The 144,179-nt window shown below is 37.4% G+C and overlaps 1 protein-coding gene across 1 annotated transcript; it reads right to left on the bottom strand.

The window, feature by feature from the left end:
• Positions 1-45,465: 45,465 nt before the first annotated feature.
• Positions 45,466-101,746, bottom strand: Mbnl3 (muscleblind like splicing regulator 3). The gene is made up of 8 exons (XM_036174994.1): positions 101,570-101,746; positions 70,261-70,425; positions 57,682-57,873; positions 55,984-56,220; positions 51,972-52,125; positions 50,881-50,916; positions 48,457-48,551; positions 45,466-45,494 (listed from the first exon to the last, which is right to left on the bottom strand). Exons 1-8 carry the CDS (start codon positions 101,744-101,746, stop codon positions 45,483-45,485), a joined length of 1,068 nt encoding a protein of 355 aa, XP_036030887.1. The 3' UTR covers positions 45,466-45,482.
• Positions 101,747-144,179: the final 42,433 nt, after the last annotated feature.

Raw genomic sequence — 144,179 nt, forward strand, 5'->3', positions numbered from 1 at the left:
ATCCAGGCTGTGCGATCAGGACCTGTCCTTAGTGCATGAGCTGGCAGTTTGGAACCTTGGGCTTACACAGGGACACATGCTCAGCCTGGAAGGAGGGGACAGGACCTGCCTGTACTGAATCCACCAGGTTTAAATGAATCCCCAGGGATGTCTTGGTCCTGGAGGAGATGGGAATGGAGGGAGAGGATGGGGGGAAGGTGAAGGTGGGGGCGGGAGGGGGGAGGACAGGGGAACCCATGGCTGATGTGTAAAATTAAAACACATAATAATAATAATAATAATAATAATAATAATAATAATAATAAAAAACAACTTTAAAAAAATCTGGACATGTAAGCCAAATAAACCGTTTCCTCCCCAGGTTGCTTTTGGTCAGTGGTTTTTGTTTTTGTTTTTTTTTTTAATCCCAGCAACAAAAAGGAAAGTTGGCTAAATTGATAGCTTTCATTAGTAAGTGTCTTGAGAGATGTGCTATTCAAGTTTGTACCACTGTACAATAATAGCACCTCCTCCTCCGGTGCTGATAATAATCTTGTCTCTAATGGTCAATATTTGCCAAATGTAGTCAGAGGCATAAAATGTCAAAAGTGCTGTTTTTTGAAAGAGCTCCCTTGGGCAGAGCACCTAGGGCAGCATAGTCTTACAGATTCCAAGTATGCTTTTCTTATTTGTTGATCATTAGGACTTCTTTTAGGCAAGCTCTTGCTATGTAGCCCAGGATGGCCTTCCACACAGGCTCATCTGTCTGATATCACCCATGCAGCACAGAGTGATAATCGACTTATGCCTGGGAGTAGAAATGAGGCCAGCCTATAAATATATCAGGGCACATTGAGGCTGTAGGGGCAAAAGGTTTTGTCAGGAAAACCAGGCCCAAAACTTACTGGATATACCAGACCAAGGAAAAAGCATAACCCCTCACCTGGACACTATAAATAGTATGATAGCAACAGCTCCTACCAGCCTGCCATCTAACCACTGTGTGTGTGTGTGTGTGTGTGTGTGTGTGTGTGTGTGTGTGTGTGTGTGTGTGTGAATGACTGACAGGTAGAAAATGCTGGCCTGTTTCCCAGGGGTTTCAGTTCAGCTTGGTTTCATGTGTTCACCGTTCTGGAGCTGCTGACCGCCCATCTGCCCATTCCTTTGTCTGGACCTGCCCCTGCCCTTTCACCTCTGCAGCTGGACTCTGAAGTTTTGTTACAAAACCTGTGGCACAGCTGCTGCTGCTTCCTCAGCTTTTCCCTGCATCTCATCAAAAGAGAGCCTCTTTTGTCCCTGTCAGGTTCTCTGGCTTTGGCTTCTCAGGCCTCTTTAAGGCAACAAGCAGGCAGGAAGATAGATAAACTTACTGTGTGATGTGCAATGTAGGATCTGAGAGTTAATATTTGTAATTTAATGTTGGAATAAAGAATTGCTGTCATTGAGACTGCCACATACTGTAAGTTTATTATTGTTCAGTAAATGCTGACATTAAGGAAAGCCATAGTTTTTGTCGTTTTGAAACAAACACACACATACACACACACACACACACACACACACACACACACACACACACTAGTTAAAGGGACATTTGAGGAAATGCATTCTGGGGAAAGGAAGTCACAAATGTAAAAGTGTTGAGGTAGATACAAGTATGTTTGAAAAACAAAAAGAAGTCAATGTAACTGTAGGACAATGAGCAAAGATGACCAAGCACCTAAGAGAAAAACTAAGCAGCAACTAGAATAGCACCTTGGAGGCCAGAGTAAGAAGTCCGAACTTTATTCTGTCCTGAACACGCTATGTCAGAAACATAGATGAATGTATCTGTCTCTCTACAAGAGTAGAATTTACTGAATAATAAGAAGCCAGTCTCATCCTCAGCAATTTGTTAAGCAATCCTGGTTTCTCTTGGTAGGTAACTATTGACAATCAGGTTCCTCCATTCCAGTCTTACCCTTCACAATTGTGTGTATACAGTGTGCATGCATGCACATGTGTGTGTCTGTGCATGCAGAATGCCAGGAAAAATTGTGAAAAAGCTGCCAACTTCAGAGAGGCTTGGGAGCAGAGATCTGATCCAGATGTGAGAAAAAGTCTGTGGTGGATCATTTAAGAAACCTTATGACCTGTAGCTTACAGCTGCTCAGACACACAAGCTGTTCAATGTAGATTGACAAAACTATTATGGCTTTCCTTAATGGCAGGCTATCCTGAGTGTCAGTTTGAAGTGGACTGTCCCAGGCAGAAAAAAACTGTAATCAAGCTGGAACCTAGGAACAGAGGCAGAAGTCCTTCACTATGGCAATTTTCCTAGATAAGGCTCATGTCAAGTGACCGGGTCAGTTTGTTCCTTCTTTATTGTCCCAGATAAGGAACAATATGTAGTGTTATGGATAAACTCTTGGGTCTGGTGTTTCTGATGGGATTTAGTATATTATAGACAAGTATTGCCATTTACTGGAGTGCTAGCAGGTGGTAGTTGTTTACTTGTATGCACTAGATGTAACATCATTCTCTTTTGTCACTTACACTCAAAATGGAATAGCCCATGTTAAGGCAGTTAAGACTTTTCATTATTTCAAGGCTAAGTACAGCCTGAAAGTAACCTAGAGTGGGCCCTGCCTTTTCTCTTCTCTAAGTATTATTCATATAGCCAAAAGTCAGAAATAACCAAAATGTCTAGTACCTTCTGAAGGGACAAAAGAAATGTGGTGTATGTTTAGAACTGAGTATTATAAAGATGGGGGAAAATGCAATATTGATATATGCTCCAACATGGATAAACCTTTAAGCATCCCAAGTGAAAAACCTGGGCATGTCCCACAAAGCTCATCTCTTAAATGTACAGCTTAATGGCTCTTAGATTTCATTTTTGTTTTTTGGGGACAAGGACTTTGGGAGTAGCTCAGGCTGGTTTTAAATTTGCTACATAGTTGAGGCTGGCCTTCACCTCCTGATCTTTCTTCTGCCTCCTCCCAAGTGCTAGGAAACTTGTTTTTAACATATTCCCAGAGTTTTGTAATCATCACCACAGTCAAGTTAGAACATTTTATCACCTTAGAAAGAAACTGTGTATGGTACGTCTTGTTCAACAGTGAAATTGTTACATTATAAAGCTGTCTTTGGTACATTTTAAGTTTGAAGATCAAATAGAAACATTGGAGAGGTGAATCTGAAAATTGAGAGGAGAGATCCAAATTGGGAACATAAATTTTAGGAGTTTTTCTGGTGGGAGGGATTGTTGCAAGTTTAATTTTTATTTGATTTCTAATGAAGCTTCAGATTCTATATAAAGCTGCATTAAAGACTTGTTATTGAGAATTTAATATTGCAAGGAACTGCCATCATACAGACTCTAAAGAGACTTTAGATGAATAAATCACTCTAACTCTGTAGGCCTAACTACTCCTCAGCCTGACCTTTCTTGCTGCTTCCTAGGGATCTGTGCACATGCCACACTTGGCTCACTGGGGGGCTCGTTTAATTTTCATCTTAGGGTTGCACTATGCTTTACTATATGCAGCTTTAACTTAGCTTATTTTCCTTTCACATAATGCTTTGATTCATATATAAGAGCCTTGGAGCTATACCCCATTTCTCCTCTCTTGCCTTTTACACTATTATCAGCATAGATTTTACACCTGCATTTTTATAAACTATATGATGCATAGTTCCTATTTTAGATTAAAGTTAATTGTCTTTTCTAAAATTAAGAAATGAGGAACACTTCAAATTTCTATCCAAACATTTACCATTCTGGAGTACTTCATTCTCTATTGAATCCCAATTTCTATCAGTTGTAACTTTTTGGAAGGGTTCCTTTAATAGTTTTGATTGTGAATCTTTCCACAAGAAAGAAATCTCTTAATTTGTGTTTGTTAGGGAATAGTCTTCATTTTGCTTTTCTTCTTGAAGCATATATTCTTGAAGAATATTTAGAAATTTAAAACTAGGTATCCCTTCTGGCTTGTATTGTTTCTGTTGAGAAATTTGTAGTTATTCTTATATTTTTTTCTTCTTTTAAATATATATGCATGTTCCCATGGGTCATTTGAACGTTCTCTCTCTCTCTTTCTTCCTTCCTTCCTTCCTTCCTTCCTTCCTTCCTTCCTTCCTTTCTTTCTTTTTCTTTAATTTTCCCCCAACATAATATCTCTATTGATTATTTGGGAATTTTATGCAATGTTCTCCAATCACACTTGCTTCCCATTCCTTCTGGCTGCACCCTCCCACCCTTGTCCCCTTCCCTGAAAAAGAGAAAAAATATACCACGTCCAACTTATGCTGTCCATATGCTCACTGGAGCATGGTCAAACTCCCAGTGTCCAACCCCTTAAAGATAACTGAGTCCTTCTTATCTTTGATCGTCTATGTAATGTTTCTCCCCTAACATTCTCCTGAGATAATGTTGAGATTTCCCCTTTTAAAAACAGGTCCCTAGACCTTAGCACAGTGGTTCTCAATCTTCCTAATGCTGCAACCCTTTAATACAGTTCGTTATGCTATGGTAGCCCCAACAATAAAGTTATTTTGTTGCTACTTCATAACTGTAATTTTGAGACTGTTAAGAATCAAAATGTAAATATCTGACATGCACGGAGTTCTTAGGTGACCCCTGTGAAAGGGTTGTTCGACCTCCAAAGGGGTCACAACCGCAAGTTATGAACCTCTGCCTTAACACATGTGACACCATCTCAGAGGCACCATTCTGACCCTAAAGTCTCCATCTCCTGCTAAATTTGGAACAAACACCTAATCCATTAAAATCCAGTCCAGAGTTCCAGGAAAGCCCCTAAACTAACTTTGTCTTTTGGCTTTTGTAGTTCTACTTCTAGATAACTGAAGTGTGACAACCAGGATGTGGTTTTTGTGCATAAAAGACAAAGGGGTGTAAGGCTTAGGGCTACATGATTTGGGCAAGTTCCCCATGTGGTGGCTAGTCAGCAATAAAGACTTTTTCTGTGTGGTGGTCTCTAGTCTTTCACTTTCCTTAAAACACATTACACAGTTTTTTTCCCTCAGTTTCAGCGATTTTGATATGGTATGACTTTGAGCTGGTTACATAATGTTTGCCCTATGTTGGTTCACTGAGATTCTTGGAAGTGTGAGTTTATAATTTTCATCAAACCTATAAAAAATTGGTTGTTATTTCTTCTAATGCATTTTCCAACTTTTCTTGCTTCTTCTTGGGACTTTCAGTTACATGAGTTAGAATCCTTGATATTGTCACTGTGGGTCTATATTCTTCGTTTTGTTGGCATTGTTATTGTTCTTCTGTATCATCATGATACCCTGGTATGTTGTTAAAACACTGAACCTTTTCTTCCGAAATGCCTCATTTGCTGTCAGAGTACAAGCCTCTGAAAATTATGTTTCCAATTTCCATTACTTTTCATATTAGAGTTTATGTTTTTCAGGTTGTTTAAAACTGTAGGCAAAAGTGTACCATGTGTGTGCAGTGCCTTCCAAGGTCAAAAGAGGGCTTCAGGTTCTGTGGAGCTGGAATCACAGTGGTTATGAGCAGACATGTGAGCACTGGGAACTGAAGCCAGATCCTCTGAAAGAGCAACAAGTATTAATCCATCTCCCCAGACCCTGTTTCTCAAATCTTGAAGTTGTGTGTTTGTATTTGTTTTCCATTTCTCCCTTTATTACGTTCATGTATTTTTGATCACATTTAAAGTACTAAATCATTGTGTATTATGCACCCACTCTGTCAGTTCTTGTTCTGTTTTCACTGACTGACTTTTCTCCTAGTTATGAGACCCATTTTCCTTTTGCTTTCCATGTTTAATAATTTTAAACTCGTTCATATACTGTCGAGTGCCTGGACCCCTGTTATCTTATTCCACAATGTTAGGCTTTAACAGGTAGGAGCTATAAGCCACCTGCTCATTATAATGCATTGTTTTGCTTTTACACTTTGTTAAAGCAGGCCTATAATAGAATTTACCTGGGCCTTCTTCTGCCACAGTACTCTCATCTCAGCTATCTGATGAATTTCCTGGACCTCTGTGTGGATGGAATTCTTTCATCTCTCTGTGACCTGGTAGAATTTTCTGTTTCCAGCACTCTTGCGGTTTCCTTTCTCTGACTATATAGAATTTCCCCATATACATGTATACAGCGAGAGACTCAAGATGTCCCTGCATACATTTTAAAATACATCTTTTCATTTATTTCTTGTGTGTATATGCATACATGTGGGTATGCTATGCTCTCTCTCTGTCTCTCTGTCTCTGTCTGTCTGTCTGTCTGTCTCTCTCTCTCTCTCTCTCTCTCTCTCTCTCTCTCTCTCTCTGTGTGTGTGTGTGTGTGTGTGTGTGAGAGAGAGAGAGAGAGAGAGAGAGAGAGAGAGTAGGTCAGAAGACAACTTTCAGGAGTCAGTTCTGTCCATCTACCATTTGACTATCAGGGATCAACCTCAGCTTTTCAGGCCTGATACCAAGTACCTTTGCCCCCTGTGATGGCTATTATTGGTTGTCAACTTGACTATGTCTGGAATGAACTAGAATCCAAAAATGGAAGACACAGTTGTAATCCAAATCTTGAGGCAGGAAGACAACATGTCTTTGATCTGGATCTTGGGGCTAGAAGGCACACCTTTCATCTGAGCCACATCTTCTGCTGGAAACCCATATAAGGACACGGAAGCAGTAAGTGTTTGTTCCTTTGTTTTTTGTTTTTCCTTCACTGGCATTGAAGCTTCTTCAAGATTCCAGCATATTCAGAAGACATGCTGAGACACCCAGCCTAGTGGGACTGAGCAGCTACTAGATTCTTGGACTTTCCATTCACAACTAGCCATTATTGGATTGCAGCCTGTAAGTCATTCCAATAACTCCCCCCGCCCCCCCCCACAGAGAGAGAGAGAGAGAGAGAGAGAGAGAGAGAGAGAGAGAGAGAATTCTGTAAGTTCTGTGACTCTAAAGAACCCTGACTAATACATCCTCTGAGCCATCTTAGTTGCCCTAAATACCTCTCCTTACACTTTTTTCTCCTTGTCTATGCTATATGCAATAGATTTCACTCAACTTAGCCTTCTGAGCACTGTTTTCTAAATTCATTATGTCTCCTGTGCTTTGTTTAAAAGAGGTCTTTCTCCTTACACATGAGAAAGAAAGTAGGGTCCATTTTTCTCTTTCTTTCAATAACACACAGTTTTACTATGTAATCCTGGCTGGCCTAGAATCTGCTGTGTGGACCAATCTGGACTTTGACTCACAAAGGTGTGCTTGCCTCTGTGTCCTAAGTGTTGGGACCAAGGGCATCCTCTGGCACCCCAGACAGGACCCACTTCCATTGCTCTTGTTTCTCATGCGCCAACAAGCTATGCTTCAAAAATACCTTTACAGACATACTTTGCCCTAGTTTCTAAACTGTATGGTGGGACAACCAGCTCAATACTAATGACTCCACAGCAGAAGCAGTCACTCTTTGAAAGTGTGGTTTTTAATGTATTTTTTGTTTTCAGTCCTGGTAATCAAACCCAGGGCACCATACATGTGAATCAAGTGCTTTATCAGGTAGCTGCATGTCTAGCTTCAAAACATTATTTTGACCGCATATTCTGACTTAGGTTTTCTGGTCTTTGTGATATTGCTGATGTCAACTCAGATCTAGTTTTTAAGACCCAGTATGTGCTCTCAGCAGTGTATTCTTTTAGCTATGATCTCCATATAAGCCAGGCTGACACTGAGGTTGGGATCCTCCTACCTCTGCCTTCTGAGTGCTGAAACTGTAAGCAGGCACTGCGGTGCCTAGCTAAGATTCAACACATGCTATGTCTTTACACAAGCTTTCAAGAGCCTCAGTTAGAGACAGTCTGCCTTTCCTTTGTTATCCATACTATGTGTATTCACTAATTGAAAAACTAAGCACCCATATAATGAGCACTCTGTAGGTTCCAGGCACTTCAATAGCCTTTGAGGCCACAGCAAGAGCTGTTTCTCCTCTTTAAAAATAAGTGTTCTCTTGTGATGGAGGCTAAATACTATGATCATGCTGTGCCAGGGCATGTCAACCAGGTTGTGTGAACATAGTGGAGGGAATCTCAGTAATGGCGGTTCCCAGGAGATGTGGTAATAGCTGGGAGATATGGGAGAACTAAGATGAATCCTTAGCACTTTCTACTTCAAACCCCCAGTCCCCCCCCCCCCCACAATGACTTGTGAAAACTCCTGGAGCCCAGGGATTATGTTTTGTTTATATCCCTGTTACTCCCAATATAAACCATTCTGATCACAGGGTCTGGCACATCCTAGTAAATATTTAGCAAATATTTGGAGGTATTTAAAAACCTGGAGTATCTTATCTTTCTCCGATAGATCTATATCATCAAAAATAGCTTAGAACTGCCAAATAGTCTCACCACTAACATTCAAAGCAAGCAGGGCTACACTTATAAGCCTTGCTGATCCCTGGCATGGAACCATCCTCTTGTTGAACTCTGTAGAAAGAAGTCTCTTACATCAGTAGAAATAGTATAGATTCTTGGCTACCACCGATTTTTGCAGAGCTTCCCTGCAGACATCTGCAAACCATGTCTACAGGAATTTCTCAAGCCGGCATGTTGCCTGAGATTGGAATGAATCAATTGGAAAATCTACCTAATCCAGCTCAGATGCTGTTTCTGTCCTTATTACTTCAGGTGATTGCCTGAATCCTTTGATTGGGTTCTGACATGAATTAATGACATGATTAACATTCATGTCTGTCATCTTGTAACTGACAGGCAAACAAGATTGGGATTGATATGTTGCAATAGAAACGAGTGTGTATACCTGGATTCTAGTTTCAGCTCTTTAAATCACATTAACTCTGTACATTGAGCCTTGGGCTGTAGCTCCCTTGTAGAGGGATTGCTTAGTATTCATGGAGCCCAAGGTTCAGTCTTCTCACTGCCAATGCTAGGATCCCTTAGCTGAAATGTGTTGCTTCCTATGGAGTACATATCACTGTTATTACTGCTCTATTAATGTATGCCACAATGGGTAATTTACAAACAAAAATATCTGCCACAGTTCAGAAAGATACAATTCCAGAAAGAAGATGCTGGGAGGTTTGGTATCCCTCAAGAGCTTGCTGATCACACCTAAGATAGCTCCTTCTTGCTGCATCCTTGTTTAGTAGAAGGGAAAGGGGATAGATACCATGTGCTTATGTGGTGGAGGTACTGAAAGAAAAAGGATAAAGACCTTTAAATCTTTTACAGGGGCACTGATGATATCCAGAAAGGTGGAGCCAGATCACCCACTAAAGGCCCCTACCTTACAGTGCTGCTACATTAGGGATTAGCTTTAAACATAATTTTGGAGAAACATGAACTTTCAAACCAAAGAAAGAGCTAATTGCTCCCAATTGAACTGTGACATTTTAATATAACCAAGCCAAACATTTAAATACTGATGTCAGCATTTAGCCTTCAGATTATTACAGAGGCAGAGGAGAAATAAGAAATTAAAATACACAGCACTTAGAGCTGGAGAGACGGCTCAGTGGTTAAGAATACTGGCTGGTTTGCAGAGGACCCCAGTTTAATTCCGAGCACCCACATTGCAGGTCACAACTGTCTGTAACTCCAGTTCCAGGAGATCTTTTCTCTGGCCTCTGAGGGCACCAGGCATGCAAGAGATACAAAGGCACACATGCAGGCAAAACACCTATACACATTAAATAAAGAAATTCACAGGACTAAATCCATTGAATCAGATTCTTAGCATTCAACAGAGAATGTCAAGGAAAGACTGTGGAGGAAGTGTGGTTCAAGGAATGAAATTTGGAAGCTGAATCCCATTTCTCTGGAAAAGTAAGGTACTACATTTTTGAAGAAGATACTGATGTTCAGCTTTTTTTTTTTTTTTTTTTTTTAAGATACTGATATCCAGTTTAGCACCAGAAAATAACAAATTTATATTAGGCCATTCCCCCAAACCATAGATGAAATTTTACTGGAGACACATACACACACACACACACACACACACACACACACACACACACACACACATAACCCAGTGATATCATCATGAAAAACACTGAGAGGACCAGCTCAAGTCAATCCACATGATGATATTCTTAGAAATAATACCTCCCAAAGGGGATAGCTATTGGTAATTCTGATGTGGCAACGGGCTCTGGAAGGATCAGTGGCAGTTGCTCAGGAAACACAAAATGTCCCATGTGAAACAAGCAATAAGGAAACACTGCAGATCAATAAACTGAGCCACCAGTGAAAATTTGGGTCATATTATTCCTTGTTTCAGGGAGCTGTCCTGTGCATTGTAGGAGACAGAGTGCCTGCCTTGCTTCCATCCATCCCACACCACTCACATTCCTCTCCTAGTACCAACCGAAAATGTGTCCGGACATAGCCAGTTATCTCCTGAGAAGTCAAAATCCCTGACTGCCGAGCAGTGTCCCAGAGAACAGTAGGACAGTGAGGTGGACTGACTCTCAGGGCATCAGGTTTCCCCGTAGGTCTTTTGAGGACATGCTTTTTGTACCCTTCATTTAGATGTGTTAGAAGCAATTGAGCAGACAACTGAGGAAACAGCAAGTCAATACTCAGGTGCTAACTAGAGGAGAAAACGCTGAGGCCAATAGCCTGGATTTCCACCACCCTATAAGCTAGGAGGAGATGTTTCTGTCAAGTGGAAAGCTTTCGATTCCAACAGACTTGCCCCTAACCACAACTCTCACTTCCTCTGTGCATCTTCTTTTCTCTGACTGTGTACACAGGTATTTTATTTTCATTTTGTTTTCTGAGACATGATCTTGATATTGTAACCCAGGCTTATCTGTCTCAGGCTCTGACATGCTGGGATAATAACATATCTAGCTTAATTTTTATATCTGTAATGACAACATCCTTCTAAGGAAGGTACATCTTCTAAGATGGAATGTTGGTTCATCTGCTAGAACATTGAAGGAACTGGTTCATCAAGACAGGAGATCAGAGACAGAGCTGAAATAAAACAGACAAGCATAGTTTGGAATTCCTAAGGGCTTGCTAAACCAACGAGAAGGAGCTGAAAAACAAAATGTCGAGGTGGGAGGGGGGAGTCAGCAGACTGGGATATATGCTGTAGATTAATCCTTATGATTAACCAGAGCTGCACGAAAGTATGTGTGTGTGTGTTTGTGTGCGTGCGCACGTGTGTATGTGTGCATGCACAAGTGTATATAAACTGAACACAAGCTGGTTTTCAGATTGAGGTTTTTAGATTGTGATTGTATGGAGAGAAATCACAGAGGGATATGGGGAGAACAGGAAGTCGAGGAATCATCCAAAGTCCTAAAAAATATGGACTGAACTTGGAGACAAAGTGACATTGAGAACACAAGCTTAAATGGGAGTGGAAATCCCTGCTCAGGCTATGTGAAGATGAGAGACAGGAAGTGAGTGAGGCCTAGCACATATTGTAGAAAACCATAAGTGGTACCTATAGTCAAGGCAGATCATTCTGAAAGTTGGTTAGAATAGATGTAATCAAATCAATTAGCTATGCTGGGTGTGGTGGTGCATGCTTTTAGCCTCAGCACTCAGGAGGCAGATGGATGTCTGAGTTCAAGGCCAGCCTGGTCTATACAGCAATTTCCAGGCCAGCCAAGGCTACACAGTGGAATTCTGTCTTTAAAAACCAATATAAATGATCCACTTGCTAGCTATTTCTTTGGGTAGTGCTATTTGAAGCTCCATATGACATTAAGAAGCCAGTGACTATCTCAGCCTGCCTCTTCTGTGACTGGAGAAATCCTGCAGATTCCAATTTTGCCTGCTCTTAATCCTGGTCCTTTGTTCTCCGTGGCCTTTCTTTGACATTCGTCTTCCTGTTTACTGTGACTGTCAAAGATTGTCACTGTGTCTTTGTCCCTTTCCCAAGCACCCAGCCATTCCTAAAACTTAGTGTATGACTATCAGCTAATGTCAGAATCCTTTGATCTGTTCATTAGACCTCATATCTTTACATACAAAAATGCTGACAACTATATTTAATTAAATTTTCCCCTAAATTTTAGTTATAACACTAAAATATAATCCCAATATACTCCTAAAATTGTTTTAAAAAATCTATTATCGATATGTTTCTACAGTTACCATAGCGATAAAATTTGCTCTCAACAGCATTATTACAATTTTCCTGTACTTAGATAAATGTATTTGATTCATGTTTAAGGCAAAAAAAGAGGGAGAATGTAATAAAATTACTGCCATCAACACTACTTTGATTTTTTTCTCTCCTTAAAACTCAGCCACCAGTGACACATATAGCAACAGATTGCTTGTAAACACATTAAAGCTCTTCTCGAAAAAAGTGGGGTTTCTTTCCATCATGGTGAAATCTAGCCCTTTGAGAGGATAACTGGTAGAGAAGCTAGGGAAAAGCCAGAGGTCCTTTCTGCACTCTATCCCAGCATCCTGTGAACACATAAGAATAAATGGTGGCCTGACTCATCTTAGCATGCCAAGATCAAATGACCCAGACTACAGTTTATAACTGATGGGTGGAGTGAGTGAGGGGATGATGAATTTACCTACTCTGAATCCACCACCATTGCATAAAGTGGTCCTTGGGGCTGGAAGTTGAATGGAATAGCGGAGAAACTCCACAGTTTCCATAGCAGGTGCATTTCTTTGCTAGCCTCTAATCCTGAAGCTTTTGAGCAAGTAGGTGTCTGAACTACCACCCCATTCTCCTTCCTGTATGCTAGATGCTCGAAAGTTGCTGCACTGTAAATGGGAATCTCAAGATCCTAAGCTAGAAATGAGGAGAACGAAGTTAATGCCAATGGAACATTCCAGAAGACCACAGACAACATGAAAATATCTATCTCTCTGAGACATAAAAGAAGTGACAGATAGGTTGTGGGAGTAGCTCCCTGGTAAAGAATTTGCCTAGCATGCACAGAAGCCTGGGTCCAATCCCTGGTACTGTAAAAAGAAAAGGTAAAAATATCCCAGAATCAGACTGACAGCCATTGAGTGGAAATCAATGGTTCCTGTTGACTCTTTGCTTGTATTCTCCCAGGTGGGTGAATGCATTGCAGGTGGTTCTTTCGTATCTAAATGCTACTACCTCAATTGTGTGTACTTATTGCATAGGAGGTAGCTATTCATGTAGCTTAACACTAAGATTTTCCCAGGAGCTTAAAAAGGGAGCTTGTTGCAAATTGAACCCCTCTTATTGTTTTCTTCCAATACAACGTTCTAAAACTCCCTGTTCCCCTACTCCTCTTCAGTATCATTTCAGCTTCAATGTTCAAGGACAACTTTTGTTCTGTGAGGCTCTGTTAGACTCAAGCACTTAAGGCCTTAAAGTAATTCTATTCATAGTCTTTTTATGGCAAAAGTGGCTCAAAAACCCTAAGCTGCCAGAAAAGCAAGGGAGACCAAAACCCTGCTTCCTTTCAGTCTCATTGGAGTTTGAAGGGCTTGCCACAAGGCTATCACAGACTTTACTCTACAATAGCTTGTCATTAAACATGACGCAGAAGTACTGAAACCCAAAGGAGACGGATTACAATGATAAAGCGTTTCCAAATGTCATAGACCAAAAATTAAAAAAATTAAAAAAAACAAACAAACAAAAAACAAAACAAAACCTATAGACGCATTTGAGTGGATTCTGTGATTTCTCATAACAAGGAAAATAAATAAAAGTAAATGGTCTATAAAAATAGACTAAGGAAAATCTTGTAAGAACTTGTAAGCAAGATGTGTTTCCCCATTTGCTCCTACTGTCATTGAATTTCTAAATGGATTTTCAAATTAGGTTCCTACAAAAACCTTGCTATCATTTTTCACTGTTACATTTTCATACTTCCTATGATGCTGTGATATTATCCCAAGATCTCTGCTTAGTCTTAAAGAAGTACAATATTTTTATTTATTCTGTTTTCCCCTCTGTTTCCCTCCCCAACCCCCTGGTGTGCTCGCAAACACATGCACACACACGCACATTTGTGCTCAGATCCCTTGTATATGTCTCCAGTAAAATTTCATTTATGGTTTTGGGGATGGCCTAATATAAAAGTCATTCTTTTCTGGGGCAAAGCTAGATATCAGTATCCCCATTCTTCATAGAGCACACATGTGGAGGTCAGAAGACAACTTTGTAGAGTCAGATTTGTCTTTCTCACTTTCAAAGGGTTTTGGGAATCAAACTTACTTCACCAGAAATGTGCAGTAAGCCATCTTGATGGCCCAAGATCTCCATATATACATGGAAGCGCACCATATTCATGTAGTACCCACGGAGGCCAGAAGAGGGCAATGGATCACCTGGAGATAAAGTAACCAAAGGTTGTGATCTACATGGTCAACCTAAGGAACTAATGTCTTCCTCTGCAGGAGCAGCAAGTGGTCTTAACCACAGAGTCATCTCTCCATTCCCCAAGTTCTCATCTTTTAAATGATAATTCTTGGAACTTTCTTCTTACTTCAGTGGTAAGTTAGTAGGTCCCTTAACTTAGTACATCCCTGGACATAGAGTAGTTATCCAAACGTTTGCTAAATGAATCAATCAACGACAAAATGATGAAAGGTATGATTGAATAGGGTGTCCAAATACCAGAAAACACTGATCAGGTAATAGAAGTGAACAACCACTAAGGCACTGGGATTCATCCTCTGGTTTCCTTCATCTCTTTTTCATTATTATGTAGCCTCTTCCCAGAGGATGACCAAGACCACCATAGTCTCTTCCCTTAATGATTCCAACAGAAAAACGAGAGCATTTCTTTTCTGATAACTCCATCAGAAACCCCAGGCTTGCCATGTATTGGTGCAGTTTGTGTAATCTGCTTACCTCTGAATCTACTGCTCTGCATGTTTGTACTGGCCCAGGTTCTGGATCCAGCCCTAGGACTGAGTAGGGAATAAGGGGCATGAGCTATGAGCTGTGTTGTGGTTCCATTGATTAAGCTTAGATGAATTGCATTCTGAAGTAGTTGTTGAGCAATTATAAAGCACATATGTTGGGAAAACAGCATAAGACTTGAGTCATCAATAAATGGAATGGAGAACCTGCCTTCCTTCCAGCTGTGGACTTTCACTCTTTCATAATTACTGAATTGAGCTTTGAGACATTTTCCTACTTTGAACAGTTTTTTAAATTATTTACTTACTTATTATTATATATGAATGTTTGCCTGCATGCACATATATATGCACCAAGTAAATGTCTAGTGCTCTAAGAGGTCTGAAGAGCAGGTCAGACTCCTCAGAAGTTAAGTTACAGTTGGTTGTGAGCCTCCATGTGGGTTCTGGGAACTGAACTCAGATCCTCTGTAAGAGCAGCAAATGCTCTTAACTGCTGAGTCATCTCTCCATCTCCTCTTGCATTTTAATCCAAGAATTACTTGAAATATATTTTGTGAACTTGGGAGAAAAGACTAAGCATGTGGATAGAGAGGATTTAGGCATGATCTTATATGGGACGAGTTTCACTGATGTATGTCTTAGGAAATCCTCTATTTTTCACAAGATGATCTTTTTTTTTTAAATGTTGGTGTTTGTTTTTTATTTTTTCTTTTTCTTTCTTTCTTTCTTTCTTTCTTTCTTTCTTTTTTTTTTTTTTGGAGCTGAGGATCGAACCCAGGACCTTGCACTTGCTAGTCAAACACTCTACCACTGAGCTAAATCCTCGACCCTGATCTTTTTTTTTTAATTAACAATTTTTTATTCATTTTACATACCAAAGATCCCCCTCTTCCTTCCTCCCACACCTCCAGGCTCCTCCTCCCAATCACCTCCCATTTCCTCGTATAAGAGGGTCCTCCCATGTGGAGTCAGCAGAGCCTTGTACATTCAGCAGAGGCAGGTCCAAGCCCCTCCATCTGCCTCAAGAATGTGTGAGCTGTCCCATCATAGAAGTGGGCTCCCAAAGGCCTGCTCATATGGTCTTCCTTGGAGAAGAACACCTCTCTAATTGCCAGCTTTCCTCAGTTGCCTATTTGTGTAGGGTTGAGGCTTTGAGAGCTTTCCTCAGTCCAGTTTATCATGTTCATTGGTGTCACCCTTGCTCAGCTTACATTTGGGTGGTCATTTTTGATGAGACTTTATGAGTGTAGCTTCTGATGTTACTAGGAGACACAATCTCACAGCAAAATATTTGATCCTATAATTTGATTTTATCAAAGAGAAAAGATATGAAGGAACTAGTTGTGATTTGGTGTGATTATGAAAATGGCTTGGAATTCACTAGCAGGGGTACCCTAGCTTGTTTACGGATGCCTAACCTGCTTTAGAATATAACAGAGGTTCTCTTAAGAAATCAAAATTTACATTGGCACTTAAGAGTTGAGTAAGATCAAGCTAAGCCTGAGAGAGATGGGGTGATAAAACTATGCTTTCTAGAAAATGAAGGAATCCCAGATAGTTCCAATAAACAAGATTGAATATCGAATAATAACCAGAGTTGGAACTTGATTGTAACTGCTTGAACTAGAGAGCAGTGGTTCTCAATCTGTAGTTCATAACCCCTTTTGTGGGGACAAACAACCCTTTTACAGGGGTTGCCTAAAACCATTGAAAATCACAGATATTTACATTATGATTTGTAACAGTAGCAAAATTACAGTTATGTGTGGCAATGAAAATAATTTTATGGTGGGGGTCATCACAGCATGAAGAACTGTGTTAAAGGATCGTAGCATAAGGAGGGTTGAGAACCCCTTAACTAGAATAAGGATTATTGTAAATTTAAGAGGTAGGATTGGATGAGAAATGAGGGAAAAGGTGTGACTTGAAGTTTTTCCACTCTCGGTAAGTGAGTGGATTATCGCTATCATCTATTGACAGCAAAGATTGGGACAGAAAGCATGGCTGATGGGATAGATCCCAAATTCTGATAGAGACATGTTAAGTTGGAAATGTTTGAGAGACATCCAATTGGATCATGAAGTCTGAAGTTCTAATGTGAAGTGTCTTTGTTAGAAATACCTATCACAGCAATGGATGAAATCACTGGAATGGAAGGTACAGTACTACTAACAACAAATAGAATAATAATTATAATAATGGGGCCTTAATTGAGCTTTAGAGATCCCCATTTTCTCTTTGAGTGGAGGAAAATAAATCATTAAACGAAAAGGAAAATAAATGCTGTCATGAAAGCTAAAAGAAGATTTTATTTAATTGACATTTAATGAATTTAATTATTCGTAGTGTGTAGCCTATGCATTTCCAAATCACATAGTCATGTAAATGCCAGTACCACCATGAATTAGGAAGGAGTGCTCCAGCCCACCCCATCCCCAGTTCCACTCTGCTGTCCCTTTACTCAACCCCTCATTCAGCCATGACAACTTCTGATCTATTTTCCATCGCTATATAGTGTTTTGCATTTCCACAATGACATACCAAGGGAATTATGGTTATCCTTTTGAGTCTAGCTTTTTTCAGTTAAAAAATGCATCTGAAATTCATTCCCATTAGGTACATCATCAATAATTTGTTCCCAATCATTGATGGGTGACATTCATTGTATAATTATGTCACACTTCATGAACCCTCCAGTTTTTGGGTTGTTTCCATTTCGTAGAGACTACCAACAAAGGCCGTACATATTTACATAAAGACTTTGTTTGGGCATAACATTTAGTTTCTCTTAGATAAATAACTAGCAGTGGAGTGACTAGATAGATTATAAGTTTATTGTAAGGACGAGACAAAACTCATTCAAAATGGCTATCTCTTTATATTCACACTAGAAATGTATGACATTTCTGTTTTAGGTTTTTACCAGGATTTAGTACTATTAGGTTTTCTTTTCTTTTTTCTTTTCTTCCTCTTTCTTTCTTTCTTTCTTTCTTTCTTTCTTTCTTTCTTTCTTTCTTTCTTTCTTTCCTCCCTCCTCTTCTTCTTGTGAAGCAGGATCTCATTATGTAGCTCTGGCTTGTCTAGAACGTCTAGAACTCACCACACAGACCATTCTGGTCTTGAACCCACAAAGCCTGCCTCTGCCTTGTGTTGGGATTAAAGGTGTGCACTACCATGTCCAGATGTTACGTTTTCTTTAAGTATTCCCATAGCCATTTGGCTTGAAATACTGCTGTATAAGGATACTCTACATTCAAAGGGCCAAAGAACGAATATCCATAGAAAAGACATGAAGGAGTCATCTATTTCCTGCTTGACTAGGAGGCCCAGCTCCTCAAGCTCTCATTGATGTAGAAAATAGAAAAAGAGGAGGTGCCTCTGAGATTCTGAACATTCCTTCCCAAATGATGTTTAACCGTAACTTGCCCTCTTCTTTAAAAACTTCACCGAAGTTAAGCAATCACTCACTTAGATATTTACTTGTGTAGAAAAGGTGCCATGCTCCACAGAGAGGGGAGGGAAGGGGAGGGAAGGGAAGGGAAGGGAAAGGAAAAGCAAAGGAAGGGAAGGAAAGGGAAGGGAAGGGAAAAGGAAAGGAAGGGAAGGGAAGGAAGGGAAAAGGAAATGAAGGGAAGGGAAGGGAAAGAAGGGATAAGGAAAGGAAGGGAAGGGAAGGGAAGGAAGGGAAAAGGGAAGGGAAGGAAGTAGTCGCCTTCAGAGTACACAGAAGCAAGAGTTTTTGGCAAGCCTTAAGAAGGACTTAGCTGCCAGGCTGGAAAAAGAAGAGTACTGACTGGGGTGAGCCCCCAGTGGTGACATATTTGAGGTCAATTTTAGAAGTCTAGTTAGATTCTAGATGCCATGTCTCTCACTTAAGCTGATGAGAAGTAAAAGGAGAACACATGGTTCTGGGGGTTCCAGAGCATAGCATGAGTATTCTCTTGGCTTCTGGTGGGGACCTCATCATTGTAGCAGATGTCAGAGAATTGGAAGAGGAAATAGGAACATGCATTAAACCAACCATACCACATGGCTTTAAGAAAACCAATCTTAGAATGTATTCATTCTCAGAGAATCCTGGCAAAAAGGTATCAGAGCCAATTAAATAATTGCCTTTAAAAACTCACCCTACATTGTAACTTTTCATGGTGACAAATCCTTTTGAACAATATCACAATAGGTCATGAGACTTTATGGCTATGACTGATCAATACAGAGTGAAAGCTATAATTGGGAGAGGCTAATGTCCTGCTTTCGTTTTAGCATTAAAAGGCGAACAGCCATGCCTCAAGATTGGTCCCCAGAAGTGGTGAATTATAGGTGCCAATATAATTTAGCTCCTTCACAGTCTCTTAGAACTCCATTAATTCACTCTCCACTCACTTACTGGTTGGAGTGTCTGGGAATTTTTTTATTTTTAAAATAATAGAAAGGGTAGAAAGGAAAGGATATGGACCAGGTGTTTTGATTACGTCTTCTCATTTTTCTTTTTGAGTGTTGCTTGATATCATTTTCCCTAGGCTTCTGGATACATCGCTAATTAAGTTCAGATGCCTTGAATATTTGCAATCTATGACACATGGGCTATTCTAAGAGGACATGCAAATATTCAAGGTGTCTGGGAATTTTTTAAAAATTATTGTTTCCATAGCAGTTTTGTTTAAAATTTTATTTCACTACTATTTTATTATTGTATATATATATATATGAGTGTTTGCTTTTAACTATGTCGGTGCACCCTGTGCTTATCTGGTGCCTAAGGAGGACCCTGAAGTGTAGTTAAAGGTGGTGGTGAACCACCATGTGGGTGCTGGTACAAGGACCCCAGGGCTTCTAGAAGAGCAAGCAAATACTCTTAACAACTGAGTTATTTATCATGGTCTGTTATTCCTCGTTTTCCCTTTCTGTTATTGATCCAGCTGGGATCTCCTGCTCCCCTAAGCTTTCTTTCCCTCAAATCCTGCCCTTCATTACTCCCACTGTTGTCCAGGTTGCTCATGTAGATCTCACCATATCTCTGTCATTGGTTGATCCCTGGGTCTTTCCTAGGGTCCTGTTTTTTAGGTACCCTCCTTGGAGTTGTGTAGCAGTCTAGCCATCTTTGTTTTACATCTAATATCCTCCAATGAGTAAGTACATACCATGTTTATCCTTCTGAGTCTGGGTTACCTCACTCAGTATGATTTTTTCTAGATCCATCCATTTGCCTGAAAACCTCATGATGTCATTGTTTTTCTCTGCTGAGTAGTACTCCATTGTGTCTATGTACCATATTTTCTTTATCCATTCTTCAGTTGAAGGGCATCTAGGTTGTTTCCAGGTTCTGGCTATTACAAACAATGCTGATATGAACATAGCTGAGCAAATGCCCTTGTAGTATGATTGAGCATTCCTTGGGTATATGCCCAAGAGTGCTACAGCTGGGTCTTCGGGGAGATGGATTCCCAATTCCCATCAGCAGTGGAGGAGAGTTCCCCTTGCTCCACATCCTCTCCAGCATAAACTGTCTTCTGTGTTTTTGATCTTAGCCATTCTGACAGGTGTAAGGTGGTATCTCAGAGTCATTTTGATTTGCATTCCCCGGATAATTAGGGATGTTGAGCAATTCCTTAAATGTCTTTCAGCCATTTGAGCTTCCTCTGTGGAGAATTCTCTGTTTAGTTCTATAGCCCATTTCTTAATTGGACTATTGGGCATTTTGATGTCTAATTTCTTGAGTTCTTTATATATTCTGGATATCAGCCCTCTGTCAGATGTGGAGTTGGTGAAGACCTTTTCCCATTCTGTAGGCTGTCGCTTTGTCTTGAAGACCACATGAGAACAGGAATAGGCAGAGTGCTGGAGAGGTCCCCAGAAATCCACAATGATATATCCTCTGTAGACTGCTGGCAATGGTCGAGAGAAAGCCTGATCTGACCTAGTCTGGTGATCAGATGCCCAAACACCCCAACGGTTGTACTGGAACTCTCATACAATAACTGATGGAAGTGGATGCAGAGATCCTCAGCCAGGCCCCAGGTGGATCTCCAGGTGTCCAACTGTCGAGGAAGAGGAGGGGCTGCAAGAGTGTGAATTGTTGAATCCAAGATTGGAAAAAGCACAGGGACAAATAGCCAATCAAAAGAAAGCACATGAATTATGAACCAACGGCTGTGGAGCCCCCAGCTAGATCAGGCCCTCTGGATAAGTGAGACAATTGAATAGCTTGATCTGTTTGGGAGGCACCCAGGCTGTGGGACCAGGACCTGTCCTTAGTGTATGAGCTTGGCTGTTTGGAACCTTGGGCTTACACAGTGACACATGCTCAGCCTGGAAGGAGGGGACAGGACCTGCCTGTACTGAATCCACCAGGTTTAAATGAATCCCCAGGGGTGTCTTGGTCCTGGAGGATATGGGAATGGAGGGGAGGGGCTGGGGGGAAGGTGGGGGTGGGGGCAGGAGGGGGGAGGACAGGGGAACCCATGGCTGATGTATAAAATTAAAACACATTATAATAAAAAATTTAAAAAATTAAAAAAATTAAAAAAAACCTGAGTCATATCTCCATCCTTTGCTTTTTGATGAAGTCTCATTCTATATCCCAGACTAACTACAAATTCATAATCTTTCTGCATCACCTTCCCAAAGTAGGGTACTGGGATTAATTATATATGCCTCCAAATCTTGCTAGGAATGTTTTTGTTTGTTTGTTTGTTTGTAGTCTCACATAGTTTTGGCAAGTCTTGAACTCACTGCATTGCCAAGGATGATTTTGAACTTCTGATCCTCTTGTCTCTGCTGCCCAAGTGTTAGGAGCACAGCATACATCACCCCACCTGAGGATGGAACACAGGGCTTCATGTATGGAAGTACTCTACCAATTGAGCTTCTTCCCTAACCTGATTTTTTAAAAATATTTTATGTATGTATGAATATTTTGCCTGCACGTATATATCTGCACGACATTTGTGCCTCATGTCCAAGGAAGTCAGAGAGGGTGTCAGATCTCCTGCAACACAGGGTGGTGTAAAATACACCCACTGTGTAGTTCTGGAAACTGAACCCAGGTCCTCTGCAAGAGCAGCATGTGCTCTTAACTATGGGGCCATCTCTTCAGCCCCAAGGTATTTTTTTAAGTGGCCAGATGGAGTTGACTTATCTTGGAATCCTTTTCTTGCTTCATTCTTTCTGCCTAGGCCATACTCAGAATGCCTAGAGGTGCAGCTTATGGCCATAAATTGGAGGACGAAAGTCCAACATGTCAGGACTAGCAGAGTTGTAAGTTACTTTTGGACAGGCAGGCCTGTTGAAGTCCCTTCCTTGCAGCCTTTACTAATTGCCTACCACAAAAGGGAAAAACTGGCTTAAATGACCAACTCTGAAAGCTGAGTGGCCCTTTATGCCTGCTATCAGCAATTTCAAATGAGCTTGAAGCATATTGTAAAGCTTGTAGGAGAAGAAAGCCTTAATGGGGTTGAACGCTTGCCTAGCATGCTTTAGGCCCTGAGAAAAAAAAACAAAACCAAAAACAAACAGTAAGGTGTCATAATGATTAACAGAGTGTGGTGGCAAATGCCTGTAATCTCAACACTCAACAGGTTGAGATGGGAGAATCCTGGGTTTAATGCTGGTACAGGCTATAAAGCAAGACCTAGCATCAACAAACAAACAAACAAACAAACAAACAAATAAACAGCCTAAATGACTTGTTCCATTATAAAGATAGCATGATCCTGAGAAAGCTTCCTTTTTCAGGCCTACCAAAGGAAGGCCAACACCCCACACCATCCCATCCATGTTTCCCTGTCATAAGGTAAGTTTGTAATGAGCAATATACCACAGCCATTGGAGTCTTGTGCATGAGGAACTAGGCTGTCTGGGAAGAGTTCTAAGGCCTGTTGCCTGTTAGATTGTGTGTTAATCTAAGTATGCAACTTGACAGCTCCTCTTCCTTCCAAAGAAAGTAGAATATGAATCAATTGTGTGTGTGTGTGTGTGTGTGTGTGTGTGTGTGTGTGTGTGTGTGTGTGTGTGATTGGATCCTTAGAGTTTTTCCTCAAAGCTGTTTTTTCTTTTATTTTTTCACTAATAGAAACCCAATTAGTATTTATTCATGTTGTTATTTGGAAGAAAAACTATATCACATTCCCTAAAGTTTGAATTATGTTGACGCCTCTCTGCTCTGCTCCATAAAACATAGGCGATAGTATTTGACAGACCTTTGTGAAATGTCCTTAAAGGGAGGAAATATGCCTTTTTCCTCCTTTCCCCATTCTTCTGCCTGGAATGTAGATGTGACAGTGGGAGTTTTATCAACCATCTCAAGACATGAGGATAAGGGTTATACCCTAGGGATACCAGATCAGAGAGCAAGAAGGAAGCTGTGTGCTTCGCAATGGCTCTCTCTGATACAAATATACATACATCATAAAAAGAAACATTGGTGTCAGGTAAGCCATTTTTCATTTCTTGGTGTTGGAGACCTAAAGTGAATGCTAAGAAGTTACCTACAGAATGGAAGTTATGGAATACGCATTGCCTGGAGAACTCTAAGCATGGTCCCAAAGAAACATGTGATTTTCCAACCCTTAGGACAGTCCCCTAGATATGAGTCACTGACAGGAAGGGAGTTGCTGAAATAGTGGTGGCCCCTGAGGGGTAAACTTCTGCAACAACTCATTTAGGAAGAGATAAGTAGGAAAATCTGTGATGGGAGATGCTCTCAGAGAGCAGAATATGGGGCAAACAACTAATTTAGCAAGACCTTATTCCATTGCTAGGTCAGAGTTCTTTCTATATATGAATTGCATTGACATTTATTGCTAGGCTTTGCATGTTGTCTCTCTCTCTCTCTGAGTGTTCAAATGATTTTTATTTAGTTCATCTAGTTTTCCCACTGGTCTTTGACATGAGACACTAGATGTTTTAAATGGAGAAAAAAATGTCATTCACCTATACATGTGGCAGCATGGGCAGTTATCTCATGACCTGTGTAAGATAACTGAGAAACATGGAAAGGTTTTGCACTTGAAATTAGATACACATGGAGTATATGATGTTGGGTAGTTTCTCTTCACACAGAGCACAGGAGCATTTGAATCTCTCTCTGGAATGCCTGGATATTAGGCAAGAACCTCTTGTAAGTTGGCCAGGCTGTCACATAAGGGGACAGTGTTCAGATGGTGCTTTTGTCTGCCCAAGACATGTTTGCAGTTTGGGGAACAGCACTGCGTGTTTTCTTTTGAGGAACAAGTTCAGGGATGTCCTTCTCTATCTCCTCCCCCTTTGCCTCTTCCCTTCACTAATTTACCCCCCCCCCCCCCCCCACCTCCCACCACCCCCCCCCCCCCCCCCGTTCTCCATCCATTTACTGAGTTTGAAGGGAGAAGCCTCTGGTTCAAAGTCTCCATATAAACTTGAACCTGGCTAATCTAAAAATTCCATCTTAAAGCTTCAGGTATGGGCATGTGGCCCAAACCAGGCTAAAATAAACAAGCCTTAGAAAAGACACTGGAGCACTTAGGATCAATGCGCTGTCTTCCGGTGGTTTATCAGGTAGGTGCAAAGACAGGCCCTCTAGAAACTACAGAGGAAAATAAGAGAGCAGCAGATTCCTAACCCTACAGTTTGACCAGCAGTACACAGCTGAGCCAGAAGGCAACACATTCATGGGCGTTTAATTCACTTACCTAAAAAATGTGCTTTATTTTCAGTGCTGGGCATAGCACCGAGGGCATCACACCTGCTAGGCAAGTGCCCTACCATCGGGCTGCACCCTAATCCAAGTCTTCCTTTCTTAAAGCATCTTCACTCTGATTTTTGCCACTTATAACCAGACCTCTAACAAATATTCCCCTATATTCTTTCAGTGTACCACATCCCCCTGACCCAGTTTGCTTTTACAAAGAATTATTTGCTGACAGTGTCTGTGTATTCTTCCTTGGTGATGTAGGTATTTTTCACCTTTCATACCATGCAAATAAACAAAGGCTCTATTTTCCCTTGCTTTTGCTCCTTTTGGGCCAGGCACAAGAAGCCAACTACCATCTGCTTTGTGGCTCCTGCTGGTGTGTTTGTTTGGTTTCTCAGGTATTGCCTTATTTAGGGAACTAATCTGGATAGTCCGAGAGTGGGAGGGAATAGAAGAGAAGGTTTGAGGAAAAACACAGAAAACAAACAAACAAACAACTGTGAGAGAGTTTTGGAAAGCTCTTTGAACAACCAAGAAGATAAACAGAAGAGTGTTCAATTGTTATGAAAGCCTATTGCTTCTATGTGACATGGCCTGTGTCTTTGAAGTGCTCCGGGGGATATAACTGAATCTCCAAAGGAAATGGAGAGGAATTCTGCCTTCTAGCCTTGAAAGTGGGATTCTAATGTCCAAGCTTCATGTAGAAGATGTGGCATCATCTGCTTTTATTTTTCAGTTGTTGAAAAGAATACGCAAAACCTCTAACATTTTAAGCATGCACTGGAGGTACTGAGCTATCTATTGCGCAACCATTATCACCATCACCTCCAGAGCTCTACTTTAGCAAGCTTGAAACTCTGCCCCAATCAAGCCATGAGCCCTAGTCTGCCTTTCCTAGGCCCTAGAAATTACCATTCTACTTTCTGTCTCTCTGAATTAGACTATTCCTGGTACCTCTCATACACAGAACCATACAGTAGCCTGTACTGTGAATGAATTGTTCTTAGTGTGCTCAAGATTTAGATATATTGTTGAGTGTTGCAGGATTCCCTTCTTTTTATAGGAAAATAATATTTCAATGCATACATATAATATTTAGATCTATTCCATCATATAATACATAATTCACTCAGCAATAAATGAATACTTGGATCACTGTCATACTTAGGCTATTGTGAATAACACTGTTTTTAATGTATCAAAGAACCACAAAATTGCTTTCTACCATGACTGTATCATTTTAATTCTCCCCAGCAAAGCACATACCATTATGTGCTTTACCATTTCTACCTCTCTGCCAACACTTTTCCTTTCTTTTGTCGCACTCTGTCTATCTTTGTATCCAGGCGTTTTGTTTTCTATGTTCTTTATTTCACCACAATCTTATGATGCTGACTTTTTTTTCTGTGTCTGTTAGCTGTTTACGTATCTTCTTTGATAAAGCATCTATTCAACTCTTTGTCCATTTCCCACTTGGTTTTGGCTTTGGTTATTGAAATGTATGATATCACCCTTAAAATTTTATAACAATTTAAAAATTGCAATCAAATACATTGATTATGTGTGCATGTGTATGTCTGTGGGCACATGTGAAGAGCTCAGAGGATAACTTGTGAGAGTTGGTTCCCTCCTTCTGCCATGAGGATCCTAGGGATCCAACTCAGGTCATCAGGCTTGCCAACAGGCACCCCTACCCACTAAGGCTTAGTGACTAAGCCATCTCTATGGCATCAGGTATTACTTTGTGATCACTACACTATATGGTGGAAATATAGTCATGGAGAAGACAGATCATGTCTACAAGAATCTAAGAGGTGAAACAGAAAAACAAAAACAATTTAATATAGTGTGATAAATCCACTGATAATTGTGTAGTATTAAGAATTTCAGAGGGGTTGGGGATTTAGCTCAGTGGTAGAGCGCTTGCCTAGCAAGCACAAGGCCCTGGGTTCGATCCTCAGCTCTGGAAAAAAAAAAGCATGATGCCATACTTTGGGCTGGAGAGATGGCTCAGAGGTTAAGAGCACCAACTGCTCTTCCAGAGGTCCTGAGTTCAATTCCCAGCACCCACATGGTGGCTCACAACCATCTATAATGAGATCTGGCACCCTCTTCTGTATACATAATAAATAAATAAATCTAAAAAAAAATCTTTTTTAAAAAAAAAAAAAGAATTTCAGAGAAATAGAACTGGTGTCAGTGGGGAGCAAATGGGGAAGCTTTCCTAGGATTACAGTACTTAACCTAAGTCACAAAGGATGTTATCTAGGCAAAAAGGCCTGTATGGAAAAAAAGAAACCATGAACAATGGTTGCTACCTATGAAATAGCAGGGTGAATGCTAGAAAATGTAAGCATGGGGTTGGGGATTTAGCTCAGTGGTAGAGTGCTTGCTTAGCAAGCGCAAGGCCCTGGGTTCGATCCTCAGATACACACACACACACACACACACACACACACACACACACACACACACGAAAATGTAAGCTTTGCCTGCTGTTGAAATAAGTCCAAAGCAGGCAATGGAAAAGGCCAAAACATCACAGGCTAGTTTAATATAAGTATTTAAAAAGTTAAGACTGAATCTCATATATCCAAGGTTGGCCTTGAGTAGAAGATGATGGAATATGCTTGATAGTCCTGTCTGCGATACTTCCAGGCAAATCATCTCTCAACCATGCTACACTCCCATCCCACGATAGTGTGTGTGTGTGTGTGTGTGTGTGTGTGTGTGTGTGTGTGTGTGTGTGTGTGTGGCTGTTATAGAAATAGGCTTGTAGTCGTGCTCTGCTGAACAAGTTGAACCCAGATTTCAACTGCCTCAGGCACAGTGCAGTTGACCCAAGAAGAAAAGCCTAGGAAGCTGCTTCAAGTAGAACATTTGGCACTCATGTGAAGAACAGATTGAAGGCAAATAGCACTTCTCAGGTGTCAGGTTAGACTAACAAAGCATAGAAAGAACAGTCAACAGGGCGTCAATAGATTGGGTGAAGGCAGTGAGGAGAAGCCAATGGAGTTTCTGGCAGCTTATTAGAAGGGGGAAGGGTATGAATTTAGAGCTAGATCTAAGGCTTTGATTCACTTTGAGATTACTGGCTAGAGGTGCCTTGTATACAGTGATTATAGTCTCATAACTTCTATTGGTTATGAAGAATGAAATCAAATAGACCAAGGGTCTATTTTAGTGTGGGGATTTTCACAACTTTAAAAGAAGCCGTGGTGGACATGGTGGTGCATACGTATAATCCCAACACTTGAGACGCAGAGGCAGGAATTTTAAGGCTGGTGTCAGTTACACAGGGAGTCCAATGTTGGTCTGACTTACATGAGACCCTGTCTCAGAAAATTAAAATAAACAAACCAAAGGTTAGCCAAGGCAGTGGCTATAATAGTGATCCACCTTCTTTAAAATGTTTCTAACACCATAGCTTCAAAGAAGCAACAGGTCCTATCAAACCACAGAGCTCTGCTCCCTTGGGCATAAATGAATGCAACAAGTATAAACATCTGCCTCAGATATGCTCAACTGGATTCTTTCTCATGAGAACCAAGCATTGGAGCACAGGGACCAAGTTAGTTTTTAGTTGAATATCAAGTTTGAAGATAATATTGATCAATGAGTCTCAATATGTAGTCCTCGGAGTATGAAAATTAATTCTTTGGGACTTATTAGAAAGGTGAATTCTCACAACTCTTCTCATTCCTGCTGAATTAGAGTCTTGAGGTTGTCGACAGCAATCTGTTTTCCAGGTGGTCCAGGTACCTCTGATGCAGGCCTCTCTTATACTATGGCTATCAATCTGATAGGTGAGTTGAGTGGTGGTCATTAAGCAGTCAGTCAAGAGGGCTTGCAGAAAAGGCATACTTGAGCAGAGAGAGGCATAGGTGGGGGCTGGGGGCTAGAGCATGGGCCAGGAGAAAGCAACTGCCTGATGGTATAGAATTTGAGGCTATAAATGGAATTTGTGAAGTTTTTTGTCTATTTCTGCAAAACATCTTTGTATTCATTTGTTTATATCACAGGCTGGCCTCAAACTTCTATATAAAAGAGGAAGACCTTGAATTTCTGATCCTCCTGCTCCCACCTCCTGAGTGCTGGGAATGCTGATGTGTGCCTGGTTTATGCAGTGTACTGGGGACTACACCCAGGGCTTCCTGTATGCTGGGCAAGCATTGGTCCAAACGAACTAGCTATATCCTCAAGCCCCAGATATTGTTCATTTTGTTTTATTTTATTTATACACAGAGTCTCACTATATACCCCAGGCTGCTATCAAATCTGACATCCTATTGCCTCAGCTTCTTCCTTAGAAGCATGATCATTATCCTGGCCTTGAAAGTGTCTTTTATTTGGGTGAGTATTCTCTTTTTTATCTGGAAGTATCTCAACTTGTGAGCCCTTTTCACCACCGTTCTCAGTTATGTAGTTAGAGCGTGACTGCTACTCCACATCTCATAAAGGTCAGCTAGACTTGGTTGCTGTTTTGGAAGCCAAGCCTAACAGCAGAGGAATTTAGAAAATGTTAGACTCATTGTGCAAGACGTGGGTACTGACTTCAAGATCACCTACCAAGCAGTACAGTACAGGAATGTGAGCTGCACTTCAATAGGTAAAATATGTTTGTATGACCTATTTTTTGCAGGAACCCTGCTAATTGGTTTAGCTAGAGACCACCTCCCACAATTTCTCAAGTAGTAGCCCATCCTTCCCCATCTCCCAGGTGGTGCTGATCCCTGGCCTGTCTTTAGCAAGAATCCTGTTAGGCCAGTTTAGTCAGAAGGCTACCTGGACTCCTCTTAATAATTTTCAAACCTGTTCTTGAACCCACTTCTGGGCTATAAGTCCTTACATTTCCTTATAATATCTAGAATTTAGCCTAGCTTAATGTCATATTCACTTTTCCACTGGTCTAAAACAGAAAAACAATCTAGTTTGGCTACCCTGAGTGTTGAATCGTTGTGTTTCTTTGTCAGTTAAAGTAGGAAAAGGAAAATGATGAAGCCTAAGACCAGGCATAAAAGACTATGGAGTTACAGATGTTCTTGTTTCTGCAGTTAGTACTCTACTCTTTTTTTTTTTTTTTTTTTTGAGACAGGGTTTCTCTGTGTAGCTTTGCGCCTTTCCTGGATCTCACTTGGTAGACCAGGCTGGCCTCTAACTCACAGAGATCTGCCTGCCTCTGCCTCCCGAGTGCTGGGATTAAAGGCGTGTGCTACCACCACCTGGCAGTACTCTACTCTTAAAGTGATGTTGTAGTTTGTGCCTGGGTCCTGAGCATGTGGGTTTAGATACTGAAGTACATTCCCAGTCCAGTGGGGAGAAACGGCACCCCAACCTTATCATGACCTAGTCTCACTTCAACATTGCAAGTATTATGATGGACAAAAATCATAGGAGGGATTGTATGAGCAAGAATTGTTGAGACCAAGATTGGAAAAAGCACAGGGACAAATAGCCAAACTAATGGAAACACATGAACTGTGAACCAATAGCTGAGGAGCCCCCAGCTGGATCAGGTCCTCTGGATAAGTGAGACAGTTGATTAGCTTGAACTGTTTGAGATGCATCCAGACAGTGGGACCCAGACCTGTCCTTAGTGCATGAACTGGCTGTTTGGAACCTGGGGCTTATGCAGGGACACTTCACTCAGCCTGGGAGGAGGGGACTGGACCTGTCTGGACTGAATCTACCAGGTTGAGCTGAATCCCCAGGGGAGTCTTTGTCCTGGAGGAGATGGGAATGGGGGGGGTGGGTGGTGGGGGGAGGGGCAGGAGGGGGGAAGACAGGGGAACCCATGGCTGATGTGTAAAATTAAATTAAATTAAATTATAAAATAAAAAATATGAGAGATAAAAAACCCAACCAATGACCTAACCACAGATTCACAAGTCCTGGTGCAGTCATGAGAAACATGCAAAACAAGGTATCAAGACTTCTCCTGAAACTACCAATTCCATAGGAACGAATTCCAAAAACAGTGCTGAAACAGATAAACACCTGCCAAATAATCAAAACAGAGTACGTGAATGTGTAAGAAAATCAAAAGCAAGGACAAATAAACTGAATGATTTCAAAGAGAATTCAAATGAACAGCTGAAATAAGGAAATCAAAGTATGCTATGGAAAAGGAACTAAGTAGATAGAATTATTGAAAAGAGTCATTTTGCAAGTTGATAAATGAAAACCTCAGCAATCAAATAAAAACTCATTGGAAATCACCAAGGGAATGGCTTAAGTGACAGCAGAATATCAGGGTTTAGAGACAAGGTAAACAAATTAGAATAACCAAGACAACAATAAAAACAGAATCAAACCCATGAACTGAAAATGTGAGACCCACTGGACACCATTTAAGGACCAAAGTTATGAATTGTGAGCATAAAAAAAGGAAAAGTAGGCTGGGCGGCAGTTGTGTACGCCTTTAATCCTGGCACTTGAGAGGCAAAGCCAGTCAGATCTCTGTGAGTTCGAGGCCAGCATGGTCTACAGATTGAGGTCCAGGACAGGCACCAAAACTATACAGAGGAACCCTGTCTCCAAAAAAAAAAAACACAATAAAAAAAAGGAAAAGGAAAAGTAGAAAGTTAAGAGCATATTCAATAAAATAACAGCATGGATTCTCCAAATAAAAGTTGTAGCTACAAGAGATGGAGGGGTCAAGGACACCACAAGAAAACTCACAGAATCAACTAACTTGGGTTCATAGGGGCTCACAGGGATTGAATCAACAACCAGCCTGCATGGGACTGACCTAGGCACTCTGCATATTACTGTTATGTAGGTTGGTCTTCTTGTAAGAGTGGGAGCAGAGACTGTCTCTGACTCTTTTACTGGCTATTGGGACCCTAATCCTCATACTGGGTCTCCTTGCCCAGCCTTAATACATGGGGAGGTGATTAATCTTACTACAACTTGATATGCCATGTTTTATTGATATCTATGGGAGGCCTGTCCTTTCCTAAACAGAAATGGAGTCAGAGTGAATTGGGGGGAGGGGCAGGGGGAGGGGCAGAGGGGAGGTGAGAGGGAGGGACTGGGAACAGAAGAGGGAGCAAAAACTATGGCTGAGATGTAAAATAAATAAATAAATAAATTTATTAAAAATTAAATAAAATGGCAAGCAGGCAAGACCAGGGAAAACAAACGAAAACAAAATCCAAAACCTATGCATGTAATATTCTAGGCGAAATCTGAGTACACAGAACAAGGAATGTTGAAAGCTGCAGCATAAAATCACTAAGCTCCACATGAAAAACAATGCCATGAGGAAAAGAGAGTCCTCAGCAGAAACTGTAAAAGCCAGGATGGCATGGAGCAATGCCTTTCAAGCTTTGAAAACAATGACTGTCAACCTAGATCACTATATTCTACAAACTCCCTCATAACTGAAATAGAAGGAAGACTTTCCATAATAAACACAAACTATAGGAATCCAAGACCACTAAGCTAGCACTACAGAAGGAATCTTATGCATGAAAAAGAAAAAGAAATACATCCATGAAGCCACAGGAATAAGTGGATCATTAGCTAAACAGGTGAAGAACAGTGAAACGTCAAATACCACAAAAGCAAGAAAATGACAAAAATTAACATTTCAGTAATGACTGAATATTAGTGCTCTCTATTCTCTAATCAAAAGACATAGACTAGCAATTGAATTAAAGACCTGGATGGATCTATTTATTGCTTGTAAAGTAAGTACCTCCCTGGCAAAGACAAACACAATCTTCATGTATAAGGATGAAAACAGGCATTACAATTCAATGGAACTCAAAAGCAAGGAGATGTAGGCATATACTAATGTCTGACAGTGTGTATTTCAAGGCAAAATTACTAAATGGAGCTAAAAAGTAACTTTATATTGATTAAGGGTGTAATCCACTGAGATAATATAAAAGTTCTAAACACATGCACCAAACATAGGCATACCCAATGTCGTAAAACAAACACTACTGGATTAAGGGTACAGATTAACCTCAGCATAATAACTATGGGGGATTTAAATATTTTACTATTATCAATAGACAAGCCATACAGAAAAACCAACAAAGAAACATCAGAGTTAAATGACACTATAGATCAAATGGATGTAACAGACATCTATAGACTATTGGACCCAAACAGTACAGAAAAGTGTTTGATATTTTAGGAAACAAAGCAAGTTTTAAAAATACTTTGCATTTGGAGGGAGTATCCATGCAAGTAACATTATATGGACTGATCAGGTTTTACACACACACACACACACACACACACACACACACACACACACGTGCATATGTTAACAATTCATGAAAAAAGAGAGCACTAATTTGAATATGGGAGAGGAAAGGGAAGGGAGAAATGTAATTATATTATAATCTCAAAAATAAAAATAGCAAAAACTACTTTGTAATAGCATCTTGTATTCTACCTGGAATCAAACTAGAAATCCATAGCAAGAGAAACTATAACAAAACACAAATTGTGGAGATTGGATAAATCAGAAGGGAAATTTAAAACTTCTTGAAATCAAATAGGAAAAAAAGAGAGAAGGAAAGTAAGTTTAAAACTTTGTGATATCCAGGCCCTCTGGATAAGTGAGACAGTTGAGTGGCTTGGACTGTTTGGGAGGCATCCAGGCTGTGGGACCGGGACCTGTCCTTAGTGCATGAGCTGGCTGTTTGGAACCTTGGGCTTACACAGGGACACTTTGCTCAGTCTGGAAGGACGGGACTGGACCTGCCTGTACTGAATCCACCAGGTTGAAATGAATCCCCAGGGGAGTTTTGGCCCAGGAGGAGATGGGAATGGAGGGGAGTGGATGGGGGAAGGTGGGGATGGGGGTGGGAGGGGGGAGGATAGGGGAACCCATGGCTGATGTGTGAAATTAAAACACAAATTTAAAAAAAAGGGAAAAAAAACTTCGTGATATCAAATGAGCAAATAAAATATACCAGAGCCTTTGGGATTCAATGAAAATATTGTTTCCCCCTTTCCATTAATCATAGTCTTTTTTTCCCCATACAATATATCCTGATTACAGTTTCCCCTCCCTCCACTCCTTCCAGTTCCACCCCACCTTCCCTCCCCTCTCGATCTACTCCCTTTCCTCCTCTCATTAGAAAAGAACAGGTGCCGTGGGATGTCTTTCTGTAAGCTGTGAAAATGTTTTGCTCTGGTTGATAAATAAAGTTGCATTGGCCTATTGCAGGGCAGGATAGAGCCAAGTTGGAAAATCCAAGAGAGATAGTGAAAGGAGAAAGAGTAAGAGGAGATGCCAGCAGTTGCCCAATAAGCATCAAGATGCCAGCAAACCATAATGCCGTGGTGACTTGACAACTTACAGAGTAGTAGAAATGGGTTAAGTTATAAGAGCTAGCTAGCAAGAAGCCTGCCATAGGCCATACAATTGACAATTAATATAAGCCATAGGACTGCAGGGGTGGGCGGGACTGGAGAAACCTTCTGGCTACGATCAGGCTTAATATGGTCAACATAATGGTATACTTTAAAGATACTGTCTTTATGAAATTTGTCACTATGTATAATGAATATATGCCAATTTTAAAAATTAAAACCATTACTTAACAAAAAAGTTGCAATGTTAGAATTTACACTTTACTCAGGAATTGAGAAAGTGTGGAACATTTTTTAAAGAAAAGCTTTACTTTGATGTGTTATGTTATTATCATCATCATAATTGTGATTTAATAGTTTAAAATATAGTAAATCCATTATGATCATAATCCTCAAAATAGACTTACATTGTTGTGTAGTTATATTTAACATACATTAACACTTGAAAATATAAATATTTTAATGAATAAACAATATATATACACGCATGTGGATATATATATGTGTGTGGTGTTTGTGTATCTATATATGTGATTATATATTTGTGTTTTGTTTTGTTTTTTTCCTTTTATTTAAAATGGATTTTTCTCATATAATACAGTGAATGAAGTAAATGGAAATTTTTGACTTGAGAAAATGACTCTCATAGTTATATGGATGGGTCAGAAGGAAGAAAAACTGGAAGAGAGAAAGGCAAAGTATGGTGATATTTTATATGTACTGAAATGTGATTTTATTTGTATGTTAATAAAGTTGCCTGGGGGTCAGAGCTAATACCAAGCCATAGCAGAAGCCAGGTGGTGGTGGTGCACACCTTTAATCCAGATCACATGACAGGCAGATCTCTGTGTATTCAAGGATACAGCCAGCATGGAGACACATGCCTTTAATCTTAATACCAACCATAGAAGACCTGGAGGTCTGTATAGACAAGCAGTGACAAGGAGGTCATGTGGTTGGGTTTACAACCAATGAGAAGATAACAGAAAGTTAATAAAAAGACAGACACACAGGAAGTAGGTCTCTTACTGAGGGGAAGGACAGCAGCAGCAGTAAAGGGTAAGAAGGCAGTTTTAAGTCTCAGCTCTTAGCTACTGCTCTGACCTCTTGGGCTTTTAACTCTGCATTTGGCTCTGTGTTTCTTATTCAATAAGACTGTTTAGGATTACAGCTACAGCAAAGTGACACAGCATTAAACATATTGAATAATAATTTTAATATACTACTTATGGGGTTTTAACTCATTATCACTCAAAAAGTTTTTACTGTTTTTTTGTAAACCATTTTTCTGACATCCAGAGTGGTACATTACTTTTTTATTTTAAAATTTATTGTTGAGGAAGAGGGGAGAGACAGACAAGGGGACAGAGATTAGAGAAAGAAATGGTAGAATCAATAGACAGAGAAGAGAAGGGGGGTGATGGCAAGAGGGAGGGAGGGGAGGAGAGGGAAAAGAAGAGAGGGAGGGAAGGAAGGAGGGAGGGAGGGAGGGAGGGAGGGAGGGAGGGAGAGAGAGAGAGAGAGAGAGAGAGAGAGAGAGAGAGAGAGAGAGAGAGAACAAGTTACAGAAGTCATCTTAGTGTTTCTACCACATGAATCCCGAGGCCCAAACAAGTTACCAAGCTTGGTGGCAGGTGCCCTTACCACCTGGTTGCCCCAAGAATGGTGCATTTTAAAATCATAACAACACTTCCTCAGGATCAGAACTATGGGATAATGAATGCCGCTATATGTTGACCATGATCTTTTGACCATTTTTCTTTAATGGTTTTGGTGATTTTCTGGGTACACACTCTCATCCCAATGGTTCTTAACATGCCATGCATGTTTAAGTTCTAGAATACTTCTTATGGTGTCCATCAGGAGAAAGTAGTTGTTAAAGGGTCTCTATCCTTGACTGCTCAGATCATCATAGAGACTTGCTTGATATTATCATTAAGGTCTTCTATGCATATTTCAAAAATGGGCATGCTTATTGCGCAAATGCCTCACTTGCTGGAAGAACCTAACTAGAGCTCCAGATTGAAACTGTTAATCACCTGGCCTCGGGTAAGTTCAGGCTGTCCTAGTATAACTGCCCCCAAATGTATTTTAACATGGACACCACTAATAGGAATTTAGAAGAACCACAACACTTTCACTCACTCACACACACACACACACACACACACACACACACACACACACACACACGTTTACAAGTTAATAAAGGTACTTCAATACTTACAATATACTTGTACAATTAACACAATTACAGCCTCTTTTAACTGCCAAGTTTTCTAACCTATAATTTTCAACTTTTTAGGCCATGAAAGGTAAAGGCAATGCTTCCATCCCAATCTCATTCTTAAGCACCCTCTACTTGAGAACTACATTGATCCTCATTGGGTGGATCAGCATCTGCCGTGACAAGTCTCTTCAAATATGTTGCAGACACACCTCAGCTTTCTTCTGTATTCCCTAAGTCCAATTGTTCAACAGGCTATCTGCTTTAACAGGTAGTGTTTCTGCTATTTCTATGCTGCTACTGTTTTCGCCAAACTCTCATTACACATGTCTAAGAAGGCCCTGCCTTACATGACTTACAAGAAAACATCCAATCTTAACAATTTTTAATGTGGTTCTGCTATACCTTGCATTGAACACTCCGCCCTGTGCTGTTTCCATGCACAATACAAAACCCTGGGCTACTTTGGCCAGAATATCTTTTTAATACTGACTTCTGCATCTACTTGACAATTCTGCTTTTGTGAATAATAACCAATTTGTGTACTTCTAACAAACCTTATCCTATGCCCTGGCGGCTGACCCTTCTACCTAAAGTATTCTTGGCTTTATTCCTAAGATACACACTACCTTCCTGCCTATGGGAAAAGTGTGAGCTAGGTACAAAAAAGGGAGCATCTCCAAGGGGTCAGGTAAAGGAAGTCAGCACAGAGTCATTTTTTTAAAAGTGAGAGTATGCATGTGTGTTGAATATTAATTTAACAAGTATATGCACTAGATTGCGATGAAATACAATGCCAGAAGAGGCTTGTCATTGGGGCATACTCTTAAGATGCTGATTATGTGAATAGGTTCTGCACTCTGGAATCTTCACGTTTTTCACTATCTAGTTAGCAATTTAGGGTCATCATTATTTGAGAAGCTTGCAGGCAATTATAAAAATACAAGCATTTTCATCTTTTGGCCCTCTTGAAGTGGCAACAGACCAACCTACTAATTAATAGAAATTTGAATTCTCCTAAATGCTTGGACTGGATGCTCAGGGTTTACTTCAATAATACACACCCATTATCTATATGCATTTAGGTGCCTGATACTGAACCACTGGAGATCTGTGTTTTCCTAAGCACAAACTTCTCCAGGAAAGGCAGTACATTAAATACCTCCAGTCTTTAGATTATCATTTTTCTCTAAAATTTCAGATGTGAACAGGTCTCTGAAACCTGGAATCCCAACAGTAAGGTTCTAATAGGGAAGATTCCAGATGTGCCTGAAGATGTAGGCCTGGTAAGTTGCTACCATGGGACTGCTAGAAGGCTAGAGTCAATTAGGGATGAAAAAGATGGTACACAAAAGGATGCTGTGGAATAAAGTGAAAAGTTCCCAAGACAAACTTGGTTGATATCTGGCTTTGCCTACAAGTCAACTTCGGACCAATAGAAACTCCAAGTCTCCATTTTGACAATAGTTGGAAATGTCTGCCATGAATTATTAAATAAAACAATTAAAATAAAACAAAAAATAACATGGTTCCTATTGTCCCTTAAACTCTAAGGCACATTCCAAAATACATGAGTTTATGTGTACCAGTTACCCATTTTATCCTCTACTTTTAGTATGACATACCAGTGTTGTTCAGTTCATTTTTGTCAAGTTGGGCATCAATGGTTTCAAGTTTCTGAGGGACAATAGAAACCACGATAATACTGTTTTTTTGGTTTGTTTTATTTTACTAAAATGTAACTTTTTGTGTTACTAACTACAACCTTACTGGAAAAATACAAAGAAAATGTATATATCATCTACCTATTTCAAAATACTTAAGGCATTTGGAAATAAATTTACTATGTGTTTAATACTGAGCCAAATCGCAAACTTATATTTTATATTAGAGATATTAATGGCAAGTTTGGTATACTAGAACATGAGTAACTTCTGGTTAAATGTCTGTGTGAATACAAATTCATAAAAGAAGACATAACAAAGGAATTTGCAAACTTTATTAAAAGAATAAAAATAAACATAAAAAGTAGCATACTAAATTGAGCTATATAATGCATACTTCTAAGCACAAACAGGGAATACAACACCTGAAACATACTTGAAAAAATCCAAGCATTTGCAGTTGAGGGAATGAATTACTGAATTTGGGGACAAAATATTATGTGAACAGTTTTTATTTGTAAAATATTTTGGTCATTACTTAAATTTTTAATTGTTGCACAGGGCTAAGAATTTTCTTATTGTAGCATTCCTTTTTTTTTTTTTCAAGATAAGGTCTCTCTGTGTAGCCTGGCTGTCCTGGAACTTTCTCTGTCGACCAAGCTGGCCTCGATCTCACAGAGATCCACCTGCCTCTTCTTGTACTTTCTATAATCCAGATCATTGTTAGATGAAGGTATAAACTATCCCTTTAAAATTATACAAGGGAGTAACCTAGGCCATCATGTTAAACAAAATAAGCCATCTAGAAGGCTGACATGGGAGAATCAAATCATTTAAGGGCATGGAATTTGGACTCATTTACACAGTATAGTGAGTGAGACCTCACCTTCTAAAAAATGCACTTCATTTAAATTACTATAATTTGGGAGCAAATGGATCATTTTATAACTAAAGCAATAGCTACAAAAATGAAATGAAACTTATTTTGAAAAAGTTATTTCCAGAATCTAATGAAATGATGGTCATATCATTCACTCAACTGCTAGACACAAAAGACATAGCAACAAAACAATTTGGTTTCTGTCATTAACAGATAGCATCTGTGTACAGAAATAAAGCTTTGGAACCATGTAGTTTTATGACAGTCTTAAGGTTGTGTGTTTGGGATAAAAAGCTCACTTATTCTTCTAGGTCTTGCTACAGAGGTATTTTTAAAAGTAACATGATGTAAAAGAATACTAGGGAGGATTCTTGCAGTATGTATAAAGAGTGGCAACTTACCTCAGACAAAAGCACTTTTCAATTTTAGGTGCACTATAATGGAGGAGGGGTTCTATATAAACATAAAATTTCTCTGGTACAAGCCAGACTTTTAGTGTCAGTGAATAATTCATTTATAGGCAAGGGCAGGTAAAGGGGCTATAAATTACAAATTAGTCATAACTTAATACCAATTAATATCATCTTTTGGCTTCAGCCATATGCATTTATTATACTGAATTGTCTACTTTGTCTTACTGCTTTAAACACAGCCACTATGTTTAAGCTTCTGCATGTGACCAAGTGGCTGTGAGCATGCACGTATTATAAATTCATTGGCTATCTTTTGTGATGCTCCAAGGCTCATCCCTACTAATTTATGGTTGATGGTTCTGGACTTAAAATCTTATATCTGGATGGACATTGTTAGAGCACTTGCACAGCACACAAAGCCCTAAGCTGTAGTCCCAGCACCACACAAAATTTCCTCTCTCTATTGTCCTTAACAAAATACATTTTTATGACTTAAAGATTCACAAGGGAATGTCCACATAAAGACATAATGAAATCATGGGGGTAATAAGGCTGAAGTGTGCATTCCTAACTACAAAATAAATGTATGTTTACATTTTCTATTGGCCAAAATGGCTGCTCAGATTGTTAGGATGTTTGGTATGGCTGACTCCTAAGTGATCAGGAGCTGAGAAAAAAAGAAGAGTAATTTCTAGCCAACTGGCCCTGAGCTATGAAATACATGTAAGGCTTGGGTTGCTTTCTGGCTTTGGTTTGTTTTCCATCTTTCTCTCTTTTTTCCCCTTTTAACATTTGCAGTGCTGGGGAAGAAATCCAGGGCCTCTCACTGAAGCAAGTGTTCTACCACTGAGCTACAGTTGCAACTCTTTTTATATCTCCAAGAGTTAGCAGTATGGGTAGCAGCATTTCACAAGAACTACCCTCAGCCAAGGAGTGTCCTTCTCCAGTGTAAAGGACACCTGCCTCAAGATGGGAAGGACTCTAAGTGCCAGTGGTGATCCATCCCTTAGCCTTTCAGACTTCCACCTTTGCTAAGCCTCAGTGCCTGCAGCGGAGGGGCGGGCAACAATCAATTTCCTTGGCTATCTGTAAGTGTGGAGTGAACACTGACAGAGTGGATTAGACTGACACTATCTTCCAATTTCCGTGTTATGTAAGCTTTGGTTGGTTCTCTTCTGCTTAGTTAAAACATGAACAATTTGTCACTTAAATCCATATTAATTGATGTATGTATTAACTATGAAGGATGAAGTCTGTTTTATTTGCTTTGAGATTAACTATCTTGTATTTTTTCCTGCTTTCTGTAATTGAAAAAAGAAAGCCTCTGCTGGGAACCTTACCCATTATGTAGTGCATGCGTGACTGTGTGTGTGTGTGTGTGTGTGTGTGTGTGTGTGTGTGTGTGTGTGTGTGTTTACAGTGGGAATTAATCCACAAAGCAAACAATCTTTGCTAGTAGCCTTACTAAAAGAAGTGCTTTGTACTTTTGCTCAGTGCTGTTAAGGGGGATCTGACAGATGTTAGCAGGCTGAGCTTCTGGTGAACTGCAGCAAAGTAGCAGGCGTCCACAACAGCACTGCAGCACTGTGCTGTCGTTAATTCTCAGAGCAAAGAACAACTAACTGCCTTCTCAAAGCCTCAGAAACCACTCTCACTAACTTTCTGCTATTAGCCACAGACTTCTCATATTTTAAAACGCTCCAAGAATTGCTTTCATGGACTATGTACATAAGTGCAAAAAAGGTGTGTCTCACACATTCGCACCCTAACTGAGACAGTCAGGTAACTGCAGCATATGCTTCTTAACACTATTCAGGGGCCATTCTATAGTATCTTTATGTGTGGGTTCACAAATATGAGTTAATTTCAAAATGTTGAGTTATGCTTTAATCCTCACACATTTTTGCATATAATTCTAGAAAATAGGATTCTTTTTACAGCTACAGATACTACATGAATAGGTAATTTTGAATGAAGTTATGAAAAAATGTCAGGTAATTATATATCATGCTTGTTCTGGTGTCAAAATACTGTATGAACCCTATCAACACAGCCAATTCTATAAACTATAAAGCCTGACTCTAGAATCCATGTGTTATAAACTTTTTTAGACAAAAGGCTACAGGACACAAATCCAGCTTTCACATGGAACTCAGGGCTTCAAAAACATCATGAGTTTTCAGCTGTATCTTCTATATGTTCACAATGTCATGACCCACATATAGCTTACCAATAAAAGTTTTACATGTACATATGTCTAAAGGTAGCCATGTTGTAGTTTTGTTGCCAAAGCAACAACTAAATATATTTAGCAGATAACTACTATTTGTGTACAAAGCTAAATTTGTTATTAAACTGTAAATTATAGAGTGTAGTTATGGACTGCAATCTATACCGTGCTATGCTACAGTGCCAGTTTAGAACCTAATAAATGGTCTGAATATATGTAGCAAAAACTTAAACTTTCTCTAACTCTTCTTCAAAATTAAATTCGTTACTTAGATATAAAAATGTAGTACAATCAAAAACCTTAAAAAGTAGCAATAAAAACGAAAACATGGCACCAATTAGTGACTTGGTACTCAGCGCCTATATTTGTAATTATATTTACAGTTTGATTAGACTATCTGCTAAATTTGCAAAAAAAAAAATGTTCAGTTCTTTAACCTATTTTATTCTACTACCTCTGACAGGCACTGGTAGAATTAGGCCACTATCTTAATTAATTTTACAAATCAAAATTGGGAATTGGAGCCCCCACCAAATTTTACTTATTTCCATTTTAGTGTAAGTGAAATGAAGAAGAGCTTTTTTAAAAGGGGAAAAAGAAATACAGTTACTAATCATTCTGCATAGCACCGCTCATCCCACAGACTGCCAGATCTCAGTCACCTTGGGCTGTGTTTCACCTAAGGGCATCCTCAGCAACACTCTTCAATGACAAGGGAAAGAACCAACTGGCATTCCAAGTAGCGCATGAGCTGCCTCAGCTACCTCCATCATTTCCTACAATGTAGTGTAGATGCTGTTCCTTCTTCATACATCACTGTGTTACTGGTCATGCCATTCAAAGCTAATTCAAGTCAAAAACATTCATTTCGTTTGTTTTCTGCTGATAGCTGAGAGCAGGTACTGGCTTTTTCCTGGAGACCAGGGGAGTTCAGGGCTCCTGTTAGTGGACAACACTTACAGCAAGATCGAAGTGCTTTAGCATGCTCAGACATGGATGAGCAAGATGGATGGAACAGGAAGATTGCTTCCACGACCAGATGCAAATTAAAGATTAATGTAGAAAAGTGAGATCAAAAGCAACAGCTGGGTGTGGATTTGTGCTCCAATTTCAAAAGTAAATACTGTATTTAAACAGTAACTTTATGAATCCATTTAATTTAAATTTTAGTCCTCATTTAAAATATTATGGTCTCATAGTGCTTTTTGTAAAAACTGAAATGACTATGTCCTTAAATGACACATTTAGATTGTTTATATTTGACACATTTTATCCAAGTTTCAGCAGTCTTGCAAATTTTGGCAAAAGGCTGAGAAGATGGACAAAACCGATTATTTTGGAGAAATAAAAATAGAGGCCATTTTAAAACACAAAGACTACAAAATGCTAACTAAGAATCACAACTGATTAGAATTTAGTTTATTTACAAATGATTCAGTAAATTTTTGTTTAGAGTCACTGATTCATTGTGACTTGTCTTGTTAATTCAATTTATAGTCAAATGACTTGTGTTTTTCTTCAATAAGATCATTAGTCATTGCACAACTAAAGAGTGCCAACTTAAGGTTTCATTTCCCCCCAAACTCGGTTAAATTTCATCAAAATGTTCGAGCTTTGAGCTTGCTTTCTTAAACTTTTAAAATGTCATAGAAACACGTTGCACCAAAAAGACAACTCCCTTGAATGTTCCTCACTGAATCTCTTCCTAAAAATAAGTCAGTGCTAGCTAGTATCTTCCAGTGCTTTGAGCAACATGAGAACAGCTCTCCTCTAAGTTCACCATCTATGTCTTTGTCAAAAGTTTAAGAAGTTAAACAAGATAGTATGATGCATCAAAATGTCAAACTACAAAAAGTTCATTTTGTACAAAACATTCCCATATCCATTAAGAACTACATCTAGACTAGCTCAGGTATATTCTTTCTGGAATTATGATTTTAGAAAAGAGAAATCGAGTGGTTCAAAGAGCCCAAAGGTAAAAAGACACACAATTCTCAATGTCTAACCAGGCAATAGTTAACAAAGGGCTGAGGCTCAACACACGAACAAGACTAGAAATCACTGGTGACTGGGATTCACTTGGATAATTAAGATCAACAGGATACCAACTATTTTGCTTTTTTGTATTCTGAGCCAATCTGATCTGCTTTGAGTTGGAGTCTCAAATGTTCCAGGGAAAGATGTAAAAAGGAGGAACAATTGGTTCCCATAATGGCTAGGCAGCCTTAGGCAAGTCACATGGCTTGGCTCTCTGTTTCATCAACCTGGCAAAGGCAATAAAGTCGTTGCCAACTCCACTGTTCTGAAAATCAAAGTACTTGTCTTAAGGTATCATGAAAGTTTTCTCTTTGATTGTAATTTTCATGAAGAAAAACAAACTTTATACATACAAAAAATTGACGATTTTATACTTTCAAATGGGAGAATACATATTGAGTAGAAAATATTAAATCTATTGAAGTTGTGGGAAAATGTTTTCTCCCTTTTATAATAATAGTAATGTTAATAACCATATAAAGTAGAAAAGGTATACTATATGTTACAGGAATAGATGAATTACTATTTGATACTTGTGAGATTATTTCATAAATATTAGTAAGAAGAACTCATACCACACCTCCATGGAATATTGCTGTTCTACATTAGCCAAATGATGATAAAACTGAGTATAATTTTGAAACACACATAAAAGAAAATAAGTTCAAATGAGATAAAAATAGGTTTTGTTCTGAGACAAAAACCAAACAAACAAAACCCCCCATAACTCTGATGTTGACATTTGGGCAGGGAAACACTTGCCAAAGCTTGCTACTTCACTGCAGCTTTAGAAAATTGGAAACTCAGCTAAACTGAAGTGAAAGACAATTGTGAAAACCTTTTCTAGTTCTTTTGCATAATCAGTCATTTGAAATGTCTCCCTGCTTCCAGACCTGTACTCAGCCTCCTTCTGTTATCAATAGAAAAGATTGTCCATTTGGGGAGGTAAGGCCTCTTTGGAAACAATTCTCTTTCACCTGGATTCACTTTTGCTAGACTGCATCTTACTTATTATTCAAAGAATAGTCTGAAGAGCATGAGCCATTTGCATTTGGAAAATGGCACTTGTGCAAAAGGTAGCAATACAAAGGTTTTACACACTTTCTGCCAGTACATAAAAACTCTCTCCATGCCCATATCTCTCTACTTGATTTATAACCTATGATTAGCATACCTTTAAACTAGTAAGTACCAGTTTCTCAACTGAAGATGACAAATGGCTCAATTTTAGACACTCAAGCTGAGAGACAGGATTCATGTGACACAATAAATGTAACGGCTACTCTACATTTTATACATGCTCAGAAATTTATTGGAATGTGAATACTTGATTTTCAAGTTATTTAAGAAGAATGATTTGAAGTTAACATTTGAACTTTGTTACCATATGTAGGTAATTATTTTTCTGTTAAAAATTGAGTATATTATTGACTATGGAAGGTCAGATCTACATGTAAAATTCTATGAACAGGTTTTGTATACACTCATAAGTGAAGCCTTTTAAATGTATGCCTCAAGAAACTTATAGAGATGTTTTGAAGAGAGCATATTAACATGAACCTGTCATGTTCTTGTATCACATATACCTCTGTTCCCTACTAATGACATTTAACTGAAATCAAACACCACGTATAAACAACAAAACACTAGCATTGAAAAGCTAAACAGAACCCAATTTAATACAACATATCAATGGAGGAAATGGTATTGGGTATATTAGTTACATTCTACACCAATCCAATAGACTATCCTGTAAACAAAACAGTAAGGTAACACTTCAAAAACAATTTATCCACCAAGAATGTACAGTAAGCCTACAGTACACTGTGGACGTTCATTTAACATAAATCGTTGTTGGAAAAAAAAATCACAAAATTTTACGGTTATATTCAAGATGGATAATTCATGTAATATGGATCTGATAATTCATATAAATGACAAAGCTGTATGGTTGTATTCTATATGCTAATTCACATACAATTAATAATCCATATTAGGTAACACACAGTGGTCAATTTTTGATTTGCTTTAACATCACAGATTTTTGAGTGCTTTCTTTTAAATTTGAATTTTTCGACTGGTATGTGTGCTTTAGTATATTGACTGCACCATGCTTATTGTTGTGTTGGTAGAAGAGGACATACGAGAACACATATAGAAAGGCCATGTGGAGTTTCTTGTTGAGAGATTCTGATACTCCATAACTCTGCTGCTCAGAATTTCAACTGAAATAGAAAACAAAACAAGAGAGTCAGTAAGAAATAGTGAAGGGTTATTGAACAAGGCTTCAGGAGACTAGTTCTTATTCCACTTCTACAAATGAACTAAGCCAAGATATTCCCCACTCTGAACTTCAGACCCTATGTCTGTGACAGTGGGGCTAATGCAAACAATAACTAAACAGACACAGCTAGAACAGTCTATGGGCGGGTACCACAATGGGCCATATTGAAGGCATTATCTAACAATGTCAAAACTTTTTGCTCCTCATCCAACCATCAGTTCACCTCACTCAACAGACATGTACCCCCAAGATGTATTTAATATCAAACACTTTGAAAAGGTCCAATAGTAAACAAAGCTTTACACTTCCAGCTGACTATCTTACACCCTTGCAGAAATAACCTGAGTAAGTCATATACTATTACACGAAACAACATTTTTGATCTTTGGGGAAATCTTCACACCTGTTACATGTGAAAGTTATTATATTCTACCAAATGTCTTATTTTTTAAAGGAATCAAATAGAAGAAAAGTCATTCTTCCAAACATATTTTATGTAACTCAATTTTGTTTGGATTTTCTTTCCCTTGATGTGCCTATGAAAACTAAGTAAACATTGGACAAACCTCCACTCTCACGTCTAGGGCTTTCCCAAGTTGCTACTACGCTAAATAACATCTGTGAAAACTATTCTAACTTTCATCTCCTCCAGTTCTCCCATGCCCCTTTAAAAACATTCCTATGACTGAGGGGACTTGCTTATCTAGTGTATAATAACTGTGGGACCTATTAATGAGAGATGGGGAACTATGCCAGCAGCTTCCCCCTTCAACCAAATGACACACTAAAGGTGGGATACCTTCAAGCTTTCTATAATGTGATTCAGAGCAGAATCACTTGTTAGGTCTCTAGAGTCCAGCTACCTAGTATTCTTATGTATCTTCAACAGACATGTTTCATGTGAATGACTGCTTGAACTAAGTGTGTGCTACTAATGGCCCCTCAACTGGGCAACATAGAGGCTCAATGTTAAGGTGGGAAAAGAATGAAAACAGTTATTGGATCACTAAATTATTTGATGTGTCATTCAAACTTCAAAACAGCTAGCACAATTCCACTTGACTTACATGGGCAGTGACACACTGCAACATACAGAAGGAGCACAGCTTTTTTTTTTTTTTTTTTTTTTTTTTTTGCTTTTTTTGAGACAGGGTTTCTCTGTGTAGTTTTAGTGCCTGTCCTAGATCTTGCTCTGTAGCCCAGGCTGGCCTCAAACTCACAGAGATCTGCCTGCCTCTGCCTCCCAAGTGCTGGGATTAAAGGCGTGCACCACCACCGCATGGTAGGAGCACAGCTTTTTATATTGACTCACAAAAGAATGGAACACTCACTGTCTTTAAGACGATCACATCTGCCAAATTCTGACAAATTGACTTTGTTTTACTTCAACACATCTGCCGAATTCTGACAAATTGACTTTGTTTTACTTCAACAAAAAAATGAAGCTTAAGAATCTGAAAGAATTGAGCCCAGCATAGCAGTGCGTGTCTTTGATCCCAGTACTTGGGAGACAGAGGCAGGCAGATTTCTGAGTTTGAGGTCAGCATGGTCTACAGAGTGAGTTCCATGGCAGCCAGGGTTACTGAGAAATTTTGTATTGAAAACAAAACAAACAAACAAAAAAGCTTAAAGAATTCAAATTCAAATGTGATTTGTGCTTTAGGCTAAAAAGCTCTTGCCCCTTTGAAAATAGAAAAAACGTTACTGAGTCTATGCACTCATTAGAAAAATACAGTAACAGCTGTCATCTCCACATCAAAAGAATCATCTCTTATTTCGGTTTTGAAACTTTTGAATTCACAGTCAAATTCAAGTTATAAGCAATGTCTTTAAGTGAAAATGTTTACCCAAACCTTAGCAAATACAATTGTGTAAATAAAAGATACAACCTACAAATACCACCTACTAATACTTAAAGAAACTTACTGCTCTAGCAGTAACTTCTACATGTGTGAAACATACATGTTCCTATATTCAGCTCATCTATTGATAATTGGGGCATCTATAGTAGTAAAAAAGATTTTAGATTAAAATGATTTTTAGGAGAATCCTGTTTATTTTGTTCACTGCCTGAGTTTGTTACGTTAAAATGATGCTCACTTTCACAGAAAACTAAGCATATTTACTCTTTGCACCGTGTCAGTTTTGGAGTGTGGTTTATCCAGCAAATGAATGATGTGTCTTGTGTCTTGGCTATTATGCTTGAAATTTAAGCAGCAGCCTTGGGGCAAGTGAGCATTTTGATAAGGCAGATCAGGTATCACAGTAACTCAGTAACTACTGTACTAATTGTTTCACAACTTCAAGATATCCTAAAAAATTGGCCATTTGCCTGAAAAACCTAAACCAAATGAAAGTGGAAACAACACAAGCACATCTAATATCTACATGAAAAGGAATCTCTGATGTAATCATTGGGTGATAATAAAGATGTGCATTCCTTGGAAAGAAATGTGATAGCATGCTTTCTTTCCAGTGGAACTGCAAGTAAAGGTGATGTGTTTACTAAATCAAAGTTCAAACACAATAACCAAAAACAAGGGGAGCAGTAAAATAACTTTTCCTCTTCACCAGGATGAGAAAGCTTTTAAGACATATTCAGTACAGCATATACATTTGAGGATTGGTGTGGTAGCAATAATTTGATATAGGAAAGCATGAATAACATCTGCTCACCAATTAACAATGAGTAAAATGCTGCCAATTTACCCTGAGATAAATAGAAAAATCACATACAATACCCTAATTGTACATAAAAATAAAAGTTCCAAATCTAATAACTGGTTAAGAAATCCATAAAAGCACATGGATTAACCACTTTCACCAATCCAAAAGGCATATACTGTGCCTTTTCAACATGTTGTGGTTACCTAGGTCGGAACAGATGAAATAAATGGCCAAACCTGATTGCCCGTAGTTGTTGGAACGAAGGGAACGCTGGTGGCAGGTGTTGCTGCTGCAGACACAGTGGAGGGTGTAGCACCGTGCATCATGGGCACTTTCAGTAGGAGATCATGGAAGCAACACATGGAAGGGTGAAGCATTTACATAACCATGACAGATACGATGGAATGGGGCATAGTAGATATCCCAGCAACAAGCCACGTAACATCATCATGATGGATATACACCAGGGTACAGCATGCAATCAAAGTCAGTGCAAAGCAGCACAGCATGGAATGAAGGAAAATTTAAAAAGAGAAAAGGGGAAAGCCAATTATAGTTATCATTAAGGAAAACAGAGCCATTCTTAACAATTTGAGCAAAATAACATTGTAGTGTATTCAAAATTCAGGAAGGGTTGTAATGAATGCATATGAAAAAAAAATCTGCTGTTACCAGGGCTACCTATTAAAGCTAGTTAAGCAGACAAGTCACTGGGTGGCACAGTCAGAATTAATTAGAGAATTGTCAACTGGTGTTTGGGTTCACTGACAAGTGCTATTACTAGAGTTTTCTAGTACAAATGGCAGTTTGATGTGTACTTACCAGATCTGAATATAAAAAGAATGGTGGGTCTGTTGATAAGTATGTGGTAGAAGAGCAGGTATGAAGAATACAGTGGACTATGTATTCAGTTTGGTAAGTTCCTTGGAAATTTTGGCTATTGTCAAATACACGAGTGCTCCATAGTAAATCTTGTTGTCTTCACAGCAAATATTAGAGCGACAATGGCTAGCAGCTGCAAAATCTCTTTCAGGATATTTTTTCTTTGCTTTGCTACTTTCTATTTCATTCTCAAAGCTTTTGGATGCTTTTCTAGTTTCCAGTTTATTTTGGAAAGCCAACTAGGGAATTAATGTGTGAATGGCAATGTGTGAAGCATACACATACAATAATTTATCATGTCTACCTCAATCAAATTCAGATTTTCTGAAAGTCTACTGACAAAATGAATGGCCAGGAGGAAAATGTAATCAATGTAAAATAAGCAAGACTATTCCCAAATAGTGATTAACAGAAACTCCATAGCTGTCCCTTTTATCCATCTCTGGCTACTTATTTCCCACAGCCATCTTTCATTGTCTCTTGTGCTAATTCTAAAAACGCTCATGTTTCTCTCATTGGAAGTATAGCAACTGTGCAGGAAGCAGCAGTGCCAAAGCATGCAATTGCATTCATAAGCAGAGCTCTGAAAGGGAAAGGAGAAGGAAGCAACCCAAGAAACAGGTCACAAAGTGTGAAAAGAGAGACACATTTCTCTAAGTTGCAGATGTCTGTTCTTCCACTTACATTCACAGAATGTTCCTGTTAGTATCAACGCAACGTTAATTCCTACGGGGACATCTAAGCCTTCAATAACAGGCCTTATTCCTTTGCCAGGTTTCAGATATTGCTGCATTTGTGTTGCTTCTATGTGGTCATCATTTTTACCTTTCCTTTTATCTCAATAACTCCGTAATCACTGTAGTCTACCAGTGGGATGGAGGACAAGCTGCTGCAAATTCTCTAAGATGAGAGGAACTGGGTTGATAGGAGAAGCTAATGTGTTCCTTCTTCCCCACTTTAAACAAAACTAACTTCTCATGATCTGTTCCTGGTTCCCATGAAGACTATAGGAACTGTGACCACCCAGTGGCTTTCTCATCTTCTTTTCTATTAGTGAAATACAAAATGGCTTAGGGATGGCTATCATATAGTGGTGGTGGCTAACTAAAGAATTGTGTGTAACTAGCTATTCCCCTTGATCTTAGCCAAAAGGCTGAGAGGATGTGACTGGTAGTTTAAAAATCACATCATCACCCCAAATCACTTTTGAAATGATTCTGTTGTGTAATTTCTGGGCGGATGATGCTCCATCCTTGAACAGCAAAGCACCCATCACAGGGCCTGGAGAGATGGCTCAGCCATTAAACACCAAGCTCACAACCAAAACATGTAAGAATCGATCACAGAACATGGCAGGATGCTCTAGCTTTGCTTACATCATCCTTTTTCAACATCTGGGTAATGAATGCATTATACTAGAAGGATAACTTTGGGAGAGGACTGTTTCATTGTAGTTTATAAGTTATACATTTGAAATGTATTTTTAAACTAATAAGGCCAAGAAAATCATCCAGTTTCACTACAAAAAGAAACATTTAAAAATATTTCAGTTGCTTTTTTTAAGGATAGAAATGGAAATGGCAGGGTTAAAATGTGGCTACTGTGGCAACCTATTGGAGCTTGAGAAATATATTTATTTTGATTCCAAAAATACCATATTAAACCCTAAATACTCAGAGAATGTCCACTCACATCATTTGGTCACTCATGTTTTCATAGTTACAGTAGAAAAACGATTTTAGGTTAGAGAAAGTTGAGAATTTTTGTACAAAACCTACCAAAAGTTGAAGCGGGTGCCATGCACAGTATTGGCCCTGTACACCATGCAGAAAAGCGTGGAAAGTAAAGAAAAGAGAGATTTCATTATTAAGGCCTTACAGATAGAAGTGAATTTTAACTAGAAAGATATTTTTTGCAATATCAATTAATCAGCACATGCAAACCAGTAATCACCCATGCTTATAATTACAGGTTAGATTTAAGACCACAAACCCAGGAAATAAAAGTAACTCATAGGTTAAAAAAGAACTTTATCTTTTCTTTAAAGGAATCATCTCACTTAAAATATATATTTATTCTAGGCAAATGCACTATATATAATTTATCCATAAAGGAGATTTTTTTGTTTGCTACACACATTCTTTTAAAGGTATGCTCCAGGATCTAAACCCGTATTAATCTATTAAGTAACTGATCAATTTATTATTTTCTCTATGTCTGAGTTTACAGCACTATGTGTTTGGGCATGTTTATGTAATTTTAAAGTCTTATAAAAAAGATTTTTAAAGCAAATGGTACCTTTACTTTTCTGATAGTGCTGGGGGTGACGTCCAGGGCTTTGCACATGCTAGACAAGTTCTCTATTAGACCTACACCTGCAAATCTTGACTTTCCCTTAAGAATAATTTCCAAGACATAGAGGCTAAAACTACCTGTCTTACATATACTGTAAATATAGTATAAATTTATGGATTTTAAAAATTATTGATCTTGTTATATCATAGTTATATGGACTACAGAATTTTACAATATTGAAGTTGGGAAATTCTTTTGACAGATAATTGCTATCTGTGAAATAATAACTACAAGTAATTAGTTGAGATAAAAACCAGTGAATCAACCTTTAGAAGCAAAACAACAACAAAAAACAACCAAACATAAAAACTCCTTTCCTATTTTAATTTCAATCCATTCATTTCCAAAATCATATACATTATTCGTGACAATAGCAAATCAAATGAAACTGTTTTATTTTACTTGTAGTCAAAATGCATGACGGTGTCCTCCAACAAAAGCCCTTTAGAAGCTGCTTTGCAATATACATATTCAAACTGCTAAACTCAAGCCTCCCAGAGCTGTGTTCTCTCACCTGTAGGGATAAATGCTGCTTGCTGAGGAATCTGCATGTTAGCCAGAGCCTGTTGGCAGTGGAAAACATTGGGATTAAAGACTGGAGTGGCACCATTGGCCTTATCAAGGGCTGACCTCTTTGGTATCAGCTGAAGTGCACCAGATGGCAGAGCCTATAGAGAAGGGATGAAACAGTTACTATTATCAGAGAAGAAGGGAAATGTACTCAAGCCGAGCAAGTGCCACTTATCTAAGATACAGCCTGGGGGGCAACCACAAGGGAATCCACTGAGCAAGACCTTCCATCAGTAGTGGAGATTCAGCAAGGCAAACAACTACAAAGACTGGCTGCTTGCGTGCGAAAAAGTTACTATGGAACAGAAATATAAAGGGAAAGGACCTTTTAATGTCCCTAATCCTTAACACTTGGAGCAGGATGTGACAGAAAACTCGAACAGGAAATCGTCATACTCAATTAACTTAGATGTGCTCATCTAGTAAACAACAGAAACAAGAAGAACAGAAATGACATATAGAAGAGAAGTTTTCTCCCCATTAAAGTCCCAACATGAATGTAGGGATAAATGGCATGTGGGTGATATAACAGCCATGGGCATTAGAATAATGTAGTCCTACAAAACAAAATCTAATTTAGACAAAGACCTCAGGTTCAAATCTTGCACCTAGAAAGTGTATATCTAGAAACTTACCTGTAAGGAAAAGGCAGGTGAATCATTCCTCCCCACTACCAACCTCACTCTTGTATTATAGATTTAAGTGAAATGCAAAATGTTTGCAGTTTTCTTTTATAGAGGCTCTCTGCACAGCTTAGTATATAATGCTTGATTCATTAAATATCTCTAAGTTTTTATTCTAAAACCTACCAAAAATTTTAAGCCCTTCTATGTCTAAAGTTCTTTCAGAATCTCATTGTACTTTTTACTATCCAAGGCAGCTCCTAGATCAGAGTTGTGGGAAAAGATTAACATTACTTTGCATTTTTTCCTTCAGCAAATTATGTGCTATTTCAACAAGTGCCAGCAATACTGAGGTGTGCTCCAAATTCCTAAGGAGACAGTAACACTTCTGTTGAGGAACTAGCTTTCCAAGCTCCAAAAAGAGTCATGCCATGACCTCCTGATGTTCATGGATACTAAAAGCCTAAAATGACCTACATTTTCTTTTGAGAACCCTTTCTTTGATGCATATATTATTTTGATTGTTCAAATAAGTTAGATAAAAATAAACCAAGTCGATTTAGAGATATATAATTTCCAACTTTCTCTGAGAACAGATTGCAAAGTTCATGGCAGATCTTCATTTGTAAAATGTTATTTATCATTCAAAAAGCCTTTTTTTTTTTTTTACCATTAAGGTGAAATGGATTCATTTAAGATTTTACTGGAGTAGGACAGGAGACTCCTTATTTGACTATCTAAAATATTTCCCTTTGGTATAAGTTGAGGCTGTCCCCTTTCTCTGGAAAATGGGATCTATCAGAACCAAAGCTGTGCTGCCCAGCAAACTCAAAACTGAGGCAAGGCCTAGAAGAACACTGAGTCTGTAAATCCTGATAGGAGAGTACTGTCTGTTTACTACTGTGATCTGTCTACATACATTTGGGCCAAATTCTCATTCAGTGGTATTTATACTATTAATAACCATTTCTCTCATTGATACTGTTGACTTTCACAGGCTCATCAAAAATTTACTAAGTTGCCAAAGAGGTGTGAAACTATGGAAGAAATAAATAAACCCTCTAAATCTTTTTTTTTTTTTTCATCTTGTGGGGGGAAGATTTGAATGTTTCACTCTGTCCTTAAAATCATGACAATCATTCTTCCTCAGCTTCCCAAGTGTTAGTATTACAGGCATGAGCCACCATGCCCAGTTTTTTAAAAATTAATACATGTAATTTTTCTTCAGTAAACTCAACTTGAGCTATACACATGAACAAAGTAAATACTATCCTTTGAGAAAACATTTATACTCTATAAAAAAGATTAAAAATACCAAAGGATCAAACCTCTTCCTGGAATCCTCTTTTATTTAGTCTTATATCACACTATTTCCTTTGGGTCAGTCTGACCCATAAGGTCACTGCTAAAGTGAGACTCTGTTGTAATCAGTTAGAAAAGGACTTTACGCTGACATCCACATGTTCCAATGAGAGCAAACTATGTAAGATTTAACTGTCTAAATGGAAATAATTTGAGATTAATACATTATATACATACTCTTCCAAACAAACCCAAATTATCAGTGGAAAGAAACATGAAATTCATCCCTGAGTTTAGGTACAGGTGCATAATTGCACAAAAGCAAGACATTGCTTATATATATATATATGTATATCCTGCATGTGTATGTATGCAAGTGTGTGGTCTTTTACAACCAACTTAAGTAATCAAGAGGCTGGGTGTGATACAGAACAACTGTAGGACTAGCTACTTGGCAGGCTAAGGCAGGAAGATAGCTTGAGATCAGGAGTTAGAGGCCAACATTGGCTCAAATCTCTTAAAAATAAAATCAAGGCTTAGCTTCAGCACTGACTATCCTAGATACCTTGCTATTTTCGTAACTTAAAAGCATTCCAAAACATCTAAAACCAAAACTATTTGAGAATGTAATTAATATTCATTAACAGACTTGTTGCTGAGATCAAAGGAGAAAGTGAGTGTGTTCTACTTTGGTACCCAGGCCCTTCATGAGTCAAAGGAGTCAGTTTTGAAAGAAAAGGTGTAGTAAGAAAGTAGAGCCAGTTCAATAATGGTGCTACATCCTTCAAATCACAAACTATGAGAAAAAGCTACATAAATATGGAACATTTGGGCTTGGGAAGGGGACATGAGACAATCCTTTTTAGCTCACTTTATATCATGAAATTTCAGTTACAGAAAAAATAAATTTCATCTATATGAGGAAAACCTTCTAAAGAGGGATGGCTGAAAAGGAAAGTTGAGACAGATAAATGGTGAATTCCAGGCCAGCCTGAACTATATAGAATCTGAAGTCAATCTGGATTACATAGTGCAACTCTGTCACAGGAAACAAAAGAAAGAAAGGGAAAAGGAGGAAAGGGAGAACAGAGAGAAAACAGACAGAGATGATGGGAAGTGGGGATGGAAGAAAAATCGAGGGGTGGGGATGTTTCTCTTATGAAAACACATGGTCTTTATCATGTCAATATGAATGATGCATGCACATGTAATTTGGTTCATATTGATTATGGGCTTTGGGGCTACACAGGTAACATGAAGTTTATTCAGTTTTGTCTCCCCCTGGGAATATAAGTGGAAATCTTTGGTAGCAAAAATCTAACAAGCAAAGAGTGTGACAAGTAACATATCAAAATAATTCATAGTTGTGAAACAGTTGAGTAATTCTAACTTTGATTTCTCATACTACAGTGTCACACAATTATTTTTTTCTGCTTGCTATTTGTTAGTGTTATCAATTAGAACTAACTCTTCCCCATAACTGACTGTTATGGCAACTCAAAGGAGAGGCCTTTTCCCTCAGTCATGTCAAAATCTCCCTGAAGAGATGGCTGGCTTCTGCCTTGATTTTCCCCTCTGTCTGCACCATACAACCAGACCAGAAAGGTAACTTTGACCTTTTGGAAATTCGAAGCTACTTACTACCTCAACTTTGAAGCACTGTGTTTTCAAAGGGCACTAAGGATGTAAGTAACCAAGTGCCCATGTAAGTGACTGATAGAATACAGAAGCAACTCTGCCATTTTTGAATATTCAGGCTAGTCAGACTGTAAGAGGCACTCAACATAATTTACTGTTTAAATCCTATAATTTACCTTTTACTAAAATTAAGAAAAAAAGAATAGTAGACTAAATCATTAATAAAGCTTTTAAATAATTACCTTTAGAAAGTCTTAGCAAATAAAGTATAATAAATTGGTTCTCTCTTTTCTAGCATATAGCTTAGGCTATTCATATTAAGATGCACTCATGAGTAACCAGTCTTAGACAAAGCAGGCTTACATGAAGCCCACAGTCCCAACCTGTTCTTACCATTGCAGCAGCCGCCGAATGGTTCATCTGGTGATGAGCTGCCTTGAGTTTGGCTTGCAAGTGTGGAGGAGGATGAAAATACTTGCATTTCTCCCGGGAGCATCGACCTTTAATGTAATCCATGCAGATTGTCACAGTATTATCAGACACCTCAATCATAGAAACATCCATAGGGTGAGCATATCGACAATCACTCTCCCCACGGGTACAATTTCCACGCTGAAATTCACGGCACACCTTAAAAAGGAAAAAAAAAACACATACATTTCCAGTGATAATTGAAAGGTGACTGGCTTTTATTTACCTTCCAAGAAGACATAAGAGTCACATATGAATTTTGTCATTTGTGTAGGAAACAGCTATAAAAGATGAAGGGTAATACAAAGCAATATTCACCTTAAGATAAAAACACAATTTCATATAAAGGGGAGAAAGATCACATTTTCCACCAAGACAAGAGTGTCTATTTGCCTTATACTGACATAATAGGACTTTAAAGTATTACTGAAAATGTGTTTGAATCCTGAAGTTAACATACACCCTCAAGTGTAATTATTTCTTTAAAGCCTGGGGTGGTTCTTTATCATACAGCAATGCAGTATGGTTTTACATAGCCAATTTGTAAACCACATTGAGTCACACCTATATTTAGATTCCATTATAATACATGAGCAGGCATTCAATTGGTTGCCAGTGGAGCTGACATTCTAAGAAATCAACCAGTTATTTATTCTAGTGAACAAAGAATAGCAATTAAAGGAAAATTAAAGGGTGTCAATAAATCAAAAGATGTCTGAAATTTCTTTTAAATTCTTTAGGTTTCATGTGATATTTATTATGAAGTCCATCATTCTTAACATGGAGAAAATCTTTAGGTGTGATGAAATTCATTTACAACCTATATTCATATAGCTTTACATTCTATAATTGTAGAATGTTACGTTCATTTTTAAGTTTATCATTTTGGAAAGTAGAGACTCATGAACAAATCCAGTTATTCTACTGTATAAAGCTCCAGCATGGGTATAAAGAAAATTCTCACTTAGACTTCCTATACAGTGGTTCATGTTTGGGTATACTTGAAACATTGTTTGAGCTACTGCATAACAAAATTCATTCACTTCAGAACAAGGTCTAACTGAAGTTAAAAAAAAAAATGTTTGCTCAGCCTGGGTGTAGGGAGGAGGGGACTGGACCTGCTTCAACTGAACCTACCAGGCTGAGCTGAATCCCCAGGGGAGATCTTGCCTTGGAGGAGGTGGGAATGGGGGGGTGTGGATTGGGGGGAAAGGGGAAGGCTGTGGTGGGTGGGAGGAGGGAGGACAGGGAAATCCGTGGCTGATATAAAATTAAATTAATTATAAAATAAAATAAAAAATGTTTAATATTCTTTTTTTTTTTTTTTTGAGACAGGGTTTCTCTGTGTAGTTTTGGTGCCTGTCCTGTGTCTTGCTCTGTAGACCAGGTTGGCCTCGAACTCACAGAGATCCGCCTGGCTCTGCCTCCCGAGTGCTGGATTAAAGGCATGCACCACCACCACCACCACCACCACCTGGCTTAACATTCTCAGGCTCCCTATGATAAAAGGTACTAGGATATTCTAATTTTAAACATTCAACAAATTAGGCCCTGAAAAGGTACATTATGCATAAAGTTAATATCCATTCTATAAGCATTTCTATATGTAGTCACAAATACCTCCAGTCTATCTGTACGAATTGGTTTTGGGGCAGGAACTCCTGGCAATGCAAGATGTGGGTTTCCAGAAATCAGAACTGGAGTATTTGGAAAAAGTTCAGCAGGAACCAGGCCCATCCCAGGATGAGGCATGTAAGGATTGAAAGCCATATTAGGATTAGCAGCAAGTGATGGATTCATAGGAAAAGATGCCTGTGTTCAAAAGAGAGAAAAAGAGGTATTAGAGCTAAACATATCCTTCTTACTATTTATTACACCATTTCCTAAGCCACCATTTCTGTTTTTCATTTATTTTTGAGATTATATAATCATATCATATTATATTTACTATATAATTATGCATTTTTATTTTATATTTTAAAAATTTATAAATTATAAATATTAACATATATATTCATATTATATCATTATATCACCTCTCCCTTCCCTTTCTTCCATCTAAATCCTCCCATATACCCTTTCCTTACTCTCTTTAAAATTTATGGCCTTTTTTCATTAAGTGTTGTTAAATGAAATAAATATATAATATGCACATATTCTAAATATAATCACCACTGTTTCTTGATTTTTTTTTTGTCTTTTACTAATTCCCATATAGGAATTGCTTTTCAAATGACAACTATCTATAGGCATGGACTTTACTGGTAAGCTGATTTTTGAAAAAGCTATGAATGACAGCACATAGACACACACAAGGTTTCTCTTGGTTTCTCACACAGCCACACAGCCATGCCTTTAAATGTAGACTTTGTGATTTCCTGAAAGCCCATTTCCTTCCACTTTCTCCTTCCTCTTCCCAGATATAATGCTGCCTGTCCTGCCACATGTCCAATCACCCAATAGTATCCTTCTTTGTTTTCTTGGCTCACTGATAATTTATAAAAGACTTGAAAAAGGAAAGGGTAACTTAGAAAAAGTGAATGCTTTAACAATTTACCATCCACCTAAAATGAGGATATCACTGTCATTTTATTTTACTATTTTACTACAGGTCCTATTTCATAAACGAATCTGACTTGCTCTGGAGGCTCACAAAGGTTTCCTAGTGAGAGCTGAGCTTGCTTTACCCAGCAGGGCTGCATTAGAGGATTGCTTGACCACGTGTGTGGTTACTAGGTAATTGGAAAGGTTTGCACTTGGCTGTGCTGGGGGGAAGTTTTTGTTTTTGTTTTTTGGTTTTTTGAGACAGGGTTTCTCTGTGTAGCTTTGTGCCTTTCCTGGAACTCGCTTTGTAGACCAGGCTGGCGTCGAACTCACAGAGATCCGCCTGGCTCTGCCTCCCAAGTGCTGGGATTAAAGGCGTGCACCAAGCCAGGAAAAAATTTCTGTTTAACTTCTTTCTTTTTAAAATCATTTTTAATACACTTAGGGTTGGTTATTTCTTCTAACAGTATGAAAAAATATCTGTAAATAATCAGCCTATATATAAAGGTAAAACAATTCCTGGAGATGTTTAGTTCTTTTTAAAGGTTTAACCACAAACTATCCCGAGTTGTCATTAGATTTTAAAATTAGTGTTGTAGCTTTTGTGACCATTTCCTCTTTGAGAATAAATTTCATTCTATAACCCTTTATTGAGAACAAGTTCTTCCAATTGCAGCCCTGGAGCAGCGGCAGAAACTCCTGAGCTGCTTATTTCTTTTCAAATAAACATTTCTATTTTCTCACTACCAACTCTGCCCCAGGCTAACTACTCCATTTTATGAATCTGAACATTCAATAGCTTAGCTCTGACTAACAACCACAAGTTAAGTCAAGGAGCCTATAAGCTTGTGCATTCAGTTGCAATAAGCTAAGCAACTTAATCCTGCTTCTAAGTATATCATAGCCCTTCATGTCAATTAAACTAACATGAACCCATCTGTGAGTTATTACTTATTTCAAAGAAAAGGGATAGGGGTTTGTGTGTATGTATGCTGGGGCTAGAACCCATGGCCTTATACATGCTAAGCATACTTTGCCACTCAACCACATCCCCCAGCACTAAGGAAAAGAAAGGTTCTTTCTGATTTCTCTGTATAGCCTGTAGTAGTCTAGACATTTCAATTGCTTCTGATACTTAAGGCTTGACTAAAATTATTTACTAAATATTTGAAAATATGAGAAGTAGTTTTCTCTCACAACCAGATGTAGATTTTCATCCTACTGAATATGACAAAGCATAAAGAATTGTGCAGGTAGCAGACTTTAAGAAACAAGATCACTGGGTAATTACTGACCTCAGTGTTTAGCAGTGTTTTCTCCTATCATGCATTTTTCTAAGACTTCTGGGGCACTTGCACAGAGCCTAGAAACTACCATGTGCTCAAGAAATGCATCCTAATAGGGAAAAGTTCAGAAAAAATGGCTCCTAACCTATTTCATCTGGGACTTTCTGAGAGTCAGCTAAAAGCTGACTCTATACAGGAACTGTATACAAAAAAAATCCCATATATATCTATATACACACACAAAATGCTGCCTGGGATCTTAGGAAGTTCAAGGGCCCAGGGACATCCATCCCTGGTGCAGATTTCTGGCTCCTCAAAGGCTTGTCCAACTCATGGTCCACAGATCACATGAAGCTGGAGAGAGCCCCAACATAAAATCAAAAAGTTATGTTAGACATTATAAGATTGTTTTGTGATTATTTATTGGATTGCACAGTTCTCAAACATGAGCTTTGTGGGTGACGATGTCTTATCACAATGGCAAAAGGTTAGACAAGCCCAGGTGAATAAGGATTCACAAATCAAGATCCCAAGGTCAGGCAAATCTGACCTGTTCCTATTAGTGTATGAACAGGAACCTACTTCTTATATGTTTAATGTTTTAAAATATTAACAGAATAATATTTAGTGACAGGTAAATTACTATATTTTTATTTTAATATCTATTCACTGATTTCACTGTGCTGCTTTGTAGACCTGCATTACAAAAATTTATGGACATTTAATTCATCTCAAACACAAGAATTTTTATACATATACATACATATATATATATTTATATTTACATATAAATGTTTCTACACGCTACTCAGTGATTTACTATGGGGAGACAATAATTGGAATCCTGCCAAGGTAAAATTTGAAGTACCTAGCAAATGTTCTTCTTAAAGGATTCTGAAGCACCTTAGAATAGTAAAGGAATTCAATAAAAATTCTGGCTCCTTAATCAGTTACTTGTTGATGATCTTGGTTGATTTCGTACCTTAGCTATTGTGAACAGTGGGGCAAGAAACCTGAAAGTGTAAGCGTCTACTTCATATAATTATTTGAGTAACTAAAGTCTAACACACATTTCTCTTAGTCCAAAGGTTCCCAACACATGGAACAGATAAGTGAGGAGATGAAAATGCTAATTGCACTGATTAGCAATTCACATTCTATGCACATAAAATTATTGTAGTATACCTCATAAATATGTGGGTAGTAAATATGCTTCCATTTAAAAATTAAGAAAAAAGCAAAAATGCCTCAAGTACATCTGTCTAGTTTGTAAATATTTTGGTGACACTAACCTATTACTTAAAATGAATTATTGATCAAGTTAGTATAAAGAAATGAAAATTAAATGTGGCAAATCCATTGCTTTGTATCTCTAACAAAAGAGACTTACTTGTTCTCGGTAATATCCAACATTAGTTACAATTATTGTTGAATACAAAAGATTTATGTGATTTAAATGATATCATAGCCTGAAGGCCACAGAATAGCAGTGGCCTTCCTTCTCTGAACTTCTATTTAGAGGTAGAAGACCAAGCATTTTCTTGTACTTAGGGGTAAACATTTGTTAGCAGTTTGTTGACTCAATTTTAATACCAGAAAAATAGTGCCCTTAAATTTTACCAGCACTCACAATCCCTTCCCTTTACTGTTCCCTTGAAGACATTTATGGTGTGTAAAAGAAGTAAGCCATTTTCATCATCACTGGGCTTGTTTCTGTCAGAAAACTCTAAAGAACAATGAATGCATGGTTGTAGCTTCTATCTACTACGTAGAAGCAATCATTTGCTCTTTTCCTATGCTGATCTGAGTTTGGGTTCTCTACTGTAATTCCTAGGCCTCTATTGCAGCTTCTCATTCCACCGGGTAGATTTGAACTGTGGTGTATGCCCTCTTTTGTGCTCCTCTGTATCCCTTATACTCACAATAATCTACCAATCATTTGTCTACCTGACTGTGGTGGTATTGTGTTCCCTGAAATATTGTGTGTTCTCCGAAATAAACTTATCTGGGGTCAGAGAACAGGACGGCTACAATATTAAACATGAGGATAGGCAGTGGTAGCACACGCCTTTAATCCCAGCACTCGGGAGGCAGAACCAGGCGGATGGATCTCTGTGAGTTCAAGGCCACGTTGGAAACAGCTAGGCATGGTGACACATGCCTTTAATCCTAGGGAGTGGGGGCAGAAAGAGAAAGATTATATAAGGCGTGAAGACCAGAAACTGGTTCAGCATTTGGCTGGTTCAGCATTTAGGCTTTGGAAAAGCATAGTTCAGCTGAGATTCATTTGGATGAGGACTCAGAAGCTTGCAGTCTGAGGAAATAAGACTAGCTGAGGAACTGGCGAGGTGAGGAAGCTGTGGCTTGTTCTGTGTCTCTGATCTTCCAGCATTCACCCCAATAACTGGCCTCAGGTTTGTTTTTATTAATAAGAACTTCTAACAATTCTGCCACACCTGACTACTTTAATGTTCCTTTTTAACCAAGTCATCTATATGGACCAATGAATATTAACTAAAGTGAAAGAAAAGAGTTTCCTAAACCACTAGTTGGCTTTAATTTACCAAATTTAAAAATCTCAATTCAAAAATCACAGTGTAAAACAAACAAAATAGTTTCTAAAGTAGTGGTAGAGAGACTGAATAAATGTATCAGTTTTTCAATTAAGGAAGATTTTAGGCAAATGGGTACCCCCACTTTTGAGAAAGATGGGACATGTTAGATCAATCAGTTTGAAAAGCACAAGGTATTTTATACCCACATGCATGCATGCATGTTTCACATGTATGTACATATTTTATTGGTTACTAGTTAGTAATACCAATACTATTTAGCTAGATAGTACCAGAGGCTAAGCAATGAAGAGTTTCAAAAAATGGTTTTGTGATGTAACAGATCAAGCTATGTAACTTCCTGTTTTTAAATTACACATAATAGACGTATTTATTGGGTACAATGAGCTAAATGAACACACACACACACACACATTGCCTCTTTATATAATATATGTGCATCGATCTTAAATTTAGTATTTCCGTAGAATGAAAACTATTTTAAAGATACAGTTTGTGGCATGAATTACTCAATTTGTTATATTATGCACTGCATCTATATAATACAATTATCATTCCTTCCATCTAACTGTAAAATTCTAATCACTGACTTACCTCTCTTCTCTCCTCTCCACTACCCTTCTTAGTAACAACTATTCTATTCTCTACTTCTATGAGAACAGCTTTTGATGACTCCATATATGACTGAGGTAAAATATACAACTTATTACAAACTGTTTATAGGAGATTAGTGCATTACTAATGTAACTAGTATCCACTGGATATTTAAAAGAAAAGAGTACATGAAGAATTTAAATTAATATTGAGCATTCCTTAAAGGCAAGGTAGAAACTTAGTGTTACAGACTTAAAATCATCAGGGAAACCATAGTTTTTCACACATGGTATCCTGGAAGCCCTCTCAGTGGCAAACTTCTAAACTATATTCACCTACACAAGAGAATGATTTTGATAAAAAGTAAACAGTATTTATAGATGAGACTGTCAAGTTGCTTTGTTTAACTTCTATCAATGAAAAAGATTTTCCAGCACCCTCCAAAATCCTACTTTCAATTTTGTATTCTCCTCTCATACAATACACCCTAAGTGTAGTTTCCCTCCCTCCACTTCTTCCAGTTCCCCCGGCCCCACATACACTGCCTTTCATCTCACTTGTGAACAACAGCAAAGCATTTTGTGATGGCAGGCTCACAGCTTAGACTATGAACAGGAGTAGTGAAGCTAGGCTGCCCACATGGTCTCATTAGTATAAAGCTGTAAGAAACTTAGCTAACCAGTCCCTGAGGAGGAGGAGGCAGAACAGGCCATGGCCAGGTTACCTTTAATTTATCCCATGAGAATAGTGAGGGAGGAGAAAGGGAAGATGTTGAGTTTTACTATCAAAGAAACTAGATTCTGCAAACAATACCGTATGTAAGCACCTCTAGTGACAAAAGGGTAGCGTTTTCCTTTAATTTTTAAAGGAACAGATCTCACTCACACTGCCTGTTTACTAACAGCTGAGGTACAGAAGTAAACCTACTGTTAATAGACAAATTTTACTTTAATATAAAAGAGCTTTAAGGTGTGTAACATATAATGTGATGAAGAAAGACCTAAACAAATACTTGGATCAGTAATTGCTAGGAGGAGTGAATCTAGGATCTGTAGAGCTTAGAGCTTAGACTATTTAGTGAGAGAGGTGGGCTCTCAGGACAAAGAACACATGAATTCCTTTTGTAGATTTCCCAAACACCTTTTGTTTTTGTTTTTGTTTCTTTTTGGTTTTTTGAGACAATTTCTTTGTGTAACCCTGGCTATCCTGGAACTCACTCTGTGCCAGACTGATCTTGAACTCATAGATATCCACCTGCCTCTGCCTCCCAAAAGCTGGGATTAAAGGTGTGCACCACCACCACATGGCTCCCAAACACCTTTTAAAGGAACTGCTAGAGTTCCTCTCAGGACACTCGAAGGTTACAAATGAGAAGCCTTTATCCTTAATTAGTCTCAAGAAACAAAGTTGAACCAATAAAAAATACAATCTTCAGTTTTTGTCTACAAAACCTAGATAAATCTAGATGAAATTCTGGTCTTACATCATCGTAGCACTCTAGGAATGCTCGTGATGTAACTTGGTCAACTTCAATGTGGCATGTCACATGATAAGGACAATCACCATTATCTTAAGAGAACATTAACCTTATAAATACATAATATCTATTGTCTAGTGACTTGAATATTTTACAAACAAATCATTTCATAAAACATTTAATGTTACTATGTCGAGATGGAAAACTAGGTACCAAACTGCAGAACCTTCATTATAATACATTGTAACTCATTTTATTTCTGTTTAATTGGTTTATTAGTTAAATTTTAATTAGTGCACAAAATAATGGGTTTCATTATGACATGTTATATGGAATTACATATATTTTTGTACTTTGCTGTTATTTTCCCTATTACCTTCCTTCATCCCTCCTCCCAACTCAAGTTGTTTTTAGTGTGTGTGTGTGTGTGTGTGTATTCAAATCTGAATTCTGTTGGATGTATGGATTCAGTTTGAGGTGACATGATCAAAGCCATTTTGAATCAGGACCATCATGATCTCCTTAGAGTCATTACTAGACTTTTTTGTGTAGCTTCTCAGCAAAATATAACTAGATAAAACCATTAGAAAGTTATGTGGTGCTTTACAGGTTGAGCATGGCAGTGGGAATGTGCTAGAAACTTTCATATTGGTTTATAATAAATTGGGTATATTCTTCCTAGAGTAAAATCATGTTTCACTCAACCACTATATGTGCTGTTCTTTCTGACACAGATCTCAGGATTCTAGCTGGTCTGGCTGCCATTCATGACTACACACCTGTCATAAAGTCTCACATAACTGCACTGTAGCCAATTCTGGATCTGAGTATCTATGTCTTCAGTATTACAGCAGTTTGAAACACCCATTCATTGGCTCTACTTTAATACCAGCTTGTTCTTGAACAATGGACGCAGTTTCCTTTTCCATTAAATCCAGAAAATATCTGGCCCATCTTGTTATCAGGATTTTCTAAAAGGATCATGAGAATAACTATTCTTCATAGCATGAACATATCAGTAGATTAAGTGAGTTTGTGTCAAGTACAAAGTCATTTGTAACTTTAATACAAAATTTCAAAATGGGGATATCTTGTGAGAGATTTTCTTATGTTCAGATTGTAAGTTCTTTACTGATTTTAAAAAATTGATAAGTAAATATATATTTTCTAATTTTATTTGCACTTACTTAAAGTCGTTCAAGTCCAAACATTAAGTAAAGAGGATAGCCGGGCGGTGGTGGCACACACCTTTAATCCCAACACCGGGAGGCAGAGGCAGGGGGATCTCTGTGAGTTCAAAGCCAGCCTGGTCTACAGAGTGAGATCCAGGACAGGCTCCAAAGCTACACATAGAAACCCTGTCTTGAAAAACCGAAAAAAAAAGTAAAGAGGATAAACAACAAAAACACTGGAGTGTACAATTATTAACACACAGCTAATTAGTACACCCTCTTTCAACTTCCAGTTTTCTTGTTTCTTTGTTTCTTTCTTTCTTCCTTTCTTCCTTCCTTCCTTCCTTCCTTCCTTCCTTCCTTCCTTCCTTCCTTTCTTTCTTTCTTTCTTTCTTTCTTCCCAAAGGGCTATAATAATTACTTCAATCCCTATTATGTTAACACATGACACTGCTTTAGAGAATTATATTTATTAAATATAACTATGATTTAACATGCTAGACATGGGTCCCAACAGACATTGTATGACTCAACCTGAGATACCCATGATGAAGGCAAACTATGGAATGGTTTATAGCACTTGTGGTTTCAACCCCTTAACTTAGTAAAAAGGAAAGCCATGGAAAGCATAAGGCAGCATCAGAGGGCTTGGCATACTGCAAGGGGACCTCAAATGTGCTGAGCCAACACCTTCTAGTAAATCATCAGGTGACTGTACTCCCAAGGTCACCAGTTCATCAGGATCTGTTTTCATGGCAATTACTAAATTCAAAGAAGTAAAGGAATTTCCTGATATTGACAAATACAGGTATATAAAATGTCTAAAGAAAAATATGTGTAGTCTTACTGCATCATATTTACTTTATATGTATGTACATCATCTGTAGTAGTGAAAATTAATATCTATCACTAAAATTCTTCATTGTGAACTGAGATTTTTTTAAAGTCTTGCTTTATTTGAGAGTTTTCTAGTGCATCTACTTCTACTATTCTTCTACAGTGTCCTTTTGTTTCCTCACAATGCAAACAGTGTCTGAGCATAAAAAACAATGGCTTTTAAAATGCATTGGAAAATGCTAAGGGGGGCACATTGTTTGCTCTACCTGCTAAACTTTCTTAATAAAGTCAACAAAAAGCTTTCAAAAGTAGATCTTTACAGTAGCAAATGTCAGTGCAGACTTGTTAAACACAGAACAAACTTGCCTGCTATAGCAAGCATTCCACCTAAATTGACTAGGTGTGGTTTTTATTCATTGTTCAGTTACACTGAACAGAATCTATTCTCTTGCTCTCATTCTTTGTAGGCTGACATTCCCTTTATCTAGGGGATTATAATAAGCAAGCTATATTCAATTTTCCAAAGGCAGATGCACTCTCCTGGTATCCTAGAAACAAATCAAAGTATGCTTTGTGGAAAGACCTGAGGTTCAAGCCAGTGATACAAATGGTTATTAATATGTTGTCACACAAACACAGGTCTGGAAAATTTTAAACAAAATTTGTTCTAAGAACAAGTAACAAATTATTAGTAAGGGGGTGATTAAAAGAGATAAAGAGAGCAGTTCATAAGAAAAGTAGATACCACAGAAATTAAACAAAATTATACATTACCTTGAACTATTGAAATCGGGATTCATATTAAAGAGATTTCTTCCAAATGAGACTGGTAAATTTCACTCAAAATTGCACACACTAGCTCAATTACAACAGATCTATAAAAGCTAGTTCCTAGACTATAGAGGATGAGCATATCAACCATCTGAGATTTAGATTTTTATACACATAATAGCTGCAGAAATTAATCTATATTAACTTATTATATCACAACAGCTATCACTAAATAATATGAGGTAGAAAAATTTCTAATTGTTCCCTGGGGGTCTTCCATGTAATATTTATATAATGTAATATTTATATAATGTAACATGCCATAAAGTACTTTGTTCAGTCATATTAGTTATATTCTGAAGCCTGAGATCTGAAATTACCCCACTGAAGAATAAAGAAAATACATCCTATTATTACACTTACAGAGAATCAAATTAGAAAGCACAACAGAAGAACTTTCAAAATTCAATGATTGTCTTCCTCATTTCCTTTAAAATGTTACTCCCTATTGCCCAGTAGGAGCCATTTTAACCATTAATAATACAAGAGAGTTGAAACAGAAAGGGTCTCACAGGCTGTCTGTCTTTCTCTTTCTTTTTTTTTCTTTTCCTTTGGTTTTTTTTTGAGACAGAGTTTCTCTGTGCAACAGCCATAGCTGTCCTCAAATTCACTCTGTAGACCGGGCTGGCCTTGAATTCATTGAGATCCATGAGCCTCTGCCTCCTGAGTGCTGGGACCAAAGGCATGTGCCACCACCATCTGGTTGTCTTCTTTCTTACCCTACTTTGCCCTATGCCTGGCTCTCTGATTCCATGCAACAGGGCATTTGGCTGGTGCTCTAAAGCTGTACCTTTGAAAAACAATCTGCTCTGGCACTATAGGATATAATGGGCTCAAGTGTTAGTAAAATCTTGCTCCATTCCTTACTCATTCCCATAAGTGGCTGAGAATAGTAATGGTGACTTAAATATTTCTTTGTCATAGTCAAACTTTGACCACCATCCCAAATCCCACCCAAAGCCTCTATCAATAATCTATTCTCTGTTCCTAAGAACTCAACACTTCTGAGATTCTAAATATAAGTGAAACCATTCAGTATTTGTCATTCTCAATCTGATCTGTCCCACATAGCATCCTTCAGGTTAATTCATGTTGTCTCATTTCATAAATAAGACACACACATATTATATGTATAAATAATCACATCTATATATTAAGTATATATACTCTTTGTCAATTATACCATAATAAAGTGGAAAAATAGTAAAAATTCCTTTGGTTTATTCCCATATACTCACATTTTCTGGGTTCACAAACATGTTTACTTTTCTGTGTGAACATTATTCCCAGTATCTTCCCATACAGTGAGTAGGGAGGAACTGTGATCCTTCATCACATAAGAGCCCAGAAGAGTTCAACAAGTACTTGGACCACGTAAAGTATTACTGAAGGTCAAGTGAGGAGTAACTGATCAAAGTAATCGTCATCACTGAGTTAGAAGGCAAACATCTGGCAAATTGATGATGCAGACCATGAAATCTATCTTACCTTCATCTGTCTAGATATTCTGGAGACAGAGTATCATAAAGAACATCAAGTATTCAATAGCCTCCTGTGGTTGGACTTAGTAAACAGATATGCTAGTTAGAAGACCATATCAACATGCTGCTCCTTGAAATCTGAGAATCAATTTTGTAATGTGATAAGCTTTACTGACAGCAGATTGTCCCACTCCCATATTTTCACTGCTTCTAAATGTTACAGACAACTTTCAACTTTCAGCCACAGTCACTGAATTTCAATGAGAGACAACTGAGTTAAATCAGAGACATGAAGAACTATAGCAGAGAGGGGCAGTTTTCAATTTCCACAGAGAGGTGCCAGACTAAAACACAAATTTGTATTTTCAGGTGTTAGGACAGGATTAATTCTCAAAAGCATAATATGAATAGAGTTTAATTATATTTTTTAATGTCAAGCTCATAGGAAATAGGAAACAACTGAGAAACAGTCACAGACCACAGGACAGAAGAACAATTCAAATAAATGCACCATGCAAATTCTGGATTGGACACTGAAATAGAAAGATCACGTTAATAGAAAACCCAGTGAAATCAGAATAAAACTTAGAGTTTATATAATAATACTTTGATACCAGCTTCTTGGTTCTGATATATCTGTAATGGTAACATAAGATACTAACTGTGTGTGAAGGAACTACAGCTTAGTAGTATTGTGCTTGTATAGCACGCATAACGCCTTAGATTTCATTACCCTCATTGTTGAAAATCTAAGTGTAAGGATAAATGTAGTAGAGCTACTGCCTACCATGTTCAAATCCCTGAGTTCAATCTCTAGCACATCACAAAAAATAAGAAAGAAAGCAGTCTGGGTAAGAAACAAAATGGGAGATTCCCTACCATGTTTTTGGAATTTTTCTAATCCAAAATTATTATAAAAGAGAATTTATTTAAAAGTAATCACAAAACTAGGTGTTGTGGCACATGCTTATAAATCCCAGTGTTTGTTTAACAGGCTGAGGCAGGAGGATGTTGTGTTTGAGGCCACAGTGAAACTTCACTGCAAAACTTATAACAAAGCAACAAATAACAAAACTGCCTAAAAAGAGAAATGTGTTTGAATTAATGTCCTACAAGTCAAAGGTTTTAGTGTAATAATCACTCTCCTCATTTTACAATGCTCCTTTTCTTTTAATGTACTTTTAGAAACTCAAACCCTCTCTAAATGCACACAAGAATTGCCCTCAATTTTGTAGTACTTAACTTCCCAAAGGCCTTGCAGAGGTATTCCAATGTAAGCATGTATGTTTTGACAACAGCCATGGAGCTGGTGAGCAGCAGCACTCAGCATTAGGAAAACAGTCATACAGCAACCTGAATACTCCACATGCACTGGCAGTTTTCAAAGACTCCGCCATAACTTACAAGAGATGACATCTGAGCATTTTGGAGCATAAGCTGCATCTGCTGGGCGAACATGGCTGCGGCAGTCTTCTGTTGAATCAGATTGTTCCTCCCATTAATTTCCAGCTGCGACTTTAAGTGGGGTGGAGGGTGGAGGTACTTGCAGTTCTCTCGAGTGCACCGACCCTTATAGCAAAAATTGAGACAAACTTTTGTTTAGTATATCTAAAATTCTGATATGACTAAGGAAATATTAGAAACTTTCAGAACTCTTAGGAGCCAACAGTCACAAGCACTATCCATGAAGTCACTCATTGCTTTCTACCAGCCCTGTAAAAACTGATAGATACTCTTAAACCTTCCTGTCCCAGCTGAAGAAATGGAGACTAGGAGAAATGAAGTGACTTGCCTATGGGCACATAGGCACTGAAAAATGAACTGGAATGAAAATCTAGTTGGTCTAATTCCAGAATTCTCTTACTGGCTCTGTTTTGCTTTACTTCGATATGCATCATATTGTATTTAGAACATAAAATATTAGGAAAGGTATGCCATAAAATGTAAGTAGAAATTTGAAAGTTAAATAAAAAAAATCTTTCAATAAGAAATATAAAATCATTTGTTTAAGAATTGGGATCTGGCCAGACGGTGGTGGCACAAACCTTTAATCCCAGCACTCAGGGGATAAAGCCAGGTGGATCTCTGTGAGTTCGAGGCCAGCCTGGTCTACAGAGCGAGATCCAGGACAGGCACAAAGCTAAACAGAGAAACCCTGTCTCAAAAAACCAAAAAAATAAAAATAAAAAATGGGATCTGGATCCATTTGTACAACTAATTAAGAAATTCAGGGAAAATATTTAAGAATCACATGCAAGTATATAAATTCTGTACTCTGTTACCTGGGACATTCTAGGCTCAAAAGCTTTTTATTTCCTCAGAGCCTTATGCTGTGAAAAACATCCTGGAATCCAATGAGGTTTTGATAATCTGAGAATAAATCTGTATGCTTGGCAGTCACATTGCTCTTCAGGTTCTAGCAGCAATGTCTTCAGGTCATTTAGATACTTGGAACTAAAGTATTGGATTCTTATCAATTTTTATTCATAGTTTAAGCACTTTCAAGAGAGGCTAATATTTGAATTCCATTGAACCATGCATAGTGGCTCATGTCTGTAATTCCAGAATCGTGGAGACAGAGGCAGCAGGACTGCCATGAATTTGAGGCTAATTTAGGCTACAGAGTGGGGCCCATTTCAAAAAATCAAATGTAAAAATTCCACATGCCTTTGATGTCACCTAAATGCTGACTGAGCTGCCGAGTATGTGGTAGCAGAATGTCACTGGACAAGTTGTTTATTACAATGTCTTAATATGACCAACCACTGTACTGAACTAGGACCCTTACATGAAGCAACTAACTACTATCTTGTTTGGATTACTAAATCCACCATAAGCCTTTTAAGATAAGCACAACTGCAAGTAAAACATTTTCCCACAGATGTTCATTCTTTACTGCGCATGAAGTTATCTGTGGAGGAAGATGAAGGGAGAAAAAATGCAACCTTTTCATTCTGGACTCAAGAATGCAAGTTGCTAGGCTATCTGAATTCCCAGGAGAAAAATGAGTTGGTTCGCCAAGAGTTTTCATTCAACACGTCCTATGCATTTTACTTCTTATTCATATTTCAGTATCTTTCTATATAGACATTTCTACAATTTCACTGAGAAACATGGTGTGTACTCAAAATGTTTACTGAGCTACATATAATGCAAATTTGAATGCATTGTAGAAGAGTCCTCATTAATTCATATATATATATAATATATATATGTATTTGCATGGTAATTGCACATATTCATGAAGTAGAGTATAACTTAAAACCTAGTATGAAAAATTGAAAGTAAATTTATTGCTTCTGTCATTTGCCCGTTTGTTTCTTCCACTGGTAAATTTATTTTTTAACTAAATTAAAATAATTTATAAAATCTAATAATATTCTGACTTCAAATATATATTTACATTTTATTGTTAAATCCTGGAAAATGAAGACATTATACATACTAAGGGTTAGGAATGTTATTATAATGTTATTAATAATTCATACAAGTAGCTTAGGAGAAGTTATACAACTTCAACACATATAAGGACTGTAACAAAATTTTCATCCACACTAAAATCACAATCTCAGGGGTCTTTTCCCAAGAAAACCATAAACATCGTTCTACATCTACTTTGCCTTCCTTAAAGGCTATGGCAGTCACGGGGATTACAGTGCCTAGCCCATTCACCCTCCAGCACCATAACTAAGGTTATCTGGCTCAAAACTCCAAAGCCTAGAAGATGCATAGCACTTGATGACTTCCTTCATAACATGGCAGTTTATGCTTCTACTTCAGCCTTCCTGCTACTCCTTCAGGACCCCAACAGCAAAGATTTCCTCAAGGCTCAGGCCTGAATCCTGTTCTCTTCTCTCGTCTCATTTCCCCAGAGAAAGGGAATTGTTCCAAAGTTGAAGGCAGCCCTGTAATTGTCCAGATCTTAAATCTCAATCTCTCTCTGACCTCTCCTCTGAATTTCAGTCCTTTTCTTCAGCAGCTGCAGCTGCACAGGGACTCTTGCCTTCTGACCAGGTGGAAATACCTCACTCCTGACCTGTGCCTATCTTTCATCTTGCTGCTTACTCACATTCAGGGATGTTGCATCAATTCCTATGGTTTGGGGCAGTTACACAGCAGCAGTGAGGAAAAGAAATCAGGCAGCTGCTGAGCAGGATTGCCTTGGGCTGCAAAGCCTAGATAACTTAAGACAATTAGTATATATAACTATGGAATATGATGTGTAACCTCTCTGCAAGAGAAAAAAACATATAAATACATCTTTTATATTCAGAATTCCAAACAATAGAATATCTGTTAAAGGAATTTTAGCATTTGCTAAAAATTACAGAATTTTAGCAAAATTTACATTTACTGTAATAAAAGATAGAGAAAGAACAAAGGAATGAAGGAAGTACAGTGTATCTGGCACATTTCCTGCCAACCCAGAGAGAAAAAAATTGAACATGCCTTTATGATTTTATATTACTGTCCATTACAAATAGTAACTTTCTTTAAGCTTCTTTTTTTTTCAGAAACTAATGAGATTTTTACAAAGCAAAAACAGTACACAGAAATAGCAAAAGGAAAAATAAAAATGCAGTGTAAAAAATTACATCAAGTTGGGCTATAAAACCAAAGCATGGGATATGAGGAAGCATGAAATTAAAAAAATAACTTATTCATCTTAGTTATGAGATTTTACTTGATTTATAAAGCATTCTTTTTTGAATGACAGAATCCATAATTTAATTCTAAAACAATGCAAATACATAGCAATTCTACCTTACCAGAGACTGCTGCTTGTATTTTTAAAAAAAATTTATAAAATACAAAATCTACATTTTTCTTTCAAAACAATAGATGAGGAGACCATGTAATTTAATATCTATGTTATCCGTGGAATATACTGGTACAAAGGAAAACCAAGCCCTTTATATATATTTTAAAACTCACTTCAGGACTTGGGATAACATATTTATATGCAGAACATTTGGTGATAATAAACATGTCAATAAAGTTCATTCTTCAAGAATCCCAAATTTAGTTACAGGCTTAAGCATTTTAATTGGTATTATGGGGGATATAAATTTAGTTTTGACATTGGTAACCCTTGTTTTTCATCTTAGCAGTAAAATGGCTTTGGTAAAACATTTATCTATAGGATAGGATGTGGATGGGGACTGTCCCAAAAGAAAATAATGACTACTGATTAGAAAGGTTCCCATGATGCCCCTGGAACCACTAAGCCGTCTGAGTGGGCAACAGGACACGCTTTCACCATGGATCCATAATAACCCAGTACCGATCTTGGCTCTGAAAAATAACTCCTCACATTCCCCAGAAAAGTCAATGGTATCTCAAGCTCTTTGTATTCTTATTTAGACTCAGAGGGTCGGAGTTGTTATGTATTAGGTAAGTATTAGACTGTGTCATTAAGGACTTCATAAATGTTAGGAGACAACATCCTTTGGCCTAAGAGACTATCCTAACAACAACAGCTAAGGCTGGCCAGGACATTTAAGTCAATCTCCCTCACCCCTTAACCATATAGTGACTTGTGTTTTAAATAAAGGAGTTATAGAGTGAGCTCATTTATACTTGCTTCAATTTCCCTCTTTTCCCACTTTCTTCTGAAAACCATGTCATTATCACCTGGTCATCATTATGTTATTAAGTTAAACAACTAGCACAATGATTCAAGAAGGAAAGTAGTTCTCTGCTGAAATAAGTGTTCCCACACTGATTAATCTTCCAGCTCCCTCTTTCCCAACCTAGGGCCTTGGAAAATGCAACAAAAAAGCAACAGAGCAAGGGAATGGCTGATGACATCTGTGAACTGTATCGGCATCAAAAGGTTGGTAACAGACAAAGGGAAAACTTGCAGAGCATTTATAAAACCTCCAAAATTCAATCTATTGCCCTCCCCGGACCTTCAGGCTTTTCGCAAGTGAATAGAAAGCCTTTAACCGAGAAAGAAAAAGTAGCATTGTAATGATTCAAATCCTACCTAAGTCTTGGGAGTTATGAGAGAGTCTGTCAGTTAACAGAATACTATGTGGTTGGTAGAAAAAAAACCTATGAAAAGTACTTTTTATGTTCATGAGAAAGCCCTGCCATTTATCAAAATAAGAAAAGGACCCCAGGAAGCTGAAAACTACCCTCTGTCAGTAACTGTATTTTTAACAATAACATAAAAAAGCTGTTTGCAGAATAATTTGCTTCTTCATATACATTTGGATTTATGGAGAGGGGAGATGAAAATAACATCTCTCAAATACAATTATACCTGAATTCATTTTTCAAAGACATAATCTAAACCTGTCAAACACAGCACCTAAAAATTAAACACACCACCTGTATGATTTGTTCAAGAAGAAAAATAGTTGTTCTGTTTAATGATCATGTAGTAAATGAAGGGAAAAATCCTGATCTGTGATGTCCCACCATAACATCTGTGGCTCACAGACATGGCTTCTCAGAGGACGTAGGAGTGAATATAGAATCTGCACTTCCCAGGCACTAGGATGTCTGCTTTCTGCAACCATTAGACCTATTGAAATCTAGGAAATATCTGAAAGGGCAAAAGGAAAATCAACATCAACCCACATTGAGTGTTAGGCACCTATCAGCAATTACTAGCAAATCCCCACGTTCTTTTTCTTGGAGTTCTGTCTTTCCGATAATACGGATAATCTGTGCAATTTTTTCTTTCAAATAGTTTATCACCAGTCAGTATTGGTGTATCATACCAAGAGTATCCTTAACTTGCTGCATACCACCTCTATATAAATTTGAGATGCTGGTAAAGAAACTGGAAAAATAAGTTTTAACAAACAGTTTTTAAAAATTATGTTGAAGGCAAAATTAATGAGGCTGAACACAAACTACCAAGGAATGGGCTAGCTAAGTGCTCCTCTGAATTAGTTAACATCCCCTTCTTCATACTATTAGACATCTCTTTCCTGAAACAACCCAAAGGTGCATTTCTCCAGGCAATCATGGCTTCCACGCAACCAGCTATCAAGTCTGAATAGGCAAGACTGGAAAGAGAGTAGAATTGTCTTGCCTATCTTCTTCAAGAGAGCTTTGTAGCTGTGGCCTCCAAAGAACGAAGGGAGGATTAGGCTCAACAATTGTCTGTTGTTCTAGGAGAGCCCACTAAGATAATTTGATTCCGAGAACTGAAACATTTTAGGGCTGAACCAGACTTGAAGGGACATCTTGTGTACCCCTATCTGGCAGAGAAAGAAAATGAAGGCCGAAAGGGTGAAGGGATTTGTCCTAATTCACAAGCAGCTTAGTAAGCACAAAAGCCAAATTTCCACATTCTCACTACCCAAGATGGAGTCTGTTCAAATGACTATGTGTCTGTAAAGATTGTTCCTGAAGCTTTCTCCCCACCCCCATACTCCTTATCTCTCCCACTTTTGTGCCTCCAACTGTATACTCAGCATTGCCCAAGCACTTATCACTAAATACATCAATAAATTGTTTGCATGCCTATCTCCTCTGCTAGACTTCTATCTCTGGGAAGAACTCTATCTTTCTCATCTTTGAATTCCCGCAGGGATGTATCTGTGTCTGGTGAATAGTGGCCACACAAATTTGCTAGACTTTGAACAAACAATTTTGTAGAGCACCATACTTAAAACTTCTCCTTGCTTCCCTTTCTATTGTCTTTCATGAGAACCTTCTTTTTCCAAAAGAGAGAACAGTAAACACATGACTGAGATGACTCCTAGTTGAATTTTATAAACAAACTAATATTTTATTTAGGTCTAGAAAACAGCTAGTCTATAAGTTTTCTGCTATGATTATGAACCCCGAGGGTTATATAATCATCTTGGTTGAAACACCCTAGTAATTTAGTATAGCTGAACCAGAAGTGACATAAATCCATAAGGCACACAGATATGGCCCCTAGTTCTAATCCCAGGAGTCTCAATATCTCCCCAGAATACAGCCCCCCCCCCCCATTAGATGAACAACAACAGCAAAAAAGTGCAGCCATTGATCCATATCTAATCAGCACCTGGGCCTGTCCAAGGGGAGCTCTGTATTTCTGGGTCAGTTTAGAACAAAGTGCTTCTTTGCCTGCCCCACCCCTCCCCAGAATTTCTCAGAACATGCTGTAGGTCCAGTTCTCCTAAGCTACTTAGACAAAGGTGGAATCCATGGCTTTAGGAAAATCAGCACGTACAGCCTCCTTGTGGCTTTCCCCCGTATATATCAACTTGAAAGAAATATATTTTGCCTAAGATCACCTTAGTTCACATTAAAGATTTACTTTTGAATAATCAGGAGCTTGAATTTTTCTTTGAAAAATTTGAAAGAATAAACAACAGTAAAAGACCTATTTGCTGACCACAGGCAAAGCAAGCTGACCTCCCTGCTCCCCGCACTCCACATACAGTTTTTACCCCTGCTCTAATCAAATACCTCCAGTCATTTAAGATAAAATTTTAACTGGATTCACAAGACCCTTGTAAATGAATCATCTCTATTTAAAAAATAGGCAGAATCAAACTAAACTCTTAAGATAAACACATTGGTGGCAAGTTATCATCAGATTCAGAAGGCACTTCTGGTGGTAAGCATTCACAGAAGCTGGCTTTCAGCATCTGGCAGCAGCTAACATAAAATGCCATTAAATACAGAAAACTTGGTGTATTATCCGCAAGGAACAAAATACACTTGTATTTTGCATGCACTCAAACTGCTACTTACTTCATAGACTTTGTTATGAAACAATATAAAAGTGTGTCTCTGCCCAGCAGTTGAATCTACTGCACTACAGCGCCTTTACCTTCTTTGTCTGGACACCCCCTTCAGCATCTACCACCGCAATTAGGAAGCCAGGACAAAAGAATACCAGCTACTTGTGCCCTTTCTTCCCCGCTAAGGCTTTTGCTTGGAATCCTACCTAGGGATGTTAAAATTTATCAAATAAAAGTACAAGACTCCTAATTTAGTTTGAATTTTTGATAAGCGATCTAAGTATAAGTACGCTCCATTCAATATTTTATCTGGTAACTTTCTCCACATTCCCTCAATACTGTGAACTGAGCTAAATAAAATCAAACCCTCCCAAACCCATTTTACTTCCTTTACCAAAAGGCCCAGAGAAGCTAGCTCCCTCTTAAGGGACAGATCATCCCAGGATCAGTACACAGTCACCCAGAAGGAATGTTAAGCTTCAGCTTACCTGACCAGCTGCAAGGAACTGAAGGAAGTTGACTGTTGGAGAAGGCAATTTGTTCACTACATCGCTCCTCCCACCACACGCTTCACACCAATCATTTACTCTGTCAGCCACTCCACCTTCCAAGCCACAGAGGCAAAACTGTACACTTACTTATCTGTATATTTAAGTGACTGCAATGCCTGTTGGAGCTCCCTCTTTAGGTTAAAATGAGAAGACACATGGTACGTGACAGACTTTATTTTGTAGAGTGTGGTGGAATCTAGGCCTCCCGCAGAACGCTGTACCTTTGAGCTACACTCCCAACCTGTCTCCAAATTTATACAACAGATTTTTTTGAGCACAGAAAATGCTGCATGAAAACGAGACTTTTATATTTTTAAGACTTTCTTTTGAATTTGTGGGCTAGGGAGAGTTTAATCAGGGAGGCTGGATTTTTCTTTCTTACTCCTGTCTGTTGAATACTCCAATTAAAGCAGAAGCCATACATTAATATCCAGGAAAGTTAGTGATTAGTGTTGTGTAACTATATATACTCACATAAAATTTATGCAACTACATACTTAAAACACAAAATTGGGAATAGCTTTTTCAGTCAATGCTTGATCACTCTTATTAAAACAAAGGAAAAGTCAAGGCCATGGCTAATTCTAATGAACAAAATATGTTCCAGAAAATGGCTATAAGAGGCTTATATTACTGAATATAAATATATATCACAGAAGTGACGATCAATTTAGGAATCAATTGATAACTACAGTCCTGAATTTATTTTTATTAGTAGTAATGTAGACTCTTTGAGTAGAATTATCCAAGAGTCAGAATTAGTAAATTCTAAATGAGTGAAATTACACTATGCTGGGGAACTTTCTACATGAATGGACATATAACAGAAACACTAAGTGGCAAAAGTGGAAAGAGCCCTGGAATTCTTTCAGTCTAGCATTGGCCAGGATGTGCACTACAGACCACTAGGTCAGGGAGTCCTGATCAAACAGTTGAAGGAAATGGCATAATGTGTTCCTGTCTCAGAGAGTGAAAATATACAAGAGTCCTATACGGCATACAGTAAAGAAATCTGCTCACTCTTGTTCACTAAACATTTTACAACCATTTTTTTAATTATTAAAATCTACTACACTGCATGAAATGCCCACATCTCTCTATAGAGTGACTCATGAAAATCCCAATCAAATCTATCCTCTTAATGCTACAGATAAAGAAAATGATTCTCAAACTAGAACTCATGACACTTCATAGGTCAAGGTTTTTTTGTTGTTGTTGTTGTTGTTGTTGTTGTTTTGTTTTTGGTTTTGTTTTCATTTTCATTTCTGTCCTAAATTGAAAAAGAGCTTTTCCATTGCAATTGTTTTTTGGTTGTCTGTTCGTTTGCCTAGACTCCATCTCCTCAAAGCTAACAAGATGGACATGTTTTCTATGACTGCTACAAAACAACATCCCACCATCATCTTCCCAGGGCCTCTTAGAAGCTGTTAGCTTCCTCAGGAATTTCGCCTTGCCTGCTGTGGCTTTCCTTTGTTTGAAGGCTTCCTCAGGCAACTTTTCAAATAAGAACTTCAAGTCACCTCTCAAACTGGCTTTCCTACAATGGGACTTCTTTCCCCTGGAACCAAGCCAGTTACTCCAGGGTTTCCATGACTTAAGGGTCTCAAGTGAGTTTTAACTGTACTAAAACTCAGGAAGTAGGAAGGTATTTGGCAATTCTCTCCATTCCTATGGGGTTTAGTTATGTGTTATGCTTAAACTTTGGGGCTTCCATTTAGCAAAATTAAATTTCCTGCCTCTATGTAAAATAGGTTTCAAACAAGGATTTAATTTAGATAAATATCTTCCAAATATGTAAGTAGAACATAAGATGAGAAAAATGCTAATGGTTGTTCAGACTTAAACGAGTTAGCTTTGCAAGACTCAGTGTGTTGCTAATAAATGTGGTAACTGTCTCAAAAGTCAGCCACCTATCCATCCACACAAAGGTTGTACAATGGGTACATACAATTACAGACTTAATACTGCATTTTAAATTAGGGACATCAAGATAAAAATCAGTTGTTCTTGTGCTAAAGAAGAATATTCCCTTCAGACAATGAATTTTAAGAGCATAGTATCAAAATGTTTAGAGGTTGTTGCTAAATTTGTAAGTCTGAGATCATGTTACAAACCTCAAAAAGAGACAAATACATTCACAATAAAATTATGATTCTTCTCACATGCCTATCATACTCCCATCCAATGAAAAAATGCAATTTCTAAGCATTATGTTTTATTTGGTGACACAGGCCACCTCTATAAAATACTTGGCAGCATGCACTAAGGCACATTGTGTTAGTTACTTCATATATATTTATGTATATCTTTCTAAGTTCATTATTTAATATTTATTTAAAGCTGTAAGATCTAGAGTCAAGGCAGTTTAGAGTGTCATACAAATTCCAAAATAAAACTCCAAACCCCATGTGTACTATATTTATATAAAGTGGCATTCTCAGCAAAATGTATCTGAAATTCATCTAAAAGTTCCCTCTTTTGTTCGGTAGACATGAAAACAAGCAAATGATTTGGTCTTGCCTTAACATCCACCAAACTTCCTCAATTTCAACCAAATTCAGAGATGTGTCTCAGAAATATAAACTGAATTGACTAAAAGTTCTAAATGATACCGCTACCATAGCTTTTTTAAAAAATGTGTTTTAAAATGATCCTTTCCAAACCTGTTCTGTTCAGTAAGTACAGAAATCTTATTAAAATCACCTGCTGCTTTTGGTGAGCTGTTAATATTTGACAATGATGAAACTGTTCCTACTAGTCAAAGACCTAAACAAGGCCACCTACAAACAATGTGACTAGAACATGGATTGCTTTAGGTAAAATAAAGAGATTAAGGGAGGTTTTCTCTTTTAAAAGAAATCAATCCTTCAACTATAAATGTCTCATGCCTTTACAGAGAAGAAGTTGAAATGTGATCATTGCCAAAATATGCATATCTCTAAATCCCAAACAAAGAGAAAAATTAAGCAAAGCAAAGAACAGAGAGAAATAATTAGCTGTGTTTAAAATATATCAGTTTTACTCCTGAAGTAAACTTAAAGAGCTGGAAGAAGATTTATAGGAAGACTGGTGACTTGTAAGGAGGTGGTACTTTTTACAATATGAAAACTTTATATTCAGCACAGAAAGGTGTCACCATGCCACTGTGCAGTCTAATCGGTGTACTTTATTAAGTGGAGTCCTCCATTTGGTGAGGAACAACAAAATAAAACAAATCTACTCCAACTATATTGTGTCTTCCTTGTCAGGATAAAATTTAGAAAATGGGTCTTTGAAAAAATTAAATGAGTTTGTTTATGCTTTCTATATAAAGCAAGTCAAATTCCATTCTAGAAAATATGTCATAAAGCCAATATTTCATAAAGTCATAAAGTAAAAATAAGGTAGGTAGTGCAAAACATGGATTTTTCTACTAAAGGTATTTGGAGCATGCTTTTGTCTTACAGCATTTCATGTTTTGCAGTGAATTTATTATACACTACATTCTATACAGATAAATGAGCACTGACATATTAAGCAATTCAAACTATAAGTATGATGGACGAAAGTTGTACATATAATTTTAGCATAGGTTACTTGACACGAGACTACTATTAACACACGTTTCTGTTTTCCACTAACCCCATTACATCAAAAAGTCATTTTAAGAATTTATAGGATGATGTGAACTGGTTTAATTTTGGGGCGTTCAGTCAGTGTCTTACCATGCAGCCCAGTCTCGCTTCATACATACATACACACACATATATATGTATATGTGTGTGTATGTATGTATGTATGTATGTATGTATGTATGTATGTATATGCCTCAAACTCTCAACCCCCCTGCCTCAGTTTTGGGATATTGGGATTACAGATGTGTGCACCCCCACCTATTTGCATTTTTTCACAGTGTGTCCATCTAATATAGGTAGATGCCTTCACTGTGTATTTACCATGCACTGGTCAAAGTGTTATAAATGCATTACCTCACTGACTCTTCATAATGGAGAGAAGTGAAATACAAAATGAAGAAAGTGCCTAAGCTGATGGAGATAAAAAAGGAACAGAGTTTGGACTTTAACCTAGGTGCTTTATCCTAGCCACAGATCACATTCTGAAGACCAAGATACTTTATTGCCTAGTAATACTTTGGTAAAAGCTAAACTGAGGATAGTTTGATAGATAATTTCTAATAGTTATACTAGCTTAATCTCTATATTTCTTCTAGCAAGGGCTGAATATTAATTGATATTAGGTATAGCCAGACACTATTTAATATACAAATATATGTAGAGTGAGACAATTTATTAAGTACAGGTATTTTGAGTGAAGAGAAAATAAACAGACAAAGTAACTGAATGCTAAATATAGTCTTCCCTGGGTGACTCAGTGGTTAAGGGCGCTTGCTACAAGGTCTGATGATCTATCTTAGTTTGATTTCTGGGATCCACAATGTAGGAGAGAACTGACTCATGCAAGTTGTCTTATGACCTTCATGTGCACACTATAGCACACATGTGCATAAGGATATACACATAAATAAATAAATGTAATTTAAAACTAGTTTTCATATAGTGTATTAAATACGGATGTGCAAGTAAGTATTCCTATAGTTAGCTGACTTAGGAGTCTTTGTATATGCCCGTAAGTGGTACAGTTGGGTCATACAGTAGCCATATCTTTAGTATGTTATGAAATCCTTTTACTGAATTCAATAATGGCTGCCTAGTTCACATTGCCACTAATGGTGTATGTAGGTTTTTCTTTCTTGTCATCATCACCAGAACCTGCTTTCTTGACAAAAACCATTGTAACTGAGAAGAAATGGAATCTCAAAGAAATTTTAGTTTGTGTATCAGATGGCAAAGGCTGTTGAACAACTTTTCAAATACTTATTGAATATTTACATTTATTTCATTGAGAAGGGGACCATGATAGGGAAAGAAGAGATCTAAAAGGAGAGTGTAGGGGAGAACAAGAGAGTGTAAAGGAATCTGAGTGACTTAAAAGCAGATGGAAGGACTATCTGTGGGAACAAAGGGGACCAGCCAAGAGATGGAGAATAGGAGAGGGCAGAGAGAGGAGGCAAATAAGAAAAAGCATAATGATGTATATTTGTGAAAATGTCACAAGGAAACCCATTTTTCTATAACCCCAGTGATAGGCAGGTGGATCTCCAGAGCTTGCTGACAAGCCAGTCTTTCAAAGCATGCACCCCAGGTTCATCAAAAAAATGTTCTACCTCAAAATTAAGGTAGAGAATGGTAGAGGAAGACACAGGACATCAACTTCTGGCATCCACATGCACAAGCATTTGCACATCCAACACACACACACACACAAGTTTAAAAGGGAGGAGACAAAAAACATGCAGCAACTAGTCAGTCACTGAAACAAAAAAGAAAGTCTTCCCTCTGTCCTAAAGTGGAATGATTAAATGTTCTCTTTCAACACAGCCCTTTTTCAGTTTGTTGGGGAGAAACAATGTTAATTTTTCAGGAGTTGGGTCATGGGAGCTTAAGCACAAGCCACTAAGACTCAGAGAAAGGGAAGAGTCAAGCAAAACTCTACTGAGAGAGAGAACCAGTGGGGAAAGAGTGGCACTTTGTGACCACTATTACCACCTGAAGAACTTTAAAAACAGTGTTTTCACTCTAGAGCAGGCTTACTCTGATCACAAGTGTTTGAGTGCTGTAGGGCAAAACTCCAAAAGCTTCACAGAAGTTCAACCTCAGTTTGAAAAGAACAATACGGATTGTTCTTCTGAAGTATTCCATTCCTCTACAAACAGAGGCAAATGACAACTCAAATAAAGTACACACACACTATCTCGCAAAAGTCTTTCCCCACCAAAAGCTCAGTTCAGATATAAATGAGTAGGTGACTACATCATGTAAATACATCACTAATGTACACATATCAATTCTTCAATTTACCATTTAGTTCTTTTCCATGACTTTTAAAGCATAAAGTGCTATAGACATCTGCTGATGACAAGAATCTGGCTCATATGATAAGTGACTGAACAACTGAACACACAGAATGAAAAATATACTTTTAGAGACAGTATTACAGAAAAAACAATAACAATTGATATTCCATTGTTATGAGAATCAAGCATTTATAACTGATTATTTTGGTTTGGATCTGCAATATTCATAAAAGGGTCATGTGTGAAAACTTGCCACCCAGATGGTAACTCTACTGGCAGGTGACATAAACTTTAGGATATTAGGCCCAATTATGATCACTTGGAATATATACTAGAAGTCAATTTTGAGACCTCAATCAGCCTCTCTCCCTTTCTCTTTTGAGCTTTCTCTCTATCTCTTCCATATCTGTCTATCTCTATTTTCTTCTTGGCAGCCATGAGGTGGGCAGGCTTCCTTTGCCACAGCTTTCCTATCACAGGACTTAACAGATCCAAGGACAGACAGCAGATGAAAACCTCTGAAACTGTGAGGCAAAATATATCTTTTCTTCTTTTAAGGGATTTTTGTAATAGCAACAGAAAACCAGCTAACACAGACTATTCACAATTCTAAATGTATTTTTCCTAAACAGGAATAAATTTCAATATGAATGCAGATTCTACTGGAAAGAATGCTGAAGTGGAATCCAAGTGCACTATATTGTAATTATTTCAAATTCCATTAATTTATAAATAATTCCTAATTCCATAGCCTTTAACCTGAATGACTATAGGGACTGGGAAAATTTAGTATGTTTTGGAAATAAAATAGTAACATATACAAAAATGTATTTTATTAGTTTTTTTCAATAAAACTAAAGTACTTGCTCATAATTCACTACAGTCTAACAAATTGCAGATATTTGTATCATTTTAGCTCTCTATTGGAAGTAATGCATTATTCTCTATATAGTTCTTGATTATATAAGAAATATGTTATCAAATGCCTAGATAAATAATTTATACATAATGCTGAAAACTGAGAAGATCTCTCTTATGAGAACTGGCTATTGCTGTTAAGCAATTGCTGCTACCATATCCTAGTGTTATAGTAGGTAGAGGAGCAGAAGATTAAAAAAAGCAGAGCCACATATTACTTTAATTCTCCTAAATCACTTCAAATACCCTTTGCTCTCTCCTCTTGGACTGTCCAGAAACTATCACTCAAGAGACTAATTGTTCTCTTCCTATTACAAGTGGCCTACACTATGATTTAGCAGTAACAAAGGCTAGAGGAAACCTTGGTGGTAGAGCACTTGCCATTATGCCAAAGGCCCCAAGATCTAGTCCCAGCACTCAGAAAATATAACAAACAAAGTTTCTGAAAATTAGCACAGCAGAAATTCTTGTTAGAATCCTAATGAAATATATAAAAATCATTTTTATTATACACAAGGCATAGAACATCATAGTCTTTGATACAGTTTTTCTAAGATAATTGGGTGTTATATGTAGCAAATGGATTTCAAATATTATACAAAGTAGTTAAATAATAAAAGTTGAATCTCAATTTAAATCTGGTTATATAAGAGTCAGTTTATTTTCTATTTTTCCTTTTGGAAGCTGAGATTGACTCATATAAATGTAAAGAATGCAAAAGAATGCTTACTTACTACATACCTACAGACATAAGTGATATGTGCATACATAGGCATATATACCATAAGCAAATACACACGTACAAATTTTGTCCTCACATTTGCTGCTTATAAAATTTTGTAGGTCCATAATACTGATATCAGAGCTTCAGAGGTACAGAAATTCACTAACCTTTCTAAAGCATTATAACAGACAGATAGATAGCTAAGACAATTTTATTTAATTTCATTTTCACACATTTATCCAACAATATGCATCTTGGCTAATCACCTACACAATATTTCATGAGAAGTTTCTATATAGTCCACCAAAATAAAGTTCTATGGTCAAAGAATTTTAAGAAATGTTAGGATATGAAGCAGTAACTCCTGTCTCTCAGAGCCTTCCCTCACATAATAAGCTTTGTGATGCTTTTGTATCGAGAAATGTAACAGGCTTTCCAAGAGTAGATGAGTCCTGTGAATCAGACACCACTTTCTCCCACAGTTGAACAAGTGAGCAGGAACAACAAAGCACTGGGGAGAACAACACACACTTGTAAAAATTCTCTTGAATTGTTATACTTTTCTCTAGACTAAAACCTATCAAATATTTGTGATCATCACATATACCAGGAGGGTTTCTTGAAAATCAGTACAACACCTCATTTGTCTTCTTCAGCAGGTATTGGATGCATCAAGAGAACATACATTTACAGCAAGTGTCCAAATGAAGCTAGTCTGCCACCATACTTCTGTGAACCGAGACTATCAGGGAATACTGTTCTATTTATCAAACAACAGATTTAGCTATTTACCAAGCATTTTCCTGTTACTGATAATTCTTTTTATAAAAGGCCACAGTGAAGAGTTGCACATTTTTACTGTATGACTCTGACATCAGTAATAGTGCTAGCAGTGATGTACAGTAAGCCAATGTAGATCACTAAATGAAAGACTGGTCTTCTCAAAGTTCCTAGGAAATAAATTCATTTTCTGATTACAAAAATAGAGCTATTAGTTATAATGGCAAGTAAGTACATGAGAGCTCTGGTTCCATGGTAAGCATATTTCCTCTACAAGCATTGCCAGGATGTTTTCCTGAATGTTTGTTCAGGACCCAAATGGAAGTGAAAAAAACTCCCTCAGCTCTCCTTAAATTTGTACCTTCACTGGCTTCAGAAAGCTCCAGTCATTTGAAAACATTACCCCTTCTCTTCACCCCCAAGAAACATCTGGAAAATATGAGCTAAAGGCAAGAAAATGCTTTTACCTCTAAACAAACAGCCCAATTCTGACTAGTGTCTCAATATGGATAATCTAAATCTGAAGATCAGCAGATTCCTAACCCTCAAAGCAAGCACTGAATACAAAGTTCATCTGTAACCCTGGAGATAGCAGGGTCCTGAGAGCTCCCTTGCTGGCCAGCCTAGCTGAAATCACCAACTTCTGGTTCAAGAAGAGAATTGTCTCCAGGCCATATAGCAGAGAGCTAGAGAAAGACATCTCCAAGTCCTGCTCTGGTCTCTCCATGTACATATATGAGCATGCATGCGCGCAAGTGACATGCGCGCACATGTCCCCTTCCTCATGTAGTGCTGGATAAAGAACCAAGTGCCTTAAACATGCTCCCACTGAGCTACATCCTCACTCATCCTTTTTAACATAGTGAAGAAAGTATCAACAAGTTCCACATATTTTTTTCTTTTTCCATTGGATATTAAGATTAGTTGCAGCTGCACTTAGTTTATTTCTTCTTTACTTTGACTTTAGACTGATAAATAATTGTACTAAATGTATGGGGCACAGTTTGATGTGATTATCACTGTAAATCTATTTTAAACTTAGATCTCCAGCTCCTAATACTGGAGTGCTCAGAATACAATAACATCTAAATAAAAACTATCTAGGCACTTAATGAAGTGCAAAAAAAAAAAAAAAACCAACTCAGACACAGAATCAGATCCTTCCCATGTTGACCTGCTCTATTTCTAACTTATACAGCTACATTCCTCAAAAAAAATCTTAGAAATGAATTATAAGAAAGGTTATTTTTCCAATAAGATCATTACAATAGGCCTAAAGAGCATGTCTGACACAGTAGAGATGACAGGATATTCTTTTAAAATTTGGTAAGTATATCAAAGTATTCCAAATATACAGTAAAGTTCATTACTGGGCCCCAAATGTAATGCAGAGCTTTCAGACAACCATAAGAAAACATGAAGATGTATTTAGCTGCATTGCTTTCTTCCTGAACAAAGAATGAAAATGATACTAAGCACCTCTCATGTGGAAAAGACTGTGCTAAGATACTGATGAAGAAAGGAAGGGGACCCAGTTTAGCTCCAAAGACTTCATGGAACTCACCCATGAAGGTCAGCCTCATCTGTTCTGAAGGTGCAGAGCCTAAGGAAAGGCTGAAGGGGTTCTGAGACTTGAAGCCTGTTGAAGGGACGGGAAACCAGGAGAGGAAGCCAAGGTGTCCAGGATGACTAATGGTAGCTGAGAAGAAGGAGGAGGAGCAAGTTTGATGAAGAGACTTGGAATTTCCCTGAGGCATCACTCATTATGGTTCTGCCTTTGCTTTTTTTTTTTTTTTTTTTTTTTTTTTTTTTTTTTTTTTTTGTGGAAAGCAGAGCAGTTTCAAATGGAAAGTATGGCAACATGACATAAGGAATTCTCTCTCTGGGGAAGGGCCTTTCTCTATTACCCTTCCTACACACATTGTAGTATGTAATTTACTCACTACAATTTCATTATAGTTTGGTTTCAACATGGAGATATTAAGGCAAATTATTTCAAAATGAAAAGCTTGCCTATGTATCCTTTTGTGCCCCCTCGTTTTTTTCCTCCTCGCTTCCCTTCCTCCTCTACCTTTTATAATCTGTGCCTTAAAGCAACCTCATTTCTTCCTTACCCTTTTCCTCTAGTGGAATACTCGGGGAGAAATAAGGAAAGTGTGTTAAAAAAAAAAAAGGTTTTGTCATTTCCAACATGGAATAGATGTTATGTGCCACCAAAGCAAGGCATCAAAATTTGAAGAAAAGTCTTGATTCTCTTGACAGGTCAGTTGTCCATTAATATAGTCAAAGCTGACTTCAACTGAATGCTACTAAATACTTCAAATACTTATTTTCTTCTTTATTTAAACATTTAAAAATATTCCAGAAACTTGCCTCTATCTATCTGTCTTTCTGTCACTATTATTTGTATGTTTTGTGACAGGGACTCATGTGCCTCAGGCTGGGCAGGAACTCATTATATAGCTAAAAATGACCCTGAGCTTTTGATGCTTCTGTCTCCAACTCCCAAATTCAGGGATTATAGGCACTGGCCAACATGCCCAGCTTATCTTTCCTGTTTTTGAAAGAAAACAGAGTCTGTTGCCCAAACTGGCTCATATCTTGGTTACTGAGGATTTCGCATGGCCTCAGAATATTCTATTTTGAATACCAGACATTGCTATCTAGGAATGGTCATAAAGATGGAAAAAGTAGAAGAGATTATCCTCACTTAAAAAACTCAAAGATATAACTCATAAGTCTGCCTAGACACCCTTCCTTAAAATTATATCTGCAGACTACTATCTTAGTATCTTCCTATTTCTTTCAAAGGAGGTTCTTGCTACTAAATTGCAGTTACAGAACACTTTTTGAAGTGTCAATGCATGGATTCTCTTTATTTGAAATTTTCTTTGCCTTTCTATGCTCCAAATATCACAGAGTTTTTAGAGCATATTATCAATTGAACTGTGTGTGTGTGTGTGTGTGTGTGTGTGTGTGTGTGTGTGTGTGTGTTTATTTGAGTAGGCAGTCATGTTTTTTTAAAAAAATCCTTTGAAAAATGACCTCATTATAATTAATAATGATTCTAATAATACCTTGATTTGTGAGCTACCTGTGTGCTGTCATATGCAATTCCAAACATTTTTTTCTAGGTTTATGCTTGAATTTTACTGGATTATCACACCAATTATTTAAAAATAATATTTAATGGTATCCATATAGGAAAACACTGAAGGTCCCAATGTAAGATAAAAGTACACAAAATGCAACATTTATAGAATATCCAACAACATTTGAACAAAGTTCTATTATTCTGAGGGATAGAATTCCATTTGCACAAATCTGCAGTTTATTGGTCATCAAATATATGCTAAAATGTGAATGAGTGAAGAAAGTTGGCATATAATTGTATAAACATTTTGTCCATAAGGTGTTTGTGTTTCACTGAAGAAGTACTTTTAAGGGCCTTATTATGTGCTAGTCACAAAAAAAAGATATGCTAATAAGACAGAACCTAATGCACAACAAATAATATAACAGAGATAAAGAGAGATCTTTACTAAAACTTAATTTTAAAAACTGTTTTTTGAGCTGGGTGGTGGTGGCGCAAGCCTTTAATCCCAGCAATTGGGAGGCAGAGCCAGGCGGATCTCTGTGAGTTCAAGGCCAGCCTGGGCTACCAAGTGAGCTCCAGGAAAAGGCGCAAAGCTACACAGGGAAACCCTGTCTCAAAAAAATAAAATAAAATAAAATAAAAAAGAAAGAAAGAAAACCAACAACAACAACAACAACAAAAACCTGTTTTTTGAGACAGATTATCTACCAGTAGTTAGCATAAACTGGCTTCAAACTAATAATCCTTCTGTCTCAAGCTCTCAAGTGCTGGGACTGCAGGTGTGTGCCACCACAGCCAGGCTAAAATATGTGGTGTGTGTGTGTAGTATATGTGTGTGGTGCATGTGTGCATTGGTTTAGAGGAGTGCACTGATGTGTGTGCAGGTACGTAGATGGCAGACGTTGATATCAAATATTCTCCTGTATCATGTTTCACATTAAAAAACAAAAGACAGGATCTCTCACTAAATTTGGAATCTGCCAATTACGCTAGGTTAGCTGGGCAGCATGTCCCAGGGATTCTTTCTCCACTTCCCAGCACTGGGATTACAAGCATTTGCTAACATACCTGGCTTTTTATGTGGGTTCTGGGGATCCCGACTTAGGTCCTCACCATTGTACAGTAAGCACATTGACAATTCAGCCACCCCCTCAGCCCAACTCTAATTTTCTTTTCTTTTTTCTTTTGGTTTTTCAAGACAGGGTTTCTCTGTGTAGCTTTGTGCCTTTCCTGGAATTCACCCTGTAGCCCAGGCTGGCCTTGAATTCACAGAGATCCGCCTGCCTCTGCTCCCAAGTGCTGGGATTACAGGCATGCACCATCACCACCCAGCTATAATTTTCTTTTATTAAAAATTATGTCCTTTTTTTGTCTACGGGAATTTTGTCTGCATGTATGTCTGTAACACCACGGTGGTGCCTGGTGCCTACAAGGGTGTCAGATTCCATAGAACTGGAATTACAGATGGCTGTGGATGCTGGAAATCAAACCCAGGTCCTTTGCAAGACTAGCCAGTGATTTTATTCACAGAGGAATCATACTCGAGTCCCAGTCTAAAAACTTCCCTAAATAGTTACCACTGAATATTACTTTAAAATAATTATTTGTATGATAATATTATGGTATTCAAAATTATTTTGTCTTAAAATTATTTGAAATCGATTTTTCACATTTAAAATACTCAGTAACAGCAAATGAGTTCAAGCAATCCAATGTCAAGTTGAACCCATGATTCATGGGCTTCAATAGATTGATAAATAGGCACCCAAATGGCTTTGTCTGGATTTCCAACACCTTTGATGGCATTCTCTTACCACTGCCATGACTTGATTCAAATACATATATATATATATACATACATATACACATTTACATTCATTTCAAAAAATATTCTAGATTTCTCAAAGCTATAAAATAAAGCCTAGAGTCCTAACTCTGTACTAACTGTCTCTGTGTGTGCTGAAGACAGAACTCAGAACCTTGTACATGCTAAGCATGCACTGTACTGGGTAGTCATTCCAGCCTTGGCCTGGAAGTTCCAACCCCCATTGAGGCTTCAGTAATGGTCACGCCCACAAGGCGGGGCTGAGAGAGGACGCTGAAGACACAGGATTGAGATGGGAGGTATCTCTTTGGTTCCTGGACCCTGGACTCTGGAGGTAGACCGAGCAGAGTTCTCCTGAGAACACTGCCATACTGCGCCATCTACCTTTGCCAGACTCTACAACCTACCTTTCCCTTCATTTGTAAGTTACCTCACAAAATAAACCTTCCTTTTAACTACGTGGAGTGACCTTAATAATTTCACCAATAACGAACTCTACTTAGAGTCACATCCTTCACCCTACTCACTGAATTGTAAGCCCACTCCTCTTCAGTTCATGCTCTGTGATCCTGCCTGTCCAAATGTAACACTCAGCTCTGAAGACACATCAGTTTTCCCTTTCTGACTTAGCTTAACTTACTCCTGACTTGAATGTCTGCCTATCCCTTCTTCAAAGAATACTTCAAACACCACTCCTTCCATGACTATGTCTTTAATCTCTACAGCTGGACATAATCCCTGCCCTGTCCTTCCTCTGGCCTCTTTAAACTGTGACATAATATATGGCTTAATGCACATGATAGAGCAGCTTTATACTAAGAGATCAAGCAAGAGTCACATCTTCCATAATTTTGTGTTGAGCCCAATCACTGTCTAATAAGTAAGAAGTTTCAGTAACTGTTTTTTTTTTTAAAACAAATCATGTCTTTGGGAACTGAATGCATATAGAACTTCTATTGGATATAACAGAACTTTCAGCATTAAATAATCCCTGACATTTAGGTAACAAACCACAAATGGTCCTCCAAAGTATGTGCCACCAAAGGCTGTTGTTTGAAGAGAAACATAGTTGGTAGGAGTCTCATGATTTACTTGAGGCCACACAATGAGCCCTTCTCAGAGCTGTTAGTCTAAAGTAACATTTTCTCTGTGTATTGCCACTTACTGATACCATGTCACATTCCAAATAGTTTAATGGTTACATTTATAATTCACCAAAGAAAGAAGCATTTGTCAAGATGATTCTTGAGCTTCCTTGAAAAATAAGACAATATCCTAAAATGAAATATTTTCTTCTGTGTTATGTACTGGCAGAATGAAAATGTCTATAGTTTTAATGTTTGTTAGTTACATTTAAGACAGAATTTGTTTCCAGAACTTATTTTTCTCTCTGCTGGTGATGGAACTTGGGGTCTTGCAAGTATGAATGAAACATGTTCCTTATCACTGAGCTGCAGACCCAGTTCTTTCAATTTATTTCCATATAAGGTACTTTCTTGGCTATTAAAATGAAGGAACCAAACTACGCTGTTAGAGAAGCTAGAAAAAAATTAAGTTCATGTAAGTTTTAAGCATAAACATTAACAAAAGAAAAACAACTTCAGGGATTAGGTATTTGTGAAATCTTTAAAACAAAAATGCAGTGTTCTTGAAGATGTCAAAAATCCTCAAATTGTTGTGTTAGTGTTACTATCTTTCACAAATAGGCCCATGAACAAACATCTAAGACAATGTGGCAATGTAGTCTTAAAACAATCTCATCTCTGGGTAAAAGATTAGTGATAGTGCAATGCTGTCCATACAATGTATTTCAGGGCATAAATCAAACTAGATAAAGAGTATGACATCACAGATGGAAAACGTTTTCTGATGCCCAAAACACACCTGTATCCCCAGCTCTTGGAAAGGCTAAGGAGGGAGGACTAGGAGTTGGAGGCGTGTCTGAGCTACACAGTCAAACTCTGTCACAAAACAAAACAACAGAAAACAAGGCCTTCAAAAATAGCTCACTGGTAGAACTGGTGGCTAGCAGGCAAGAGGCCTTTGGTTTCACCCCTAGCAATCCAAAAAGGCAACAGCACAATCTATTCATTTTTGCATGGAGAAAATTTAGAATATTGGTACTATGTAGATTGTCAGCAAATTGTGACCAACACTCAAAATATGTCTTGGTTTAGGGAATTTGCTATATTTTACATAGTTATATTACTGTGGGCCTTACACTTTCAAATTTAGGAATAATTTCTACAGTTTGGAAAGTACCTTCACTGTCCATTCTTTACCTAGAAGAATATAGATAGGACCAAAGGTTAATTCTTATATGTGTAAAAAATGAATTTCAACAGAAAAAAAGATGTCCATTTATGATAGAAAACATCCAGTTGAAAGCATACATTTAATAAATGCTTGCAGTGGGATGTTCTGTATGTTAAATGTTTTGCTCTGATTGGTTAATAAATAAAACACTGACTGGCCAGTAGCCAGGCAGGAAGTATAGGCAGGACAAGCAGAGAAGGGAATTCTGGGAAGTGGAAGGCTGAGGCAGATAGACACTGCCAGCCACCGTTGAGAAGATGTTAAAATACCTGTAAGCCATGAGCCAAGTGGCAACTTATAATTTAATAGAAATGGGTTGATTTAAGATATAAAAATAGTTAGCAAGAAGCCTGCCATGGCAATACAGTTTGTAAGAAATATAAGTCTCTGTGTGTTTACTCAGTTGAGTCTGAGCAACTGTGGGACTGGCGGGTGAGAGAGATTTTTCCCAAATGTGGGCCAGGCAGGACCAGAAAAACTCCAGCTACAAATGCTTCTGAAAAAGTCATAGCTGAAAAACTATTTCTAATGAATGGATCCTATAGCCACATGTTCTTCAACCAAATAACAGATTAGGCACAACAGCAAATAATATTGCACAAATATATCATAAACAAGATATAAAAATGATTTAGTCTATCTCCAGTGACCAGGTGGTTAAGTCCAGATAGAAAATAAAGCATGGACAAAAAATGGAATCATTTACTGACCTTTTAAAGAGAATAACATCAAGACAAAAAAGTATAAAAAGAATGAAAGTATAACTTAAATGTATAATTACTTCTGGCATCTGGCAATAAACTTGACCTTGGGTAAAGTAACCTGTAGATAGAGCCCACTCATTTAACCCAAGTACTCAGGAGGTAGAGGCAGTGGTTTCCAGTGAGTTCCAGGCCGGCCTAGTATACACTGTGAGTTCCAGGACATCTGGGGATACATAGAACCTCTCTAAAAAAATTTAAAAATAAATTAAAAACTAATTGTAAAAGAAAAACCAAACAATGCTGAAACTTCAAACAGAATTACATATCCAGGTTATACAACAATAACCACAAAAATAGATTAAAAAACCCAAACACCGATTACATAGTTAAATACACACAGGAAAATGAAAAGATAGTAGATGGCTATGATTTAAACACGTAAGCCTGTAAGTTGAAGATCAAATGACACAGGATTTAGGGAAAAAGTGTCATTTCAAAGATAGTACAGGCAGAAAGTTCATCTCTTGGGGAGAAAATGAGCAGTAAATAAATGATATTCTGGGTACAAAGTCATGTTTAAAAAAAACCATCCCCAAGTTCTAAATGTACTTAAGTACCTGGATCCACAGTTCACAAAAATATGATTTAGAAAATGACAGTATTTGCAATAAATTCACATAGCTATGTTAACAGAAATAAAATTATTTCTATATTTCTCTAACACGGAAGAATTTCTTCATAACCAAGGAGCTGACACTTTTTTTTAATTTTCAGATTTTCAAGTTTATCCTATCACATGGTAATGGTATAATCAAATTGCGAATTGGCAAATACATTCCTGATCGAATCCTGAGTTGCACATCACCGATGCCCAACTGCTATTTGGCTGCAAGTTAGGAGAGAAATGACCTTGAGCTATGGCCCTATAAAAATTTTAGGTAAATTAAATTAGTTGAAGTTATTTTTAAAAAATAATCCATTTTGAGGCTGAACAACTAGTACAATATTTCCGGGCGATTGGTAACAGATATCACCAGCTCACCAGAGCAATTTACTACTAAGTACATGACAACATCAGACATCAGGGAGCATTATGAAAAATCAGCCACCGATCTGGTTAGCTAACCCAACAATGTGATGTTTGGGAAAAGGAATGGAAAAGGGAACAGAGACAACCCAGTGTTCTGTTGCTGGGGAATTGAGCAAAGCTATCATCATAATGTGAAATAACATCCTAAGCCAACAGTATCTACTTTCTTGTCTCCATTTTGGAACAAACAGTCTAAATGATTAACAATAAACTAAGAGTATGAGTCAGGCATTACGGCTCCTATCAGTAATCTCAGCAACTGGAAAGTGAATCAGGATTGTTTAGAATTAGAGAATAGTCTGGGCTACTCTAAGACCCCGTCACCAACAATAACCACAGAAAAAGAGCTAAACATGAACCATAAACCTTAATTTAAATGCCTTTTTTATATTTTCTCCATTTATTTTCTTATGTAATAAAGACTCAAAAGATTGGAATCATCAGGGTCTTCTGATAATTTTGTAGTGATCTTGAGAAATTAACTCCCTCTCTCACTAATTCTTCAGTTCCCCATGTATAAATGGTAAGTTTTTAATTGAATAGTCTTTCAGCAGTCAAAATTCTTGATTTCCTAGTTTTGTTTGAAATACTGTAAACATGAGAACTTCTTTACATTAATTATCTGAAGCACTGAGCCTTTGGGAGCCAGTTGGGGAAATTTAAATAAAGTCACTACTTTAGGAGCTTTGCTTAGTGCTAATTTTCTGGTTTTGATAATTGTATTATGAGTGGAATGTAAGTTGTTGACACTAGAGGAATCTGGGTGGAGTGTACAGGGAGTGCTTCTGTTAGTTTTGGAATTTTTCTGTAAGTCTAAATTCATTTCAAAACAAAAAGTTGAAATAAACTAAGGCTGTTTGGGTACTAGTCATGCATCTATTTTTCATTCAAGAGATTTTTGAAAATTTCCCCAAAAGACTATTATAAATGAAGGAGTATTCCTTTCTAAGGGCAGTATCAAAGAAGAAAGATATTTTAAAGTAAAGCATTATTTTCCATGACTCTCTTTATAGTAGAGACAAACTTATCTGCTAGAGTTCACAATTGGTTTGTTTCTATGTTTTGTGTAATCCTTGAGGTTATGTTGCTAATGGTCTGATTTCTGGCAAGCTGTGCCTAAGCAAACATGGATGAGCAAAAATTAAGTCAAAATTATCTTTTCCTGTGTGGTGCTGGAGATTGAACCCAGGGCCTTGACTGTGCTGGGCAAACAACCACTGTGCTAGGCCTTAGCTCCCAAATACTTAAGTTTTAAGCTAGTGAAAACTGCTGTGATTAGTGGCTCTAAATATAAAATATATGGATCGTAGGGCCAATTATTACCTACAATGGGTAGAGTTATATTGATGTCTACATAACAAGTTTCACTTGTCATTTTATCACTGTACTTGTTGCAATCATACATGAAGTTGAAGACATGGTTTAGAGGTCTTTTATGTGTATCACTCTCCCAGTTCTCATCATTTAAGAATATGTATAGATCGACATAATTATCCTCTGAGTATGACTGCTCTTATGGTTTAACTAGGAAGTAGTTTTTATAAAACTACCCAAAGTACTGATTATGACAGGTAGATATAATTGCTGTTGATCTGTTATAATAAAATACTAGTTGCACTTACGTATTTCCTGCATAGCAGGTGGATGATATCATACACTGCTTCAAGAAAAGAGTGGATGAAGGTACAAGATATGCCTAATATTTTTGATGCAGAGTAAGCTGGCTATGAAAACAAGCACAAGCAGATGATCTTTTGTTAAATCTAAGGGGAATTCATTTAAAATGCCAATCTAAATCAATGACAGCATGTAACGCCAAGAAATCAGTATAAAATGGGTTAAATAATACTAAAGTTAAGTTTTAAAATAAATGTACCAAGAAGACAAGGCAATTGAGTAAAAAACAGTGGCATAGCAACATGACATGGAACTCTTCTACGTAGCTGAGAATTAGTCTACAGGCTTCACAAGCTAGATCCCTATCTGAAAATGGCACAACTTTCATCATTAAACATGCAACATTTATGCAGTTATGAGCAGTTCTTAAAGTACAATGCACGATCATCCATTCAGCTCACCCTCCTATTTTCATGATCTCCTCTCATTATGAAGTGAAAATTTGATACAGTACCTATTGTACCTATTATGTAGGCAAAGAACCATCATCTGGTTGAGTAGCTAGTGCTAATGGAATGAACACACACACATACACACACACTAATGTGCACACTCACGACCCAAAACACAAAAGCCACAGCCCACAAATCAAATGATTGCTTCATTTCTTTAACCACTGATAAAAAAAAGTACACAGATAAATTTTAATGGTGTTTCAAGAGAAGCAGCGACTGTGATAGGAGTACAATCAGCATAGGTCAATTACCCTCATCTCAATATAGCGTTCATGCATATCTTGGGTAAGGAGCAACATAAAAAAGAACTACAAAGCTTTTATACAGACATGGAACTCTGATGAATGTGCTATCTAAATGGCAAATTAAAAATACAAAGCCTTTTAATTCTTTATATATTTGAAATATTGAAGTTTTCATGAAAATAAATTAAAACTGTAAGGATTATGTAAATCATTATCTTGTGTGACTGATCATCAAGATATTAACATAATGCCTGAATTATTTTAAGAGCAATGGATCTAGGAGAGTATATAGCATATGAAAATAATTAAGTGATATATTTATATTCATTAGTCATTATTTAGTGCCTGAATTAAACATTTTCTAAGCTATAATGCCCAGCATGTGTTTTGTAAACAACTATTTTTCATATTATTTTCCTCAATGTATTTACTTTATAGTAAGTACTCCTTTGCCTTTAATAGGAACAGTGACCTAAAGTATATCAAATATTAGGGAAATCACACATATCCCTTATTCTCTGATGCCTAGAAGAACAGAATGTATAGTCTGTGATGAATTCCCTATCACAGAGTAAAGCACAGAACAGTGATGTGTAAATTGTAGAAATAAAATAGCAATGGATTTGGGCACATGAGCTTGCAGCATTAAGTAATAAACTCTACCTAAATGGAACCCTATTTAATAGCTCCTAAAACAAACACTTCACTAATTGCAAGAAAATAACCTTATATTTGATTCACTTTGTAGATATAATTTTTGTTTCTCATTTGTGTTGTCTCTTTGGAATCTCCACAGACATTATGAAAGTTAGGTAGTGAAGGCATTATATATTAACTAAAGAAAACATCACTCAAAGTTTGAGAGAAAAAGGAGTTGAAGGATCAGATTAGTGGGGCTCACTAGGACTCTATTTTACATCTCCAGAACCAAGATGACAAAGAGCCTAGTGTTCTGGACTTGCAAGAGCTCTGGGTGAAAGGTGTCACTATTTAGCTCAGTGCTCTGTTTTGCCTCAAGACACAACCTAGTCCTGTAGCAATAGACTGAAAGCAATACACAGAAGATGACTGTAGATAGAGCATGAATGAGTAAAGAATGAAGAAACAAATAAGCTCTTCTTCTGAGACAGGGTCTCACTATGTTGCCCTAGCTGTCCTGAAACTTGATATGTAGACCAGTCTGGTCTTGAACTCAACAGAGATCTGCCTGCCTCTGCCTCCTGAATTCTGGGATAAAAGTTGTGTGTCACCAGCCAAAAAAAATAACATTTTTAGTTATTAGATCTGCTTGAAATAAAAGCAGTTCAGATTTTTTCAATTTAATAATATCTTTTTTTTTCATATTAAGATTCTACTATTGAACTGGAATGGTTCACAGTAAAAACTAGCAACCAAGAACTAAGTAAAACTATGTAGGTTTGTTGAGCATCCATAACCTGAAAAGCCAAAAAGTTTCAAAATCCAATGCTTCTGAGCATCAATGTAATACCATAATTCAAAAATTCTATACATGACTTCATATTACATACAATCAACAGATGAACTAAAATACTGTATTAAAATGACCTATGGCATTAAATTTCCTATTTAAAGTTGGATCACATTCCAAGGATATCTCATTATGTACATGAAAATATACCCAAATCCAAAAAACTCTGAAGTCTGAAGCACTTCTGGTCCCAATCATGAGAATCATTTGCTGTGGATGCTGTGGATGTGTTGCTCTGATTGGCTAATAAATAAAGTGCTAATTGGCCAGTAGCCAGGCAGGAAGTATAGGTGGGACAAAGAGGAGAATTCTGAGAACAGGAAGTCAGGAGACAGGAGTCACCAGCCAGACACAGAGGAAGCAAGATGTAAAGTTACCAGTAAGCTGCAAGCCACGTGGCAAGGTATAGATTTATAGAAATGGGTTAATTTAAGATATAAAAAGTAGATAGCAAGAAGCCTGCCACAGCCATACAGTTTATAAGTAACTTAAGTCTCTGTGTGTTTACTTGGGTCTGAGTAGCTGCAGGAGCCAGGTGGACACAGGCAAACTTCAACTACAAACATTCACAGTAAAGCATTTGAAAACATATTCTAAGTAATCTAGCAAACAAAGGAATGGACCTCTAATAGCCAATGCAGCCAGCAATAAAAATGTTAGTGAGGTGAAGTTGATCATGATGATAGTCACATAGTATCAAGATTTTTTCTTTTAATTCTAAGCCCTCTGTGATGCTTGATCTGTTTATAGAGCCCTGGCAGGGGGACTATGACTTATCCCAGTGCACAAACTAGCTTTTTGGAGCCCATTCTGTACAGTGGGATACCTGGCTCAGCTTTGATGCAGTGGGGAGAGGCTCAATTTGGTATGCCAGACTTTGCTGACTACCCAAGGGAGGCCTTACCCTTTCTAAGCAGTGGAGGGGGGTAGGATGGGGGAAAGTGGAGGGGAAAGCAAGAAAGGAGAGAGGGGGGAACTGGGAAGAGCATGTAAAATAAAAATTTTTTTAAATAAATAAAAAGTAAGAAAAATTCTTGTTAAGCCTATTTCATCTGGCTGTAATCTCAAAAATCATTTCAAATGCATGATGGCAAATCTATTGATTAAATCAGGAATCCATTCACACTTTTTGCATCTCTGCTTTAATTTGGATATTCTTATCCTTACTTTAAGGTAACTATGAAAACAAATACATTCTCATGTTACACAATCATTTATGTCTTAGTATATATAACACCCACATGCCCTCATAATTTTGCTTTACTCAAGCTTTACAACTTTGGCAGTTAAGCCTTCCTTGATACTTACAAATCAGAAGTTGTTCAATCGTGTGTTCAAAAGAAAATTTAGTTATTTTTATAACAATATGTCTAATCTTCCTGAACAATGAGGTTTTAAGTTATATGCTTTGTCTTACTTTATTTATCCTCTGAGAGCTGACTGGCCTCAGGCATTTATACCTTACTAATATATATAATAAGCTATATTTATACTGTAATTCATCGAAAAGTTTCTTTGTTGCATGATAGTTTTGATCAATGTGTTAAAAATCCTAATTTCATGAGCTAGAGAGATGGCTCAGTGATTAAAAGCACTTGTTCTTGCCAAGGACCCAGGTTTGATTCCAAGAACCTACATATTGGTTGAGAAGCATCAGTAAATCCAGTTCTGGGGGACACGATGCCCTTTCTGACCTCCATGGGTACCAACTATGCACATTCTGCACATACATATAGGCAAGCAAAATATTTACAGATATAATAAAATGAATAACCATAATAAAAATTTTAAATTCTATATAGAAATTAAAATATCATGAGATGGTAAATTATCCAGGTGTGGTGGTGCATGTCTGCAATCCCAGCACTCAGGAGGCAGAGGCAGGAGGGTTGCTATAAATTCAAGGCTAGCTTATTCTACATAGTAAGTTAAAAACCATTCAGAGATACATATGGAGAATTATCTTCAACTTCAGCTAAGATATAATACCTCAGACCTACAAAAATTCATGAGTTTTTATTTTATATGTATATCTATCTTGATAAGTAGACTTTGGCAGAATGAGCCTCCTTCTGGCTTAGTTCAGCACACAGAAAGGCTGTATCTACTCTTAAAGCAAGTAACACATAATTTAATGCTCTTAATTTTACTCTTTTCTAGTACATCTTCCTTCCAAATGTCTAGAAATGAACACATTGAAGTAATTATGTGCATACATGTGGCACTCACCTTTAGAGAATCAAAACAGGCCACCACACGGCCATTTTCCACATGGCAAACTCTTGGCGGATGGGCAAACCTGCACTCTGCATCAGCTCGAGAGCAAGTTCCTCTCTGAAATTCTCTACAAACTTCTAAAGTCAGCCACTTGGTATCTCGAATTAGAGCGACATTGACAGCTGTCATATTGAAAGCAAAATGGCAATCAAGCGCACCCTCTTTCGGACAATAGTATGACAGTGGATGGTTCAAGGCGTTAAGCGAATCTGAAACAAATGTGAAGTGAGAGCAGGTTGATTTGGTGGAATGTGTTTGTTAGCACTTAGGTTCTCACTGAAGTCAAATCTGATCTGGTCAGACACAAAAAGCCACTTATTAAGTCAACTCTGTATCAGAATAACCAAAAATCAAATTAGAGACCAAGTCCTAAGAAGGCAACTATAAAGGTTAAGATATTGAATGCTATATGTTGTTCCCTTGCTGAATTTGCTTCAAATAACTGGCAGACTTTCAAAAGAATTCTATGCTGTCTAGTTGAGGTTTTCAATTATTCTTACAAAAAGCGTATGTTGCTGGCTGCCCTTCAATGTGTGGAATGGTCTCAGATCAGGGGGAGAAAAGTCTGTTTCCCCAATTCTTTGCTCTGAAGAGTAAGGTTGGGAGGATGTTGTAACCTAAAAAATAGTTTTGCAAAATCAGGGGGATGGAAAATGCCTAAGAAAACTGAGAATGAGAGAAAAAATAAACGGGCAAGTTACTGACAGTGAACTACAAGCACAGCAAGTTTTGTAGGGCAGGAGGGGGAGGGTGATTGGGAGAGGGCTTGGATAGAGAGCTCTAGAGTAGAATCCAAGCAGCAGAGTTTTCAGAAAAGGCACTTTTCAGAACCTGCAAGAAAAAAATAAATGAAATTAGCTAAAACACTACAATGCTTCCTTTCAAACTCTAGACTTGGAAAGAATGGTAACTGTAACTTCTGTAAAACAGGAAGCATCTACACACTGACACTGCAAGAGTCAGCTATGACCAGTAAAAGAGCACTTTCCAGTATACAGCTTTTCAGAGTAAAAGTAAGCAATTGCTTAGATACTGTTGTAGTGCAAAACTGGGTAACATCCTAATCTCTTAAAAATGATACTTTACTTTTTGATATGTTCAGGGTAGAAAGTTATTGTGGAGTCCACTATGCAGAAAGTGCCATGACAGCCCCCTACACATTCAATTTACTTGTATGTGTCTGGTTTTTAGAGGCTCTAGGTGTCTGTCTTTAAACTAAACTTATCATCATCTGACTGAAGCCTCTATTATTTGTTCTCAAAATTCAGAGCACAGGAATTTCTGAGAAAATGTAAGTTGCTCTGAAAGGTGACATGTATGCATAGGAAACATATATGAAACAATCATGACACAACTAGTTGGAGACTCAATTCATACGAAATAAAATGGGGGATGGAAAGAGAAAATGTGCTTTCAATTTTAGAAAATTCTTTGGGAATATAGGACTGTTTTTCCTGGGCTATTTCTTAATCTTCATGAAAGAAAGATTTCAACATACACAAGTAGGTGAGATAGAAGGCACTATTGAGCAACATGTTAGATATTATGCAGCTTGAAGATTTGCAGTTAGCCCAGTGTCAACCAGCAACAGTGGCAAGCAACTCAGCTGAAAAGAAACATGCAAGGTTAATTTGCTGGTGCTATACCATGCACACAACCTGAAGTAAGAGTAAAGAAAAGGTCAGCTCCAAGCAGCAAATAAAGCAACTATTCGTTAATGTCCTACAAAGTGGACCTAAAACTCTTGAAAATATTTCACTTAATTTTTAAACACATTCAACCACTTTTTGTTTGTCTTTTCTATAGTCCAGAAGAAATTCAACATTACTGGACTTTCCAGTTACCACTGGGAAATTAAATGATGTCTTGTGTTGTATTTCCTTTAATGCATATACTACAAATAAATGATTCTTTCTTTCTTTCTTTCTTTCTTTTTCTTTCTTTCTTTCTTTCTTTCGTTCTCTCTCTCTCTCTCTCTCTCTCTCTCTCTCTCTCTCTCTTTCTTTCGGTTTTTTGAGACAGGGTTTCTCTGTAGCTTTGGAGGCTGTCCTGGAACTCGCTTTGTAGACCAGGCTGGCCTTGAACTCACAGAGATCCACTTGCCTCTGCCTCCCGAGTGCTGGGATTACAGGCGTGTGCCACCACCGCCCAGCATGCTTCTTTTAAAAGATTTTAAAAACAACAACAGAAAGAAAGAAAGAAAGAAAGAAAGGAAGGAAGGAAGGAAGGAAGGAAGGAAGGAAGGAAGAGGGAGAGAGGAAAGAAAAGAAAAGAAAAGAAAGAAAGAAAGAAAGAAAGAAAGAAGCAACTCTGTTGAGTAATGGGAATAGCTATTCCAATCTTTCTTGTAGTCACCATAGACATTAAATCTTAGCATTGTTAGTTAACTAAGTCAATGTATAAGAGTAAAGCCAGTTCATATATATATATATATATATATATATATATATATATATATATATATAGAGAGAGAGAGAGAGAGAGAGAGAGAGAGAGAGAGAGCGAGCTGAGGATCAAACCCAGCTGGAGGGATGGCTCAGAGGTTAAGAGCACTGGCTATTCTTCCAAAGGTTCTGAGTTCAATTCCCAGCAGCCAGTTCATATATTTTAAGTGGCTTTGTATATTATGGAAAGCTCACTGAGAAAGTATGCTCCAGAAGTGTGTAAGTTTACATTCGCACTTAATCCTACAACTAAATTACATAGGCCACCTGAACATATATGACAGAAAAACAAGCACAAAATATGTTTATAAGGGTCGAGGATTTGCTCTGAACATAAACAGTGAAGATCTGGAGAAAGACTTTTCTACAGAGGTCCATCATGTAGAGACATAGATATAAATTATAAATTTTAATTTGAACTTACACAAATGAAAAATGTGAAAAGGAACTGGCCTCTGGCCATGCATTCTATGTATCATCGAGAGTGGGAGTAGAAGGACTGGGTTTGTTTGTTTGGTTTTTTTTTTCTTTTTTTTGGCCTATGACCTTGGATGGGACCCTGGCCAATTCCTTGATACAGTTCTAGCCAGCACTTGTCTTCCTTTAGGGTGAAAATGTTTGGGGAGCTGGCTCAGAAAAAATGAGGTACAACACCAAAAAGAGCTGTGGTAAGAATGTGGAGGTCTCTCATGCAGCTGTACTTGAAAGACAGACTATACATAAAAGCCTATATTCTTTTTTTTCCTTTTTTAAAATTTATTATATTTGTGTTTTAATTTTACACATCAGCCATGGGTTCCGCTGTCCTCCCCCGTCCCACCCCCACCCCCACCTTATCCCCAACCCCTCCCCTCCATTCCCATCTCCTCCAGGGCCAAGACTCCCCTGGGGATTCATTTAAACATGGTGGATTCAGTACAGGCAGGTCCAGTCCCCTCCTTCCAGGCTGAGCAAAGTGTCCCTGTGTAAGCCCAAGGTTCCAAACAGCCAGCTCATTCATGCACTAAGGACAAGGTCTGGGTCCCACTGCCTGGGTGCCTCCCAAACAGTTCAAGCTATTCAATTGTCTCACTTATCAGAGGGCCTGCTCCATTTGTTTAGCTATTTGTCCCTGTGCTTTTCTAATCTTGGTCTCAACAATTCACACTCTTACAGTCCCTCCTCTTTCTCGACAATTGGACTCCTGGAGCTCCACCTGGAGCCTGGCTGAGGTTGGGGATTTAGCTCAACGGTAGTGTGCTTGCCTAGCAAGTGCAAGGCCCTGAGTTTGGTCCTCAGCTCTGCCCCACCCCAAAAAAAGTTATTAAATGCCCATATTCTTAAGATCCTCTTGTTTGGGAGACAGTAAAACTTTAGCCTTGCTGCTTTATATTTGAGCAACAGCAATCCAATTTGGACTTTTCTGATTTATAGTTCCCCAATGCAAAGCATGAAATTAGTGCATTTGTTCTTGTCTATATTATAGTTTTCACATGCTCAGATTGCATTTATCTTTGGATCCCTCAAAAAGACTGCAGTTTTGGGTTGTTTTGGGGCTTTTTCTGAAGTGCTGAGAATGGAACCCCAAGACTTTCTCATGCTATCTCAAAATACACTAAACCATGAGCAATAAGTAAAATATTCTGATGAAAGAAATGAAACTCATAAAGTTAAACCACTTGTTTGACATTACTAAGCTATGAGTGGTTGAGCTATGACCCCAGGCAATATCTTCTGACTCCAAGCCTTGTGCACATATCTCGACAGAGACATTTATCTCCTTCGGGAATCTTAAAAGAGGAAAGCTAGTCATTTTGTGGTAAATTTAAGTTTCCTTCACAACATTCCATTCTTGCCTGGTGTGCATCATCATTTTCATAATATCCCAAGTTGTGCTGAACCAACATGTATTCAGTATCTGCTATGTGCCAGGCACCATTGAGGATACTGATAAGATGTCTGGTTTTGTGGAATTTCCTATGTTTGTTTAGATAAAGAACTAATCTAAGATGCAGAGAGCTGGAAAGATTATATTAGAGTTGGTGAAGGGTTGGAAGTAGACAATAGGTATTGTGAACTCAACACAAGCTTCTAACTCACTAAGCACTATGGCTTAATACTCTTAAATCCACTTTCAAACACTTGCACAGAAGTGAGTCATGAAGAGAAATACTGAAGAATTACTCACACTAAGATTTATTGCTGCCTAGATTCTTCCTGGAGAGGATTCTACTGCTCTCATCTTACAGATGGGAAAATGGAGGTAGGGAAGCTTAAGTAATTACAGAGCTAAGTAGGTGATCTAGCCATGCAGGAAGTTGGACTCCATAATCAACCTTTAAAACAATATCAACCTACTGGGTCTTTCTTATGGCACAGATCACTTTTTTTTTCATTATTTTACCTGAACTCACAACTTCACTTTGCTCTGTTATTAGAGTATAAATCCCTGATAGTAAAGAACATGGCTTCTCAGGTTTTTGGATTTTTTTTTTTTTTTTGCTTTTAAGGATTCCTAGTTTGAAGGATATTAGGGTGGCATGGTAATTTAATATCACTAGCCTTTCAGCTGTACCTTGCTAGAAAGGAGTTTCATCACTAAGCACCTTTTAAGGGTCAGAGTTTTGTCCACCTCTCTAGATTTTGAATCCACTGGAACAGTAAAAATGTGTTTTTTCCCACAGTTCTAAATTTCAAAATAATGCTCATCTATAAGACCACTTGATAAAATACAAGGAAACTATAAGCAATGAACTCACCAGTAAGTGTATTTTTTGAAAATGTACACTATGTTTTTAAGGATTCCTTTTATTTTTTCATAAAAAATTATCACACACACACACACACACACACACACACACACACACAAAACAAACAAAAAGTAGGAAGGACTACTTTCTGTTGATATGACAGAAACAGGAACTTATTCTAGGAGTGCAAAATCACTACCATCAGCTTTTTTTCCCATTTCCCTACATTCTTTCTATCTACGCCTTTTCCCACTGTCTTTACAAGTCAGTATATAACAGAAACATGGCCAATGCAGGTTAGTTCCGAAGATCACAAAGCTACAATGACTGAGGAGGTACTCCTTAAATTATTTTTATAGGACTCCAGAATGACCAATGAACACAATGTTTTATTACTTTCCAATTTAAGCTTTCCTTAACATCTGTATTGCCTCTGACTTTCTTGTGGCCATTTATTTTGGCTTTACAAATATCCAACACACCTGCCATAAACTGCTTGAATTGGCAGGCTGACAAGATCTAAAAGCCTTCAAGTTTTCAAATTTGCTTCAGGTCCTAGTTCCCTCCTCCTTTGTTTTGCTTAATGGCCCAATACTGCACCCTTCGGGGCATATGGGAAGTGCATAGCACTGCAGATAGATAGCACAATTTCACAAATATCATACATCATACTCAAGTCTTCTATCCACAGAAAGAAGGAAGACTATAAAAGGACACTTCACCCATGTGCAGAACATTTTCAAGGATTAGTTCAACTTTTGTTGCATTTTTCCACAATAGGCCCAGGCTAACAAAAATCAGATACCTTTTAAAAAAATAACATTTAAGTCAAGTTATTCTGTTTCACACACCCATGAAATGACCTACCTCAATTCATATCTATGGTCATAGAAGAAGAAATAGATGCAATGATTTCTTCTGATCATTATTGTACAATAGATGATGCTCATTTTTGTGAAATGGGCTTATCTTTTTGTGAAGCTGCTGTGGATATCGCTCTGTGTAAATAAAGTTCTGATTGGCCAGTGGCCGGGCAGGAAGTATAGGTGGGACAAGAGAGAAGAGAATTCTGGGAGGTGGAAGGCTGGGTGGAGAAAGACACTCCCAGCCACCGCCATGACAAGCAACATGTAAAGATACTGGTAAGCCACGAGCCATGTGGCAAAGTATAGATTAATAGAAATGGGTTAATTTAAGATAAAAGAAGTAGATAACAAGAAGCCTGCCACAGCCATACAGTTCGTAAGCAATATAAGTTTCTGTGTGTTTTCTTGGTTGGGTCTGAGCAACTGTGGGACTGGCCAGTGAGAGAGATTTGTCCTGACTGGGCCAGGAAGGAAAACTCTAACTACATGAAGCTATGTCTATTTTGTTTATTTATTTCTTAGTGTGTGTGCATTTTTGTAAATATGTCATGACCCACATATGGAGGTCAAAGGACAAGTTTTGGTAGCCGACCAGTATCAGAGCATTTGGCTCACATGGCAAGCAGTTTAACCCACTGAGCTATCTCACCAGTACTCCATTTTTTAAAATCTCATTGTCTATAATGAGAAACTCTTTCAAAAATGTAGCCAAAATTTCCACTGGCGTTTTCTCCCAACTCCCCCCATTCAAAATAATAATAAAAAGCTACCAAATGATGTTTATTTATCTTTCAAATATTTATAAACAGCCCAAGTACTTTACTAACTCTCCTGTTTTTCAGCACTGGGGATTAAACTCAGGTACTCAAACATGCTGTTAGGTGTGCTACCATGAGTCACACCCTCTCTGGTCAAAACTGTGAGTCTTGTAAGAATGATTATGTGTCAGCAAGGTAAAATGAGGTAGTATATAGTGATCTTTGCAGCATATTTCCATCACGAAGCATCCAGTGAGGACTTCCCTACCTGAATTTATCATAGCATTACAGCAAATGAGTGTAGCCTCTCAATCTCAACAGTTGGCATCTATTCATTATTACAGCAGTAATAAAAACAGTCAAACAACAGGAAAAAATACTATGGCTGAAAATACTGGGAGAGTCCCAAATGTAACCTCATTTAAAGGCCAATGCTGAAGTTTGTAGTAGGCATGAAGGGAGATTGCTACAAAAATGAATCCTGTGGAACTGTACATATGAGCGTGCTGACCCTTGGTGTCTGAAGTTACTATTTCTAGAGACTTTCTCTCACACATATGATGAGAAGATGTGCCTATAAAGCAGCTGTTTAGAATTCATTGCGATAGGGCAATGGCTGCTGTAGGAAAGAATGGCGACTGGAATCCTGGAAGCACGAATAGGACAGAATTGTACGTTCTCTACTTCCCTGTCTTCACACAGGCTTAAGGGTGTCCACCTCTCAAGGTTCCTAAAACAGGAATTTGATATTTTCTTCGTATTCTAGAGTGACTTAGACTAGCCTGTCAAAACCAATTCTTTATAGAAAATTTCTTTATGTAAAAATTTAGAACTTTAAGTTTAATTAAACGTTAGACAAGTAGTCAATGTACTTGCTAATGCTAAAGAAAGCTGTGTGGTTACAATACAATAATAATAAAATCACTCAGTCTAGATGAGACGAGTTTTCTTCTATCTCACAAGAACAATCTGAACAAGTCTCAAAGGAAAGATTTAAAGACCCCCACAGCAGAGCAGAAGAAAGCTATAAATAAAACAGGCTTCGGGATTTTATTTTTATTAGGGGGGGGGGCATGTGAGTGCAGTACCCTAAGAAACCAGAAGAGGGAGTGGGAGGCCAGAAGAGGAAGTAGGCTCCCCTGGAGCTAGAGTTTACTGGCTTCATATGGGAACTGAACTCATCGTCCTCTAAGAGAGCATTATGTGCTCTTAACAGTTGAAACACCTCCCCTGTCCCTAAAATAGGTTTAACACTGAGATTGGAAAGTAATATCTGAACTCTGTAATTTAAGTCAACTTTCAACAAAAAACAGTTTTCTAAGTCTGGGAATATGGCTGAGTGATAGAGTACCCTGCCTGGCATGTCCGAAGACCTGAGCTCATGTCTCCAGCACTAGAAGAAAAGGAGGAGGGAGAGATTTAAAAAAGGAGGTAAACAACAACAGTACTGAGGAGAAAGGGTCAGAGACAGGGAGATCTCTAGAACTATTTGGCCAGCCAACATAGCCAACAGGTGAGCTCCTGATTCAGTGAGAGACTTTGTCACAAAAATATGGTAAGAAGTGATGAAGAAATCTTAACCTCTATCCCTTGCATGAACACATATACATTTACATATGCACATACCCACACAAACACATACGTTACACACACACACACACACACACACACACACACACACACTAAAAGAATAAAAATAGCTCACATTTATGAAAGTCTCATCTTGTGCCATACAAGATGCTATTTATTTATAATCACTACCTTGATCAATTATCTTTAATACTTCCTAAAGTGTGTACTGTTGAGAAGCAATGTTAAAGTTTAATTTAAAAGAACAATCTCTCAGAATTTAAATCCTACATTTGATACTAAATAGTTGCATTGAGTTTTCCAACTTTTAAATTCCTCAGAAATAAGGTCAGAGTATGGACACCAAAACTTTCTTCCAAGTTTTCAATTTTCTGCCCAGCTCATGCAATCACAATATGAAAGCACATTACTCAGTGGAACCCAGAGGATTCTCAATTGCTTATAGTTTGGAAGGTCCTATCTTCTCATACACACCTAGCAAATATGTTTGAAAATGTGTCACACATTGGGCTTAAAAATCACAATCAAGAGAACATGTGGTCTAGAAATCTGGCATCCAGCTGGAGAGGGGAAGCATAGCAGCCTTTGGGCCTAATAAATCTCTTTCTCAGTAACAGAATTTATTGACCCCAAAATAGCTATCCAAACCAAAGTGAACACTTTGAACCAAGCTTTAGGAATTATGAAAAAAACCTATAAAGTTATAATATTACAACAAGTTTGTCAGTGCCTTCAAAAACTCAACTCTTTCTGTTGCTAACCCTTGAGCTTTCCATATCAACATCTGGACTGTGCACATCATTCAGAGGGGGGAAATAAAAAAGATTCGGACACTTAAGGAGAAAATCTAAGTAAAAACCTTCAAAGAATGCAGGGATTTGAAAATGAAACTCAGGGTGCTTGCTGGAAAGATGGACCCGTGGTTAAGAGGACTCAGCACCCACATGGCAGCTCACAATCATCTGTAAGTCCATTCCCAGGAGGATTCAATGCCCGCCCTCTCTGGACTCCACAGGCACTGCCAACAGGTGGTGCACAGACATGCATGTAGACAAAACACTCATACACATTAAATAAATAAAAAATTTAAATACATACAAAGAAAATAAAGCTCAAAGCACATATTGAAATTGAACCAGTTAGGGTCTGCACACCAAGTGTCAACAAGTAAAAACAGGCATATAAGATTATAAAATATCAGCCGGGCAGTGGTGGTGCATGCCTTTAATCCCAGCACTTGGGAGGCAGAGGCAGGTGGATCTTTGTGAGTTCGAGGCCAGCCTGGTCTACAGAGCAAGATCCAGGAAAGGCGCAATGCTACACAGAGAAACCCTGTCTCAAAAAAATTACGAAATATCTTTAGTGCGTGAGTGCACACACGCACACACATATACATATAACATGAATATGGGGAGAAGCATTTATATGGAGAATAGTTTGACAGAGACGGAAAGAGAATAATTAAGAAGTATTTTATATATGTATGAAAATGTCAGAGAAAAAATTAATTTAAAATCACAAAAACCCTGTCTATACAATCACCATAAGTGGCCAGAACAAAAGGAGGAAGGGCTTAAATACTAAATTAAAGAGAGTATTTACATTGATATGGAGGTGACAGGAATACTTAGCAAAGCACATAAAACCCCATACTAAAGCTACCATGTTGAATTCATGATTTTACAATAGTGTATATACAGCATTAGAGGGGAGATGAGGAAATTAAGGTTAACATTACATAGCATCTATGTTGTAAGTACTGAGTGAGCTAAATGATTAAATTTGACAGCCATACAGATGAATAAATACACGAAAGGAACAAAAAGGCCTAGATTCTGTTTAATAGAACAGCATAATCTCACAAAAGATCATAAAGGGCTGGGCATGATAGTATATGCCTTTATTCTAACACTTGGGAATCAGAGGCAGGTGGATTCTGTGAGTTCAGGATGATCCTGGTCTACATGAGAGACTTTGAGGACAGCTAAGTCTATATAGTGAGACCTTGTCTAAATTTTTTTTTTAAAAAAAAATAAAATCACAAAGGTTCTTGCTAAATACAAACTTCAGCTTATACTAACAAAACCTGAGATTAACCCTGCCTAAAGTCCTACCAACTGTTTTTACCACTAAAAATACTCAAGCTGGAAGTAACAAAGCTTTCACATTAGTAATGGCTACAACAGGACGCTCCATTATCAGGCCTTTTTTAAACATCAGCAAGACATTTATTTGGGTAAGTTTGAAGATTTGTAGTATTAGATGGCCTAGTGAAAATCAACTTACATTCAAATGTACAATCTCTTCTTTAATATACATAAATCTGATCATATGCAACCTAACATGAAGAGTTTTAATAATTAAATAACTATTCTTTAAAAATCACTCAATAAAACACAAACTCCATGTGAAAATCATTCATCTTTAGTTGATTTTCTCGTGTGTGTGTGTGTGTGTGTGTGTGTGTGTGTGTGATCATGTTTGTTAAAAGTCAAATATGACTCAGTTGGCAAGGGATGAAGATTGGAATAATTCTAGAGTTGAAGCAATACTCAAAGACCAGTCCTAGGTTGTAGACTACAAAGAGGAAAATGAGAATCATTAAATCATTTGGATTAGATGGTTAAAATCCAATCATTGAATTCACCTTAAGAGTAGTTATTCATAATTAATTTTTCATAATTTTATTCTCTAAACATTTAGCCAGACACTGAGTGTACAAACATGGAAAAAGCCACAGACCTGCATTTATTCCACTTTTTCAACATTTCAAACACATTTTCAGCAAAAACCTCTTAGTGAGTAAAAGCCATAATTTTAAGAACTTAGATACTACAAACTTCCCTTTTTAAAAAGACTATGTTTAAACCTAAAAGTTTACTGATGATTAGGACCAACTATACTATTATTAGGAATCACCTCATTCTTTGACCCACACATCTCATTATCTCTTAAGCTGAAATTCTGTCTCCGCAATAAACATCCATTGGAATTCCTTGTACATCAGCATTGCCCCTCTCAAGGAATACTTCCATAGCCTTCATTGCTGAAATGCTTTCCACATGCTACACCTCCTTCCTCAAATACTCCTGCATATCTTACGGTGTAGCTTCCAGTACCACCATTTCATTCAAGCTGCCCAGATTCAGTAACTGCAGCCAAGAATAACACTAATTTGATTCCAATTTTGCTAAGTTTAGAAATGTATCTAGAATTTACAATTACTATAACACCCCCCCAGCATAGTACCTGGCACAAATAGATTCTTGGGTAGTACTAAGTCAACTGTTTCCTAAATAATAAAATGCAGTATGTATTACCTGGTGATTGCATATTAAAATAAGACTTCAAAATGCCAGTTGTGTTTAGTAAGAGACTATGTATCAAAACCGAAGTCCCTGTATTCATTTTGCAAATATTAAGTATATATACAAATTGATACTTTAAGGTTAGGTAGAATTACAAAATACACTTCCTAAGAGAGAAATTGTGGTCATTCCCCTAGAGTCAGATTTCACAACTCTACCAAGCAAAAGGAAACAAAAGTTGTTCAAAACGCTGTCAAAAGGAAACAAAAGTTGTTCAAAACGCTGTTCAAATAGAGCTCTCCATAAAATTGTAGCTCTATTTCAACGAGCCCCCTCAGAACAGGACCTAGTCTCTTGCCAGACACTTAGTAGATTCTCAATCCACCTTTTCACCCCTTTGTAAGAGAAGAAACAAAGGTCCAAAAAAGAAGAAAGTCCACTATTGTGTATGACAAACAATAAGCTTTAGAATAATAGGGCCATGGCAGAAAGGAAACATGAACTAGATTTGCAAATCCCTGGTATAAGGTAGATGCTCAACAAACCCAACATTCAAACTGGCATATAGGTGGGTTGTTAGGAAATTAGAGGAAATGAAAACAATGATCAAATCATAGTATTTATTTGGTGTTTTAGATTTGACTTTTGCCAGACTGAACATTAAATTAAATCCTTAGTCTGAGAATGCAAAAGACTTGGGGGAAAAAAGTAAACAGTTACTCTTGGGAAGTAGCACAGAGCTGATGTAACAGTATCCTTTGAAACACAAGAAAAAAAACTTACCCAGATATTAGCAATGTCAGTTAATTAAATTGGCTGCAGTTTTATATATTCAAAGTAAATGTATAATGCTTCAAGGGACATAAAGTGAGTAAAGAAAAGCAGAGCCTTCCCCAGGCTTTTAGAGTATCTTTTACACATTCTTAAAAGGGAAGATTAATTTTTAAATAATAGTCTAAAAATGAAAACTTTAGGTAGCTAGGTACTTGTTAATGAGAACAAAAGAGAAATTTTAAATGTATGTACCTGAGTTTTTGAAACACATAAAAAAGTTCTCAGCATGGCATAATAGTTCTAAACAAGCTTGAGGAAACAGAAAGCCTTGTTCATAACACTAACTCTTTCTACTAATTCAAAACAATCTGTGCTTCAGTTTCTTCATCCATAATGTAGTAGCTATCTCACAAGGTTGTTTCACAGCTTGATGTGTGCTCAGGTGAGAATGAATTTACCAGGTCTCATGAAACATAAAAACGAAGTACATTTTATAAGGTGGATACATTTTATTTTAAAAATCTTACAAATAAAAGATATCACACACTAAAGTGAACCAGACCCACAGTCTGTGCATCTCAACAAACTTCCTCCCAAATAGTGTAACCATTCAGAAGCTGTGGGGCTTCACATTGCATTTTACACTTTCACTCGCTAGTGAATTTATTTATTTTTTTGCATTTATTCACCACCAAAACAGAAAAATGAATGACTGAATCACAACTAGAAAAACAATTAGCTTTATATCCTGTTTTATAACTGGTGTCCATTACCTGTCATTCCTTCCTCACCCCTTAATATTTAGTCTTTTTTGTTCTCTATTCTCTGTATTATATGTACCCACATTTATATATATATATATATATATATATATATATATATATATATATATATATATATATATATATATATATATATATACTGTTTACATATATCCATACATATATTGTTGGCTATGTTCCACATATGAGGGAGAACATGAAGGCTTTTTCTGTGATTATGTAACCTCACTTAATATTATACATTTTAAGTTCATCCATTTCCCTGAAAATTTTGTGATTACATTTTTCTTTAGAGCTGAATAGCATTCATTCATATATATATATATATGAACATATATATATATATATGAATATATATTCAAAATTTTCATTATCCCTATTATCCCTTCATCTGTTGATGGACAAGTATGTTGAACCCAATTCTTTGCTGTAATGAATAAAGCGGCAATAAACATGGGAGTACAAATATCGCTATGGTAGGGTACGGAGTTTTCTGAGTATACGCCCAGAAAGGAAATAGCTGGGTCTTAAGGTAGTTCTTTTTTTTATTCCACATTCTCTCCAATATTTACTGTCATATATTGGTGATAGCCATTCTGACTGTAATGATGTAGTACTTCAAAGTAGTTTTAATTAGCATTTCCCTGATGGTTACAGATATTGAACACCTTTTAAAATAGTCTTTGGTAATTTTTGTTTCTTTTAAATGAAACAACTATTTCATTTGCCTATTGACTGACAATTTTATTTCCTTGATATTTATTTTCTACAAATCTCTGTAAATTCTGGGTGTTAAACGCCTTTGAAGTGTAGCTGGTAAATATTTCCTCCCAGTCTGTGGACTGTTGAAGTATTTTGCTAGGTTGTGGACTCCCCAAACACCTACAGTAGGTTTCTGCCACTTTAGATGGGAAGCTGGACCAGAAACATCAAAATCATCATGCAAAAGCAAGATGCCAGAGACCAGTGATATTTATTTTGTTCATTTATTTGGGCAATGCTTGGGGTGGAACATGAGGCTTTACGTATGCTATGCAAGTCCTCTACTACTAAAGCACAACTCCAGACCTGCAATAATTTGTATTATCAGAGAGGAAATGCATTGTTAACCCACATACTATGTTCACAGTATTGTTTTGTTTTTGTTTGTTTGCTTGATTCATGCTCTGGATTTCACTTGCTTTATAAACCACAAACTTCTAGAAATATAAAATAACAAGCTACATCCTATTTGAATACTCTCTTCTGTAAAGGTAATATTTCTTGTAAATTTCAATGACTATCTGTGCTAACAAAATAAATAATCCCTGCAGGGTTCTTGTTTACTTTAACATGAATGGGAAGGTTGTATCTATGAGGATTTCCCAAATGCAAAGCACTGCATAGAGAACAGCAGATCCAGAAAATACATGAATGAAAAATAGAAAGAACAGACCTACACATTTCTATTGTACATAAGAACTGGCGCTTTTTCTTTGAAGGTGATTCAGTTATGAACACCAAACCTGAAGAGAAGACGCATTTCCCTACCTTTTTTCTTTAATATGACAGGCTGAGTCACAGAACTCACAGAGACAATAGGATTACAGGGGATGCATGACTGTGATAGTAATAAAAATGAATGAGGGGCAGTCAGCTCAGGAGCTTCACTCACACAATCAAAGTTATATACTGTTTTCAACCTTGGAGAAAACTCAACTTCACCCCCTTTCCTAGTACATTTCCCTCGCGCATCTTCAATCTTCTCATAAACTCATTTTTTATGGCATGACAATACGTATGTCAAAGAACAAACCATTTTACTTAAAAATAATTTCTTTTACTTGAACAGGATGTTGATACAAATGCTTTTAATTTATCAGATTTAGAATAATGGCCTCCTTTTCCAAAATAAAACACAACTACAGGGAACCTGGCTAGGGAAGTTCTTCATTACTTGATGTAAATTAGTTTTGATGCCCAAGCATCCAAATCCAAAAGAAAGCCAGAGTTAGAACAGGTGATGGAATTTAGCAACTTGTTAGAAATGAAACCACAGAACCGGCAAGATTTCCAAAGAACAAGGGAAGATATAACAGACATCCGTGTGAGTATATTATAGGACTAAAACCCAGCACAGGTGAACAAACTTAAGGCTTGAGTACATGAGTATGAGTGAGTCTGTGTGCGTGTGTGTGTGTGTGTGTGTATGTGTGTGTGTGTGTGTGTGCATGTATGTAGAGGTGTTGGTGCTGGTAGTAGAGGAGAAGGAATGGCTGAAATCTTAATATCTATTGGCAGAAAAGGAAGCAAGCCTACTGAAACATTATACTATATGCATGACACAGTTGTTTCTTATATAAAAGATGTCATAGACTAACACTTGGTCTAAAATTGAGCATCAGTCATTTGGAACAATTAGAAACAATAGGAAAATAATTATCTAGGGCAGTGAAAGTGATGACTACAAGCAAAAATTGTACACAACAAGTTGTACATAGGCATATTGTACATAGGCATATTGTTTCGGAATTTTGTTATATTTTGGTCTGGCTTTGTTAGCCTAGACCTTGGGCATGCAAGGCAAGTGCTATACCATTAAGCCACAGCCCTAGCTCAAGCTCCAAGGCTTCTTAATACACAAAGCATTTTAGGTAAAAGAAAAAGTTCTATCTAAAGGGGAAAAAAAGCAAAGAAAGGGCATAAGGTTTAAAAAAAGTTCTTACATTATGCATCTCATTCATTTAAATTATTATATACAAATACATCATTATAAAATGATATGTGATTTTTCATAATGCATTGATCTATTTCTTACCTGGTTGAATATGTATGCTGGCCACTTTAATAGTCAATTAATGTTCATGGAAAGAATCAATCTGAATACTTGTATACTGTAAATCTAGTCTCACTGTTTTCACCACAGGGTCAAGGCAATGGGTTACAATTTACAACTGGCACTGCCTAATGGCAGAAAATAAAATTGTAAGCATAGTAGCTAGTCAAACTAAGCAGCCCACTTAAGGCTCTTTGTAAACACAATGTGATAACAAGTGTATGAGCAAGGGATGTACAGTAGTTCAGAGCTTACCTAGCACATATAGAATTTCTTTAAGAACAAACTAAACATAGACTTACCATATCACCCAGCCACATAACTCCTGGATATTTATTCAAATGGCTCCAAGTCATTTGAGAACCTTGCACATCAGTGTTTATTGAAACTTTATTCACAATAGCTATATTATGGACCCCATTTAAGTGCCCTCAACAGATGAATGGATAAAGAAAACAGAGTTTATATATACAATAAAATTCAACAATAAAGAAGAATGAAGTTATGCCATTTTCAGAAACATGGATACAAACTAGAGACAATATTAAGTGACTCAAGCTGGTCCTCAGGAAGAAAATGTTACTTGTTTGCTCTCATTTGCGGGTCCTATACTTCATAGATTAATAAAATCATAAATGTACAGATATGGCAGTAGAAGCAAAATCATCTAGACAAACAAAGTGAACCAATAGGAGGGGAGGGGCTAGAAAGTTAAGACTAGCAGGGTGTGTGTGGGGGGGAGTATGCTCCAAGTACAATATATACTTGCATGTATATGGGTCTATAAAACCTATGTGTAATAAAAATTTTAAATCTAAAACAAAAAGCCAAGCAACTAAATTAATTCCTTTAAATTACTTCTGTTTCTCATTTTGTGGTACTTCAAATATACACAGATCACGGCAAATTGTCATTTGCATAGTAATTTCTACCAAATTTTTCCTAATAATCAAGCATGTTCTGCATGAGTGTCAAAACTAACACAGGCTAAGCTATTACTTTGCATTTAAAATACTGGCTGAGAAATTTGTAATTCTAAGAGAATAATGTGGCATGGAAATGTGAACACATAAAATAGCCGGGAGTAGTGGCATGAACCTGTAATCCCAGCACTGGAAGCCTGACGCAGGAGAGTCATGAGTTTGAGGTCAGTCTGGAGTCTGGGCTTCATTGCAAATTTGGTATCACCCTTGGCTATATAATAAGTGTAATCCTATCTTTAAAAAAAAAAAAAAAAAAAACAAGGAATAGGGATAGAACTCAGTGATGAAGCTCATGCCTACTAAACCCAAGTCCTGGGTTCCATTTTCAACACCAGAGAAGAAATGTATACATATGAGAAAAGCTTTTCATGATTTTTTTTTGTGTGAAAGGCAACATCATAATAATAGTAATGCCTGAAAGCAGTAGACATGTGAAATCAATTCAATTAACAAAAATATTAGGTGGATTTTAAAATTATGGTTACTAGAAACCACATTTGATAGAAATCTTTTCAAAATATCAATTGTCATTTTGCCTTGGTAATCATACAGAAAAACAAATTAAATTTTCACTGATTTCTACATAATAAGACTAATGTTTTGCATTCTTTCACCCCACAAACTTTACAAGCTGCTGGGTGTTTTCACTGAAATCCAATATAGGTTGAGCATCTAAAAACTCAAAATCTGAAATAGTTTGAGGACTATCAAGAAGCTACAAGTGGAAAATTCCATGTCATCAAACTTTTTTCATGTACATATTTACTTAAAATAATGTTTAAAATTTACCTTCAGCCTATACATATGTTATAAATGAATTGCATATTTATACTTGGGTTCTACCCCTCAAGATATTACATTGTGTCTAAATAATCTCAAATACAAACTATTTCTTTTCCTCCAAGCATTTTAAAGAAGGGTGGACGGTGGTGGCGCACACCTTTAATCCCAGTACTCAGGAGGCAGAGACAGGCAGATCTCTGTGAGTTCGAGGCCAGCCTGGTCTACAGTGCGAGATCTAGGAAAGGCGCAAAGCTACACAGAGAAACCCTGTCTCAAAAAACAAAACAAAACAAAACAAAAAGAAATAGCCTCCAACCAATACCACTCTTGGTTGCAAAATAATTTTCCCAACACCCAAATATTTATGACAAATAATTTTATTATTGCCAGTCCTTCAGATACAACAAAACTCCTTAAGTTCATAAAATGTTTTATGACACTAACTATCAGACAATGTGGGGATGAGTAAACTTTTAAAAAGACATTAATCCCCTTCTTCAGTGTGGAGAGAAATCTTTCTGAAACACTTGGTAAAACTTTCATAGTGCTATCTATCACAGGATAGTGAGAAAAAAAGTTAAACTTTTCCTGGTAACCTAAGTCACTGCTGGGAAGAAACAGTTTGCCTTGAAGTATATGTTGAGCACGAGGTGAGATCACCTCCAAAGGCTCAGTATTTGGAGTCTTCTACCTACTTTTTACAATTACGTTTTCTTTACTCTCACTCCTTAAAAAAATACCACATTTTAGTGTGTGTTCATTGCGTGCCTGCACAGGAGTGTATCATGGCATGAATGGGAAGCTCAGAGACCATTCAGAAGCCAGTTCTCTCATTTCACCATGTGATTCCTGGGGCTGGTCCTCTTGTCGGGCTTGGCAGCAAATTACTTTACCCACACATTCACCTTTTCATTGGCTGTAAGTTCAGTGTGCGTGTGTCTCCATCATGTTTCCCAAAACATACTGATTAAATTTTCTATAGTTGCAAAAACAGAGTCAATCAAATAAAATGCAGCAAGCAATTGCTTTGGTTAAGGTATTCAATAAAGTATATTAGATTTGCACTATAAAACACTAATGATATGGGCTTCTGAATGCTCTTGTGGGTGTCCCTGGGAGCTGTTCTCTGAGCAAAGTTTTAAAGTTTTAGGATTTAGAATTCATGAATTCTATGTGCCTGATAGAAGTTGAAGTCTGGAAATAACACCCTATTTTTTATGGAATACAGCTATTCTCAGAGAATCTTAGCTGAATTTTGGGAACCAAACAGGAAAACAACTCAGTTTGAAAAGAAAAAAAAAAACTATGAAGGTTCCAGAAATCAAATGGTATAGATGTTGGGACAGGCAATTGACTTCATTACAGGCTGTGAACCGGGGATGTTATTCAAATTATTTAACATTTGTAGCACAGGGAGTAGCCAACCAGAACCAATGCCCCTTTTATGAGGTCATTTTGTTGCTTCTGAATTGTGGGAATGCCTGGAAGGTAGACAAGAGAAAGGGTACTCTGGTTTCTACTTAATCCATCAGGAAGTCGTCCAATAGCATCACCATATTACATAGCCATATAAAGCACACTCCTGGAAAACAGAACTACTACTTTGTGCTAGGTACTTGCTAATGAATACCACACATGCAATCCCTTGACATATATACAATATGTACAATGTGAAGGGATATACAAGAGTTTAGTTGGATTCAAGTCAGTGAGCAAAAGTGAAGATGAGATTTTTTTTCCCCCAGAGAGCTAATGAGGAAAAGTATGAGGTGATAAAGATGAAAGAACAGGATGGGGTGGGAGTGGGACTGACACACAGAAGAAACTGAGCTGCTCATGCCAGGAAAACACTCTACTACTGAGCTGCACTCCAGTGATTATTTAATAGAATTTCTAATTAAACATTAATATTAATGTTTAATTAACACACATATAAAGTATAATAAATTCAGTTATGTAATGGTACTGAAGACATCTGCTTAGTGTGTATAACATGAAAATAACTGTGTTTAATGATAAACATAGCACTGTGATTTAAAGATAATGAAGATATTGTTAACAACTCGGTCCACAGTGCTTAAAAACTCAAAGCAGATCTACTAGGAACCCTTGACTGATCTCCATTTAATGAAGCAACATGTCCCAAGAGGTTTCCACCGTCAGCGCCAAAGTAGCTCCTCCATTCCTTCTTGCTATTCTCACTGTTATTGCTTGTGCTTCATTCTAGATGACTACAACATTATTTTTTCCAGAAGTGACAATTCTGAAACAATATACTAGCACGACATTATAACAATAACCTACAATACGACAAAACCAGTAACTCAACATTAGTTCATCAATATTCTAAATAATTCTGTGTAGGTCAATGTTTGGCCTAGCAAAACTCCTAAATACTGAAAAAAGCCACATGTTCTCATCAGTACATATCTGAAGTTCACTGTAGAAATTTAGCTTTTAGACAGCACATGAACAATGACACCACTGGTTGGGGTGGTAGGGAGAAAGTCCATGTTAAATCACAAGCCTTGCAAAAAGGGTGGCATAAATCCAGTTAATAAGCATAAATAACATTGTTGTGTACTTTATTTCTCATTGATTTTAAACTATGCACTGATCCTTTGGCACAGGATAATATACATGAGTTACTTTAACAATCTCACTGACAGTAGATAAGCACTCAACTTCTTACAATATGCAGCCATGGGAAAGGAATAAATAGGAAGGAATGCCAAAGTTGTGCTCCCATTTTCAAGTTCTGATACTTAAAAACCTAGGTGAACAATCTCCCATCATTTGCATATCATTTAAAGGTGAGTATGTAATAATTTTGAAGAATAGACTGACAAAGCATGAAATTTCAATTAAACAACAACAAAAATGACAGCAATTATGCACACTATTTTTACTTTGTGCTGGGCACTATTTTAAGCACACTCACATATAGTGATTTATTCATTGCTCGAAAAAATCCTGTAAGACAGGTTCCTTTGCTATCATCATTTTACAAACGAGAAAACTCACACAGAGAGATAGTAAGTAAATGGGCTCAAGGCTCTACAGAAGAAAAGTTGCAATCAAATTTGGACATGTTTTAAAATGTTTGCTGTCACTGACTAATCTGTACAGCCTTTCCTTGGTGCAAAATGCACAGTATCAGGGACTAAGACACACAAATAATAATACTTTCTATAAACATATAGATTATTTAAAGTGCCATCCTGCTACAAAATGTCTAGAGGTGACAAACCATATTAAAACTACTTAAGTTTCATTTACTAATAAAACATGTAATGGCATTGTATCTTAGATTGATGCTGAAATGCATGGGTATTTGATAAACTAGAAAAATACAGTTTAACTTCACAATCTTAGTAAAAATATGAGTGTCTTTTTATTGCATGCATATAAGATGTGCACACCAGCCACTTGAAGGGACCTGAATCACACAAAATCGCCCTCAAGGTTCCAGCTTCTCCAGCAAACAGGTCAATCTACGCCATCTCAGCACTTATCACCCTAGTAGAAATGATGCTCAACTGTGCCTGACCATAAAATCCTTAAGGGTACATCTTATTTATCTCAGTGTCTATCTCAATAATGTACATTATAAGTTCTCAAGAAACTTGGTAAAACAAGAAAAGCAATGAACACATGCAATATGGAAAGCACTCGGCTCCATGGTGGCAAAGTTGGGGTATGGTGCATGTATAAGGATACACAGCAAAATGCCCAGCACATGAAAGTACCCTGAAAAATGAAGAAAGTCAAATGAGGACTTCAGTTAAGAATTTAACTTTCTCACAAAAGTCACAGAATAAATAGAATTCCAAGGCTGTTCCAACTGATCACTTTTCTTTAAAAATAGATCAACTCTATTAGTTTAACCTATATAATCTCAAAATGAAAATAATATAATGTTCAACATATATTGTAGTAAAGCATGTAATAGTGGTTGTGTTGAGATATAATACATGTAAAAATACAAATATATTTACAAATATTTGCAATTGTGAATGTTGTTAGCTTTACAGTTTTTATTATCCTTCCAAAGAAGCTCCATACAACTTAGCTATGAGCCTATCCCTTCATCTATACACAATTACTAGTGGGCTTCCTCTGTCTATGAATATGCCTATTCAGAACATTTCATATAAAAAGTATATATTATGTGGCTTTTTGAGACTCGGTAGTGCTTTTATGGCTCACCCATGTTACAGTTTGTATTAGTATGTTGTTCGTGTTTTTTTAAAAATAGTTATTGGTTTTAAGATTATTTTATTTCATGTGTATTAGCCTGCAGTGGCTGCAGAAACCAGAGAGAGCATTAAATCCCCTGGAACTGGAGTTCCAGATGGCTGTGAGCTGCCATTTGGGTGCTGAGAACTGAATCCCAGTTCTCTGCAAACCACCAAGTGCTTTTAATCACTGAGCCATCTCTCCAACCCCTGCTGTTTGTTTTTATTCTTGAATCATGTGTGAACATACTATACTTTGTGTACCTACTTATCAGTTAATTGACATTTGGATGATAATAAAATATAACTACATCATTCCCCACTTCCCTTTCATTCCTTCAAACCCTCCTATATACTCCTCCTTGCTCTTTTTCAAATCCATGGCTCTTTTTTTATTAATTATTTGTTGCTATATGCACATATGTATATATAATTCCAAATGCATAAATACATCTTCCATATAACTTGTATGAATAAAACTTTTTAAATAATAAAATTAAGCAAAAGAAGAACATCTAAAGTGAAAATATAATAATACTTTGTGATGTTTAGCTTTTGGAAAATATTCTAGGCTCCTTATACTAACACTGAAATTCATTTCAACACTTATTCAGTTGTTAGATCATCTTCAGAACCTAGACATATGGCTGATTTAGTGTGTGCCTAGTACAATATGCTGAATAAACAACAAATACAAGAAAAACAACAAAAATCTTGCAGATAGATTGAAAGGAAAGTTAAAATAAAAAAAAACATTGGAGTAAAATATCAGGGGAAAAAACCTGTCATTTAGTTTTATTATTGTTGTTATTTTTATTTTGAGACAGAATCCCCTGTGTATCCCAGGCTGATTTTGAATTTCCTATGTAGCCTAGGCTGGGCTTGAACTCACACCTCAGCTTCCTAAGTGCTGTGGTTATAAATAAAACGCTACACCAGGCTAATCAATGATTTAAAATGTGCTGTGGATAAGCTTTATGAATTTACCACATCATATTAAAGTATTCTCACATTAAAGTATTCTCAGGGTTGGGGATTTAGCTCAGTGGTAGAGCGCTTGCTTGCCTAGCAAGCACAAGGCCCTGGGTTCGATCCTCAGCTCAAAAAAAAAAAAAAAAAAATTGGGCGGTGGTGGCGCATGCCTGTAATCCCCAGCACTCGGGAGGCAGAGGCAGGCAGATCTCTGTGAGTTCGAGGCCAGCCTGGGCTACAGAGCAAGTTCCAGGAAAGGTGCAAAGCTGCACAGAGAAACCCTGTCTCGAAGAAAAACAAACAAACAAACAAACAAAAAAACAATGTTTGGGGTTGGGGATTTAGCTCAGCGGTAGAGTGCTTGCCTGGCAAGTGTAAGGCCCTGGGTTCAGTCCTCAGCTCTGGTTTAAAAAAAAAAAAGTATTCTCAATAAAACACATTTATCAAAATATTGGGAAAGGCCAGGGATGGCCTTTTATCCTGGCACACAGGAGAATGTCCAGAATAGGCAAATTCATAGACTGAGGAAGCCCACTAGTTATTATGTATGAATGAGGACATAGTGAAGTTGTATGGAGCGTCTTTGGAAGGTAATAAAAACTGTAAAGCTGGCAGTACTCGGGAGGCAGAGACAAGCCCATTTCTGCAAGTACAATGCCACCCTGATCTACTTAATTAGTTTTAGGCCAGCCAAGGCTACAAGTGCAACCCTAAATCAAAACAAAAATACCAGCTGGGTGTGGTGGCACATGCCTTTAATCCCAGCACTCAGGAGGCAGAGGCAGGAGGATCTCTGTGAGTTTCAGGCCAGTCTGATCTACAAAGTAAGTTCTAGGACAGCCAGGCTGTTATTCAAAGAAACTTTGTCTCGAAAACATCAACAACAAAACCAGCCAACCAAACAAACAACAAACTCCCCCCCAAAAAAACAGAAACAAAAAAATAATAATACCAGGAGCTGTGGCACCAGAGATGCTCAGTGGTGAAGATCACTGGCTACTCTTCCAGAGGACCCAGGTTCAATACCCAACATATGGGGGCCCACAGAGACTCCATAATGTGGCCTTATTCCTTCCTGACTCAAGGTCAGAGTCCAAGCTTGTTATGCCCTGCAAGGCTGCATAATAGGATGTTTTGGCCAAAGGCATGGTTACTGGTTGTCTTATACTTCAAGCCCTAATTACAGGATGCTTTGCCGTAAGGCATGGCTACTAGATGTTTTGAAAATTAAGGAAGTTTACATTTGTCTGTACTTTGTCCTTGAGAGGGGGAGGTCTTTTGCCTCTCCTCTAGCTCATTTAGAAATCTCATGAGGAATAAACTCATGGTGACTGTGGTATTGACCCAGAGCCCTCCCGATGCTATCCTGTGTCTCTGTCTTTTCCTTTATGTATATCTATTAGTCCTTAATCCTCACTCCTCCTTTCAAAGACTGTTCCATAGTCAAGAGTTCTGGGACACCAACACCCATGTATCAGCTCACAGCCACCAGTATCTCCAGCTTGAGTATCTTATGCCTTCTTTTGGCCTCCATGAGCACCAAGTACACATGTGTTACACATACATACATGTAAGAAAAACACACATGAGCTGCCTTTTTGGAGCCTATTACCTATGGTGGGACACCTTGCACAGCCTTGATGGAGGAGGAGGGGCTTGAACTGCCTCAATGGAATGAACCAGGCTCTGCTGACTCCCCATGGGAAGCCTTATCTTTTTGGAGGAGGGAATGAATGGTGGGTTGGGGTGAAAGGCTGGGGAGGGAAGAAAGGGGGAAACTGTAGTTGGTATGTACAATGAACAAAAAACTTCTTAAAAAAGAAAAACACCAATACATATGAAATAAAATTTTAATAACCTAAAAAATCAGGTACTACCATAGTAAAAGTCCTCACATTGTGAAAGTCTGGAACACTTAGGGATGCTTTTCCTGACAATATTATGTGTTAAGCAGACTTATCCCCCATAATTGTATAGTTGTTTTATGATGCTGCTCTCCCCCACCCCCTTGTAACTATGTAATTCTATAACTTGGAAGCAAACTGTAGTATCTACATCATGTGCTGCTCCAGATGATTCTCATTTTTATCTAGTTCTCAGTCCTGGTTGGCTAATATGTGAAAACCCAGGTAGCATACTCAAGTTCCCAAACCAGTTCTGTACTAAGTTCTGTAGTGCAAATATGGGAGCTATAAGCATAGATAGCCTTTGGAGTTAGAGCATTAAGTTTAGGTACTAAAATATTTCTATTCGTTAGCAGAATGTCTTCAGGCATGTTACTTAATCTCTCAGGGCTGGGGATTTCCCATCTGTAAGAAGAAGATTAATAAGAACACCAAGCTCACAGAGTTGTTCTGAAGATTAGAGAAGATAGTGTCTGTAAATAGTTGACCAAGGAGTCTCACACAGAATGCGTAGTTGTTACTACAGGGTAAATATCCTTAATCTTGATGTGTGAAATCCTAAAAGCTTGGAGTGTAGTACTGGAAAACAAGACTCTTTGGACATTGGCCCAGCGACTTAAGTAAAAAATCTCATTATCATAAGACTTTGCTTCATGCACAAATTTATTTTTTAATACATAAAATTCCTTACAAAGTATATATGAAGCAAAAGTGCAGTTAAAGGCTTAGGTCTAATTCCAAAGATATTTCACTGTACATAGTCAAATAATCCAAAATTAAAAAAAAAAAACTTAAATCTGAAACACTTCTGATCTCAAGCATTTCAGACACAGGTTATTCAACTTGTAACATTATATTACTTTTTCTTGCCACTTCCTAACATGGCCTCAATATTCCTTTTATTTTACTTCCTAGTGGATGGTTCCAGAGTTAGACCCACTCTGAAACTTAAAACTGGTTATTATCTAACATTATACTTAAGTAAATTTATATGATTAAGTGTTTTATTTTAGGTCAGTTATTGCATAGAGAGAATCAATTCAAACAGATTCATAGCTACTATGTACATACATGCACACAAATATACATAATAGAATGAAATAGTCTATTTTGTGAAAAAACTCTTTGTGAAGTATTAGTTAAGACTCTTCCAGTGAGTATTTGCATCTATCCCTGTTGCAGGATGGGGCAAAGTATTTTGCACTTAGGATGTCCTATTACAAACTTGTAATAGATATATCATCTATAAATGTTTTTATACAAGACAACACAGTGACTAATATTCTTATTGCTGGGGCAATTTCCAAAGGTTATAGATATAGTGAGTTAAAGATTGTTTGGGTAGGATTCCAGGGTTGATGTTGGCAATGTCTGTCTAGAGACTGTTCTCTCTGTTTTGCACATGAAGTTTTGTTGCTTCTTGACTGAAGTCAAATAAATTACCACCTATGCTGTGTGAACTACTCATATAAACAAAGAGCAGAATTTTCAGTTTAAATGTTTCAAGAATCAAATCCTTGGTTAGCTAAAAAGGATATGCAGGAATGTTGTCAAAACAAATTTTTAGGAACACTGGTGTACTCAGAGTAGAGGTTAAGGAAACAAACATAAGGTAAAGTGTGCATTTGGAGGCAAGATGGAGTTCTGATGGTGAACTAACACAAGAAAAATTGAACAGAATTGGCTTGGAAGTGAATACCCCTCAAAGCTCCACAAAACCAGACTTCCCGACTTTTGAAAAAAGACAAAGCACTTGGCATCCTAAAGTAATTGCTCCTATGAATGCAGCACAGATGGCCAGAGGTGGAGGCAAAGGCTTTTACTGAAAGGCCATTTGAAGACGGGTATGTTTGGAAATGCTCTCTCATCGCTCACTTTTTGTCTTCCTTGCTGGAATTGTTCCACCTTAAGCTTAACAAACAAGTCGTCATTTCTTTGGTATTTATTACAAGATTAATCATACATATACGTGCATGTACATACATGACCCTCAAAATAAAACGCAGGGAGACTTATGGGGAAATGCCTTTTTCCGTTGGTTTTCACTTCTAATTATTTTAATGTCAATATATAAACCCTTAAAATATATAATTTTACTGAGCAATACTATTCTGAGAATACATATCATGAATATTCTTCAAAACTCAGAAGCATCTACCTAGCAATTCAATTTCTTTGTGGAATCTAGTAAGCAATCATAATAATAAGAAATTGAGAGCAAACCCTAGCAAGAGGACAGACATTCCTACGAGGGGGAGTTCTTTGGTAATATGGAACAAAGCTTTTGAAGAGACAACAGAAAAAATTAAAGGTGTCTGGAGTTCCAAATTTAGCGACCACACTTATTTTCTCAAAATAATAATCTTAATTTAAATAAGTGATATGAGCTTGCCTTTCTTTGCAACCCTCCAGTTAACAAGCAAACAGCTACAAATCCTTGGTCACAGGCTTCAAAAGCCCATCCACATTTTATGTAAGAGTTATTATCTTGGCTCATGGTTTCACTTGAACAAGGAAAAACGGTTGTGAAACCGTTTAAGTTGTTTCTCTATTTGAGATTGCATAAAAATATTTTTTCTCCAGTGTAAAATGGTAAAGAAGAAATTTAAACCAGATAGAGCAGTTGCCTAATAGAGTAAGGCCCTGAGTTTGATCTTCAATAGAGAAAAGAAAAAGGGAAGGAGAAAAGAGACGTAAGGTAAATGAATGAGGGAAGGATGGGAAGAACAAATTTAAACCAGAAAATATAAACAAGAAATTAAAATGTAAAACTTTTTAAAGCCATTTCAGAAATGTATTTTCCACCTATTTTCCTGTGTTGAGGGGGATTGTCTAAGTTTCTGTTGATTCTGTTTGGTGTGCAAACTCTGAAAATGTCATTAAACTATTTTGATAGAGTATTCTTAAATTCTTATCAACAAGTATTGTTTACATTGTAGATTTAGGAAAGGCATAGAAAGCCAAACACTTAAATTTAGAAGGGGACACACACACACACACACACACACACACACACACACACACACACACAGATGAAATATAACATTATGCAATTTAATCCTTGGAATGTGGTATTTACTTCAGCCATGAATTCTCAGGCATTCCATCTAGGGAAGCATCTTTCAAAATGAAGTCACAAAATTTGCAGGTAAATGAATGGAAGTATAAAAGATTATTTTAAGTGAGGTATCCCACACCCAGAAAGACAAACATTGAATGTCCTCTCTCATCTGTGGCTCCTAACTCTAAATATTCAGATGTGACTTTATAACCTGGAGCAACCACAGGAACCGGGAAAGTAAAAAGGAACCATGGAAGAGGTAGCACCAGAGAGGGGAATATCAGGATACAGGTGATTTGAAGGGAGAAATGGGGAAATTAGGGGAAGTTCTTTAGTTAGGGAAGGGGAGGGAGGTCAACACTGAAGGGGAGGGAAGGGGGAGAGTAAAATAACAGCAAGGATGCCTTAAAAAGCCATGAAATACCTATTTATCTAAAATTACATATAATACATATGTTTATGTGTATACACACACATTCATAGTTTAAATGAATTCCCACCAGTACTAACAGTGGTCTTTTCAATAGCCATAAACTACCTAATAAAAACACCAACACAAGCCATGAAAAGCCTCCTTTTGAGTTGTTCGTCAGCGTATTTTAAGAGACTCCCAAAACAATACAGGCTTTGCTACTGCACATGATTGCTTCTCAGAGTTTGAAGGAAAATCCTTATTGCTGAAGACACCATGCACTTCAGATGCAGGAAACAGAGGATCTGAGATGGATCTGACCTAAAAGCCTGCTCCCTAAGGGCTAGCCTTCATGGCACCAGAAGATGTCATGCAAGCTTCCAAGGGAGGCAATCAGTCAATAATCCTACCCATCTATGATGCCTATGAACCGCAACTATCAGCATGGCATTATAATCCTATGGGGGCAAGGATGCATACTTTGGTAGTAACCAACAGCTCTCTATTTGGACTCAAGGACTGCTCAATAAGAGAAATCATGCCTGTTATTAGAAACCTAGCTAACTACCTGGGGCTAGTGAAGTCATGGATCTTAAAGGAGAACCTTCAACCACCGCTTTACTAAACCAGCATTATTCCTCACTACATTCTAAATATTTATCCTTATACCCACAACCAAGCACAGCTCTCATACCTCATTAAAGGAACTTCACTTTGTAGCATACAGGGATCATTGTAGTTTTAAAACCGTGTAGCTGATCAAGACGCAGAGAACAAGTGATTTCATGTTACCCAGCTCCAATTAACAAATCTACAACACAACTCCTGCACCCAAGGCTCAGGGAACATCATGGAAGAGGTGTAGAAAGATTGTAAAAGCCGGAGGAATGGGAAGTCTATTGTAAGACTTCATCTTGGGAAATGACAGTGAGGCCACACCCAGGAAATCTCAACAATAGGACTCCCTAAACATGAGATGATCACAAGGACCACACCAACTGACATGCTAACATGGAAGAGGGAAACCTTATGGGGACTCCAACTCTAGACAAAGAACTACAGGTAAGTAAGGAATGCTAAGAGCAGAAAAACAGCCTTCCTCAGAATGTTCCCATAACCCAATTGGTTATTCAATACCAAGTGGTCATCCCTGACATCACACATACAGGTCACATTATATAGACTGCCAGTGCATTTCTATATTTAGGAAGGGTGTTATATGCTAAGGGTTGGAGGAAGAAAAGGGAAAGGGGAAAATGAAGTACATATATTTTAATTTTAAAAAATTTAAAGGAAAGTTCTTTTCCTATGGCATGTGGTAAAACAAACTGATTGAGAAATGCTGGCTTTGATGACTGGTACTTCTACAATAATCTCAAAGGTATGAGTTTTTTGATGGTTGTGGTGATTTATACCTATAACCACAGCACCTGAGGTGTAAAGGAAGAAAGATAAGGAGCTAGTCCCCAAATCATTAAGAGAATATGAGATGAATAAGAATGTATTGTTTGCATGGGAGATATATGTAAAAGGTACAGAAAGACTTGAGGGTTTTTAGCCTGGTGTGTACTAGACACCAAAGAGAATACCTGATTGGTAGAACAAATTGTATTTCATACTAAAAGAAATTTTGTCATAACAAAATTAAAGTACCTAGCAGACCATCTGGCACACAGTAATTGTTCAATAAATGTCAGTTGACTCTGAATAAACACCTATTATAGGACATTTTTATTGGGTGTGAAAATGGGGGTTCAAATTTTATTCCTATATATAAACTCCTGCCTACAGATATTAAGATTGATTTAAAAGTCTAATACATTCCTGGAGGTGAAGGTGGCTGTAAACACTGGTTCTCCTGCCACCCAAGTGTTCCAATAGCACCATGCCTGCACCTGGCAGCACGGACAGTGGTCAGGGAAGCCTCAGCCTCTAACATCTAGATTCAAGTAGTAATATTTTATACCAGTGTCCAGCAAGCAAGTCAGGAAAGGATCTGTAGCAGCACAGAAGCAATGACGTGTGAATTTATTTGCTGACTTCCTACCCCAAACGTGTCCTACTCTAGACAAGGAAAGAAATTTCTTAACTTTAGAAACATGCTTCACAAGAATTTCTTTATAGGGTTCTGAGGAAACCTAACTGTAAAAGAAAAGCTGACATTTTGAAAGAGGTTTTCATTTTGGTTTGCTTTGGTTTTTCTTGTTTTGTTTATCTACGATGAGGAATGACATGAGCAAGGGCATCCTACGAGATGAGACATCAGGTTTTTGTTTGCCTCATGCCCAATCACTGCTGGTTGCCAATTCTTGGAACCAAAGGATGACCCTCTCACAACAGCTCACAAAATGTCCACTAACAGCAATACCAACTTCACAACATTCTTTTGGGTAGAATAGTTCAACAAAAATGAGGAATGTAGTCTAAAGTATGACAAAAGCAAAATTAGCAAATCTTGTACCTCCTTCACCCTTCCTCCTTCCTCCATTTTAGAAGGCAATTAGTCTCACTGACTACTGAGGTTAGTCATCACTCATAATAAATAAGTAAACTCACCTATCAAAGGCTTGGAGTTCAGTATACACTTTAAAATTTCAAATGTAACGCTGGGCAGTGGTGGCGCACGCCTGTAATCCCAGCACTCGAGAGGCAGAGGCAGGAGGATCTCTGTGAGTTCGAGGCCAGCCTGGTCTACAAAGCGAGTTCCAGGACAGCCTCCAAAGCTACAGAGAAACCGTCTCGAAAAACAACAAAAAAATTTCAAATGTAATTTGTAAGGAATGTTTCACAACAGATCACAGTACAATTTTTAAACATACTGAGAAAAACTAGAATGGTATTTACATGAGTAATGTAACAGCTTTTGGTACACTGTAGATGTAACCGTCTTATTAAATAAGAAACACAGAGCCAATTGCAGAGTTAAAAGCCAAGAGGTCAGAGCAATAGCTGAGAGCTGAAAACCTTACCCTTCACTGCTACTCTGTCTTTCCTCTCCGCCAGAGACATTTAACAATGTAATGTAATTTGCTAATCCTTGAATGTTAGTATTACCAACTATTAGGATATATAGAAATGAAAATTAGTGGTTAGACATTACAATTGAACTTATAGTCATATTAGGTGTGTTTTCAAGATCGAACAGATATATTTTATATAGACAGGTCATCTTCAAACCCTTCAGAGATCTACAGAATATGGCATTTAAAATGTTTTAATAACTTAGGAATTTTTCTTTTTTTGCTATGACTATGAGACATGACGGCTCCTGGCAGTACCAATCTACTTCAGAGAAAATATGGGCATTGAAGAAACTGCATATGGAGTTAACTTTCATTGTGGCAAAAATTAGCCACTGGACAACAAAGTATCCTTGAATCAACTGCTGACAAACAGGACAGACAGGACATGAAACAAAGGACTACCGATTCTTGACAAAACAAGTGTAGTTGTAGCTTTAACAAAAGGCATCTTCTGAAGCCAGGACAATATGGCACCATCCCTGAAGTGAGTGGCCTTTGCAATCTGGAAAAGGTACCATGCCCTTTTCTTCAAAGGCAGCTGAAAAGGGAGTGGGCTGATGGCTTCTGATGTGCAATGGAACAGCAGATGAAACAGTTATTCTTGAAGAATAACTAAGCTCACCCCTCTCAATAGTAGACGGGCATTTAATAGAGGGATGTGGAGAAGAATGGGATGCCGAGATGAAGCCACATATACACAGCCAAGAAAAATGGACAGCTGAACTAAAAAAAAAAAAGTTTCCAGAATTTAAAATCTTGAATCAGGACATGACACTAATGGAATTCAGGTGTTTCTGGTACATGGACTGCTCTCACCAAATGTGAGGTCAAACTGTTGACCTTGTATACATCCTAGTTCACAAAAGAGTCTGTCAGATACGCTAAGCCTATAGGCTGAAGGTGATGCCCCAACACTGCAGAGAAACCTCAGGTGACTGTCCAGGCAGCTGGCTGTTTCTGTCAACTCACATTTTTTTTTTTTTTGGAAGCTGCTTGCATGCACTTCCTGTCTTGATTTTTTATTAGGTAGTATTATTTCCTTCTTGGGTCTCTGAGAGAGTTGAAGATCAGTTAGTTATAGGTATAGTTTTCCTTGTTAAGAATTTCAGAAAAGAAACTCACTAGAGGTATAAGTGTATAAATTTGAAAGACATTATAGGATAGTTCTGTTAGTAATATAATTTAGGATAGAAAGTGAATCAGGTACATTTTGGACTTACAAAAATAGGATAGATAATGGAATTATTTTCTCTGAATTTGTCAAATGCAAATGGACTAGACATTGTTTAGGTATTTATTGCTTATATATATGGTATATAGTTATTGTACTTTTGTATATAGTTTTTCTTATATTAGTTATAACTTTTTTCCTTTTTTTCGTTTTATTAAAATAGAAAAGGGGAAATATAGTGATATTTAAAAATAAAAGGGTAAGGTTTTCAGCTCTCAGCTATTGCTCTGACCTAGTGGCTTTTAACTCTGCAACTGGCATTTAACAAGATGGTTACATCTACAGTACACCCTGTCAAAACTTTTGCTTTTCACCATTAATTTGCCAGATAGTCCATAACAACCCCCACAGAAGCCAAAGGAAACAAAGTAACTGACACACAAAACAATGACTAATCTTGTCTGCCTAAAACGCATAACCAACTACATGCTTGCTAGACTGAAACTCGGAATAACTCCCACTTTAGTCCCACTTACTCATCCTGCTCTGTAAATGCTGCTGGTAGTAAAGAGAAGGCAAAGGTGGAATTTTGCTTTCTAAAAATAGCTTTAACAAATATAAGGAAAGACGCCAATCTTAAGGTCTGGAAATGCAAGTAAACTCACTCATCAACATATTTTAGTCTTTTTATCATTGTGAATAAAATATCATACACAATGCTTTGTTATTATGTGTTATTATGGTGGTTAGTATTTTTCCATATAATTTCATAATTTGATTGCAACAATGATTAGATGTATGTCTTTTTCTATTCTTAAGCTTCAAATGTAGCATTTCTAAGGAGGGAGTTAAAAACTAATTTATAATCACAGAGTTTAGTTGCTAACTCATCAGAGCTAAGATTTTATTTTCAGGACAGTAACTTGAGTTTAACAATTCAATGTGTGTGAAGAAAGGCCCAGTTGCATTTCAAGTGCTCAGAGCTGAGAAATCAGCACTGCTTTAAGACTCCAAAGGATACCCATAGGAAGAGGCCTTTGGGGATGAATTCAATATACCCAGGACAGATAAAGGATTTGATAGCACTGAGGGGGAGGGATATGACCACAGATAGGGAGGGTGGGGACAAGATACATATGATACTATCAGAGAAACAACAGTACTCTAGAAGACATTTTCCTCCCACCAATTATTTGATTCAATGGAATACACTCAGAATGCGCAAATGTCTGATGAATTGCACTCAGTGCTTAAGAGTCATATCTGGTCAAGGGAATAAATATTTTTTTATTTTCTGTTCCTGGGCTTAATTACTGGAAAGGCGATATTGTTATTGTCTTCCTTTTTTGAATAACTCCTTCTCATGAATACCTTAGATATTTGGAAACAGAAACATAGGTACCAAGGTACTTAACCAACATCACTCAATATGTTGGCACCAAAGCCCTCAGCATCTCTTGACCACCATCCTCTCAATAATTCAAAAAGGAAAAATATATTCTGACCTAGTTTGAATTAGCATGTCCTAAAGCACTGACTTGTAAACTTTTTGCTGATAGCAACAGATAGTAATAAATACACTTTATAGTCTATCTCAATGCACATGTGCATGACTTTGAAGTAAGTCTCACTCAGAATGCCTAACTTCATTAGATAATATGTTCTGATATTTTTCTTACCATCCATTGTATGCAATTTTGTTCTGAAGAGATGTTAAATGCAACTGACTACATGCATTTCATTGTATGCTGATCAGTCATTTCTTGACACTTGAAAACTACAAGGATAGGACAAATAGGCAAACACAATAAGGAGATACTATTATACCCCAAAGTAGCAGGGCTAATCTTCACATTTTGCCACCAGTAATTCAGACTGAAATAACTTCAACCTTAAAATATTATGTTTTTAGATTACCTGTGCAGCAAGAATTTGCTAAGTAAAGTAATAATGTCAAGAAAATGAAAGACATATTTCAATTTCTGGAGCAAACTACTTCTAAGGTTTTGGGATCATTGTCTAAATGCAGCCGTGTTGTAATTACTCATGAATGTAATATTCAGGCCAGTGGGATATCTACATAAGAAAATTTCATTGACTCTTAGTCCAAAACAGTTTATAAGTAAGAATATTGTCATTAATCTAAGCTAACAAAACTTTAGTGATCTATAACATTTAAATTCAAGTTTTTAAATAATAAAAGCATGTTTTGACACATATCTTTTTATTTCATCATTCACCTTTTTGCTTAACAATCTGCTGAAGGAACCATCTACTAATAACAACTATAACGGGTATAGTTTATTTGTAGAGCACTCAAAACTTCAAAACCCTTTTCATTTTTGTGAACTGTAATGACCAGCAATCCTTGGATTACTGAATATTTTAGAAGTATATGATGACATTTGCCAGACTCAAAACAGAAACTTAGTATTTGGTTTGTTCTGCATGTGACAGATTACTCAATCCCATGAAGAAATCCAGGTGTCTGGCCTTCAGTGATTGCCTGTATTTGAGAGCCCCAGCTTGAAGAACTTGAATTTCGAGCGAAAACACAAGCCAAGTTCTGGGGTGGGGGAGTGTCACACAACTGTTCTCATGTGGATGTACCTACTGAAAGAACTCAGAACAGATGTGTATCTTTTATAAACATTCAACTAGTCGGCAAATTGGAGGCTTAACAAGCTAAGGGGAGTGAAGGACAGGCCAGGAAGTCAGGGATTCCTAGATGTGGACTCAGCCTTGGTCTTAATTCTGTTTTTGCTCTAAATCAATGCCAAGTTCTTCACACTTCAGCTGGTTTACAGCAGGCAAGAATTACAGAAGAACAAAACTGTTTCCTGGAGATGTTATGGGTTAAATGGTTACTATTACAGCCCCCCCCCCCCGCAAGGGACTTCCACAAAAGCTAAAGCAAGCTTTGTGAATATAATTTACCTTTATTATATTAGGAGTTAACATAAAATGTGTATACCTTTCAAGGGTGACCTTGAAAAAGGCCATTCTTTCCATTCCTTTCTAAGTTCTTCTCTGCTTTAGTCATAATCAGTTATTCAACCAATTAGGAAACTCAGTCATGCGATATTACAGGTTTTTAAAGTAGCTATAACACCTTCTCGTTGAGCATTTTCAGGCAGCTAATGGGCAGTTAGGGGCCCACAACTTTACTGGACCTCTATGCACTACAACATAAAGGTAATACCCTCCTGGTCCAAGGCCCTGTTTGACAACCTAAGGGAAAAGACTTAGCAAGCTCCTGTTAGGAAAAGAGGCCCCATTCCCCATACTATGATGCCCCACCTCCAGAATGGTCTCTGTCCTCCCTACTCTGGGCAATTCAAAAGGTAGAATGCAGTTTCACTTTCTCCCCTACAACTTCATAGAAAAGGAGGACTGGCCCCTTCTTGGCATTTAATGAATGGTCTTCTCCCCCTGGATTTGGATTGTTGGTCCTTCCAGCCAGTCATTAACTAGCAGGAAATGCCCTCCTCAGCAATCACTATTGTGTAAATAAAGTCATAAACTTTTGGAGGCCAGTGCAATCCCAGACCCCAAAGCTGCACATGTCAGGGTTAAAAAAAAAAAAAAAACTTGATTGTAAAAGCACTGCCTTCCAAATTAAACTCAAACCACATGATTCAGTCCATAAAATATACAAAATATGCAGTCCAGTGACAGATTTATTGTGGCCTTACAGAATAAAGAAAAAAATCTCTATATGGAAAACACAGCTACTTTTGACCCAAGCAGCCCTCAAACAGGAAGTTTAAAGTCAATCAGCCAGCTGGGGCCTCACTTAGTTATGAAGGAGACCAGGGCAACAAGCATTTCCTGTCATTGCTTGTCACCATTTTAAGCACTTTTATTTGAAATGTTTTCTTAGATAACTAAAAATATTTCTGTGATTTCTTTGGAGATAGAGGCAAGACAATAAGAAGAGCTAATGTATGAACCATGACTGAATTGAAAAAAAACGAAACTTACAAAATATCATGTACTTAGCAGAGGTCAGCCAGTCTGTCATTTGGACTTTTTGCTGTATTTTAATGAATGCTAGACTAGTAGGCAAAATTAGTAAAAGTATTTAAGAGTCAAATCATAGAATTACTGATATTACCTGACTGTTTCCTATTAATTCGGGATCAACATCATGAAGTGTAGTTTTCATACACCTAATAAATAAGTAGGTAGTCGAAGTTGCAGACTACAGCATTACAGGAAGTAACTTCTTACTGTTTCTCTTATCCTCTTGTGAATTATCATCATCATCATTCTACAAAATGACTTGTGCACATTCAGTGTTATGTTCATATTTGAGAGTTACCTAACTGAATTGTATTCTAGATCTTTATTAAGACTAGGAAAACCATACTGTTCACAAAATACAGAGACTTTATTTTTTTTCCAGTATGGTGAAATACAATGCACTATAGTACGTTTTCCAAGCCAGTCAAGTTCTCAATCACAAGAACTGGTTGGGGCAGGGGGACAAGTTTAAGTAATAAAGGAAAACATATTTTGCCTTGCTATTATTACTATATAGAATTTCTCAGTATATCCAAATGAGTTTATCCACAGAACAAAGTTTATCTCTTTCAGAAAAAGGATTCATAATAAAGGGGCAGCCAGTTGATCTAAAGTCCTGCTAAGCAGGGTAGTGGTGGCACACACCTTTAATCCCAGCACTCAGGAAGCAGAGACAGGTGGATCTCTGTGAGTGAAACTTTGTCTCAAAAAAAAAAAAAAGTCCTGCTAAAACCCACAGTTTTCTCCAAAAATGCCTTCTCTTGAGGGTCATGTCAATCTGAATCCAGCCTCAAGCTTGCTTTAAAACTATACTGACACAGGATTTGTCTGTAACTGAGGCCAATAATCTAGACATTAATAGAACAGAACATATTACACAGGCTCAGTACTCCAACAGCCTCCCCCAAATTATTTTATGTATTTGAAGCTTGTAGACATAAAACACAACTAGATAAGGTGTACTGTGTTTCAGTTTGTACTTCTGGATGAACTAATAAGGTTTATTTTATGCTGTCCAAGTACTTGACTGGAAGGGTGGCTGACATAAATGAGTTGGGAATTTAAGTTCTCAAAATCACTGCTGAGAAGAAACAGTTACCCATCTTCTTTGGGATTCTTATCAATTACAGACAGCAAGAATTTTCTGAAACATCAATATGCCCTTTAACAACAGTATCTACAACCACACAACTGACTGAGCAAGCGCATACAAAGCAAAACTCCTGACTCCAGTACTGAGGGAAAGAAAGTGTGAGCCCTACCTCATGCCTTGGGTCTTGCTGAATATATCTTTACATAATTTAAATAGAACTCACAAGAGGTACTTTGTAACACAGATCTAATCCTATTTTGGCTTTCTTTAAAAAAAATTCACTAGAACATACTAATTAAACAAAATGATAGATTTTTTTTACATTTTTATACATATATAAAATGTACTTAGTGTATATTCATCCCTATTATCCTCTTATTCACACTCCCTTTCCCCAATTCCTTACCTCTTTCCCAATTAGTCTCTCAAGTACTTTTATACTTTTTCCTAGATTACAAATCTAATATTTTTTATTTTTATTTTTTTATTTTTGAAATGTTTTTTTTAAACTTATTGTTATTATTTTTAATTATGTGTATGCATGAGTGGGTGGATGAGTGCATTAGAGTAAAATAAAGATGCCTGAGGAGGCCAGAGGTGCTTGTTAGCCATCTGAGGTGGGTATAGGTAATCAAACACATGTCCTCTACAAGAACAGTATGTGCTCTTATCCATTGAGCCATCTCTCCAGCCCCACACAAACCTAATCTTAATAAAGCAACAGATTCATTATCTCCATTTGTAAAGTAAAATAACTGATGAATCCTACTATTTCACACACACACACACACACACACACACACACACACACACACACTACTACCACACATGACACTTTCGTTCTGCTTTTTGTTGTTGTTTTGTTCATGAAGGTAGAAAACTTAAAAAACCAAAAGGTGAATTTCAAGCTTTTCACTGTTTCCCAGCAAGATACGCCCCCAATCATGTTCTCCAGTATGCCCTGTTATGTATTTTTTTTTCATATTGCCACATAAGGAAAAAACTGCAAGAGTTCTACCTAAAAAATAATACTTCTCTGGCACAAAGGATGATTGCAGAGGATCGGAAACAGCAGCTCCAATCCCTTCTGTGAGGGCTTTGCTTTCTGGATATAGTTTAAAAAAAAAAAAAAGACACCATTCACACCTATATCTTGATAAATAAAAACTCATGCAAATACAACCTGTACTTGAAAAGAGACAATGTCCAGTATCTTTTTCATATTTCACCTGTGTCTTTATCACTTTTTAAAATACACACGACAGGAGGCCCTCGAGTAACAGTAATTCTTTTATCTCTTCTTTTTAATCTGTATCTACACAGCTTCATGCAGAAGATGATTTGCCTGAGATGCAGAGGATGTTCATTAAATGTAATTTCAGGTGACAGAAAGGTAATTGTTAGCTTTCAGTCACTGTTTAGGATTCATCTTAAAAGCTGCCTTTGAATGTCGATCTCTGGGCTCATTTTGAGTCACCAGTATGGCCCTCAGCAGGACATTTGGGCAAATAAAATTGTTGCTCATTTTCTTTGGAAAAAAAAAAAAAGAAAGAAACATTACTTAAAATCACAGAGAAAATATGTGTAAAAGGCAAGAGACAATTAAAAATGTCAATCTATTCTTTAATTTACTAAAACATTTACCTAGAAGATAAAGCACTGAGGATATAAGGTAAAGAGATCCATTAGCTTACCTACCAACAAGATGCTGGTACATTGGAGGACACCTGAATGAACCTAAGGAAATCTATGCCAAATTTCCACACAAATGTAGGCAGCCAAGAAGCTCAGAATTCTCAGAATAAGATGGGGACACATTAAAACCAATTTGAAGAACCCAAATTGGAAAACCCAATCCAGCCAACCATCAGTCTCTAGGATACTCACGTGACTTGAGATTAACTAGCCTGGCAGAATTCTCCAGTGTCAACTCCCTGCATTTCTATCTAGAATGCCCTTTCTCAGTTGCAGGCATTCTCTTTCTGGCCACACAAATGCACTCATTGTATAGGTAGAAAACAAACTCCTACCCCGAATCATAAATAAATCACTTTTTCTTGTGCGCCAACTTAACGCTGATACAAGAAGGACTTGAGAGGGAACATAATATTTTAACAAGCATGACTAATAGAGTCTTAAATTTCTAACATGGCTCCTCTTCCCCTGAACCTTTCCTTTTCATGGTTGTTATAAAGAGTTGAGAAGCTGGGCATGGTGATGCATGACTGTAGTCCCAGCTACTTAGGAGATTGAAGTAGGATCATTTAAGCTTAGGAGTTTGAAATTAGTTTTGAGAAAAGAGTGAGACCCTGTGTCAACTACATTTAATAAAATAAGTTCTGGGGTCACAATGATTCTAACACTATTTATATAGAAAAATAAAAAAATCTATACATACACTCAAATCAAGTCTCTTTTTATTATTGCTTCCTCTTTAGTTCTAAGAAATGCACCCTTCTTCTGAAAGTACACTGCCTAGAGTTAAACATTTCTAAGCAACAAGACACATTGTTTATATCAAATACTGGTTATAGTTTATTGTCAACCTGTTTTTCTTTCATTTTCCCTTGGAAAAAACACTATAAAAATCGGTATTTTTCTGTATTTCAGGGAGAAATCAATGTGTGACTGCAAATAATGTTCTTAATTGATCACAAATTTGTACATTTGTGCTCAAATTTATGCTTGCATATATATTCCCAGACACTTGTGGAATACTTTTATTTCTGAAACAAAAATAAAGTCTCATCCTGAACTATATTCTTTTCCCCATCAATCTTTTAAAGGTAAGATTATTCAATTTAATAGCAACCAGAAAATAATAATGGGTTTACACTGTGCCTTTTAAAAAGGAGTATATAAATGTTTTCTTCTCCCTTTTGTGTCATTAATATCTGATAACGTAATTGATACCACATTTGTTCTAATTCTCAATGTTGTCTTTCCAGCATGGTCCCCTGGTTGTCAGGAGACCAGATATAATTATCTATATATCTGTACAACCATCAAGTTCCCTACAGATCTGAAAGTCTATATTAATACATATCCAATTGCTTCTACTTGCTCATAATTTATGTTTGTTTGTTTGTTTGTTTGTTTGTTTGTTTGTTGGGTTATTTGACAGTGGAACTACTTGCACCCAGACACAGTCTGTTATCTTAGAATGAAAAGATTCATCTCATTTTATGTGAAGAAACTCAGCTTTCTATTTTTTTTTTGAAGTATCATATCATACCTAGGAAGAAGCAGAAAAATCTCACAGAGGAAAATGTTTTCTGATTTCAAGTTCCTTAATATCACATGCAATTATAATGGTCTAAACCTATCTATTTAAGCACTGTTGTAATCCAACATCCTGGCACATACCTGTAATTCCAGTCTCAGAAAGCTGAGCATTAAGAGTAGAAGCTCAAGGCAAGCCTGAGCTACTCTGTGAGACCCTGACTCAAAATAGCAAGAACAACAAAAATCAACAATATGGATGCATCTTTACAAAGTAAAGGTGATTGCAACCTGTATCTCTTTCAGACTCTTGAACATTTTAACATGGCAGTGGCCATTATTTTACTTTAACAACAGAACAGGATCAAGTTACTTGTCTAACATGCACTGTAATTTATTCTCTGCATTTCCTGAATCCACATTTGTAATCCTAGCAGACAGAATCTTTTATTTCAAAAGAAGAATTCTGCCACCTTCTTGACTTTATTTCACTAGAAGCAGGGTACATGTAAAATTTATGAATGAATCTCTTCATCACTTTAAGGCTTCTCACTCCCTTTCTCCCCTGCCCTCTTTTCTAGATGCAAAGACAACTAACTGAATGGAGAACAGAACTGTACTTCAAGCTATATTGTCAACATCTGCATAACAGCCAAGAGCTTGTCACTGTGCCAGCAATGTGTAGTACTGTGCAGCCACTCAAAAGACAAAACCTTTTTTTTTATTTCTGAGTTGCTTTTTACTTCTTCATTGTGTAAAGTTGGACAGATAATAATATACCTACTGGTTAAAAGGATAACTTTCACAAGTTCCTGGAAGTACAATGAAAGGCAAAAGAACCCATTTGAGGCAAGTAGAATGCAATTAGGAAAATGCACATTGTAATCGACTTTACATTTTAGGTTCTTGCAAGTGTACAAAAAGGCTTTCTGTTTAAATTAAAAGCTGTGCACAAAATCTGTTCTTTTGTGAATTTATAGACTGCCATTTTTCTATATAGTTCAACATTTATTAAACAGCTATGTGAGCAAAACATTATTTAGCTATAAGATGGGTACAGATACAATCACAAGGTTGCTTTGGCTACCAGAGCATAGTCTTAAGTTATATTCTCCTTAAAAAGAAGCTGTTATGAAATGCCTGAAGAAGACAGTTGGGGAAAAGCTATTTTATAACAGTCCTGGGACTCATTATGAATTCTTAAAGCAGCAAGGGAAATCAGAGAAATGAAGTGGTTCTTACAAACAGAGTGAAACATGCAGTTACCACCTCTAGCCCAGCCCTGGACCAATTCTCTCTCACAATCAGGTTTCCAACAAACCTTCACTTACATTTTCATGTAGAGTCTCCAGTCTCATCCCTAAATAAGGCAGCAGAACAGTAACTGGGAAACATTCTCATACCTCTAATGCTCTGGCCCCAAGGTTTAATACGTTCACTTTTTAAAATAACGTCTTTGAGTCAAAGTCATTCATCCCTACAGCACATCCACAGAGATGACGCTTACAGAAGTGAGGCCTAAGTTTGGAACCATTAAAAATGAGAGAAGTTGGTTTTTTGTCATCCTTCCATTGCAAAAAAGAAAAGAAAAAGAAAAGGAAAATCCAA

The sequence above is a fragment of the Onychomys torridus genome, chromosome X (assembly GCF_903995425.1).
Source record: "Onychomys torridus chromosome X, mOncTor1.1, whole genome shotgun sequence".
In the NCBI taxonomy this organism is placed as follows: domain Eukaryota; kingdom Metazoa; phylum Chordata; class Mammalia; order Rodentia; family Cricetidae; genus Onychomys; species Onychomys torridus.

What these genes read in the sequence shown, in the direction of transcription:
- Mbnl3 (XM_036174994.1), bottom strand. Translation starts at nt 101,746, where the DNA reads ATGACAGCTGTCAATGTCGCTCTAATTCGAGATACCAAGTGGCTGACT. An exon ending in CCTGTTTTGATTCTCTAAAG is followed by an intron (nt 70,426 to 101,569) that starts GTGAGTGCCACA and finishes TTTTGCTATAAG; the next exon opens with GGTCGGTGCACTCGAGAGAA. An exon ending in GGCACCCGCTTCAACTTTTG is followed by an intron (nt 48,552 to 50,880) that starts GTAGGTTTTGTA and finishes TCCTACTGAAAG; the next exon opens with TGCCCATGATGCACGGTGCT.